Source organism: Anabrus simplex, chromosome 8, assembly GCF_040414725.1.
Source record: "Anabrus simplex isolate iqAnaSimp1 chromosome 8, ASM4041472v1, whole genome shotgun sequence".
Lineage (NCBI taxonomy): Eukaryota > Metazoa > Arthropoda > Insecta > Orthoptera > Tettigoniidae > Anabrus > Anabrus simplex.
In genome coordinates, this window is record NC_090272.1 from 7,730,715 (window position 1) to 7,874,893 (window position 144,179).

A 144,179-nucleotide genomic window follows, 5' to 3' on the forward strand; every position below is an offset into this window, starting at 1 on the left:
GTGGGAGGAATTAGGACAAGAATTGTGTCCGTGTATTCACCATGTGAGGGTGCAGATGAGGATGAAGTTGACAAGTTTTATGAAGCATTGAGTGACATCGTGGTCAGGGTCAACAGCAAGGATAGAATAGTGCTAATGGGCGATTTCAATGCGAGAGTTGGGAATAGAACTGAAGGATACGAAAGGGTGATTGGTAAATGTGGGGAAGATATGGAAGCTAATGGGAATGGGAAGCGTTTTCTGGACTTCTGTGCTAGTATGGGTTTAGCTGTTACGAATACATTCTTCAAGCATAAGGCTATTCACCGCTACACATGGGAGGCTAGGGGTACCAGATCCATAATAGACTATATCTTAACAGACTTTGAATTCAGGAAATCTTTTAGGAATGTACGAGTTTTTCGGGGATTTTTCGATGATAAAGACCATTATCTGATTTGTAGTGAACTAAGTATCTCTAGGCCTAGGGTAGAGAAAGTGAAATCTGTCTGCAAACGAATAAGGGTAGAAAATCTCCAGGACGAGGAAATTAGACAGAAGTACATGGATATGATTAGTGAGAAGTTTCGAACAGTAGACAGTAAGCAGGTTCAGGATATAGAAAGTGAATGGGTGGCGTACAGGGATGCTGTAGTAGAAACAGTAAGGGAATGCCTAGGAACAACTGTGTGTAAAGATGGGAAAAGGCGAACATCTTGGTGGAATGATGAAGTGAGAGCAGCCTGTAAACGTAAAAAGAAGGCTTATCAGAAATTGCTCCAAACAAGGGCCGAGGCAGACAGGGATTTGTACGTAGATGAAAGAAACAGAGCGAAACAAATAGTTGTTGAATCCAAAAATAAGTCATGGGAAGATTTTGGTAATAACCTGGAAAGGCTAGGTCAAGCAGCAGGGAAACCTTTCTGGACAGTAATAAAGAATCTTAGGAAGGGAGGGAAAAAGTAAATGAACAGTGTTTTGAGTAATTCAGGTGAACTCATAACAGATCCCAGGGAATCACTGGAGAGGTGGAGGGAATATTTTGAACATCTGCTCAATGTAAAAGGAAATCATCATGGTGGTGTTGCAAACAGTCAAGCTCATGGGGAGGAGAAAAATGATGTTGGTGAAATTATGCTTGAGGAAGTGGAAAGGATAGTAAATAAACTCCACTGTCATAAGGCAGCAGGAATAGATGAAATTAGACCTGAAATGGTGAAGTATAGTGGGAAGGCAGGGATGAAATGGCTTCATAGAGTAGTCAAATTAGCGTGGAGTATTGGTAAGGTACCTTCAAATTGGACAAAAGCAGTAATTGCACCTATCTATAAGCAAGGGAACAGGAAGGATTGCAACAACTATCGAGGTATCTCATTGATTAGTATACCAGGCAAAGTATTCACAGGCATCTTGGAAGGGAGGGTGCGATCAGTCGTTGAGAGAAAGTTGGATGAAAACCAGTGTGGTTTCAGACCACAGAGAGGCTGTCAGGATCAGATTTTCAGTATGCGCTAGGTAATTGAAAAATGCTACGAGAGGAATAGGCAGTTGTGTTTATGTTTCATAGATCTAGAGAAAGCATATGACAGGGTACCGAGGGAAAAGATGTTCGCTATACTGGGGGACTATGGAATTAAAGGTAGATTATTAAAATCAATCAAAGGCATTTATGTTGACAATTGGGCTTCAGTGAGAATTGATGGTAGAATGAGTTCTTGGTTCAGGGTACTTACAGGAGTTAGACAAGGCTGTAATCTTTCACCCTTGCTGTTTGTAGTTTACATGGATCATATGCTGAAAGGTATAAAATGGCAGGGAGGGATTCAGTTAGGTGGAAATGAAGTAAACAGCCTGGCCTATGCTGACGACTTGGTCTTAATGGCAGACTGTGCCGAAAGCCTGCAGTCTAACATCTTGGAACTTGAAAATAGGTGCAATGAGTATGGTATGAAAATTAGCCTCACGAAGACTAAATTGATGTCAGTAGGTAAGAAATCCAACAGAATTGAATGTCAGATTGGTGATACAAAGCTAGAACAGGTCGATAGTTTCAAGTATTTAGGTTGTGTGTTTTCCCAGGATGGTAATATAGTAAGTGAGATTGAATCAAGGTGTAGTAAAGCTAATGCAGTGAGCTCGCAGTTGCGATCAGCAGTATTCTGTAAAAAGGAAGTCAGCTCCCAGACGAAACTATCTTTACATCGGTCTGTTTTCAGACCAACTTTGCTTTATGGGAGCAAAAGCTGGGTGGACTCAGGATATCTTATTCATGTTCTTTACAGGCTGCTCTCACTTCATCATTCCACCAAGATGTTCGCCTTTTCCCATCTTTACACACAGTTGTTCCTAGGCATTCCCTTACTGTTTCTACTACAGCATCCCTGTACGCCACCCATTCACTTTCTATATCGGCTTCGATGGTGGGGTCATGTGAGGCGAATGGAGGAGGATAGGTTACCTAGGAGAATAATGACTCTGTTATGGAGGGTAAGAGAAGTAGAGGGAGACCAAGACGACGATGGTTAGACTCTGTTTCTAACGATTTAAAGATAAGAGGTATAGAACTAAATGAGGCCACAACACTAGTTGCAAATCGAGGATTGTGGCGACGTTTAGTAAATTCTCAGAGGCTTGCAGACTGAACGCTGAAAGGCATAACAGTCTATAATGATAATGTATGTATGTATGTATGTATGTAGTACTATACATCAATGGTAAAACCCCAATTAGAGTATGGTTCGAGTGTATGGAGCTCTCACCACGATTGCTAGATCGAGAACTGGAGAAGGTCCAAAGTAGCACAAGTATTCAAACCACTTGCGTCAATTGAAGGAAAAGTGAAATAATGTACAACTCTTTCGGGGTATATTGCAGACAGTAACATGTCGATTGTTCAGCTCTTTTAACTATTGATATGTTATTTGAAACTTGATATTCCCTTTTTATAAAACTTCCATGGATTCATGAATGCACTGAATGGCAAAATGAACATTCTTGATTTGAGGGTTTGTTCCATTTTCAAACATGAACGGCAATTAAACTTCACTGATGACACAACAAACCAGTCATAAATCCCCCACGTGCCTAGGAATTCATTTCTCATATTGTTCTTTATAGTATTTAATTTATCTAATGCCAGTTCTAGCATGAAATCACGTCTTTCAGCCTGTTGAAAGTCCCAGCCTTGACATTTTGCAGCACACCGTATCATCTGGTAAAATATTGGAACTTGTCGACAAGAAAAAAGCAATCTGAGATAGAAGGCGGTGTATTGGGGAATGCTGTTCTCTGCTGGTCCAACGTTCTCGTTGCCATGGCAATATCACAGCGGCAGGAAATTGAATTATTTGAAGTCCAGATCTGTCCAGCAGAATCTCGGTCGCAAAAAGTGATAAGAAATACACGTATTAAGTTCATTTGCTGGTATATGTCGTCAGTGAAATACACCTGCAGGCTTGGGGAAAATATCGGGTGCTCTAGAGGCCTGACAGGAAATAGCTTCGCTTTTGCCTCCAATTTCACGTATCGATACTTCATCTTCCAGCGAGAAACATCAAGGTAGGAGTCCTGGCAGAGACATCTCTATATTATAACGTCTACTCAAAGGATTTCAGATTTTAGAAGCAGATCTATTTCCGTTCATTGCTGTGAACACGGTTCTAGTGGAAATAGTTAAATGTGATATTCGTCAAGTTTAAGAAATAAAATTATCAAAGTTTATGTAGGAGTAGGAGTAGCGTACCCGCCTCTTACACACAAACTCCGGGTTCGATTCCCGACCAGGTCAGTGATTTTTACCTGGATCTGGGGGCTGCTTCGAGATCCACTCAACCTATATGATTACCATTGAGGAGCCATATGAGGGTGAGATGCCAGCCCCTGTCTAGAAAGGCATGAATAACCGGCCGAGAGGATTCGCCTTGCTGACCACACGACACCAAAAATCCACAGGCCTTCCAGATGAGCAGCGGTTGCTTTGTAGGCGATGGCCCTTCGGGGACTATTGCGCCGTGGGTCTTTTTTTTTCTCTTTTGTCCAGACGTTCTCTATTTCACCACATTGATTCCAATTTGCTCATGGTGGAATTTACAACATGCGGCTAACGAACAGTTACAAAAATGTTCTGAACATTATATCATGTAGATATGTTCAAAATGTGCAAACTCATGTCTCCTAACAGTCCTGTAGATTGTCGAACATGTTGATAAACACAAGCATTCCTTTCCTGTTAATTCGCGGTATGCTTTTCCGGAGAGATGACACACCTATGTAGTAATGTTCCCGAATTATGAGACGAAATAATTAAGTCATTTCTGTGGCGTTTAAGGGAAGAATTGACTTACCGGAATGCCATTACTAATTTTACCATCTCATAACATTTGATTGGACGGAGATATTTTCTCGATTATTTCACAATTGCTTATTGGCCGACTTCACGTCATAATGTTTGTTTGTTTGTTTGTTTGTTGTTAAAGGGGCGTAACACCCAGGTCAAAGGCCCCACGTCATACTGAATAACTGAGTGGCTAGTGTTGAATATTCAACGATACAGATCCCATAAAATGTATGTTGTTATGAATTGTCAATGCTTGCAGTAACTTTTATTGACTACAATGTCACTTATATTAGTTAGCATGTGTATTTGTAAACTGATAGTGACGAGAATCTTCTAAATTGATCCGCGGATTGACTGGCTCCGAAATGTACGTGTTCGAGTTCTCAGAGTCATTTAAGTGCCTACCGATATCAAAATATCGACGGTATCACGAAATACATATAAATGAACAGAAACACGTAAGTTGATTTTTTCCATAGTCGTAATACTGGTTTAGCACCTTCGGGAAACGGAGCTGGGCAATTTCTGGGTTAAAATCCTACCTTCGCTGCGAGTAAATAAACTCGTCCTTTCCCCTCCATGCCCGTGCGCAGTGTTTCAGATGAGCGGACATCGGTTGCAGTGCATTTGCATTCCCTTACCGAAGCTGGGTAACAACGACTTGCACACTTTGTCCACGTTACCAGAGACGGTTTGGAACGCCACAAGATACCGGACTGGCGCCTTCGCCTGTGCTTCACTTACTGAAGGACGGCCTGCGATTGCGAAAAATTGCCTCAAGATGGGTCCTCAAGATTTAACGGAAATGCAGAATGGCTGCGATGTGGCGCTGTCCGTACTCAACCGCAGCCCTATGAGCAGGAAGGAGAGCCCTTCTTAGGGAGGATGCCCAGTTTCTCGGCTGAATGGTCAGTGTATTGCTCTTCGGTTGAAAGGCCCTGGGTTCTATTATCGGGCGGAGATTTTAACCTTATATACTTAATTCCCTTGGTGTGGGACTAGGTATACCGTTCCCGCAAGGCAGACCGTTCATGCGGACTACAACTGCTCGTTTCTGCAAAAGAACCCGCTGGCATCGCTAAGAAGAAAACGAGGACATTCAGCCATCATTCTGTACGACAATGCAAGGGTGCATTTAACAGGGCCGGGGTCCGGTTTTTTCACTGGCCGGGGCTTTGAAGTGCTCTATAAACCTCCATACTCTCCGGATTTAAGTCCTTGCGACTTCGACCTAATTCCTTAGATGAAGGAACGACTGCGTAGGATTCGCTTCCGAATAGTTGAAAACGTTCTGCAGACTGTTTTCACACCATCCAGAGATTAGGGAGCGCCTGTCTGTCTGTCTGTCTGTCTGTTAGGTCATCAGCCCAGAGGCTGGTTGGATCCTCAAATAGCACCACTAAAGGTTATGCGGTTATAAGGAAACTCCAAATACCAATGGCAGCACGAAAATGAGGCGTACTAGGCAAGATGAGGAGTGAGGTAGTTTGCCATTGCTTTCCTCACTGGGTCAGAAAGTACTATTGCAGCACGACTGACCCTTTGAGCAGCACCTTTCATAACACTCAGATGCACTAGTCATGCTCCGAATGTCATTACTCAGCACTACCCAAACCCCAGCAACTTCCATATTGTCACAGCCATGGATGTTGACTGGGACTTCGGTGGAAGCTACACTTTACTCTGGCCTTTGCCAAGAGATGGATGCAAAAGTACTGTATCCATCAAGAAATGACAGCCTATGATATCAAAAGGCTTGCGCGTCCCAGGGAACACGTTGTGCGCAACTCTGGGGCCTACACGGAAGGTCTCAAAAGCTTAGAACCTTGTATGAGTTTAGAAAGTAAAATAGTTGTCATTACTAAAAAATACAAAGTAGACAATAAAACTGAACATTATTAAAACAGAAGAAGAATATAATTTACACTTCACGGCAATCAGCCTTTCGTACATGCGGAGTAAGACGTTGTCGATGATCGGCTGAATATTTCCAAGATTCCTGCTAAAGAAAGGAGCAAGTTATGACCTCGCCAGTGCGGAGGTCCACATGAGTTTGGTGGTAAAACATGGCGTATGGCTTTTAGTGCCGGGGGATCCCAGGACGGGTTCGGCTCGCCAGGTGCAGGTCTTTTGATTTGATGCCCGTAGGCGACCTGCGCGTCGTGATGAGGATGAAATGATGATGAAGACAACACATACACTCAGCCCCCGTGCGAGGGAAATTAACCAATGATGGTTAAAATTCCAGACTCTGCCGGGAATCTAACCCGGGACCCATGTGACCAAAGGCCAGCACGCTAACCATTTAGCTATGGAGCCCGACAATTTGGTGGTGCTTTAACAGGAAGAACAAACGGGGTGGTATCATCTCTTAAACTAATTAAAGACCGGCCTTTCGAACAATGAAAATATCGATGAAAGAAAGGGCCCCGCAAACAAGATAACAACAGTATCGGACAGCAACTAGAGTTGACTATGAAAAGGCTGTGGATGGTGTGAATCAATCATTCAGAAGTGCCTCATACTTAATATTTTTTTTCTTATTCTGTTACCTACTTTTAGACCATTTTTGTGTGTATGATATTTGAACTTAATTTGATCTTCGGTGAGTGAGTGACTTTATATGTATAGTACGCGCACTTTATCTTGAGCCCTAGTTCCCATTCGTTACTATGGAGATCCGGGCTCAAGATAAAGTGCGCGTATAGTACAGTACTTTGTGGCAATTTATAGTTTTGTTTCGAGTGCGGTGCATAACCTCTTGTTTACTCTTGTTGCTATGACGAGTCTTTTAAAATACGTGATTTAATTTCACAGTATATTCATTTAAAACCAGTTTATATTCCTCTTTTTAGAAAAGTTCAATTTTTATCCACTATTTTTGAGAAGGTAACAGCAATATTAACCAAGAAATTAAACTTTACATTTACAAATATAGTAAGAAATAATAACATTTAACCTCAATCTCAATGTCTTCCACCAGCCAGTCAGATGTTGTCAGAGAAGAATAAATATTCACATAAGTAAATCTCACCCCGAAATTTGTATAGAAATTATTGTAGCACGACGGAAACGGATCACAAACAACGCAATCATGCGACAAAATTCTTTCGGTCCCTCCCCTCGATATAACAGAGCAAAGTCCACAACATCTAGAGGAGTTCAAGCTCAATATCAAAGAATGGAAAAATAAATTCAAAGATAATACTGATAATGTAACTTTCTCAGACTTAGTTCACAATAAAATTTTGCAAGATATTTTGCGAACGCAATAGAATCCTTCCCTGGACCGAAGCATCCTACCAGGAGATTCTACGAGCTAAGGAAAGACAAAAAAGACTTGAATACCCATTGAAAGTTCTCACAGTCTACAAATCCCGAACGGCATACAAATATGGATAGAGAAAAGAGAAAATCAAATTACTTGTACCAACTTACTCAGTTCTTTTACTATAACCAAAGGAGGAAAGCAATTCGCACTGTCTTCAGTATCAACCAACTGCAATGTAAAATTCCAATCCGAGATCTTGAAGAATATTTATCTTACCAATACTCAACCAGTAATGACTACATACGGAGTCACTCTCCTACCGTAATTACCGATCCTGAAAGAATTGCCCTAGATAACTCTTATCTACTAAGTTCAGTTGATATATCCTGACCACGTCTTAATGATTCGCTGGCGTTTACTTTTAATTGCTACGAAAATGTTGAAAACAATCCTTCGATCCCCGACGTCTCAAGAAAACACGTACCGTCCTCATACACAAATCTGTAGACGAGAGGGCACCTCAAAACTGGTGCCCTATTACCATTTGTTCAGTTATTAGAAGCATTATCGAACTAGTCCTTGATCTGAAATTGCGCGAATTCGTCTCTTCCCATGAATATCAAAGTGGTTTCATTAATAATCCAGGCACCCAGCTAAACGTGGCATTATTACAATCTGTTTTAAAGAATGCCAAAGACACCAAATCCGATGTAACAGTCGTCTTTCTCGACATACGTAAAGTATTCGACAACATTGGCCACGAACATCTTAAGAGAACTTTGGAAAACTCCACAGTCCCTTCCAAATTAACTGCCCTAATATTATAATTACAAGAAGGAAGTGAAACACAAATCGAGATTAATCATTCTACAACGAAGCCCATTACTGAAAGTCGTAATGCAAGGTTCACTCCCTTTCGCCCGCTCTATATAATTTAGCTACAGACCACATTCTCAACGAGCTTTCCAAAGAAACTGTAGCAACCAAATACGGGTTTTTATTAGCAGCTGGTCTGAAACCGCTGACAGTCCACGCACTTGCTGACGACACAGTAATTATAGGAAAAACAAGGATTCTGTGATGTAATTGACAAGAATGGCCTTACAAGGGTTTAATGAGCTTGGACTTGAAATCAATATATTAAAATCTGGATGTATAAACATAGTTAACGGACAGCTCATTGAAGACCATCTATCAACTTACCAAGGTGACATCAAAAACATATCTTCCCATGCTGTTGTTGTTTGAGTCATCAGTCCATAGACTGGTTTGATGCAGTACTCCATACCACCCTATTATGTGCTAACCTTTTCATTTCTACGTAACTATTGTATCCTACATCTGGTCTAATCTGCTTGTCATATTCATACCTTGGTCTACCCCTACCATTCTTACCACCAACACTTCCTTTAAAAACCAACTGAACAAGTCCTGGGTGTCTTAAAATGTGTGCTATCATTCTATCAATCTTCTCGTCAAATTTAGCCAAATCGATCTCCTCTCGCCAATTCGATTCAGTATCTCTTCATTCGTGATGCGATCTATCCATCTCACCTTCAGCATCCTTCTGTAACACCACATTTCAAAAGCTTCTGTTCTCTTTTTTTCTGAGCTAGTTATCCTCCATGTTTCACTTCCATACAATGCCACGCTCCACACAAAAGTCTTCAAAAACATCTTCCTAATTCCAATATCAATGTTTGAAGTGAGCAAATTTCTTTTCCTAAGAAAGCTCTTCCTTGCTTGTGCTAGTCTGTATTTTATGTCCTCCTTACTTCTGCCATCGTTAGTTATTTTACTACCCAATTAACAATATTCATTTACTTCCTTTAAGACTTCATTTCCTAATTTAATATTTCCTGCACCACCTGCCTTTGTTCGACTGCACTCAATTACTTTCGTTTTGGACTTACTTATTTTCATCTTGTACTTCTTACCCAAGACTTCGTCCATACCATTCAGCAGCTTCTCAATATCTTCTGCAGATAAAATAACAATATCATCGGCAAATCTCAAGGTTTTGATTTCCTCTCCTTGGATTGTGATTCCATTTCTAAATTCCTCTTTGATTTCCTTTACTGCCTGTTCTATGTAAACATTGAAAAGGAGGGGGGACAAACTGCAGCCTCGCCTCACTCCTTTCTGGATTGCTGCTTCTTCTTCAAAGCCCTCCATTCTAATTACTGCAGAGTGATTTTTATACAGATTATAGATAATTCTTCGTTCTCGGTATCTGATCCCAATCACCTTCAGAATCGTAAATAGCTTGGTCCGATCAACATTATCGAATGCCTTTTCTAGATCTACAAATGCTATGTGCGTGGGCTTGTCCTTCTTGATTCGATCCTCTAAGATCAGACGTAAAGTCAGGATTGCTTCACGTGTTCCTACATTTCTTCTGAAGCCAAACTGATCTTCTCCCAACTGAGCTTCAACTTGTTTTTCCATTCTTCTGAAAATGGTACGTGTTAAAATTTTTCAGGCATGAGATACTAAACTAATCGTGCGGTAGTTTTCACACCTGTCAGCACCGGCTTTCTTGGGAATAGGTAAAACAACATTCTGCCGAAAGTCTGATGGGACTTCTCCTGTCTCATACATCTTACACACTAAATGGAATAACCTTGCCATGCTGGTTTCTCCTAAGGCAGTCAGTAATTCAGAGGGAATGTCATCAATTCCAGGTGCCTTGTTCCTGCTTAGGTCGCTCACAGCTCTGTCAAACTCTGGCCTCAAAATTGGGTCTCCCATTTCATCAGCATTAATAGCCTCTTCTTGTTCCAGAACAAAATTATCTACATCTTTACCTTGATACAACTGTTGGATATGTTCCTGCCATCTTTCTGCTTTGTCTTCTTTCCCTAGAAGTGGCTTTCCATCTGAGCTCTTAATATTCATACACATAGATTTCCTTTCTCCAAAGGTTTCCTTGATTTTCCTGTATGCAGCATCTACCTTTCCTAGGACCATACAACCTTCGACATCTTTGCACTTCTCCTTCAGCCATTCTTCCTTAGCTACCTTGCACTTTCTATCCACTTCATTCTTTAATCGCCTGTATTCTTTTCTGCCCTCTTCATATCTAGCATTCTTATATTTTCGTTGTTTATCAATCAGTACTAGTATCTCCTGAGTTATCCATTGAATCTTAGTTGATCTTTTCTTACTTCATAACATTTCTTCAGCAGCCCTACTGACTTAATTTTTCATGATTATACACTGTTCCTCTATTGTGTTTCCTGAAGCCTTTTCATTTAGTCCTTTTGCAACATGTTCCTTGAAACAATCCCTCACACTCTTTTCTTTCAACTTGTCTAGATCCCATCTTTTTGCATTCTTTCGTTTCTTCAATTTCTTCAGCTTCAGATGGCATTTCATGACCAACAAGTTGTGGTCAGAGTCCACGTCTCCTCCTGGGAAAGTTTTGCAATCCAACACCTGGTTTCTGAATCTCTGCCTAATCATAATGAAGTCTATTTGATACCTTCCAGTGTCTCCAGGTCTCGTCCACGTATATAGCCGTGGTTTGTGGTGTTTGAACCAAGTATTGGCAAGGATTAAATTATGATCAGTGCAGAATTCAACCAGCCGACTTCCTCTTTCGTTCCTTTATCCCAATCCGAATTCTCCTACTGTATTACCTTCTCTTCTTTGGCCTACCACTGCATTCGAGTCTCCCATCACGATTATATTCTCGTCACCTTTTACATATTGTATTAAGTCTTATATCTCTTCATATATTCTTTCGACTTCCTCATCATCCGCTGAACTAGTAGGCATATAGACCTGCACTATAGTGGTGGGCATTGGTTTGGTGTCTATCTTGACGGCAATAATTCTTTCACTATGCCGGTCGTAGTAGCTTACCCGCTGTCCTATTTTCTTATTCATTATTAAACCAACTCCTGCATTTCCCCTGTTTGATTTTGAGTTGATAATTAGGTAGTCGCCTGACCAAAAGTCCTGTTCTTCCTGCCAATGTACTTCACTTATACCAACTACATCTAACTTTAGTCTATCCATCTCCCTTTTCAGATTCTCTAATCTACCACAACGATTCAAACTTCTAACATTCCACGCTCAGACTCGCAGAATGTCAGTATCCATCTTCCTGATGATCGCCCCGTCTCGTGTAGTCCCCACCCGGAGTTCCGAATGGGGGACTAGTTTACCTCCGGAATATTTTACCCTGGAGGAAGCCATCTTCAGTACATCATTTATATAGAGAGAGCCGCATGTCCTAGGGACATCCATAAAAAATCTCGGAGTCAACTATCATAACGTAATCTATTTTAATCCTCAAAACTCAATGCAGAAATTGCACAGTAAGACTGAATTAGTAACTTCTTCCCCTTTGTTGCATGCCGATAAGAAATTTTGCATTATCAACACTTCTATCTGTCCAACGCTCGTGTACCCTTCCCAAATTGTTCCTATAAATGTAATCCCTGTGAAATTCCTCGTCGATGCAGTCAAATAGATAAAATGGAACTTGAAGGAAATCCTTCAGTTACCACCTGATCTCGCAGATGGCACGATATACTGTGAGAGAATATTCAAGTGACGTGGACTATTCTGTACACAATGGGAGGCAATCCTACAGCAAATAGGTGTTCTGCGGATTCTGAAAACATATCGGTATCCTCAGTACAAGAAACCTAGAAGATGAAAAGACTCAATCTATTACCTGATGACAACCTAGTGAATCCCAAAGGTGGTCTTGTAAACTCTCGGAAGATCAGGAAGATATTAAGAGACCTGGAATTTAAGAAGTGGTGCGATCTCCCTCACAAATTCAAAGGAGTTATCCTTTTTAAATAACATCCAGCTTCCAATAAATGGGTCAGCCGCTAAGAAGGTTTATCGCATAGCGAATGGAGAGACGCCCTCAAGATGTAGCAGTAGTTCGTGCTATGTCCGTTGTAGGCGATGCCTCACTTGCGGTTCCTGCCAGCACGGTGAAACTCTGCGCATCAACAAATACGATCTACCATCGCCCAGGCCCTCAGAAGAACCGGATTCCCCGTCCAGGAAGAGATCCATGGTTTGGCAGAGAGTGGAAGCACTGGTAGGGTCGATATAATTGCTTACAAAGACAACAATGTAGGATACGTAATCGTTCGCTTCTAGTCAACCGGACGATGTTGATCGTGACAGGAAGACAATATACGAGCCCACAGTTCCTTTTTACAAGGGAGAATACAAGCTAAAAGTGATCGAAGTGATGGGCTGATTAATCGGGAGTAGGAGCATGATACCTAGAGGCTTTCGATCTGTCAAAATCCTTGAGTATGGATATTGGACTTTCTGCTTTGAAATCATCAATAAGTGTTTTAGGAAACCATTAGACTTCTCTCCGTTACACAATATCAGTTGGTATTAAGTATACTTTGTTTTTAGGCAACCTCTAAATTGAGGAGGTTTTACTATGTAATGGCCGCAACTGAAAGGAGGTCCATGACTTCCAGATGCCCTTTCAGTCACAAGGAATAGCATGGATGATTCTACCACTGCATGGAGAGCAATTAATCAAAGGATATTTGGTAAAGAAGATCAATATCAATCAATACTGATCTGCATTTAGGGCAGTCGCCCAGGTGGCAGATTCCCTATCTGTTGTTTTCCTAGCCTTTTCCTAAATGATTTCAAAGAAATTGGAAATTTATTGAACATCTCCCTTGGTAAGTTATTCCAACCCTTAACTACCCTTCCTATAAATGAATATTTGCCCCAGTTTGTCCTCTTGTATTCCAACTTTATCTTCATATTGTGATCCTTCCTACTTTTATAAACGCCACTCAAACTCATTCGTCTACTAATGTCATTCCACGCCATCTCTCCGCTGACAGCTCAGAAAATACTACTTAGACGAGCAGCTCTTCTTCTTTCTCTCAATTCTTCCCAACCCAAACTTTGCAACATTTTTGTAACGCTACTCTTTTGTCGGAAATCACCCAGAACAAATCGAGCTGCTTTTCCTTGGATTTTCCCCAGTTCTTGAATCAGGTAATCCTGGTGAGGGTCCCATACACTGGAACCATACTCTAGTTGGGGTCTTACCAGAGACTTATATGCCCTCTCCTTTACATCCTTACTACAACCCCTAAACACCCTCATAACCATGTGCAGAGATCTGTACTCTCTATTTACAATCATATTTATGTGATTACCCCAATGAAGATCTTTCCGTATATTAACACCCAGATACTTACAATGATCCCCAAAAGGAACTTTCACCCCATAAGCGGTGTAATTAAAACTGAGAGGACTTTTCCTGTTTTTGAAACTCATAACCTGACTTTTAACCCCGCTTATCAACATACCATTGCCTGCTGTCCATCTCACAACATTTTCGAGGTCACGTTGCAGTTGCTCACAATCTTGTAACTTATTTATCACTCTATAGAGAATAACATCATCCGCAAAAAGCCTTACCTCCGATTCCACTCCTTTACTCATACCATTTATATATATAAGGAAACATAAAGGTCCGATAATACTGCCTTGAGGAATTCCCCTCTTAATTATTACAGGGTCAGATAGAGCTTCACCTACTCTAATTCTCTGAGATCTATTTTCTAGAAATATAGCAACCCATTCAGTCAATCTTTTGTCTAGTCCAATTGCACTCATTTTTGCCAGTAGTCTCCCATGATCCACCCTATCAAATGGTTTAGACAGGTCAATCGCGATACAGTCCATTTGACCTCCAGAATCCAAGATATCTGCTATATCTTGCTGGAATCCTACAAGTTGAGCTTCAGTGGAATAACCTTTCCTAAAACCGAATTGCCTTCTAGAGAACCAGTTATTAATTTCACAAACATGTCTAATATAATCAGAAAGAATGCCTTCCCAAAGCTTACATACAATGCATGTCAAACTTACTGGCCTGTAATGTTCAGCTTTATGTCTATCACCCTTTCCTTTATACACAGGGGCTACTATAGCAACTCTCCATTCATCTGGTATTGCTCCTCCGACCAAACAATAATCAAATAAGTACTTCAGATATGGTACAATATCCCAACCCATTGTCTTTAGTATATCCCCAGAAATCTGATCAATTCCAGCCGTTTTCTAGTTTTCAACTTTTGCAACTTATTGTAAATGTCATTGTTATCATATATAAATTTTATTACTTATTTGGCCTTAGTCTCCTCCTTTATTTCGACATTATCCTTGTAACCAACAATCTTTACATACTGTGGCTGAATACTTCTGCCTTTTGAAGATCCTCACATACACACTCCCCTTGTTCATTAATTATTACTGGAATGTCCTTCTTGGAACCTGTTTCTGCCTTAAAATACCTATACATACCCTTCCATTCACTAAAATTTGTACGACTACTAATTATGCTTGCCATCATGTTATCCTTAACTGCCTTCTTTGCTAGATTCAATTTTCTAGTAAGTTCCTTCAATTTCTCCTTGCTTCCACAGCCATTTCTAACTCTATTTCTTTCCAGTCTGCACCTCCTTCTTAGTCTCTTTATTTCTCTATTATAATAAGGTGGGTCTTTACCATTCCTTACCACCCTTAAAGGTACAAACCTGTTTTCGCATTCCTCAACAATTTCTTTGAACCCATCCCAGAGTCTGTTTACATTTTTATTTACCGTTTTCCACCGATCATAGTTACTTTTTAGAAACTGCCTCATGCCTGCTTTATCAGCCATATGGTAGTGCCTAATAGTCCTACTTTTAAGACCTTCCTTTCTATCACATTTATTTCTAACTACCACAAAAACAGCTTCATGATCACTAATACCATCTATTACTTCACTTTCCCTATAGAGCTCATCTGGTTTTATCAGCACCACATCCAGGATATTTTTCCCTCTTGTTGGTTCCATCACTTTCTGAATCAGCTGTCCTTCCCATATTAACTTATTTGCCATTTGTTGGTCATGCTTCCTGTCGTTCGCATTTCCTTCCCAATTGACATCTGGCAAATTCAGATCTCCCGCTACAATCACATTTCTTTCCATGTCGCTTCCCACATAGCCGACTATCCTATCAAATAATTCCGAATCCGCGTCATTGCTACCCTTTCCCGATCAGTACACTCCAAATATATCAAGTTGTCTATTATCTTTAAAAATGAGCCTTACAACTAGAATTTCATGCGTCTCATCTTTAAATTTTTCGTAGCTTACAAATTCTTCTTTCACCAGAATGAAAACTTCCCCTCCCACCATTCCTATCCTATCTCTACGATACACACTCCAGTGCCGTGAGAAAATTTCTGCATCCATTATATCATTTCTCAGCCATGATTCAACTCCTATTACAATATCTGGTAAATATATATCTATTAAATTACTTAATTCTATTCCTTTCCTTACAATACTTCTACAGTTCAACACTAACAATTTTATGTCATCCCTACTTGATTTCCAGTTCCCTGTTCCCTTATCACCGCTCCCTAGGCCATTCCGTTTCCCTGAATGTACCTCCCTATTACCCTTCCAAACAAATTTCCTAACTTATACGTACCACTGCGGTTTAAATGAAGGCCATCCGAGCGCAGATCACTATCTCCTACCCACCCATTAATATCTACAAATTTCACTCCCAGTTTCTCACATACCCACTCCATAGTGTCATTTAAATCCCCAATCACCCTCCAGTCAGTATCCCTACTACACAGTATTCCACTAATAACAATCTCCGCTTTCTTAAACTACACCCGTGCTGCATTTACCAGATCCCGCACATCTCCAACTATGTTGGTACTTATATCAGCTTGCCTTACGTTGTTGGTACCGACGTGAAACACTACCACCTTCTCCTTCCCCTCCTCCATCTCTTCTACTTTCCTCAACATCTGCCTCAACCTAATTCCTGGATAACATTCTACCCTGCTTCCCTTTCCTCCACACACTTTCCCCACGTGTCTAACGATGGAATCCCCCATGACCAGAGCCTCAACCCTACCCACCTCATTTGATCCCCTCCCCTCCTGGTCAGCCCTATCTTTCCTGGTAGCTGCAGAAGCTACTTCCTCCTCCCTTTTCTCCTTCCCATGATCCTGTTCCACCTGTCTTTTCCTACCCTCTACTCTACATTTCCCTTTCCTACCTTTTCCCTTCCTCGTACTTCCACACATCTCACCAACAGTTCCCTGTCCCTCATCTTCCCTCTGTTGTTCTACCTGGAGTGACTCGTACCGATTTCGCACATACACCTGTCCTGAATTCTGATCCTGAATAGAGCCCTTAGCCTGCAATCTCTTTCCCCTTAGAACATTAGGCCTCCTGTCTTCTACAACTCCCCCCCTTTCCTTCCCCTCCCTCTTGTATACCTACTGTAACCTGTACATTGTTTGAGGGAGTCCTAGTAGTATAATTGGATGGTTCTGGCGCCTCCTCCTCCTCCGGCTCTCGGGAGAGGCCTCCTCCTCCCGCGGGAAATTAGAATTTTGGCGGGAAATTTGAATTTTGGCGGGAGATTTGAATTTGTAAACAAAGCCACGTGCTTTTTGACAGCTGTCATCGACAACAACGCATCGCTAACCTCAGTACTGCCATCTTGACGGGCCTAAACCTCACTAGTGCCAACTTAACCTAACTAGCATGAGGTAAACAAACCCACGTGTTTTTTGACAGCCACGTGCTTTTTGACAGACAACAACGCATCGCTAACCTCAGTACTGCCATCTTGACGGACCTAAACCTCAGTAGTGCCAACTTAACCTCACTAGCATGAGGTAAACAAAGCCACGTGTTTTTTGACAGCCACGTGCTTTTGACAGATTTGTAAACAAAGCCACATGCTTTTTGACAGACAACACCGCATCGCAAACCTCAGTACTGCCATCTTGACGGGAATAAACCTTAGTGGTACCAACTTAACCTAACTAGCGAGAGGTAAACAAAGCCACGTGCTTTTTGACAGCCACATGCTTTTTGACAGCTGCCATCCGCCATCTTTGAGCACCGTGCTGCCCTCTTTGACAGCTGTCATCCGCCATCTTTAAACTACAGAGCACCGTGCTGCCCTCTTTAGCTACTTACCTTTGAAATGTGGTGGCGGATAATTTGAAAAATGCTTTTTGACAGCAGCCATCTTGCATCGCAAACCTCAGTGCTGCCCTCTTTAGCTAGATACCTGTGGTAGCAGACAATTCCACGTGACAGCAGCCATCTTTAATCAAGAGAGCACCGTGCTGCCCTCTATGTGGTGGCGGCAAATTGAAAAATTCCACGTGCTCTTGTTTGGAAACAAACTCACGTGCTTTTTTGACAGCTACCATCCACCATCTTTAATCAACAGAGCACAGTGCTGTACTCTTTAGCTAGATACCTTTGAAATGTGGTGGCGGCAATTTGAAAAATTCTATGTGCTCTTGTTGGGAAACAAAGCCACGTGCTTTTTTGACAGCTGTCATCCGCCATCTTTAATCAATAGAGCACCGTGCTGCTATCATGCGGGCAATTTCATCACCTATCACCCGCCATCTTTAATCTACAGAACACCGTGCTGCCCTCTTTATGGCTACTACCTTAAGCATGTAGTAGCGGGCAATTTGAAAAGTTCTGTTAGCTATCATCCGCCATCTTTAATCAAGAGAGCACCGTGCTGCCATCTTTAGCTAGATACCTTTGAAATGTGGTGGCGGCAAATTGAAAAATTCCACATGCTCTTGTTTGGAAACAAACTCACGTGCTTTTTGACAGCTACCATCCGCCATCTTTAATCAACAGAGCATAGTGCTGCCCTCTTTAGTTTGAAATGTGGTGGCGGCAAATTCCACATGCTCTTGTTTGGTAAACATAGCCACGTGCTTTTTTGACAGCTATCATCCGCCATCTTTAATCCAGAGAGCACCGTGCTGCCCTCTTTATCGCAGTAGATGTAAATTCGTCACCTGTCATACGCAGTGCTGCTATCTTTAGCTAGATACCTTTGAAATGTGGTGGTGGATAATTTAAAAAGAAAAATTCTACAGCAGTCCTCTCTCGACGCTAATTGCATAAGATGGCGGCTATACAAGACTCCTTAAGGGTGCTTACGCAAGATGGCTGCTATACACAGGTTCTTATGAGACGCCCTTGGGATGCTTGCGCAAGATGGTGGTTATACAAGGCTCCTTATGAGACACCCTAGTGATGCTTGCGCAAGATGGCGGTTGCTCTTATGAGGCGGCTTACGGGTCCTTGCACAAGATGGCTAGAGACGCCCTAAGGATGCTTGCGCAAGATGGCGGACACAAGATGGCGGCTATACACGTCTCCTTATGAGACGCCTTAAGGGCGTGGCGGTTGCTCTTATGAGGCGGCTTAAGGGTCCTTGCACAAGATGGCTAGAGACGCCCTAAGGATGCTTGCGCAAGATGGCGGACACAAGATGGCGGCTATACACGTCTCCTTATGAGACGCCTTAAGGGTGCTTGCGCAAGATGGCTGCTGCTCTTAGCTTAGAGGCTAACGTGTCGTGCTAGTTCGATTCATTAAATTTAGGGCTTAAATGCAAAATGTTAAATATCTCGAAAGCAGTGCACCGTGGAGCAAAACGGACAAAATTTTTCTGCCTAATACCTAGGTTCGCAGTATGAGGAACAAGAAAATCATAGTCTAATGATGGGATCAACGGTTCGGTTCCTACTTAGGCCCTTTGGCATTTGCTCTGTTTTAGCTTGTATTGAAGCGAGTCTTCGTAACATGATCAGGTTTAGCTATGGTAGAGAGTATAACGTGCCGTGCAGGTTCGATTCATTAAATTTGGAGGCTTAAATGCAAAATGTTAAATATCTCGAAAACGATGCATCGTAGAGCAAAACGGACAAAATTTTTCCGCCTAATACGTAGGTTCGTAGTATCAGGAACAAGAAAAACATAGTCTAATGATGAGATCAACGGTTCGATTCCTACTTAAGCCCTTTGCCATTCGCAGCTATCTATTTCTACAAGATGGTGGCTGCTCTTATGAGAAACAAGATGCCTTGAGACGTCCTAGGGATGCTTACGCAAGATGGCAGACACAAAATGGTGACTATACATAGCTCCTTATGAGACGGCCTAGGGGTGCTCGCACAAGATGGTGGCTACTCTTATGAAGAAAGCTAACTTAGAGGCTACTGCGCAAGATAACAGCTGCTGTTATGCATGTGGTGGAGGGCAATTTGAAATTCTATGTGCTTAATCAACAGAGCACCCTGCTGCCCTCTTTAGCTGAAATGTGGTGGTGGATAATTTGAAAAATTCTTTTGACAGCTATCATCTTTAAACAAAGGCGACTATACATAGGCTGTTAAGGCCTTATCATTCTCCTCCTCCTCCTCCTCCTCCTCCTCCTCCTCTACCTCCTCCTCCGCCTCTTATGTCAAGGCATAGCTTTATATCGAACAAGTTTAAACCTGCATCGCGAAGGCAAGCGTGTGCAGCGATAACATTATTGTGCATGTTTAGACTTTCGAAACATAAGAAGAGTAGAATCAAACGCTGTACTCGATACGACATGTGATCAGAACATTGATTGATGCGTTCAGAAAACAAAATAAGTGATCAAGACTAGAATCGAACAATGTACTCAATACATCATGTGTTTAGAATATGTCATCGCTTGTTCTAAGAAGATCAGATTGAAACATAACAAGACTAGAATAGAACACTGTAATCGATGTTGTTAACTTCAACATGTGATCAGAACATTGATTGATGTGTTCAGAACACAAAATAAGTGATCATGACTAGAATCGAACACTGTACTCGATACAACATGTGATCAGAACATTGATCGATGTGTTCAGAACACGAAATAAGTGATCAAGACTAGAATCGAACGCTGTACTCAATACAACATGTGTTTAGAACATGTTAGGGGGTACCCTCGTTCTAAGAAGATCAGAATGAAACATAACAAGACTAGAATCGAACACTGTAATCGATGTAGTTAACCTCAACATATGATCAGAACATTGTTTGATGTGTTCAGAGCAAAAGTACAATTTTGATGATTTGCGCAGCTAACTCGCTCGGTAAACGATATAGCCAAAGTATAACTTCAAATTATTTACCTTCCATCATTCGTCTTGTGTGTAAAAATCAGTCGAACAAGTTATCGCATAAACATGGCTGAAAAAAAATCGTGATAGGGTATGGAACCCAGGGGTTACATCTTATCAGAAGGGCAAAAAGGATGAAAGGACTCTTCCTCCTCCTTACCGCACATTCCTTGGCTAAAGGGCTAATGGGCTAAAGGGCTAATGGGCTAAAGGGCTAAAGGGCTAAAGGGCTAAAGGTGCAACAACCTCATCGATCGCTATCAGCAAGAACGCTTGTACTTTGTTAAGTGTAGAAAATTAATCTTTATTGGTAAATGGTTTTATGTTCAGAACAAGGAATGGAACCTAGGGGTTACGTCTTACCTAATAAAATCCCCGAGGTGCGATGAGTTACGTTTTTCGAACTAGTGTTTGGAACACTGAACTTTTCAAGATGGCAAGAGTGAGGTTAGCAATGTTCTGTTGTTGGATTTTAAATTCCGCGCTACAACATGCATAAGGTGGCAGCCCTTGAGGTTTACTCCCGTAAAGATGGCAAGAGTGAGGTTAGCAATGTTCCGTTGTTGGATTTTTAAAATTCCCCGCTATAACATGCAAAAGGTGGCAGCCTTGAGGTTTACCGCCGTAAAGATGGCAGCAGTGAGGTTAGCGACGCTCCATTGTCCTTCAAAGTGAGGTTAGGGTTCGTCAAGAAGACAGCTGTCAAAAAAGCACGTGGCTATGTTTACCAAACAAGAGCACGTGATCGTGACGTCACGGTCACGTAATCAATCCTTAGCTCGACGTCGCTAAGAGCAGCATTAGGATTAGCTATTCTTAAAAGTCTTGGGAACAGAGCAGCAGTATGAATTGCTATGTTTCAAAGCATGTACACATCACCTATCGATTTTACATACATCGACCATCGAACTAAACTTCATCCGCTAGATCGTGCTGCTATCTTAGCACGACTTTAAAGTACAATGAATAGCCATGTTTCAAAGCGTGTACACATTACCTATCGATTTTGCACGCATCGACTCTCGTACTAAACTTCTCCCGCTAGATTGTGCTGCTATCTTAGCATGACTAAGATGCATGAACTGAAAGTACGAAGAATAACCATGTTTTAAAGCGTGTACACATTACCTATCGACTTTGCATGTATCGACTCTCGTACTAAACTTCTGCAGGTATTTTGTGCTGCTATCTTAGCATAACTTATACGCATGAACTTAAAGTACAGAGAATAGCTATGTCTCAAAGCGTGTACGCATTACTTATTGATTTTGCATGCATTGACTCTCGTACTAAACTTCTTCCTCTAGATTGTACTGCTATCTTAGCATAACTTATACACATGAACTTAAAAGTAGAAAGAATAGCCATGTTTCAAAGCGTGTACGCATTACTTATTGATTTTGCATGCATCAAATATCGTACTAAACTCCTTCCGCTAGATTGTGCTGCTATCTTAACACAACCTATACGCATGACCTTAAAGTAAAAAGAATAGCCATGTTTCAAAGTGTGTACACATCACCTATCGATTTGCATGTATTGACTCTCGTACTAAACTCCTTCCGCTAGATCGTGCTGCTATCTTAGCATAACCAATACGCATGACCTTAAGGTAAAAAAGAATAGCCATGTTTCAAAGTGTGTACACATTACCTATCGACTTTGCATGCAACAAATATTGTACTAAACTCCTTCCGCTAGGTTGTGCTGCTATCTTAGCATAACCTGTACGCATGTACTTAAAGTACAAAGAATAGCCATGTTTCAAAGCGTGTACACATTACTTATTGATTTTGCATGCATCAAATCTCGTACTAAATTTATTCCGCTAGATTGTGCTGCTATCTTAGCATAACCTATACCAATGAACTTAAAGTACAATGATTAGTCATGTTTCAAAGCGTGTACACATCAACTATCGAATTTGCATGTATCGACTCTCGTACTAAACTTCTGCAGGTAGATTGTGCTGCTATCTTAGCATAACTAAGACGCATGAACTTAAAGTACAAAGAATAGCTATGTCTCAAAGCATGTACACATTACCTATCGATTTTACAAGCATCGACTCTCGTACTAAACTTCTTCCGCTAGATTGTGCTGGTATCTTAGCATAACCTATACGCATGGCCTTAAGGTACAAAGAATAGCCATGTTTCAAAGCGTGTACACATTACCTATCGATTTTGCATGCATTGACTCTCGTACTAAACTTCTTCCGCTAGATTGTGCTGGCATCTTAGCATAACTTATACACATGAACTTAAAAGTACAAAGAATAGCCATGTTTCAAAGCATGTACACATTACCTATGGATTTTGCATGCATTGACTCTCGTACTAATCTTCTCCCGCTAGATTGTGCTGCTATCCTAGCATAACCTATACGCATGACCTTAAAGTAAAAAGAATAGCCATGTTTCAAAGTGTGTACACATCACCTATCGATTTGCATGCAACAAATATCGTACTAAACTTCTTCCGCTAGATTGTGCTGCTATCTTAGCATAACTAAGATGCATGAACTGAAAGTACGAAGAATAACCATGTTTTAAAGTGTGTACTCATTACTTATCGATTTTACATACATCGACTCTCGCACTAAACTTCTTGCGCTAGATTGTGCCGCTATCTTAGCATAACCTGTACGCATGAACTTAAAGTACAAAGAATAGCCTTGTTTCGAAGCGTTTACACATTACCTAATGATTTTGCACGAAACGACTATCATACTAAACATTTCCCACTAGATTGTGCTAAAATCATGTAAGTGTGCTGCTATCTTAGCATAACCTATTTATTTTACATGCATCTACTATCGTACTAGACTTCTTCCGCTAGAGCATGTAGCAATCGCTTTTGAGTATCCCTAACCCATGTGCATGAACTTAAAGCATAAAGATGAGCTATGTTCTAAAGCGTGTACACATCACCTATCGATAATGTATGTATCGAATATCGTACTAAACTTCTCCTGCTAGAGCGTACGAGTATCGCTTGTGCGTGCACGAACTTAAAGCATAAAGAATAGCAATGTATAAAAATCTTGTAAACAAAGCAGCAGCATTACGTATAGTTAAGATTAAATGCGTGCACACATCATGTATCCATGACGCACACAGTACTAAACTTATTCCATTAGAATGTACAAAGTTCGCATGTGTTTGTGCTGCTATCTTAGCATAGCCTATGTGAATGAACTTAAAGCTTAAAGAATAGTGATGTATAAAAATCTTGTGAACATAGCAGAGTGTTAACTACGTAGGTGTAGACATTGAACTTTACATGCTGAGGCAGCATACTACGTGACCGTGACGTCACGACCACGTGCTCTTGTTTGGTAAACATAGCCACGTGCTTTTTTGACAGCTGTCTTCTTGACGAACCCTAACCTCACTTTGAAGGACAATGGAGCGTCGCTAACCTCACTGCTGCCATCTTTACGGCGGTAAACCTCAAGGCTGCCACCTTTTGCATGTTATAGCGGGGAATTTTAAAAATCCAACAACGGAACATTGCTAACCTCACTCTTGCCATCTTTACGGGAGTAAACCTCAAGGGCTGCCACCTTATGCATGTTGTAGCGCGGAATTTAAAATCCAACAACAGAACATTGCTAACCTCACTCTTGCCATCTTGAAAAGTTCAGTGTTCCAAACACTAGTTCGAAAAACGTAACTCATCGCACCTCGGGGATTTTATTAGGTAAGACGTAACCCCTAGGTTCCATTCCTTGTTCTGAACATAAAACCATTTACCAATAAAGATTAATTTTCTACACTTAACAAAGTACAAGCGTTCTTGCTGATAGCGATCGATGAGGTTGTTGCACCTTTAGCCCTTTAGCCCTTTAGCCCTTTAGCCCATTAGCCCTTTAGCCCATTAGCCCTTTAGCCAAGGAATGTGCGGTAAGGAGGAGGAAGAGTCCTTTCATCCTTTTTGCCCTTCTGATAAGATGTAACCCCTGGGTTCCATACCCTATCACGATTTTTTTCAGCCATGTTTATGCGATAACTTGTTCGACTGATTTTTACACACAAGACGAATGATGGAAGGTAAATAATTTGAAGTTATACTTTGGCTATATCGTTTACCGAGCGAGTTAGCTGCGCAAATCATCAAAATTGTACTTTTGCTCTGAACACATCAAACAATGTTCTGATCATATGTTGAGGTTAACTACATCGATTACAGTGTTCGATTCTAGTCTTGTTATGTTTCATTCTGATCTTCTTAGAACGAGGGTACCCCCTAACATGTTCTAAACACATGTTGTATTGAGTACAGCGTTCGATTCTAGTCTTGATCACTTATTTCGTGTTCTGAACACATCGATCAATGTTCTGATCACATGTTGTATCGAGTACAGTGTTCGATTCTAGTCATGATCACTTATTTTGTGTTCTGAACACATCAATCAATGTTCTGATCACATGTTGAAGTTAACAACATCGATTACAGTGTTCTATTCTAGTCTTGTTATGTTTCAATCTGATCTTCTTAGAACAAGCGATGACATATTCTAAACACATGATGTATTGAGTACATTGTTCGATTCTAGTCTTGATCACTTATTTTGTTTTCTGAACGCATCAATCAATGTTCTGATCACATGTCGTATCGAGTACAGCGTTTGATTCTACTCTTCTTATGTTTCGAAAGTCTAAACATGCACAATAATGTTATCGCTGCACACGCTTGCCTTCGCGATGCAGGTTTAAACTTGTTCGATATAAAGCTATGCCTTGACATAAGAGGCGGAGGAGGAGGTAGAGGAGGAGGAGGAGGAGGAGGAGGAGGAGGAGAATGATAAGGCCTTAACAGCCTATGTATAGTCGCCTTTGTTTAAAGATGATAGCTGTCAAAAGAATTTTTCAAATTATCCACCACCACATTTCAGCTAAAGAGGGCAGCAGGGTGCTCTGTTGATTAAGCACATAGAATTTCAAATTGCCCTCCACCACATGCATAACAGCAGCTGTTATCTTGCGCAGTAGCCTCTAAGTTAGCTTTCTTCATAAGAGTAGCCACCATCTTGTGCGAGCACCCCTAGGCCGTCTCATAAGGAGCTATGTATAGTCACCATTTTGTGTCTGCCATCTTGCGTAAGCATCCCTAGGACGTCTCAAGGCATCTTGTTTCTCATAAGAGCAGCCACCATCTTGTAGAAATAGATAGCTGCGAATGGCAAAGGGCTTAAGTAGGAATCGAACCGTTGATCTCATCATTAGACTATGTTTTTTCTTGTTCCTGATACTACGAACCTACGTATTAGGCGGAAAAATTTTGTCCGTTTTGCTCTACGATGCATCGTTTTCGAGATATTTAACATTTTGCATTTAAGCCTCCAAATTTAATGAATCGAACCTGCACGGCACGTTATACTCTCTACCATAGCTAAACCTGATCATGTTACGAAGACTCGCTTCAATACAAGCTAAAACAGAGCAAATGCCAAAGGGCCTAAGTAGGAACCGAACCGTTGATCCCATCATTAGACTATGATTTTCTTGTTCCTCATACTGCGAACCTAGGTATTAGGCAGAAAAATTTTGTCCGTTTTGCTCCACGGTGCACTGCTTTCGAGATATTTAACATTTTGCATTTAAGCCCTAAATTTAATGAATCGAACTAGCACGACACGTTAGCCTCTAAGCTAAGAGCAGCAGCCATCTTGCGCAAGCACCCTTAAGGCGTCTCATAAGGAGACGTGTATAGCCGCCATCTTGTGTCCGCCATCTTGCGCAAGCATCCTTAGGGCGTCTCTAGCCATCTTGTGCAAGGACCCTTAAGCCGCCTCATAAGAGCAACCGCCACGCCCTTAAGGCGTCTCATAAGGAGACGTGTATAGCCGCCATCTTGTGTCCGCCATCTTGCGCAAGCATCCTTAGGGCGTCTCTAGCCATCTTGTGCAAGGACCCGTAAGCCGCCTCATAAGAGCAACCGCCATCTTGCGCAAGCATCACTAGGGTGTCTCATAAGGAGCCTTGTATAACCACCATCTTGCGCAAGCATCCCAAGGGCGTCTCATAAGAACCTGTGTATAGCAGCCATCTTGCGTAAGCACCCTTAAGGAGTCTTGTATAGCCGCCATCTTATGCAATTAGCGTCGAGAGAGGACTGCTGTAGAATTTTTCTTTTTAAATTATCCACCACCACATTTCAAAGGTATCTAGCTAAAGATAGCAGCACTGCGTATGACAGGTGACGAATTTACATCTACTGCGATAAAGAGGGCAGCACGGTGCTCTCTGGATTAAAGATGGCGGATGATAGCTGTCAAAAAAGCACGTGGCTATGTTTACCAAACAAGAGCATGTGGAATTTGCCGCCACCACATTTCAAACTAAAGAGGGCAGCACTATGCTCTGTTGATTAAAGATGGCGGATGGTAGCTGTCAAAAAGCACGTGAGTTTGTTTCCAAACAAGAGCATGTGGAATTTTTCAATTTGCCGCCACCACATTTCAAAGGTATCTAGCTAAAGATGGCAGCACGGTGCTCTCTTGATTAAAGATGGCGGATGATAGCTAACAGAACTTTTCAAATTGCCCGCTACTACATGCTTAAGGTAGTAGCCATAAAGAGGGCAGCACGGTGTTCTGTAGATTAAAGATGGCGGGTGATAGGTGATGAAATTGCCCGCATGATAGCAGCACGGTGCTCTATTGATTAAAGATGGCGGATGACAGCTGTCAAAAAAGCACGTGGCTTTGTTTCCCAACAAGAGCACATAGAATTTTTCAAATTGCCGCCACCACATTTCAAAGGTATCTAGCTAAAGAGTACAGCACTGTGCTCTGTTGATTAAAGATGGTGGATGGTAGCTGTCAAAAAAGCACGTGAGTTTGTTTCCAAACAAGAGCACGTGGAATTTTTCAATTTGCCGCCACCACATAGAGGGCAGCACGGTGCTCTCTTGATTAAAGATGGCTGCTGTCACGTGGAATTGTCTGCTACCACAGGTATCTAGCTAAAGAGGGCAGCACTGAGGTTTGCGATGCAAGATGGCTGCTGTCAAAAAGCATTTTTCAAATTATCCGCCACCACATTTCAAAGGTAAGTAGCTAAAGAGGGCAGCACGGTGCTCTGTAGTTTAAAGATGGCGGATGACAGCTGTCAAAGAGGGCAGCACGGTGCTCAAAGATGGCGGATGGCAGCTGTCAAAAAGCATGTGGCTGTCAAAAAGCACGTGGCTTTGTTTACCTCTCGCTAGTTAGGTTAAGTTGGTACCACTAAGGTTTATTCCCGTCAAGATGGCAGTACTGAGGTTTGCGATGCGGTGTTGTCTGTCAAAAAGCATGTGGCTTTGTTTACAAATCTGTCAAAAGCACGTGGCTGTCAAAAAACACGTGGCTTTGTTTACCTCATGCTAGTGAGGTTAAGTTGGCACTACTGAGGTTTAGGTCCGTCAAGATGGCAGTACTGAGGTTAGCGATGCGTTGTTGTCTGTCAAAAAGCACGTGGCTGTCAAAAAACACGTGGGTTTGTTTACCTCATGCTAGTTAGGTTAAGTTGGCACTAGTGAGGTTTAGGCCCGTCAAGATGGCAGTACTGAGGTTAGCGATGCGTTGTTGTCGATGACAGCTGTCAAAAAGCACGTGGCTTTGTTTACAAATTCAAATCTCCCGCCAAAATTCAAATTTCCCGCCAAAATTCTAATTTCCCGCGGGAGGAGGAGGCCTCTCCCGAGAGCCGGAGGAGGAGGAGGCGCCAGAACCATCCAATTATACTACTAGTCCTATATTCCTTCCTATCTTCTGTGAGAATCCTAATTATCTCCCTCAAACTTTCCAACTCCTCCCTCATACCCCTCAATGCCTCGCCACACCCACAGTTCGTACAATAGTGCTCCTCAGCCATTCTTTACGGGGGGGAAAATGAAATTAAAATTAAAATAACTTATTTGCAAAAAATAAATGAACGGAGGGATATATTGTCTAGGGTAGTACTCAAAGATCACACAACAATAAGGTAATTAATATACGACTACAACACTACAATACTACTTAGTCGTGCTCTATTTTTTATCCTACAACCTCTAACAGACAAAAACTGCTGAATATCGAAAGTAATACTCAAGAACTACACAATTCCAAACTGCAGTTAAGCCTATCCTAATTACAACAACAGTATTTAGTAAGAGTTTCTACGGATACCACTACAACACCAGTACTACACAAATATTTTACAATAATAAAATAAGCACACTAAATTATAATAGGATATTACTCGTATACTACTGTACAGTACACTACAGTAATTTTTAAACTACTTTCAGACGTATCCTAATTACGATACCGGTACCGTATGTCACTACTAAGCACAACAGAAATGAAATTTGCAAGAACTACTGTACTCAAAGATTACCAACGAAGCTAAATGCTTAGACAAATTATTATTAGTATTACGGTCTAATAGATACACACGAAAGATAACACACGAATATAGCGGGCAAGATACGGCACTATCTAAATGTACTGTATCTATACTACAATGTGTCTACACTACACTACATTGCGTTTGGTTAAATGCTTAAGTATCGAAAGGATTGCAGTACACGAAGAAAAACACGAATATAACTGGCAAGATACTATCTAATATATTATACCTTATCCTCACTACAATTCTACTGAAATGTGGTTATGTGATTATTACAGCTGGTGGAATACTATTATTTTCCCTACTCCACGGGACGGAGAATAAAAGTGTCCTTAATTAGGCCTACTGAAAAATACAAGGTTGTCTACAATAATTTCTCAAATATTTCTATCAAAACTACTCCTACTACTCCAGGGACTTAAAATGCAATTTCTGGAATATATGAACTTTATTATTATTATCTAACCGCTCATAAATACTTTAACTACGTACTCAGAAGTACAAATAATTGGAATACAAGATCAGCTGATTTTTATTTATATTTACTTGACTACACTACACCCTTTGTTCACGACTGTAGCCAACAATGCAATATTTGAATATGAGGAGCGACAATAATCAATAACAATACAACGACTGTTAACTACCGTGTAATCTCTTTTAACTACTTTTTAAATGGAAGTTTACAGGCGTATCGTGTTTTTTAATGTAGTCAATTATTACCTTCGCGATAGTTTGGACGGATATCTATACGAAATACCGGACAAATTTCGGCGGAATTTACGGTACTATTCCTTATGATAATCTGCCTTTGTAAGTATTATACCAACGAACCTACATATATTCACAAATATTTTTAAAGATAATATTATTATTACCTAAAGTATTTCCTAAACCTCCTCTTAAAGAAGAACAGTGCTGCTGTAACCTTTATTTTGTATCCACAGCAGAAATTATGAAACAGAAATTGTTATTGACTAGGGTAATTCGATTTCTACTTTCGCTTGCATGACCGTCATCGTGAGTAGTTTTTTTTTTTTCAACATGGAATGAAGCGTCTTTCTGTTGAAAGGAGGTGTCGAGTTCCTTGTCATATATCTGCTGTTCGTTGGACTACCAACAATCACAATCTCTCTGCTTCATTTAGGCAATGACTAGAGGTGCTCCTTTACTAAGAGAATTCCAGTCTCGCAGTTTATATCTCCTACGTAGCGTGAAAGTGTGGATTTATTCGGTGTGGCAAAATATCGTTTCGATGATCTTGAATTGAAATTTGGCGAGAAATTCATTTTGAAGTAACATTTAGCCATTTATGACGTTGTAACTCGCTGAAAGTAAATTTATGAAACGAAGTCCCACTTGCCGATCTGCTTTTCGTCTTATATTAAGGCTCACAGTAGTAAACAATATTATGTACATAAACATTAAAACGGTTCACGACCAACGAAACGAGCTTAATAAGGTATATACAGGCTCAAATTACACCAGCACTCTTAGCAATGTTTACTGAACGTGCCCCGTCAAGCAGACTGATGCCAGCTTCTCAGCGCTCCAAGCGGCTGAACTGGTAACTACGCCGTGTTCGCTCGTTTACATGTGTGACTGGGCGAATGAGAAGGCAGTCATAGCAGAGGGCGATGGTTTTACGGAGCAGCACTTACAGACTTGAACTCCTCCGTCCGCTCGTAAATAATCATCCCATACTTCTGCACGTCTTTCGCGGTTTTTTTACGTATGTCTAGAAATTAAAAGCGAATTCAAATTTAACTTAAAACTACTGTATTCTAGCGCCAATATAATGGAAATATTTACTTAATAATAATAATAATAATGAACGAAGTGTACTGTGAAGGTTCTGCACAAGTAGGGCCTACACTTTTCTGAGAAACAACTGAACCTATTTAGATACATTGTTTGTTGTATCCACAGGGTTTATACCTACAGGTATATGGGATATGTATTATATGTCGATATAATTACATTTTCTTGATAAAAAATGAGAGGATGCATTAATTATTCTGAATTACTATACGTTCTTTGTTAAGGGGTATTGTATGGAATATCGGTGATATAGATCAATTTTTCTGTATGTAGGTAACGATTTTTATAGGGCGCCTACATTCATGGACGTAAGTTTGAAATTACAGCCCACTACGTCCTTAAACTCGGAGCTACTGTTGCGAATAGGAGGCGGACTGGCGGCCCTCCGGTTAACCTCCGGAGCTCCGTAACTGCTTTGCCTCCGTCGGTAGTACCGGAGATCACCGGAGGAGCGCTGTAATCGTATTATCCGATTCAATTAACAGGAGGTCCGCCCCCTCTTCACAGCGCTAATGACAGCTGAGCCAAGGCGGCGAATACCAGGAGAGAAAATGCTCTTAAATGTCGCAATTCCACAACGACAGTTTTAATTTCCTTTACGCGAGTATAAACGAAGGATTTCACCTTGCTTTACCCGGAAGGGTCAACAGAACAGAAGATTTTTGTTTATGCACTTTCATAATTACATATTTAATATCGTAGTTACTCCTCCAAATTATTCCTACGTGAATTCTGGAGCTGTCGGAATATTACCGACATAAAAATACCTTCCGTAGACTATAGAACTACACAAAGTGCGTTTTGTTCACATGTGTAGTAAAGAGTAAGACAGGAATACCACACGACGCTGTCTTCGATTTTCACTCTCCGACACACCGCACGAGGACCTAACGGAGCGTGTGTGAGTGATAGCCAATACAGGGTCTGCCTCAGGTGAACTGGTGTGTGGAAATGACAGCTGACGTCTTGAGACTTGTTCTATAAATATTTCAACTGTAAATTCCGAATGACTACTCAACAACAATTCATCTGACTGTTGAACTCAATTGTTTAAAGTGCTCGCAAGAGTATCGTCATCATCATAATCATCATCATCATCATGCAGTAGTTCCCCTTGTAGATCAGTCGTAAAGTGTCGTCTTCCGGATCAGACGATCTTGATTCTAAACCCGGAAGAAGTTTTGAAAGTGCCGTACGAGATATTGGGGTGACACTTTTGCTGTTTATTCTACAAAATAATTGAAACTTACTAAGCGAGTGGGTGCGTAGCTCTCCCGGGAGATAGAAGGCTCGAACCTCAATGTTGGTAGCCCTGGAGATTGTTTTCCATGGTTTCCCATTTTTCGCATTAGGCAAACGCTGCACTTTAATTACGGCCACGCTCGCTTCCATCGCCGCCATAAGACCTACAGTATCTTTGTCGGTGCGATGTAAAGCAAGTTGTAATGAAACTGCTCTGTACCTCGACACTGACGCACAGGCAGCCTGGACTTCTGTGCCACCCTACTACTGTTTTCACATGTAATAAATAGGTCGAGAATCTAGCAGCATAACATTATGCTTTAATAAAGAAATATGTCCACCGGGCAAGTTGGCTGTGCGGTTAGGGTCCCGCAGCTGTGAGCTTGCATCCGGTAGATAGTGCGTTCGAGCCCCACCGTCGGCAGGCCTGAAGATCCTTTTCAGTTGTTTCCCATTTTCACACCAGGAAAATGCTGGGGCTGTACCTTAATTAAGGCCACGGCTTCCTTCCCACTCTTTGTCCTTTCCCATCCTATCGTGGACATAAGACCTATCTGTGTGCGTGCGGCGTAACGCAAAATGAAAATAATCATAATAATACGAAAACCACCCAATTGAGTACAAGGGAGAATGGCCGGAACCCATCCTCTCCGAAGGAGTAGCATTATTAAATCGAATTAGCACTAGGTTTACCGCAGCGGTCAAAATGACCATTTTCAGTTTTGTTTTCTCTATCACTCTCGTTATACGGTTAGAACATACAAACCCTTTGGTGGCTTTTATTGATATTAAGTGTACTTTTTGGCATATACCTTCAAAAACCCGTAACTCCTTTCTAGTTAACGCTATAGGTCATATACCTACTTTTACCGGACGGTCATTTTGACCGGTATTGCAGTAACTACCCGATCAGACTTTTGTGCCATTCATTTAGAACGGGGTATCTTTCTAACAAGCCGTTACAGTGTACTTTATTACCGTAGTATTGAATAGAACTTATTGTTGTGCTGCAATGGAACAGCTGTTGGCTCTTTTCAAACAATGATACAAGTACACTGACAGGAAAGTATAGTCAGTGTTTGTTCAGTAATGAAAGGTGTGCAATCATAACGAGCAGTTAATTGTCGTGTTCACTCGTTACAAACATTCAAACTAGATTTTCCGATTGTTTGTAATTACCCCGAAGAAACATATTTTCGCGTAGTCTGCAAATAGATGCCGAAATTCTGTAGCATAAGCATATAATTTCGCCATCACAATCAAGCGATGAATCTATGACTGATTTACACCTGGATAATTGCAAAGACGTGTATAACTTGACAAACAGAAATAGTTTGGATAGTGATTCTTGTTGCATCGAGCCTTTAGAATTTCCATGTGAACGTGAAATCACACAGCAGCCTTCGACCTGAAAACTTAGGGAACTACCCGCCAAATGGCGACGCACGCACACTAGCAAACCAGCTGATGACAAAGGTAAGCCTATTTGAAGTTAGTTATTTTGTATTTATATAATTCTGTGCACAGTGTAGGTAAGTTTGGTATTATATTTTGCAGGTGAAGGAAACACTTCGGCAAGGAGCATGATATCAACTGCAGAAGGACGAGCATACGCTGTGGTAAGTCAACATATGGGCGTTGTCGGCAAGGAAGAAGTCGCTTTCGATGGAACAGTGCGGACTCTTGTTGATCTACAAAGCCTGCCAGGCCGTCGAGGACAGTAAAATGTACTGAGGGAAGTTCGAGGTCCCACAGGACATGCAAAACGCCACATTGAAGGAACTTGTTCCGCTACAGCTTGTCGTCTTTTTATTGACGAATCCAAGCAGCGCCTGAGGTTGGAGCCCGCGAAGTTCTGAACGGACACTTTCTTTGGAAGAATTGGACGCTGTCATTGTTATTTTATACGCACGCGGAGCCTATGGAGCTGACACGAACGTTCTCGATCTGTGGTCACAGAAGTGGGGTCCTGGAATTTTCCCCAAAACTGTGGCACGAAACCGTTTCCTGGAAAATCTACCAGCAGGGATCACCTGAAAATTGATAGATTCGCGCTTGTATCTGTTGTGCTGGACAAATTTATATCTAATTTTACTATTTGCTTCAGACCAAGTGAGAACATGACCGTGGATGAACAACTCTTTCCATCGAAAGCTAGATGCCCATTTATGCAGTATATGGCCAATAAACCAGAAAAGTTTGGTATGAAATTTTGGTTGGCTGTCGATGTGGCAGCCAATTACTGTATGTTGTAAACGGTTTTCCCTATCTTGGAAAAGATGGAATGCGACCCACTGATCGGACCCTAAGTGAACACGTATTATTGCGTCTTGCTGAGTTTTTCATCAATCAGGGAAGAAGTGTGCAATGGGAACAAGACAATTGAAAGGTATGCAATCTGTACGAAACTGGTCTGTGGTTAAGTTCGCTTCAAAGGTAACCAAGCAAAATGTGTGTGTACAGTGCGACAAATAAGTTGAAAAGCAGAAAGTGACATTCATGCAGATATGTATACAATGTAAGCTAAAGTGTGTAAGAACAACATTCTGCCTTACTAGTGTACTTAATTGTTTATTTATTTATTTATTCATAATAGTGTTTACAAATCATGCATGATAATAATTAAATTATGGTCTAGGGTATTTTTATACTCAATTCGAACCTTTTTCCAGCACCAATATCCTCAAGAAACGAATACGTGCCACTATCGGTCAAAATGACCGCTTCGGTAAAAGTAGGTAGAAAGAGTGTTTGGTAATCCTAGTGTTAGCAAGGTACAGTAGAACTGGCATACCTTGTGAAGAGTCGAGATATCATGTCTATTACTATTATTATTATTATTATTATTATTATTCTTTTCGTTTCAGCCATCTATGGGCTACGATTACGCAACTTCATTGCTTTCTCAAGTTCTTTCTCCTTCCTCTTTCGCCAGTATTCCTGCATCCGTTGGCTTGCTCGTGCGCGTTCTTCTGCCGAGAATACTCTATTCTTCCTCGTTTTCTCATCAGCTAGTTCCTTCAACTCCGCAACTCTCTGCCTGAAGATTTTTCTGTTTGTTATATCTTCTGCCGTGATCCCACATTTTTCCAAATCTCAGTGGACATCTTTTACCCATGGGACTTGTGTCGTCCTGTTCTCCTGGAAGGTGAAGATCCTGTTGGCGAGTCTCTCCGATCCCATCCTTCTAATATGTCCGTAGAATGTCAATTTCCTCTTTCCCGTTGTGGTGGTGATTGTTGGTATAGTTCTCGGTTTGGTCTCATGCGAAACGTAAACTTGTCCGATGCTTTTCTGGGTACAATAATCTTTCTAAAGAACCACCATTCATTCTTTACCAAATCTGAGACTCACTTCGTGGCTATTGTCTCAGCTGCGTATAAACATTCAGGTTTGACTATTATTATTATTATTTGTATCAATTTAGGAAGGCTCGGCTTGTGCCAGTAACATAATGGGCTGGCTCGGCTTAAGCAAGGAGTCACCCTCTTGATTATGAAACTACAGGTACATATATGTACAAATATTTACAACAGGAATAATTACAACATATACATTTATACAATAAATACAAACAACTTCAGACTTCTTATCTCCCCGTTTTGGGAATCTGTTCTTCAGTATTACTGGAACTGCGGCCTGGAACTTCATGCTGTTTGGCGTGAGTCAGAGGAAAGGTCGTTCCTAGGAACTTTCTCACAATGTGGCAAGTGCTCAGGAGGGTGGCTTTCTGTAGTTCTACGTATGTGTGATGATGCAGGTTTAATGTGGCCAGAGAGCTGTGCAATAACACCGGTACATGGAGCTGTGCTGACTGACTCTAGTTTCCATAGGCGCTGTATTTCTATTGCCAGTTCTGTGTATTTCGATATCTTTGTGGCTATTGTTGTTTGCAGATTGGACAATCAATTTCTCTAAGGGATGAGGATCTGTTTGATTTATCGATTATAGTAATATGTAGCGTATTGTCGTTGAGCGCGACATCGGTTATGACTTCTCGGTCCCATAGTAGTTTGTATGAAGAGTTTTCGAGAACGGGTGGAGGTGTATATTTCCAATATGCAATTGATGACTGAAGAAATCCACATTTTACAGAAAGTTTCAGGTGAATGATTTTTGCTACCTGATCATGTCGGTGCTTATAATCGGTGTTGGCCAAGTGTGGGCAACCAGAGATGACGTGCTGTATGCTCTCTGTAGTTCTGGAACAGCGGCGGCAGTTGTTTGAGACAACTGTTGGATCCTTCATGATACGGTAGTTCCGTGTAGCAATTACTTGATCTTGGATGGCCAGAACAAATCCTTCTGTTTCTGGGAAAAGACCGGAGTAGGTCAGCCAAGCGTGCGACGCAGGTTTGTCGATATGAGGCTGATCCAGTTCATGGGGGTATTTCCCGTGAAGAGGTTTATGCTTCCACATGGCCATATTCATCTCTTTTGTAGGTGGGGTAGAAACAGGCATTTCTGGCGACGACAGATTGAGAGGTGTATAGTTTATATCAGCTCTCCAAACAGCATGATGAAGACACGATGTATCAGCTCTCGAGTGGAAATATTCTCTTAAACTTGATAACAGATTGCTGTGTAAATTGACAATGGAAAAGAAGCCCCTACCACCTTCTGATCTCGAAAGTGTAAGACGTTCGGTTGCAGATTTAGGATGGTGAATATGGTACCGGGTGAGTGAAACTGCTGTTTTAGTTTGTAACTGCTGAAGTACTGATTGGGTCCATTTTATGATACCAAAGGAGTATGTGAGCAGTGGTACGGCGTACGTATTGACTGCTTTGGTAAGATGTTTAGCTGTCAGTTTTGATGATAATACCTTGTTGAGGCGTGTTATATATTGCTGCGTGACCATGGGCGCCCGCAGGATCTTTTCCAGGGGGGAGGGGGGCACATTAACAATTTTCTTGAATATAAAAACCAATATAACGTCAGCAACATTAAATTGTTTACAGAAACTTCCAGTTATAACATATGCTAGATGACTGTCAGTAATTTCAGTTTATGAAATAATCTGGTATGATATTAAACAATTGAACATCGACATCTTTAGAATTCCAGGGGGGGGGCAAGTGCCCCCCTTACCCCCTCTTGCGGGCGCCCATGTGCGTGACATTTCTCTTGATGTCGGCATGTTTCATACGAGCGCTCTGATGAAAACCGAGGTATTTGTACATTTCTTCTTCCTCCAGCTGTTGTATGGATTCGTCGCTTAAACTCAAAGGTGTCCCTTGTGCTGAGTAGGATCCTCTGATGACAGTTTGGGTTCTGCATTTGTCCAATCCAAACCGCATGTCTATATCTGAAGAAAACGTCTTGGTAATTGAGCAGAGATGTTGGAGATGGGGTTTGGTAGAGGCATACAGCTTAATGTCATCCATATAGAGTACGTGGCTGATTCTGAATAGCTCTTCTCGCTTATTCTTAATGCTAAATCCATACCCACTTGTATTCAGTAGGTAGGATAGTTGATTTAATGCCATGCAGAACCATAATGGAGTGAGTCCCCTTGGAAGATCCCTCGTCGTATTGGTATGGGTCTTGTTGCAACACTGCAGTTTCTTAGAGAAACGCGAAGTGAGGTGTTCCAGTCTGCATTACCGTCTTCAGGAAGTGAATGATTGAGGGGTCAACTTTATATAGTTCCAGAACATGTATGAGCCAAGTGTGTGGTACTGAATCAAACGCCTTTTGATGGTCAAAGAAGCACGTGTATAGGTTCCTGGATTTATGGTGTGCTTATTCCAGGACCACAGTGTCGATAATCAGTTGCTCCTTGCACCCCTTGGTATTCTTCTTGCAACCCTTTATTATTATTATTATTATTATTATTATTATTATTATTATTAGCGTATTCTCCCAATAATGGAAGACGTTAAGCAAACAACTCAATCAAGCTTTCTTTGGGTTCTTCTTGTTCTTCCAATAGGCTTTCATTCTCTCTGAGAAGGCTTGTTTACGTTCTTCCGACCATTTCGGTGTGCACTGTTCTTGCTTTAGTTGCTCTGATGTAACTTTCCACTTGTTGACTTTGTGTCTGAAGGTGTCTCTTTCTAAAATGTCTGTTGCACATATGTTTGCGTTTTTGAGGTCCTTTTAAAGTTCGTCCAGCCAAGGTGTTGAATTCTTAAGTGAGCTAACATAATTTAATATTCTTTTTGACAGTCGATTTTCTGGTAATCTTGTGAGGTGTCCAAAGAATTTCATTCGTCTTTTCTTAATGTCAGTTTCAAAGTTTGAAACTTTTTCTGTTGTTTTGATTGATTGTAGCCTGTAACCATCTTGTGTATATCTTGCTCCTAGGATTTTCCTGATGATCTTCCTCTCTTGCTTTTTTATTTCTTCTAATTCTTGTTTACTGTTAAGTGACAATGTTTCACTTGCGTAAAGGACTGTTGGTTTTAAGACTGTGTTGTAATGCCGAATTTTTGTTTGTCTTGACATGCATTTTTTTGTTGTAGATGTCTTGAACTAACCCTAATGCCTTCTTGACTTTTTTGAGACGGTTTTGCTGTGAGATCTTCTCAAGACCTGTCGGTTCGATGAATTCTCCGAGGTATTTAAAGTACGAGACCCGGTCGATTTTACCGTATTTTGTTCTCAGGCTCGTGATATCTGTCTTTGAACAGAAGAATTTAGTTTTCTTTATTATTATTATTATTATTATTATTATTATTATTATTATTATTATTATTATTATTATTATTATTATTATTATTATTATTGAGTTTTTGGACTTTTGTCACAAAGCCTACTACGCTTTAAGGGAACACTAGTAATGAATAACGTGAGAGTAGGTTCCCCTTGTTGAATACACATTTCAGTGGTCTTGGCAGAACAAATCTTTAGATTCAGTGAGGAGACATTTCTCTGTGCCCTATTACTAGTACGCCTGGTGATGCTGATTATTCTTTTAAGAAGAACTACAATTGGCAACCATCCTCTACTAACAATAATCAGAAGAAAACATACAAGAGCTGTGACCCTTCGAATATGCAGTTAATCGTAACAACAACAAATACAAAAATGATGGAAAGGCCTACGAAGGGCATGAAGTTGAATGACTCCCTAGGCCTCGCAACGCAATACTGTCGGCGCCTAGAGGGAATACGAGTTGTGAAGACATCGATACAACTAGTAAAAGCAATTTCAGATTCAGCTAGTGGGCCCGCATTTCCAAGCCCGTGGGAATTTATTTTTCTAAGCATTCGTTACAGCTTATTTCAATTGGCAAATTTTCTCTTCTGGCCATATCTTACGACAAGTAGGGTGGTTGCATCATACAACCCCCACAGCCCTAATCAATGAGATAGCAGCGAGAATTCAGCTCACTCCTGATAACGTTCTAAGGCACTCCATAGTGGATTCATGACAAGATTCGCTCTGAAAGTGCCATAATCAAGGCCATGGTAATTAATAACAAGTTATTATTCTGTTTGCCATTACCAGCTAGCGGGGGACGTGGCTAACTGACGCCTAATGCATTACCAATATCTCGCCATACTGATTTAACGAATGCTCACAATAATTTTTACATTAGGTGGAACATGCATATTCTCTTTTCTCATTTTCCACTTTTCCTTGGCGCGGGTGGTTGGTTGCTACACATGTAGACACTTATCAACCTTTCACTTTCTGAAACTAGGAGAATTTTTGTCCAAGCCCTATCCCGTTTCTCTACGGGGTCGGATATGAGGTGAGATGTATCTGTCAGACGGCTTTTTATGACTGGGTGCCCTTCCTGACGTCAACCTCATCAGAGAGTGAAGGAGATGAAAGAAATGACGTGATATATGATATTAGGAAGGGAGAGGATGAAACCCAGTGCCGGCACATAGCCTACTCCTGTCGACCAGCACCAAGGGGTCTCTTCGAGGCTTTACGTCTCCATCCGACGGACGAATCACCATCAACAGCGCCTTAATCCCTCACTCCATATGAGCACTGCGGAGAGGTTTGGAAGTTAATCCAGGCTTTTGATATCCAATCTAACAATTATAACTTGTATACCACCGCCACTACATTCTGATGGTGCAAAATGTTTTCGACCATCGGGACTCGAACAGGCTAACCACGATGTCAGACCGTTTAGGCCTCAACGCCTGAAAGATCATGGCCACGATATGGGTTTCTCAACCTAGGAGAATAGAGGCCAACCAGTACCGGAACAGCAGTCAAAACACGCTTGTCTGATGGAAATTACACCCGGACGAACTATATTGTATTGCCAGTTTCATGACTCTCCTTGTCCGCCCTCCCATCGCCAAATTTTGTTCTTTTCCAGCCCCGAAGGTATTAGGTTACGAGGCCTAGTGGGTCTTTCATTTTCACGCCCTTGGTGACCGTTGTGTTTCTTTTGATGATACCTTTATTCTTCAAAGTATCGGGCTTCTGCTATCTTCTCCTCTGATTAGCCTTAAGAGTGGTACTTCCTCTTGAAACAATGATCATTACTTCCATCTGTTGTTGAGAATAGAAGCCTGGATCAATCCACGATACTTGTTTAACTAAACTAGTTCTCCGCACGCTCTGGTAGTAAAGTGCGTTAATCGCCTTAAGAGCAAGTCTGAGTGAGGACGTATGCGCCGAGTTTCGCTCTAAGACTTTATCAAGTCATAACTTCCAACTTACAAAGCGGTACTGGAGGCCTATGCCTGGCAGCATACTGTAGTTTCACAAGTCCATTATCATATCCACTGTAACTGACATGAACTTCCTTTGAGAATGGACAGCACTACAAACACTACTGCTCCAGTGGAGAAGAATTTTGAAACACGGGCAAGTATTCGAGGTATTATACTCTGATTTTCTTCAAATTCTGCATGCAGGTAACTAAACTGATGTACTTTTGTAAAGTGAAAACTGTATGGGCCCAGATTATTCTTTAATGCTCTTTATTCAACGTTGAAAGGGATGAAAATGTTCGTGGAGACGCACTGTGAAATAGCTCGTGGCTGAAGTGTCGGTTGAACGTGACGGGCTGACTTAGGAGAAATGTGGAATACACAACGTAAAACAAAAATTGTATATAGTACCTGTAAAACTGTACGAAATAAATATCCAACACACTGCCCTGACATCATTTAAGAAAAGAATACGCAAACAACTGATGGGGAATCTGCCAACTGGGTGACAACCCTCAGAGCGTGACTGAAAACAGTAACGTCCATTGATACGGGTTGGATGCCGATTGCTGAACACTTCCCTCTTAGTGTAGCCTCGGAGAGTTGAGTGTTATTAGGAAATTACGTATTAAAGCAATGGAAATACACAGAGTGATGTACAAATTTCATGCCCTACTTGCCGATCGAGAACATCACCACATGTGCCATGTTGCCAAGTATAAAACGTCTATACAGACACAGTTCTAAAAAATTAGGGGAACATATATTTGAACGTATTCCACGCTCCACAAAACAATACCTCACACCCAGGTATATTACCAACTAAACCTTTATTCTTTACCCTTGAAATATACAAAAGAACATTGATGGATTCGCGTTCATTTTCAGAACACAAACGGAAATGTCCAAATAAGGGCGAAAAAAAGTGATAACCGTCCTCCAGGGCGTTTTCTATCACAGTTGGAGAACTTGAGTATGGTGTACGCCCTCCACGAACATTTTTTACAGCTTGGCACCTACGTGACATGCTCCGTATAAGTCGACGGAGGTCACGTTGCGGTATCAGGTTCCATTCTTCAATGAGAACCTGTTCGAGGTCTTGGAGAGCCTGTGGTGGAACAGGACGCCTATGAACACTTCTGTCAAGCCTATCCCACACATACTCGATGGGATTAAGGTCGGGACTCACAGCTGGTCATTCCATCTCTTGAAAGTCCAGTTCTCGCAAGACAGCTCTGGTGATGCGCGCTCCATTAGCCCTGGCATTCTCGTGCATGAGTACGAATTCAGGGAAACACCGTATGCAGCAACCAACACATGCTAAAGCAGTATCTGCTCGATGTACCTTGCAGCGGCAAGATTACCACGGACGACGACAAGATCCGCACGGCCACCAATACTGATGCCACCCCACAATATGACATAACCTTGTCCGAATCGGTTGCCTTCCTGCACAACATTTGGCATGTACTGCTCACCACGGCGTCTCTATACACGTTGACGTTCATCACGCTCTGTCGAGGAGAATCTGGACTCGTCTGTGAAAGGCACAGGTCTCCATTGGCGAAGTTGCCAGTTCACATGGGTATAGGCAAACAGAACGCGAGCTGCGCGATGTTGCTCCGTTAAACGGGCACTCGAACAGGACGTCTAGGTCTTAAGGGCACTTATCTTAACCCCTTCCTTACTGTCTGGACAGATACCGTGACTCCAGTGACCCTCCTGAGGTCTTGTTGCAGTTCTCTGACAGTTGCTGAACGACGCCGCAACACACAGATAGTCAGATATCGGTCATCCTGTAAGGTTGCCATGCGTCCACGGCCCTGTCCAACCCTGCTTGTGAACTGGCCTGTCTCATTGTAGCGATTCCACAAGCGTTGAATAACTCGAGGAGAGACACTGGGATCCACAGCAACACGACGAAAAGTCCATCCTTCCTGGTTCAAAGTGACGGCCCTTGCGACTTGAATCTCGTTAAGACGTCTCATGGGATGTGCTGGTTAACGTACAATGTACTGAAATGACCGCACTAGTCTGTGTACCTCACAACGACCCACGGACGTACCGCTATTCACTTTGTTCTGAGGGCTCACCTGACAGTTTAATGCATGGCGACGGCTACAGATGGAGTATAACTTCGATTAGCTAAGGTCTCAAGGAACCATTGGAACCCCATCTACCAAATTAACTTTCACATACAGCAGGGTCCCCTAATTGTTTGAGCTGTCTATAATTTGGACGTGTATTGTGAGAAAACTGCAATATATCAAGAGAAATGTCTCTATCTCAGGATTATTTATTTCATTAAGTACTTTATTTGCGTAAAATACTGTAGTCATTTATTTAAATAATGCGATGATTAGATCATTGCAGTTGACTGTATTCGCCTGTAGATGGCTCTATAATGTTGTCCATGCAGATCTTTACGTCAGCTCGATAAGAGTTCTGTAAATCATTCTATGATACTCCGATAAATGGCTGTGTGGAGTAAGTTACCACCAGAATGTTACTCCATGTTGGTTGTAATAAAGAGAAACAGAGAGAAATCCATCTGAGGATATTCTCTATTTCAAGAAGCCCTTTATTATGAAACTTAAATTGAATTGTTCAATGTAGGATTAATAAATGAAATCTGTATGAAATGCCAAGCACGACATTTCACTGCGGAAGTGGTAAATTAACACTTTAATTCGTGTTCCCACAATGATTTAGTTTATTCTTTTCCACAACCTCAAGTAAACGAGGTTCTTAAAGGTACGATGCTACATGATAATGATTTCATGAACCATGTACGGAAGTATATCTGTACAATGTCGTTTGCATCCTTCATTGCTGACACATTCCAGGATTACGTCCTAGCATTATACGGCCAGCTTCATGTGATAGATTCATATCTTGTGGAAATTCTATAAATACAGGTTCAGAAAAGCCACATGTAGAGTCACAACGAATGTGTATGTTTCCGTTACTTTTCTCACGCTTATTTTATTATCAGTTTCAGTTTCAGCTGTTGCTGTGACAGGCCACATGCTAGCTTCACACCACTTAGCCTAAATGGTTAGCGTGCTGGCCTTTGGTTTCGGGGGTCCTGGGTCTGATTCCCGGCAGGGTCGGGAATTTTAACCATCATTGGTTAATTTCGCTGGCACATGGGCTGAGTGGATGTGTCATCCTCATAACGTCGCGAAGGTCGCCTACGGGAGTCAAATCAAAAGACGTGCACCTAGCGACCCGAACATGTTCTCGGACACTCCGGGCACTAAAAGCCATACGTTATTTCCTATCGAACAAATCTGGAACAGGATAAAAGGTAAACATTGACAAGAGAAATGATTGAGTCTGGAAAGAGTCAGTTCTGAAGGTGAAATACAATAAATGTACTTGAAACGGGATGAGCTGCTACAAGGAGAAATCGAGCAATTAGTAATTAACCCTGGATTCGGCAGCAGTAGCCATGAATCTGGAGAAGATACGACAATGACTGTGTGTGTTAGCGCTTTTTCTGCAGTATACTACACAAACATGCTACGGATGTGTAGAAGACGAATGGGCATCAACTCAGTGAGAATCTTCACTGTCAGAATGACACGATTCCAAATTGCTTTGGACATTTTGTTTTGCATCACAGTTACTTTCTTCAATTGTTAACTACTACTTCTTTGCGAAATAGATAACGAGTGAATAATCCCTTGTGTGTGTTTCTATGAACCTATATCCGTGTAATTTAAGAAAAGACCAACATTATGCATACGGTAAGTCAAAAAGGAAAATATTTTTCTATGAATTATTAGGTGTTATCGACATAAGTATCCTGAAAGGTCATGCCATATTTAGTCCGACTGGTTGTCTGAATGGTCAGCGTACTGGCCTTCGGTTCAAAGGGTCCCGAGTTCGATTCTCAGTCGGGTCGGGGATTTTAACCCTAATAAGTTAATTCCAATGGTTCGGTGGCTGAATGTGTATGGTGTACTCAGCATTATAAATCATCCTATGTAGGGCCCTCATCTTCACAGACATGCAGGTCGCCTAATAGACCCGCACCGGGCCTCTCCGGAGGCCATTCGCCATTATTATTATGTCATACTTACAGGAAATATAAAGCATGTTGCTATTCCTATATTGGCTATACTGCTGTTTAGTGTTTCGATTGTTTTCCTCAGCTGACTGTACTGCGGTGAATCCACGCGCCCCAGTGTGTTGTGTTTGTCACAACAGGTCCCTTGCTTTTCCACTGCACTGTGGCACGTGCTCTTACCTACTGGATATTGCTCGCACGGCAGAAGGATACAATCATTTACATGTAATAGTTAAAATTATTGGGATGTGAAGAGCAGTGACAATCAGAGGTGTCAACCATCCGATGCCTTCTTCGGGGCCTCCACGCAAGTCTTCAATATTTCGCTCAAGTGTCCTCAGCGGGCATTTCATATCCATATGCTAAAAGGTAATCTAGAACTGTGAAGGTTTTCAGTATGTTAAAACTAAAAGATATCATTTAATTCATCATCATCTTTTTCCTAGCGTTTGTCTCGCAATGGAGCAGTATCTTAAGCGCATCGTTTGGAACAAGAGGAACATAGTGCATTTCATTTTGAAGGCGATCAAGCCAGCGTTTCTGGGCCGATCGCCTGACGTGATGCGAGCCGTCTGTACAAGAGATGTACCTTCTCTGTTCATGGCCTCGCCATACCACGGAAGTCAGTCGGGTTAACTCCTATGATATTACAGGTTTCTATGTTGGTGACATGATCTAGTCGGGTGAGTCCAAGTGACCAGCAAAGCATGCGCATGTCCATGTCATGAAGTGCTTGTTCGTACTTGATTGTTGCTGGGCAGCATTCAGAGCCATACAGAGCGACTGGGCGATCAACAGTCCTGTAAACGCTGGATTCGTATCCGACGACCGTAGACAATCATTTCATTCATTTTCAGTTTTAACATATTATCAAATAGCTTCCAGTATAACAAAATGTCTGGTGAATAATTTGAGGCGTGTCACCACAGCCACAGCAAAGACTTCCCACTAATGCTGCCAGAACCCGCATCTGCCATGATTCAGTTCAGTGACGTCGACATCTTCCTACAGGAGTCAGACATTAACATAATCAATCGGGGTTCGATGCAGCTCATTCATCTCGCTAAGTATGGTCGAAGCTTAACTGGGATTCAAGTAGCCTCACACCTACCTACCGTGAGGAATTTCTAGATTTTAATCTAGTTGATGTTGATGTATCCGAACACATGGATTTTAGAAAAATTTCTGACATTCATTTTTCAAGGCTGTTTGGAACATCACTTACTTTATCATCATAGAATCGTCTATAGTATTTATTCTTCAGATATATTAATTCGTGATTTGGTCCGTCATTCGAAATGCACGTGGTGCTGAGGAACGGTTTAGAAAGTTCTCTATAAGGCTATCACAATCACAGGAGAATATTTCAGAAAGTGAACTTAGAAACCATGATTAGAGATTAGAGGGGAAAAATGAAAAACACTGTTTTCCTTTGTGTCTAACCCGAAAATAATACACAGCACCAAGCGAGACAAACTCCACCATGCCACTGAAGTCATTGCCAACGGAGCGCTGCAGACAACATGCGGCGTAAATCAGAAACATTGAAGACGTTTTGTGTATGTACTCACGCCCAACTTGATGCGTCGCTCTAGCTAGGAACACAGCGAGCGATCCAGTTGGCCGTGATGTACTATGTATCAGTTTAATTCTTCGGCGCTAGGTGGCAATCGTGTCATTTCCGACATGTGTTACGGGTTTGTAGTGGATTTGAAAGCACAAAGTATATAATACGGAATATATATTATTTTTATTTTTGACGCCTGGTATACTTTGAACACATGCTTAAGTGTTGTCGTCGCCTGCTGTATCTAATGAACTGTTTTGATTTTACGACCATGTTTGTAACTTCAGTACCGTACTCTTATTTTGCCGCATACTGTACCTTATAAGTGCGGTTCTCCCAAGTTTCGCATGTTACAGCTTTATTGTCAATGTTCTGGAGCTCAATTTCCCTTCACGTAATTCACGTGGTAGTCGTACTTCACTTACTGCGTTTCCTGGCTTAATCATCCCCGACAGCGTGACATGTCTTGCTCATAGAACTATTGCTTATCGCTCTCCTTATGGTCGTTGTTAACTGATGAGAAACTCGTCGCGGGGACAAGTTTCTTGTCTGGGCCCTGCTATTCTAACTTCAACGTCTCTCGATAGTGATAGTTCACAGCGGAATAATAGCATAATTATCAGCTTATTTTAGTAAATCAAATATAATAATTATTCTGCCTGATCCAATTTTATATATTTTCCGCCAGTCCATATAGGCAGAAGGTATAAATAGATGTTTCAGTGTATATGATCATTTTCATCTAATTGATTTAATATGTTTATTTAGTAAATGTTGAGCTGTTGCTTTCATATAGACTGAAACATATTTTAATATGTGTATTTATATCTTATGTAAGTAATGATAGAAAGTACATAACACTCTATTTAAAGCAACAACCATTTTATTACTCAAAGTCAATACAGAACAAACATGGTATTCATCAATTGTAAAATAAGTACAAAAGAAAGGAATATTGACATGAAATATAAATTCAAGAAATGAATTCCGAAATATTTAAGAAGATATATTTCTTCTTCCACTTATTATTATTATTATTATTATTATTATTATTATTATTATTATTATTATTATTATTATTATTATTATTATTATTATTATTATTATCACTATCATTATTATAAAATTCGCTGGGGCCATCAAGGACCACGTTAAGCCTTCTTGCATTTGACACTGAACTTGGCCTTCTTTAGAGCCCAGATTTCCCTTATTCTTTGTGAGTGGGCCTGCTTACGCCCCTCTGTCCAAGGGGCACCGTGTTTTCTCTTCGGTTGCTCGTCTCGGTTTAGCCCGTTCGTCAATAATTTCTTGCGGAAGCAATCTCTGTTAAGGGCATCTTCTGCTGAAATATGTAGCATATGCAGGTCTTCTTTGGTATTTCCTAACCAGGGAATTGTGGCTTTCGGATTTGAATAAAAAAGTGAAAGATCTCTTTAGTTAACTTTCTTCCGCGCATTCTTTTCAGATGACCGTAAAATCGTGCCCGCCTTTTTCTGGTTGTGTCGGTAATTTTCTTTATTTTGCTGTAGACTTCTTCGTTGGATCTCTTTTGATGGATTCCATTTCTGTACTTTGATCCCAAGACTCCTCTCACAATTGTGCGCTCTTTTTTCTACAGTCCTTCAAGGAGTCCTTTGTTGGCATTTAGAGACAGAGTTTCAGCTGCATATAGAACTACTGGCTTCAGAAATGTTTCATAGTGACATTCCTTGGCGTTTTGGGAAAGGCATTTTTTGTTGTAGATTCCGCGGGATGTTTGGTAGGCTATTTCCAGTTTGCGTACTCGCTCCTGAAGTGCTTCTTTGTCCAGTACATTTTTTATGATGATCTCACCCAGGTATTTGAATTTGTCTACTCGCGTGATGTCCCCGTATTTTGTATGGAGTTTCGGTGGGGCATCTTTGATGTTAGTCATTACTTCTGTTTTCCCAAACGATATCAGCAGACCAGTTTGTTCGGCAATCTCCTTTAACATATCAACTTGAGCTCTAGCGGTTTCTACGTCGCTTGAGAGAACGGCAATATCATCGGCAAATGCTAAGCAGTCTGTTGTGATCCCCTTGGATTTGGTTCCTATTCTTAGTGGACTGTAGTTGGTTTCCTGTAATCTCGCCCACCGGGTTCTGATGATCTTTTCAAGAACGCAGTTGAAGAGTATCGGGGATAGCCCATCACGTTGTCGGACTCCTCTTTTGATGTCAAAGGAATGCGAGAGACATCCGTGTAACTTCACCGTGGATTTTGTATCGGTCAGGGTGGCTCTAATTAATGCCAACAGTTTCAAATCAACTCCAAATTCATTTAAGATATTTAGCAGGACTTCCCGGTCAATAGAGTCGTACGCTTTCCTGAAGTCCACAAATACAGACACATACTGCTTGGACCTTAATGTACAATATCTGATGACCTTTTTGAGATTTTGGATCTGTTCGGCTGTTGAGCGACTTTTTCTGAACCCTCCTTGGTATTCACCTATTTGATGTTCGACTTGTGCTTCCAAACGCTCCAGGATGGCAAGTGATAGAATTTTGTAAGTCACGGGTAGCAAAGATATTCGTCTGTAGTTGTTGATGTTCTTCATGCTGCCTTTCTTGTGTAACGGATGGATCAAAGCTATTTTCCAATCTCCGGGTAGGGTCTCCTTGCTCCAAATTTCTTCAATTTGCTTTTGCAAGATATCAAGTGATTCCTCTGGGGCATATTTCCATAGTTCTGCTACTACTGAGTCTGGTCCTGGGACCACTGTTATTTATCATCCAAATTAATGATATATCGAAAGCTCTTATATTCTGCAAAGTGCAAGTGTACGCAGATGATGTACAAATTTACTGTCATTCAATACCGAGTGATATCGATACTGCAATTACTAAAATAAATTCCGACCTAAAACATCTTAGTGTCTATGGAAATGAAAACAGTTTACTAATAAACCCGAATAAAACTCAAGTTATTATTGGTACCAGTAAAAACCTATATTCCTTTAAACAACGGGACATCTCTCCAATAATTTTAAACAGTAAAATCATACCCTACTCTACTTCAGTGACTTACTTAGGAATTATTATGACTGAGACCCTAAATTGAACTCAACAGGTGATAAGCACATGTAATAAAGTACACAAATGCCTATATCCTCTGAAGCGATTCTGCAATGCATTCTCGGTTTGACTTGAAGTACAACTAATTCACTCTCTTATACTACCTATACTTGACTATTGTGACACTGAGTTGACTGAAATTACCTGCGACAGTAACAAGAAACTGGACCGGAGCCTCAATAGCTGCGTAAGATATATATTTAATCTGCGATATGATGCTCACATATCACCATATTATAAGGAATTGTCGTGGCTTCGAGTGCACCAGCGCCGTGAATTTCACATGTTGTCACTTCTGCACAAAATACTTTCCACTAATACTCCCAAATATCTTTCTTCACCTTTTTCTTACCTCTCTTCATGTCATGACCACAATACGAGATCTGGCTCCTCTCTTACCATACCATGCAAACCGCACCGCTGCTTACAACCGCACCTTCATATTCTCTGCGTCCAGGGCATGGAATTTGCTACCTGCCAACATAAGGGACAATCCCTCTCATCGTGCCGCGAGTATTTGTTGAGTAGATCCTGCTGACTTGCTGGATAATTGTTGAGTGGATGAAAGAATGAATGGGATGAATGAACGGATTATTGCAGTGTATTTTACTTTGTGTATTTTAAATTTAAGGATTATTTTATTGTCATTTTTAATATTATTAATATTGTTTTTGCTATTAATATTATTGGTTTTATTTGTAAGTACTGTATAAGTTATGTATATGTATACTCATCTAGTGGTTAAGTGTAAGAGAGGGCCTTGAGCCCTAACTTCGCCACTTCTATCTATCTAAAGGCATTATCCCCCGGCGCTTTGTTATTTTTGAGACGGGCAATGTGGCGTTTGATTTCATCTTTGTCGGGTGGTCTGGAAACTGGGTACCTGAGTTAGGGTTCCTTGGTCTCAATGGGGCTTTGCGGTTTAGAGCAATTGAGTAAATTCTTGAAGTAGTCTGCCAGAATGCTACAATTCTCTTCAGCTGACGTTGCCAGTGTGCCGTCCTTTCGCTCAGAGCATAGGGGTGGTGGTTTATAGCCGGTGAGCTTGCGTTTAAAGCCTCTGTAATACTCTCTGCTTTCATTCTTCCTAAAGTTTTCTTCTATCTTATCAATGAGAGATTTTTCGTATTTACGTTTCTCAGTTCTGAATACCCTAGCTGCTTGGGCACGTTGGGTTTTGTAGGATTCCCAGTCAGTTTCTGATTTCGTAGAGTAGTACTGTGTCCACGCACTGAGTCTTTCTTTGAGGACTGATTCGCAGGCACAATTCCACCAGGCATGCGTTTTGCTTCTCTTGATTCCTGCAACGTCTTTGGCGGCCTCAACGAGAAGACTTTTGGTGTTGTTAAAGTCACATTCATTTGGTCTAGCCTTCTCCTTGAACTCCTCGACCCTTTGCCGAAGTATATCGTTGTCGAAGCGTGTGATCTGTTTGGTTGTCTTCCTTGTGTTTGCAGGAGTTGGTTTGAATTTGATATGAGACATATAGTGATCTGAGGCCACATTGATGCCTTTCTTTACTTTGAAATTCATAATCTCAGGGCTGTTTCTCCTGAATATTGCAACATGATCTATTTGGAACTCTCCGAGAGTTTGGACGGGAGAACGCCAAGTCATTTCCTTTCTGGGTAGATGGCGAAAGTGGGTTGACATGACCTGCATGTTGTGATTTTCGCAAATGGACACCAGTCTTTTGCTCTTGGGATTGGTTCTTTTGTGAGCAGGGTCATTTCCTATAACTTTCTTGTACTTCTGTTCACGACCTAGTTGGGCATTGAAGTCACCCAAAAGAAGCTTGACATGGTGTTTGGGGATTTTGTTTAATTTTTCATCCAGTAGGTCCCAAACATTATCAACTTCGTCAGGATCAGACTTGTTCTTATCGTTTGTTGGAGCATGTGCGTATACTAGGGCGTAGGTTTTGTTCGCGCATTTAATTGTTAGTATAGACAATCTGTAATTCACTCGTTTGAAACTTGCAACCGATTTAAGGATCTTGGTTCTAACAGCAAACGCGGTTCCAAACATCACAGCTACATTGAGGATTCCTTTTTGCTCTTTGCTCTTGATAAATCGGTAGCCTTCAGATTCAAAAATCTCTTCATCCCGGTACCTTGTTTCTTGTAGGGCCATTATGGATATGCGATTTTCGTGAAGAGCTTTGGTGAGGGTTTTCAGCTTGCCAGTTTGTGTAAGTGAATTTATGTTGAAAGTTGCTAGAAAGGTTTTGAATTTTGGCCTGAGTTTTTGATTCTTCGGGGTACACCGAGACGCTTCGACTCGCCTCTTGCACGATGTCGAGTCTCCCCCAGAATCCAAACGAGATTCGTGCGCAGTGGCGTTCACGACGAGGGATTTATCCGAAGACTTACCCCCTGGGGTATGTTTCTTGAAACGTTGTGCCATCATGCTTCTTGACTTGACTTTGTTTTGGACGGGTACCCATCCTTTCACAACTAAGGTTGTTAGCCTTAGAGGTTGTCTCAATATGTTTTCTGGCTTCTGATCATTTACCAGTCTTCGCCGTAACCCTCGCAAGGGACCAGTTTTTTTTTCACGGTGGTATTTTATTTCCCTACTACCCTCTGACTCTGCTGGCGGCAGAGCCAGCTAGCTTCCCCAATTCCAATGGGACGCGCCCGATGGAGGTAACTGGTAAATCCCCACACGGGTATTATTATTATTATTATTATTATTATTATTATTATTATTATTATTATTATTCCTGACCTTTTCCCTTAATGAACGAGTTGGCCACGGGATTAGGGGCGCGCATTTGTGAGCTTGCGTTCGGGAGATAGTGGGTTCGAACGCCACTGTCGGCAGCCCTGAAGATGGTTTTCCGTGGTTTCCCATTTTCATACGAGCAAATACCTCGGCTGTACCTTAGTCAAGGCCACGGCCGTTTCCTTCTTCTCACTCCCAGCCTTTTCCTCTCCCATGATCACCATAAGCCTTATCTTTGTCGGTGTGACGTAAAGCACTTTTTTTCTTTTCTTATTTATTGGCGACGACACTTTTTTAAGATTTAGTCAAGTTTTACCGCCTGGTACCCTTCCTGACGCCAATCATATATCGTGTTTATGTGGAGGTTGTTAGCATTTAGATGAAGAAATATGCATTTGGACGAATCCAAACTCCGAGCCGCAGAGATAGAGGAATTCGCTGTATTCCCCGCTGTGGTGGAGGAACCAAGCCTTGGACCCTCTGACCTGGAGACAGGGGTCTTCGCTGACCATTCATCAAGGAGTGGAATTTATAAAGGAAATAAATAATTTTGTATATGTCTGTTCAGGTCTTTCCGTTACTGTAGTACAAGTAGACTTTGCAGCCAGTGACCCTGTACCGGGGGCTGTGCGGTAGTAGAGCCAATGGCTTAGGACAAATGAGCTCCTTTAGAAAGGAGGAAGTGCCGCTAGAATGTACGAGACTATGTCTGTACTCCAGGTTAGGGGTAACTGGCGAAGTCGTCTGCTCTGCAAGTTGGGGGTGACCTTCCACTTTATTTCCAATAACAGATGGAGCTGAATGTTGGTTGAAAATTTTTCTTCGTACCATCGTACCATCGTACCATCGTACTAATCCTACCAGTCTGAAACTTAACTATGACAATAAATACTAAGGCGTATTCAGGAAGCGATGCACCTCGTCTTCACCTGAACGACACGGATAATGTGCAAGTGCTATCTGCTCAAGGACGAAGCAGGCCAAAGGAGCTAGTCCAAAAACTACTACTTCTACTACTACTACATCTGGCGGTTATTCTTCTTCTTATTATTATTGTTATTATTATTATTATTAGTAGTAGTAGTAGTAGTAGTAGTAGTATTGGTACGCTCATAGGGCGAAGCCAAGGAAACGAAATCTATCACGGTCGAATCAGAATGTTGCAGTGGCTGTAAGTGGCAAATTTCCCAAGAGTATTTTCAAAATAAGCTGCATCACAGACAATCACTCCGCGTTGTCTCATGCTGTGAACCACAAGTAGGAAGACACCCACTTCTGAGGATGAACACGTGGCCATGTGGGACCAACTGGAGACGGGTACCCCTCTGGCTGTCGTATCCTTGACAGCGCTGAAGCATTATCTCACCGTCACCAAAACCAGGAAAGACCAACCCATTAAATCACACATAATAATAATAGACGAACATCTCAAATAGACTACTGGCTTCTCCGGCGAAACGATCTCAAGTTGATGATGAAGGTCTTGGTATTTCCATGGGAGAGTATTATTCCTCAACACGGTTTGTTCTATCTAGACCTCAAGCTCGCACTGAACACTTTAAGTGGTGGAATCCGCTTGAATACAAAAGCGAGGTAGTAAAGGCCCTTGGGACATTTACCGCAGATTTTAACCAAATTGTTAAGAAAATCTGGACCGCTACTTCTGACAAAGTACATGCCGTCTCCAGTGAAACTGAGAGGCAAACAGGTATGGTGGTCACTGAAGATGTACAGACCTGGTTGATAAGGTCCTCAGAACTGTACGAACAACTGAAGAAGCGTGCTGTAACAAACATGATATTCCTGGCATCGCACACTGGACATGTCACGAATATCAAAGATGAATACCACCTCATTTCTTAGTCGATGGAGCAGATCAGCAACGAACAAAGGAAAGAGTGATGTCAGCGGTTGTGTCAATTACAATTCTATTCGCCTGTTATTTAACACTCTGAAAATCTTCAAGCCCTTTCTTCACAGTCACTTTCAAGACAACGACGTGATCACACGCAATCAGTGTGCCTTTGTGAAGGGATACACTTGCTTCAGATCACTCAAAGACTACATCGTGAAGTGAACAAACCTGTGCACATGGCCTTTTCGGACTTGAAGAGTTCGTAATGAACTAATTTGGCATGCACTCCGTTCATATGTATATGTATGTTGGACGTAGCTGCAGTATCGTAAATGTAGTGGCGTAGTGCGATGTCCAACAGTGATGTCTCTCCTTTCGCTACTCCGGTCCGCATCCACCAAGGTTAACCCCCGGGTACTCTAAAAGCTAATATCCAAACCGCGTGAGATACTCTTGATGAATAAGTTCTGGAGTTCGACCAAGCTAGCCGAAAGTTGAAAGCGTCAGATCAACATGGAGTGCGAATCACAGACACCTGGGACAACCCATCTGGGCAGTGGTGGTGTTGACTATTGTTTTAAGAGAAAGTACAACTAGGGAACCACCCTCTATTAACAACAAGCAGAAGGAAAACTGGAAGACGACCGACACTTCGACGAATTAAGGTATCGGCCAAAGGAAGACAAGCGCTACGAAGGGCGTGAAAACGAAAGACTCCGTACGACTGACAAAGCTAACACGGTCGGAGTCTGAAGAGGACAATACGGGGTAAGACTAGGAAGTTGAAGGTGAAACAAGTAAGTGGAAAGCATGCCAGCCTCAGCTAGAGACCCGTGGTTGCCAACACATGCTTCTCATGATGAGAGGCCTTAGACATTTCTCCATTACTCGCCACATGCGCAGACAAGGGATACCTCTCTTAACCATAAGGTGTCGCTCATCGAGAGCATTCGCCTTACTGTCCCGATACTCGAAACTGGACAGCTTCTTAGGAGTTTGAACTCAAGATTACACAGCTACGTTCATTTTAGTGGAGCATCTTGGTTCAAGTTGCTGCAGTTTCCAACTTTCGTTCACTCATTAAGGTAACAGTCGCTGCTCCTTGCGTCGGTGCTGATGACAGAAAGGCCAACTTTCTTAATCAGTTACTTGATTAATTAAACGAAGCGTTCAGCACACGGCCGACTGGATGCCTCGCTGCGCTCTTAGCTAGAGCGCTGCATCAAGTCGGCCGTGGTTCAGCACATCCTAACCCAGACCTCTCCCGATAGAGTTCGCCACCACCTAAACAACATTTTCCCGTCGTTAACTGTAAGTTAAATACTCATCGCCTAACGTTCCTTGTTTGTTGAGATATAAGAATACTACATAAATAAAAAGCTCAAAATTACGTTTAACTACGGGAAGATGAGTGTAAAACAGAATGTTTAAATACTTCGTTATACATTGAAGTACTGAACAACTAGTGTGAAATAGTCTTTTTGAATTTACTTGATTCCTGCATGAGTATCCTTTACCAATAATGTGTCGAAAATCATATTTTATAATCGGAAGAGGTGTGATGTGACGAACGGTTATTTTTGCGTAACTGCTACATCTGTCACTGCTACAAAAATGTTATCGTGAAAAGTTACAGTTGAAAATAACGTCCACCATTACTCACCTTTAATTGGTCACGGCTTCAAGCTTGTCTGTGTTGCTAAGTCCCATTGATTCACTCGCACATGCACGCATGCATCATTACACTGTTAAAAGTCGGTGCAGCAAAAGACACACTCCTATTTGCTTTAAAGGTAACGAGAGGCAGACAACGGATGGAATGAGAAGACAAAATAGCGTCTATTCTAAAATCTAGAAGAGCAAGTTGACAATGCTCCGATCAAGAATGCAAGACAGGAAAACATGTTGATCTGTCTGCCAAACCTCGGCACAAACCGCTACAAGCGGATCAGTTAAGAAAAAAGGAAGTAATGTTATGTTATCTATGGTAGCAATACGGAAAGGTAGCATACTACCTTATTTATGGCACAAGAAAAATTATACAGGTGAAACTTATAATAATACTATAATGTAGGTAGCCCTGCTCGATGTCTGAGTCAACGGTTACCCCTGAGCAGTTGAATATGTCATAAGCGTTTACGTTTTAGTTACCAGACAGAAACAACTTGAACAAATACGCTATAGAGTGTATTTGACTTAAAGCAATCTCCTACGAAAGCGCTCTCACTTGGAAGACATGCATATTATCTGAACTGTCTGTAAGCTGTTACTACTGTAGTGACAGTTCCCAGTTACTGTTTTCACTAGTACGTTATCCTGTTGTCGATACTCGGTAACCTGTTATTTTTTGTCCTAGTTACATTTGTAACAGTGACAGGCATGTAACTGTGACAAAGTAACCGCTACGTTATTTTTTAGCCATCTCTAATCGGAAGTTGAGAGTCTCTGCGTTCTTGCTATGTCTCCACAGCCGAAGTTGCACGAAGTTAACGCTCGGAAGCTATGATCAGACACGAAGGTAGGGATGGGCTTAGCACTTATATTTGATTAACGGTTATAACTGGAGCGATTACCCAAAAGTATTCGTTAACCTTAACGGTTGAAAGTAACTTCTGTTACAGGAGCGGTCTGTTATTAAAGGTATCTAATATTCGCTGTGCTAGGGACGTGGTCTCGGGGTAGCTGGCCGGGTAGGTCAGCGATTTTCAACTGCATCTAAATGCTGGTTCGAGAGGTACACAGGCTTACACTTGACGGCCTCCGTCGTCGCGCTGACCACGCGCCATATGCAGGCGTTCGGGGTGAAGACTGGTCGTCCCTTTGGAGCAAGCAGCGCCAGCATGTGAACCAACTGGAAGGCCGACGTTAATAAGAATCATAATTGCGATTTTACAACTTGGTTTACGTCGCATCGACACAGGTAGGTCTTATGGCGACGGTGGAATAGGAAGGAAGCTGCCGTGGACTTAATTAAGGTGTGAAAATAGGAAAGTATCCTCAGGGTTGCCGACAGTGGAGTTCAAATCCGCTATCTACCGGATTCAAGTTCACAACTGTGCGCCCCTAACCGCACGGTCAATTCGCCCGGTAGTCAGAATTGCCTTTAATGTAAATACCATCCTACCGAGGGACACTTCTCGCACAAAAAATCACCTCCAAATAATACAAGAATACAGTAAATGAATTTAAATTCGTTGCTTAAATAACTTTATAGAAAAGCCACGACAGTGCGTAACAGCAACATGAAAGAGAAATACAACGGAAACTGAATTCGTCATAATTTAAAACTATTGTTATTTACAAGCTGAGATAACTTACATAAACACTGGTTACTGGTAGCATGTACGGCTACGGTTAAGAGAAAATCTGAGGTAAGTGCTGAATAGGAACTTTATGTTTTAACAGTAATTTAAAAATGCAACTGATTTTTACCCTAAATAATATAAGAGTAGATACCGAGCTATAACTGAATGCAAAACACAAGCTTAATAACTGTGTTTCCCGTTTCTCTACAGGGTGAGGTTTGAAATGAGAAGAAGCCAGTTTTTCCCGACGTGAAACTCATCAGATAAGTTAATATGATGAAGTTAATTAATGCCACGGTCACTCCCTTCCCACTGCTAGGCCTGTCCAAGTTCCATTGTCGCAATAAGACCTGTCTGGGTTGTGCTTACTTGTGCCAGGCTCCTATCCGACCTCCCTTCGTCAAATCTTGTTCTTTTCCGACCCAGACGTTATTAGGGCATTCGAGGCCCAAGGAGTTTTTAATTTTCACGCCCTTCGTGGCCGTTGACTTTCTTTTGGTCGATACCTTCATTTTTCGACGTGTCGGATCCCTTGCTTCTTCTCTCTCCGATTAATGTTATAGGCCTATAGAGGATGGTTCCTCTTAAAACAATAACCAGCAGCGTCCGTGTCACTGCGACGTGAAACAAGTGCAATAAGGTTTCTACAGACGTCGGAATGGAGGTATTTCGTCGTGAAAAGAGGTTCTTTAATTTACTGACATAAGTCTCCTAAATGCCAAATAACTGCGTCTGGATTGGATCCCGCAACAGTCAGCAAAGAGAGCGAGAGTCAAAACCCATGGGACATTTACGCAATACTTGCTTACATTAAGGAGTATGAACACAAAATTTACACGAAATTGGTTTACTTGGAGAATAATACTTGTTACGACTGCTAGCACTGCTTTTTTAAAATTAAATGTTGGATGAATTCTTTCATGGTGTTTTTTTAATTGCATGTGGAAGACCTGTAAGAGAACATTTTTCCACGCATACAACATTCTGCGAACTCGCTATCACGGAAAAATATGACCACATTTCTTTGCCCTCTTCATAACTTCTGTGACGATATAAATACACGGTAACAATACTGGTTAGTAAAATACTGATTAATAGAGGCGGTTACGCTGCCTTTGTTAACCGAGTTCACCGGAGTATTGACGATCTGCTGTTCGAACTTCTGTGACGACAAAAATACGCGTTAACAGCTCTATCTACTAAAGTTTTCATTCCCCACCCTGAAGGGGCGGGGCGGGGCGGGCCACCTATAACGGAACGCCTCCTCTCCGGCCAGGAAATGACGACGTTGAGAGTGAGTGAGGAATATGTAGGATGGGTATGGAGTGATTTCAAGAGTAGTTGGATGTGGTACGGGCATTAACTTAACTGAGGGAATAGATTTGTTATAAATATGGGGACAAAGGACATGACGAACTTATTTGATATAGGCATGGAAAAGACATACATTTTTTATTATCATACATGGATTATTATTAATATAATGGTATTTTGGCAGAAGTATGTGATGTAGAACATATACCATGGACGTGTGCACAGTTATATTTTTCACTTAAGTATAAATTATAATGATTGGATGGAATGTTGATGTACTATTCTTAATACAAGAGATGGATGATTGATGAGTTGAACATTCATTAATGAGTCACATTGTAAATGTGATGTGTATAAGAAGGGGGACGCCGACGCGACCTCACGCAGTAGATGATAATAATCATAATGGGAGGTGAAAGAGAATACTTAGTTGTTGGTGTTGATGGTGATAAGGGAACAGGGAGGAAATCCAGGGTGAGGGTCCCGTCACAGGCCTCGGTCCGCCACCATCCTGGGGTGAGGAAAGGGAACGATAAAGGTGAAGAGGGGACTGGTTGAAGAGGGAGGGGGGAGGAGGGCATGGGCCTTTAAGAAGTTGGGTTAGGGGAGGGCGGGTTTGGTTGAAGGCTCGGAGGACGGCTCATCGGAAATGGGTTAGGACGAAGGCATCAAGTTTGGGGAAGGGAAGATGTCATAGAGGTCGGACGTGTGGAAGAGGAAGGGGAGACGTAGGCATAACGGATAAGGCGACGTTGTAGGAGTGTGCGGTGCATGATAGGATTCGAGTGGGCGACAGCTGCCCAGGCAGTGAGGCCGTAGGTAATGGAGGGACGAACAGAGGACTTGTAGGTCAAGAGGATTATAGAAGAGTTTAGACCCCACCGACCGCCGGCTAACCGTCGGACCAGTTGGACAAGGGCGGCGTCTTGGTTTTGAGGTGGAGGAAGTGAGGACGGAAGGTTAGGTGTTCATCGAAATGGATTCCTAGGTATTTGAGAGTGGATTGAGTGCTGACTGGTGTATCACGGATTCGGAGGAGGAGATTATGGGGATCACGGGTGCTTCTGAATCTCCGGCGTTAGCGGCGAAGTAGGAGGGACTGGGTTTTAGATGGGTTGAATTTAAGGTGCCACGGGTCACATCAGGAAATAAAGGATTCTAAGTAAGGTTAGACGATACGGTTAATAGATTGGATGAAGTAGAGGGGGTCGAGGATGACGGCGTCATCCGCAAATTTAATAAGTTGGTTCGGGATTGGAGGCTGGGGTATATCTGCTTCAAATAGGATAAAGAGGTGGGGTGGGAGTAGCGAGCCTTGTGGGACGCCAAGTGTGAGAGGAAAAGACGGGGAGAGTTGCTAGTTGATGGAGATTTTGGTCGTGCGGTTCCTGAGGAAGGAGGAGATAAACCGGATGTAGGAGAGAGGGAGAGCAAATAAATGTAGATTGAAAAGAAGGGCCGGGTGCCAGATGGAATCAACGGTTAGGTGGATATCAAACGTGATCAGGAGGTTGGGACGGGCGCGATGTGATACGGACCAGACGAAGGAGATGTTCCGTGGTGGACAGGACAGTACGGAGGCCGAATTGGGAGGGGGAAATTAAGTGGTTACTGTGTAGATGCGGCTGGAGGTGGCGAACAAGGATTTTATCGAACATTTTAGCAAGGACCGTAATAAGGATGATGGGGCGGTAGAAGTCGGAGTCTGAGGGAGGTTTGCCGGATTTGGCGAAGAGGAGCATTGTGTTGTGTTTCCAGGATGAAGGTTAAATGCCAGTTCTAAGGATAAAAGTGTGGTTAGGATGGTGAAAAGAATCGGAGGGGCTTGACGGATGTGTAGGTAACGGGTCTTGTCAGGTCCAGGGGCAGTGTTACGGGTTTTGGATAGGACGGAACGGATTTCGCATGGAGTGGTATGGGTCGTCTATAGGGTGGTTTGTCAGGCTGTGGTTCGTGAGTGTGGGAGAGGAGGCTATGTTTAGGTAAAGCCACGGTAGCTAGAAGAGAGACGGTAGGTGTCACGAGACGGGTGCTCAGTAGTCTGCCGTGGTCGTGACGTCACTGGACTCTCCCTCCCATCACACTACGCATTGTTTGGCGCGTTAATATCAGTCTAAGTTTTGGTGTTGTGCCCTTGCAAAGGCACCAAATGCGGTGATCTTCTTCCTTCCTCTGTGCGCCGGCTGCTCCTGTAAATAATGACATTTAAAATACTCACCGCTGCATGTAGACTCTTCTTCCTCAGTCGTGGTGCGTCCGAAAATATCCCACGGGTTGATGGCCACACGTCGATCGGGGAATGAGGATATGAAAAGTTGGGGTAAACTAAACTATAAATGACGGTACCCAAAGACTGAATTAAAATTTAAATAAATAAACTGATTTATTGAACAAAGTGCAAAGTGTCAAAAATTGAAAAGAGACTGGTGAAAAATAAAACAAAGTGAAATAAAATTGAAATTAAACAAAAAAATAGAAGATCTACCTTACAATAACTCAATTATCTGCCTCATAAATTGACTGAAGGTCGATCAAAATTAAATTATTCCATATTACGCCGACACTGTCTCCAAGACGATGACGTGAATAAATTCAAACTCTGGTCAGAAATACCACCTCATTTGAAAATACTGAATTGTAATACATTGAAAAAATGTCTATCAAAATAAACTTGCGTAGTTGAATAATTAATTAATTAATTGGTTAAGTCATCAAATCAACACTGACTCAGAGGTGTTTATCAAATATTTAGCACATGTAACTCAGTTGGGAAACACCCAACTCTAAATAATCATGGACTGCACTAACCATGTGTAACAAATAAGAGAAAGAATTTAAAGAAACAACCATGAACATTGTACTTCATCTACTACATAACCATTGCCACATTTTAAGCTACTCGTGGTTGAGAAACAAGAAAATTATAATTATTGACACATGAACCTGAGTGTTACAATCACTCATTTAATTATTTAAACCTCACTTGCATGACTGTGATAGCCTGGACCTCTTAACATATAAAATTAATTAGGCCAAGTGCCTCATGTTTACATCTCAAATGAAAGCGATCCCTTTACATTATGAATTCTACTTAATTTGCCGCTGACTGCATTTTCATTACGAACTCATTATTTGTGGTACCACCACTAGATGGAGGCAGATCCCATCTCATTGGACTCATTTATCTGCGGCACTTATGATACAACTGGTTTATTAAACATCGCTTCATTTTCCTAATTGAAACGTAGTGGATTTCTAAGGCTTGGTAATTACTGAATGTCTGGTATGAGCATACCACTACTATAGTTTTGACTATGAACTAATCGATGATCTATTATCCTAACACATGAAATCTTATTTACACAAATGAACCTGTTAATGGGGAAACACTGCTCCAACAAAAATACTGAAATCAAAACTAACCTAACTACACCTACTATTTACATCAATCAAATACAAATAATTCACGTATGATCAGATCCTACAAATAAACGGTGATAAAGATACACAAAGAAAGAGTAATAATAAACAACTGTAGATCCCAAACATCGCTGCCTGCTGAAAATTAAAAAATTAGATAAAATACACAAATATCGGAGCCTAAAGAAAATTTACCCAGCTACAAGTAGCAAAAATATTGTGAATTTGATGGCAATCTTCTAACCTCAGACAAAAAATGTCTGGCTATGACACTATTCAGCCTTTATGGACAATAATTACTGGTATTACATGTCATCCATGATTCTACATGACTGTCAATATACACATTGATTCGTCGCTCTGCTCACATATTACCTCGTGCTTTAACTCGCATATTTTCCCGAGCATCTACTTTCCCTGGAAACTATTTGAAACAATACAGGCTTCCGCCTACAATCATAATCCATGTCGGTACATATTTAACACTCTTGGTTAAATTATTCATCTCTCAATTCTATTTATTCCTCATTATTCTCGACGTAGTAACTCATAAGACGGCCTCGCTCATATCCGGCGGGCGAAATAACTGTCGTTCACATCTCTATTTCTTACGACACTGTTCATGACATGGTCCAAATATCACATTTCCATTATCAACGCAGATCATCAGGGATATTATTCACTTAGCTCGATCTTTAGATCCTCCTCTGCTTCACATATTACAAAATATCAGAGCTGACTTGTCAATGGCTTCCTGTCACTAACTGTTTACTAAAATGACGAGATTGCCTCTCAAAACACAGCTATTGAAAAATGTGTAACCGCAATTACACACAGAAATAAATATTCGCACGTCCACCAAATCGTCGCAAAATACACGGTATAAGAGCTACCGGAAATGGATATCTGAATGATGATTACACAACATGAAACAAGCTGAATGCGCTAGTAGCAAACGTAAGCATTAAAATCAACAAGGCGGCATCTACAAAATCATAACTTCAACAGAAATATCGCTCGTAACTAACGTTATAATAACATGATTATTATTATTATTATTATTAATCTGCATTACACTCATTGAAATCTCGTAAGATAGCATTCTAATCTGTCAAAATGACTTACTACAAAATGATCCAGAAATAATATGCAAACACATTTACGTAAAGAGAGTACGCAAATAACCATAGCTCACACTTATTATTATTATTATTATTATTATTATTATTATTATTATTATTATTATTATTATTATTATATGAATTATATACAATCCTATCTAATAGTCTAAGCAACATTTGATCATCGATTGGTTCATAGCCCTACATATTTATTTGTACATTTTGTTGCTCATTACCTTTGTGCTGGAGGCAGGTTGGATCACCCTCCGGGCTCTGTCATGATGAATTAGAATTCCATCTTGAAGCTGATGTGGTATTCCGAATTATCACACACGCATACTTGATACATTTTTATAAAGGCGTTACACACGTTCACATTTAGATAAACACTCGCATTTTCTAGCACTTCAATGAAGATTATACAATAACACTGCATAAACACCTGACGTGAAGTCGAAAGTTTTCTCTCCGCTACCTGCCTGGCGTCGTGCTGTGCCTCACACACCCCGCTCAGTTTGTTTGTTTAAGGCTTACCGGTTGTTCACCTCTTCGGAACATAACAGTGTAGTCAAGGTCTTAACACCACGGCCTTCCATTAATGAAACAAAGTCATTCTCCTCCCTGTAACTGCTTTAACCAATTTCTCCCCCGTAACATCTCGCTTGCCATAACAGTTCATTGAAAGTGATGAAAACAAGCTAAAAGTACTGTTTCCAATGATGTGTGGAGAAATTTTATACTAATCGTCCTCCAAAATAAAAGAATAAAATGACCTTTCAACAAATATCCAAACTACACGTGGATTAGGAAAAATTTTATGCAGTTACATGTTACGACATGTTCCATTGTCCCTCTCGGTTGGTTGTGTAAGTTCATTTAAGGCAAGTGACATGTTCCATTGTCCCTCTCGGTTGGTTGTGTAAGTTCATTTAAGGCAAGTGTTGAAAAATGTAGCTATTGCCTGATTATCTCTGCATAAATTCAAATAAAAATAAAAGTTTGTTAAAGTGTTTATTTCTCCTGAAATATTACTCTCACAAGTGAATACATGGCTCACTCGGATGCCAACAAGTGTCTCTGATCGCGTTCCTACCAGACTCAGAATTCACAAAAGAAAACGTTCACACAAGACTGAACTCACTCCGTACAAGACTGAATTAGACATCAACACATCTGGATTAAACACCAACTAACTGAAGATTCACCACGCTGCTCGTTGGTTTTGTAAACAGTTCTCCCCCCACTTCTAAAATAGTTCTGTGGAAGGGATGTGGCGTAGTAATCTTGCACTTGGGACCGCTTTATTATACGTCCGTAGGTTAAAGCTTTAAGAAATATGTTCAAAATCGTCCTAATTTCGGTCTGACTTACTTGTTATATTGCGCCGTGGGAAACGATCACAGGGTAATCCATACGACGGCGCGCGTCACCGGCGTTATTTTCTTCCTGCGAATGGTCTCTTCCCGCCATGATGGTTCAGTTCCTGGACAATACCACTCTTCCATGTAAAGTTAAAATTTTCTTAATTAACCACTAATTAATCACACATTTGCACCGATAAATTTTCAAATATTATTAGGAAGTCAGGACACTGTTTTTCCACAACTACTCCGGGCTCCAAATAGCGAAATACTGGCTGTAGATTCCCGCTATGACAAAACATTTAAATTTGCAATTTTGTGATTGGCTGAGACGTTCGCGCTCTCCGCAGCATGGATGCTTCCATTTTCTGCCAAGGGTTGACGGGTATTATCGTTTTCTCTCTTTCACTTCTAAGTAGGTCAGGTTTCAACGCGTGATTTTCCCGTGAGAACCGAGTAGAAAGTTCCCACTCCTTGTCGGCACCATAAACTTTATTGGATGTACCACTTAGGCCAGTTATATGCTGTTCGTGCCATAAGAAAAGTTTTGCGGATCTCCTTGCAGTCTGACCGGCGCCAGAATGTTGCTTTGTGACTGCCAGCTTTCACAGCCTACTGTTGTATTCCAATATGCGAATTATTCAACTTTTAATTCATACATTAATTACGCAAATTCGCTTATGGGTGCAGTGTCAGTGTTTTCATTCTGAGCTGTGTAGTTCGGTGCATTGTTAATTATTTAATTACTTTCGAGTCATGCGAATGTTTTGGTAGTCGTGAACATGAGCGTATCGTTCGCGAGTGAAGTGCATTCTAGAGTATATGTGTGTTTGCGCTGGTAGAATGCCGTGCTGTGAGATTGCAGGCTGTACAAACCATCGCACAACACAAAGAATCGTATCTAGTCCTTTTATAGATTCCCAAAAGACCCAACTCTGCATAAATAATGGGTACTTTTTTTTGTAAAAGAAAAGGTGATTAAAGTAGTACGCATATGCTCCGAACATTTTCTGTCCTCTGATTTTGAAAGAGATTTACAATCTGAACTGTTAGGCCTTCCTCCTAAGCGCTTATTGAAAAAAAGAAACAGTTCGATCCCACCCATCAATAGACAATTCAGACAGAAATACACCCGCCGAAAGGCAGGAATGTAAAACAAAGTTCTAGAATCGCTAATAAGCAAATGTGTAGTGAAATCAAGTGAGCTTCATGACTTTTCTCAAGAAGGGCAAATTAACTTGCCCTTGAAATGTGAACTAGCTGGTGTGATGGTCGAACATGAAGAATTAAAACTGAAGATCTAAAAGGAGCCCAAACCAAAATAACGAAATTGGAGAAATTTTTTAAAAGTTATGACGAAATTTTTCTAAATGCCAAAAACAAGAGGGAAAGTGTACAAACTTGTCACCTGAAGATGAAGCCAAAGTAGTTACAATTCGATGTATCTTCAAAAAAGCTTTTTCATATATTAGGGAAACTCTAAAATATCCCCTTCCTAGTGAAAGAAAAATAAAACGGTGATTGTTACAATTTTCACCTCCAACTGGGTTTTTTAGATATAAGTTTTAACCTACTAAAGGGTCAAGTGAATATTATGAATTATAATTTTAAAAGAGATGTAGTTATGAGCTTTGACGAGATGAAAATTAAATCTGTTGGTATATGCTGCGATACTGTCGAAGATGTATTCTCATGTAAATGTGCAGGTTATTGTAATAAGAAGTCTAATTGGTAAAGGGAGACAGCCTGTTTACTATCAGTTCGACCAGGCCACCACTACTGATTTATTTTATGAAATGGTAAAACGTGTTGAGGAAACGGGATTCCGCCTAAGGGTTTTTGTGAGTGATGTGGGTGGCTCCAACCAAGAGTTAAGCATCGACCAGGGAATAAGTCCAGAGAAGTCTTCGATAAAATATCCATGTGGTTTGGGCGTTCCTCACATCCTGAAGTTAATAAGGAACCATCTGTTAGACCAAGGATACACGCTTGCATCTGGAAAATCTTTATAGACTTAGTACAGTACCAGAAAATTGGGGACTTAAATTCACCCACAAAATAACCGAACATTTGCTAGTAACTGGTTGTGAATGACAGAACTAAGGAAAAGCTGCTGAACTTCTTTCTGGCACCTTGGCCAAGGCTATATCGTATATTTTCCCTGGGAATGAACATGTAATACAGTATGTCGAAACTGTTAATGATGGAGTTGATGTTCTTAATAGCAGAATCCCTATTACTGAGCAAAAGTGACGTAATTAAAACTTGAAACTACAACAGGAAAGATTGTGAAACATTAACTGTAGATGTTCTCGACCGAGTAGACTGTGCTCTTACTAATGACACCATAGAATCGGTCGAAACAAACTTGGGAATTTTTTATTCAGAACATGAAGACTTTGATTGTATAGTTGACTCATTAATACATCAGTTTACTGAGCAGCACATTCTCGAAGATTGCTTATATAATGAAAATAAAGACTTATTGATAATGTTGCCGGAGTATATTGCATACCGACTTACGAAAAAAGGAATCGCCACTAAGTTCATCCACGGAGGGAAAACTGTAAAATGTGGTGGTATTAGGAACGCCGATTGGATGTCGGCTTTGTTTAAAGGAGGCCTAATGAATCCATCTCCCCGGTGGTTCGACACTCTTTGCGAACTAGAAAAAGATTGTCAAAGGTTCCACGAAAATGGGCTAAGGAAGTGCCCAAGAGTGATGAAGGAAATTCGCTGTTACGTGTTTTGTGAGAACTCGTTCTTTTATTACAGTGAAAGAATTGAGTAAAAAGATAGCACTCTAAAGGTCAGTGAATGAAAGCCGGATTACGGATGCGCATGCTAACGCCGCACGGAAAAATCGAAGAGGAAAAAAATGTTCTTAATAGTAATGGTATTTTATTATGTAGAATTATTATTATTATTATTATTATTATTATTATTATTATTATTATTATTATTAATTATTATTATTATTATTATTATTATTATACTTATTTTTATTATTATCTTTAAAAATCTGAACTCTTAATCTTTTGTTTGGAAATATTTTGTGATTATGAACTACAGCTCTAATATACTTTTGTGAAGTAGGTCTGCATGCTGTAATAATAATAATAATAATAATAATAATAATAATAATAATAATAATAATAATAATAATAATAATAATAATAATAATAATATTGTTACCGTGTTTTAGCGGTAGGTAGAGGTGAAAGAAGGTGCGGGTATGAATGGATCTCAAGCTACGAAATTATAGTGCCCGTAAAGTAAATTTAAAATTTAATACGGTTATATTTTCTTTTCAAAATAAATAAGTAACAAGCATGGCAGGTACAGAATAGCAAGTCAAGATAAGGTAGTTACAATATTTACAGAATTTGGGCTTCGCGCCCCGAGTTCACAATGCTTGGGCAATCAGCTCAGTTTTACCCCAAACACAAGTTTTAACAGAGGGGCAGAAAACCCCATTCATACCTAGGAGCCCTTGCTCCAAATTACACTGAAAAGCCTCCTCGAGGCATACAACATACAATTTTCAAAAGAGCCACTCGCTCTCAAATTTAAGCCTCTCCCAGGCCACACCAAACTCCACCTTTCAGCTGTCCTCAACGGACATAAACACAGGGGTAAAATACCCAATCTACTGAGGTCTATTAAACGAAAAGAATGTTAATTAAATGACCTCTAAAATAACAATTTGAGAGGAGGCGAACTTGCACTCCTAATACACTAGATTAAGACCTACTTGGCGCTAGGCCGTTAATACAAGGGCTAATCCCATACTAAAGAGGTGACTTAAGAAGAGAACAATTTGTTTTACATTAACGAAGAATAGGTTGAGAAAAATAAGTTCACCTCAAAACAATATGAGTGGGAGCTCGAGAGGGTTAGCACTCTCTATCCCAGAATGTAGCTTTCCAAGAGAATAGATGAAAAGAGTAATTACATTTACATTTTAGGAAAAGGTTACATGGTGGAACGTTTCGCACCCGCCCCGAGAGTTAAACTGCTGAGCTAGCAAAGAAAGAATATATTAATCGGCCATTACCTTATAGTTGACCGCTGCCGGAGAAAGAGGCGCTTCCCGCCTCCTGCTATGTACTTAATACACTGAAAGATGGAACAGAAGTGGCCCGGAGACCCAAAAATCAGCAGTTTATATCCTCTCGCGGAAGGTTCTAGGTGTTAGGGGAAAGAAAACACCCTCCCACAAACTTTTTATTGGCTAGGGTATAGAAACATATTCACAGAAACATATTGTGACACAGTTCACAAACTCAAAAATTTCTAGGTGGTGACATCTTCTGAGAAACTAGAAAATTAATAGGGTAAATAAAGTTCAGACTTCCTCCAGCAGAGGAGTTTCCACAGGCGCACATTTTAAATTAGCGGAGTGGAGGTGTACCGCCCGGTACAGACCTCCCCCCCCAAAAGTTCCTCGAGGGATGACACATGAAGTCAGTTTGAAACAAGTTCCAAGTTATGATGTGAATATGAAGATAGATTGCAGAAGCATTTATGAGATTTTCTTAATTTGGTTTGTTTCAGTTTCAAAATTTTGTTGTTGCAAGTGAAGTAAAGTCTTTCTGTTTGTAGTAGTTGAATTCTGAGGATAAACTTTTAATACTTAAAAGTGAAGAAAAATTTTGCAATGTCCACCAAATATTGCTGTAGAATTCCCATGAAACGGTATTAAGGTTGAACAGGAATGTCTATGTAGTTGATGTAGGCTAAGTTGGATGGCCAGACCGGCCGTTACAGCTTGCGTCCAAAGGAAGCCGCTCGGACCCCTCAAGTACCCTGAGATACCGCTCGCCCGCACTATGAGGGGAGCAGAGGTGTTGAAGCACGCCGCAACCGCGGTGAACAAATACAGGCTGCGGGCAAGTAGCAGGTCGTGCGCCGCACATCAGCCTTGGCCGGGAGGAGAGCTCCGGCTCGCCGTGCACATGTCGTCCTCGCTGGGGCCGAGGGGGCCCGTCCTCGAACCCAGCCGCGGCACAGCGCCGCGCGGCTGCGGGGGCACTGAAACATTAAAGCTAGGCGGCAGAATTGTGTTGGACCATCATTTTTCTTTTGAGGGCACAGGTAGGTAGAGAGATTGAGGGGCCAGCGGCGTGCAGATATCCATGGCATTTCATCTAAGCCAGCCACTGTGTGTAGTGGAGCAGGAGACGGGAGCGTGGTAATGGCCGTGACAAGGACAGGATGGCAGTTTAACAATCGGGGGAGGTTTACAAGAAATGCTTACATATAAAATAAAATAGAAGGAGCAGAATGCCTTAAGAGTGGAACTCAAAAAAAAAAATATATAACCATCATATTCCTATCAAATTATATGAAGCAAGTTGAAACAAATTTACACCGGTTTCACCTGGGACAGGTGAACCCTAGATATCCTCTCGGTGGCTGGATTACTTACTAACAATGTAACCGGAGTAAGAAAATCGAGAATGATGCATGGCCCATGAAATCTGGGGGCAAGCTTGCCCGCGGGAACAAAATTCTTGACCATAACCTGGTCACCTACCTTCAAAGGGGTGGGTCTCCGTCCACGATCATACCTTTCCCTAACCTTTTCATGAGACACTTTAAGATTGGCTTTAGCCTTCTTCCAAAGATCTTTAATGTTGTCCGGATATATTGTCTCGGGTAGAATGTCACTCAGAGACCAGAGGTTAGAGAGCGGCGTGTTGGGAACAAACTTGAACATCAAAGAAGCTGGAGTGAACTTATGAGATTCATGAACCGCCGAATTCAAAGCAAAAGCTAACCAATGCAGGGACGTGTCCCACCTGGAATGATCTTCATGATGATAGGCAATAAGTGCGGACCTGAGATTACGATTAACCCGTTCAGCCAGAGATGGTTGAGGGTAATAAGCAGAAGTAGTTACATGAGAGATGGACAAGTCAAAACAGAATTTACGAAATAAATTAGATGTAAAAGCCTTAGCATTATCAGATACCATATATTGGCACGGACCAAAAGAAGCAAAAATAGAATTTAAGCAAGTAATGGTGGACTGAGCGGTAGCCAGCTTAGTCGGAAATAACCAAGAAAATCTGGTAAAACCATCTACACACACAAAGATGAACTTGTTGGCATTACCCTTTGACTGGGGGAAGGGTCCTACATAATCAATATACAGGCGTTCCATGGGGCGCGACGCTTGCTGGGAAGACAAGAGGCCTACCTTGGTGGACATGGTCGGTTTACTAAGCAAACAGTATTTACAAGCCTTTACTAGTTCACGGATTTCACCGTCCATACCTTTCCAGATGAACATATCACGAATTTTTTCACGAGTTTTAAAGATACCAAGATGCCCTCCTAATGGGGTCTCATGATAATACTTGAAGATCATAGGTACAAGAACAGCTGGAACAACAACTTTCATCATCTTATCATGCCTCGAAGGGCAACATAGAACCCCATTCCTCAGAACATAAGGGACAACATGTTCCCCAGAAGAAAGGGTTTCCATTATCGGAGCCAGCGTCGGATCTTCACGTTGGTATTTCTCGATATCCCTAAAAAGCATGGGAGCATCTGTTAGGATGGCATTAACCTCAGATAGTATGGACTCGGAAGGTGATGAACTGTCGACCGGTTCGTGGGTCTCGACGGCGTTAGAAAACATACGGCTGAGTCCATCAGCAACAACATTTTCGATACCTCTGATATGTCTAACATCAAATTGGAAGGCCGAAATACGGATGGCCCAACGGGCTATACGACCAGTACGACGCGGTCTACCTAAGACCCAGCTTAAGGCTTGATTATCTGTCTCCAGGTCGAATTTGACGTGTTCCAGATAGAGACGGAACTTTTCTAAGGCGAATAAGACTGCCAAACCTTCAAGCTCATATATGGAGTACTTTGCTTCTTGAGCCGAGAGAGTCCTAGATGCATAGGCGATGGGGCGCCTCCCTAGTTCAGTCTCTTGGAGAAGGACTGCAGCTACCGCCGACGACGATGCGTCGGTTTGGACAATGAATTTCTTCGAGAAATCAGGCATAGCAAGAACAGGGGCATTACAAAGTGCTAATTTAAGGTCTTCAAAAGCGGCTTGTTGAGAAGGTCCCCACTCGAATTTGATGCCTTTCCTACGAAGAAGGTTTAAGGGCGCCGCTCTATTAGCGAAGTTAGGAATAAACTTCCTGAAGAAATTCACCATACCAATGAACCTGGCGATACCTTTAATGTCCTTGGGAGGTTTAAAATCACGGATGGCCTGTGTTCTAGAATGATCGACTGCTACACCATCGGGTGACACAATATGCCCTAGGAATGACATAGAGGGCTTAGCAAAGGCAACCTTGGACAACTTAACAGTTAACCCCGCCTTACGAAGGCGATCGAGAACTTCTCGCAGATGATCTAGATGTTCTTCAAAAGTCTCTGAAAATACGACGACATCATCTAAGTAGTGATATAAGTACTCGAATTTGATGTCGGAGAAGACCCTATCTAGTAGCCTAGTGAGCACAGCTGCCCCCGTGGGGAGCCCGAAAGGTACGCGGTTGTATTCATATAAATTCCAGTCCGTGGCAAACGCTGTAAGGTGTTTAGACTCTTCGGCCAGGGGAATTTGATTATAGGCCTGATTCAAGTCCAAGATGGTGAAGAACTTGGCCTTACGAAACCATGAAAAACAAGAATGTAGGTCAGGAAGGGGCACAGATTGCAACACCACCTTCCGATTGAGAGCCCTGTAATCAATGACAGGCCTGAAGCCTCCTTGGGGTTTCGGGACTAGAAAAATAGGCGATGAATACGCCGACTTAGAGGGCCTAATAATACCATCCTTCAACATCTGATCGATAATTTCTTTCAGAGCCTTCATTTTAGGTGGAGATAGCCTATAAGGTGGAAAACGGACAGGAATCGAATCCGTGACCTCAATTTTGTATTCAATAAGGTCAGTAACACCAAGAGTATCAGAGAACACCTCGGGAAACGACAGACACAGTTTGCGAATACTATCAGCCTGCTCCTCAGGTAGATGTCTAAGGTCTAACAACATCTCATCCTGGGTAGGCGAAATAGAAGAACATGACACAGAATTACACTTTAATAGTGGGATTTTACAATTAGAAGCAAATTTGAATGTGCACGACCTAGACTGGAGATCGAGCACAAGACCAGTGTGAGAAATAAAGTCAGCTCCCAATATAATGGGGCAAGACAATTGCTTGGCCACAAACAATTTAACTTTCCATGTAAACTTAAAAATACGAATTTTGACCAGTAAGGAACCTAGAATTTCTAATGGAGATGAATTAGCCGATACGTATTGAACGGGAGAAGAGACATAGTCAGGAAGTTTACAGACCGTTTTCAATTTAGAATACCATTCAGCCGAAAAAATCGAACAAACACTGCCTGAATCTAAGAGAGCTGTTATAGGCTCGTTATTTAACTCAATCTTAAGAAAAGGAACAGGTGCGGGGGTATCCGCCGCAATCCTAAGACATTCTTTAGGGCATTCAAAGATGAATTTGAAGGCTGATCGTTCTCTGCATTTACAACCTGTTTACTAGGGGCTGAGTCTCGGGAAGATGGATTAGTCGACTCAGCCGAAGCCACTAGTCACTTTTTAGTATTGGCATAGGTGGAATTTGCACCAGAAGTTGAGCAGGAGGGGGTGCTATTTGAGTTTTGGGCAATTCTTGGCGATATGTGAGAAGGCCCCACACTTAAAACAGCCTTGTGATGACCCGGCTCCATTCCTTGTCCCACTTGACTTGATCAGTGGACACTTGTTGCGCAGATGGTCAGGCGACCCGCAAGCATAACATTTACGGGGATTGACTGGTCGGCGAGGTGGAGGCCGAGTATTACTAAAGGAAGGCGGGGGTTCTTTCGCGACACGCAAAGAATCGGCGTATCTAACTCCTTCCGCTGAGACGGCCAACGCTTCAAGTTCAGAGAAAGTTTGCGGGCACGCCGCGAAACACAAATATGACCTGTAGGGTGGTGAAATCCCTTCCACAATAGCTTGTACAATCTGATCCTCAGGGAAATGAAGAGCAAACACCCTAGTATAAAACTTAATGTCCTGTATGAAATCAGCCAAGTTTTCATCCAAGCGTTGTACACGGTAATAGTACTTCTGAATAAGGGAGGACCTGGCCCTAGCCGGGATGAAGTTAGCTAGCAAATGGGCATGGAAATCCTCAATAGATGATTGCTCGGCAATGGCTCTTACGATTTTATCTGAGAGAATACCAATAGCATACGGATAGATAATTTGCAAAATTTGACATGGGGAAAGAGAAAACACAAGGGCATGATCCTGAAATTCAACTAGAAATCTTAAAAAAGAAATTACATCACTGGTGGTATTAACGGAAAACTTAGAGATACCTCTGAGCAACATTGCCAATGGATGAGGCAAGCTGCTAAACCCGGGTGACATAGTAGGTAAAGGTTTCAATGGCAAGGAAGTTAATTCAGAACGGATGTTACTCAAAGATGCACGACGTTCAGATTCGTTGTCCAATGGGGCAGGGATAGTTTGAGCAGCAACGGTTATCCTATTAACTTCTCCCTTGGGAGGCGCTTCCTCACTACCTGCATTCACTATGGTGGGTTGATCAGATTTGGGAGGAACTTCCCCAGTTAACAATTGAGTGACCTTACTAGATAATTCGGAAATATTTTGCAGGAGCGTACTAGCTTCCTTCCTCTGAACATCATTCAGTTTTAGAGACAACAGATCGTTAACCCTATTCGAAAAATGATATAGCCTGCCTTGCACACGCTTAATTTGATTAGGAGACGGATCATTATCATCAAAAAAACTAACTACAGAAGCTAGCCCAATAATATTCTCGACGATCGTGGAAAGAGAGTCATCAATTTCTTTCTCTCCCAAATTGGGGATGAAAATGGGCAAATCAAGGGACTCTCTAAGCTTGTTAGTGTCTACTGCAACCGTGCCTCCAGATTGCACATTTCTGATAGTTAATTCATAGATCAACTCCTCCTTGCGCAAATAGTTAAGATGGAGAACATCGCGAGGGCCGGGCATGGTGACAGAACAATTTTGAAAAACTCAAAAAATTCCAGCAACTGGGAAAATAGTTAGAGTTCGGAACAAACAATGTTTAGCCGTCAAAAGGGGCTAAATTGAGACCCATTCAACCACGCTCTGCTACCACTTGTTACCGTGTTTTAGCGGTAGGTAGAGGTGAAAGAAGGTGCGGGTATGAATGGATCTCAAGCTACGAAATTATAGTGCCCGTAAAGTAAATTTAAAATTTAATACGGTTATATTTTCTTTTCAAAATAAATAAGTAACAAGCATGGCAGGTACAGAATAGCAAGTCAAAATAAGGTAGTTACAATATTTACAGAATTTGGGCTTCGCGCCCCGAGTTCACAATGCTTGGGCAATCAGCTCAGTTTTACCCCAAACACAAGTTTTAACAGAGGGGCAGAAAACCCCATTCATACCTAGGAGCCCTTGCTCCAAATTACACTGAAAAGCCTCCTCGAGGCATACAACATACAATTTTCAAAAGAGCCACTCGCTCTCAAATTTAAGCCTCTCCCAGGCCACACCAAACTCCACCTTCAAGCTGTCCTCAACGGACATAAACACAGGGGTAAAATACCCAATCTACTGAGGTCTATTAAACGAAAAGAATGTTAATTAAATGACCTCTAAAATAACAATTTGAGAGGAGGCGAACTTGCACTCCTAATACACTAGATTAAGACCTACTTGGCGCTAGGCCGTTAATACAAGGGCTAATCCCATACTAAAGAGGTGACTTAAGAAGAGAACAATTTGTTTTACATTAACGAAGAATAGGTTGAGAAAAATAAGTTCACCTCAAAACAATATGAGTGGGAGCTCGAGAGGGTTAGCACTCTCTATCCCAGAATGTAGCTTTCCAAGAGAATAGATGAAAAGAGTAATTACATTTACATTTTAGGAAAAGGTTACATGGTGGAACGCTTCGCACCCGCCCCGAGAGTTAAACTGCTGAGCTAGCAAAGAAAGAATATATTAATCGGCCATTACCTTATAGTTGACCGCTGCCGGAGAAAGAGGCGCTTCCCGCCTCCTGCTATGTACTTAATACACTGAAAGATGGAACAGAAGTGGCCCGGAGACCCAAAAATCAGCAGTTTATATCCTCTCGCGGAAGGTTCTAGGTGTTAGGGGAAAGAAAACACCCTCCCACAAACTTTTTATTGGCTAGGGTATAGAAACATATTCAAGTTGGGGGAAGATACCAATGATTGGTCAGAAATTAATAACAGAAATTCGGGATTGGTCAAATGCAAAACAAGGGGAAAGAGAGGGGTATACAGCCAACTTAAACAATAACAGAAAGAAATTTAACAAAGAACAAACTTTTGAAATAAAATTTTCTCCAAAGAACAGTTATTTTTCTTCCCACTAGGGTGCACTATAGTAGTTTTTCAGTGGTGTCCTCTAGAAGAGAAAGTTCACACTTCTTACTTCAAGCAAAACAAAAGTACGTCGAAAATGACACAGTTCACAAACTCAAAAATTTCCAGGTGGTGACATCTTCTGAGAAACTAGAAAATTAATAGGGTAAATAAAGTTCAGACTTCCTCCAGCAGAGGAGTTTCCACAGGCGCACATTTTAAATTAGCGGAGTGGAGGTGTACCGCCCGGTACAAATATAATATCATATAATATAATATAATATAATATAATATAATATAATATAATATAATATAATATAATATAATATAATATAATATAATATAATATAATATAATATAATATAATATAATATAATATAATATAATATAAAAAGCAATAATGTTATTACAGTACTCACTATTATCAGGAAAGGTAACAACATGCAGTATTTAATCTTGTGTATTATACTATCATTTCTTCATTCTTAAGCGTTGATTTATTTAATTTGTACGTGTATAGGATACTTATTTCAAATTCTTTCAAGTAACTGGGAACTGTAAATACTAAACTTTCCGGTATATTGAAACATTTAAAAATGGTTTTTGAACATATTAGCAAAATGTCTTACTATTCTGGCTTTGAAAGTAGGTCTGCATTATTTACAAAAGGAGACAAACGGAATAATAAAAATAATAGTTTTATGCAATATCTTGGTGGTTTTCATCTCAAAATGTTATATTAGGACGTAAACGTGTTTGTGATAAGAAAGATAAGCGGGGCGCAGTAAGTTACACGGCCTGGCTGCGTGTGACACCTACCGTCTTTCTTTAGCTACCGTGGGTAAGGCCGATATTCGGAGTCAGCATGTGTGTTGAAACGGCTTTTGAAGTGCTGGGCAAAGATCTTCAGTTTCTCCGTGGAGCATCACCACAGTCACTGACCTGGATGGGTGTGCGTGGGGAGTTTCGAGAGTGGAGGAGTGTGAGCTGGAAGGTAGGGTCTGTCGATGTAGGCGGAGGAAGTAAGTATCGTGAGTGGATTTCAATTGGCGAAGGTACGATCAGGAGAGCTTTTGGAGGTGGACGAAACGGGGATGAAGCCGGGGTTGAGATGAGTGAAGGGTGGTGGGAACGTGGGCCGGGGATGCAGGAGTAATTGTGGATACGATATAGGTGTTCAGATAGTCTACGGATCGTTAACCTTTCAGTGGAACGGAGGGGGGCGGGTTCCAGGGCTTGGGATAGATGAGTCTGGTAGGAGGGCCAGTCTCCTTGGGCGAAGTTGGTAATGCGGATAGGGGGTGAGGTGGAGAACGGTGGTTAGCAGGCGCGATTCGGAGAAGGATGGAAAGTGGTCATTGCCAATACTTGAAAGTAGAGAGACTTGTAGGAGGTGGGTAAATTAATAATGGGCGATGATAGCGTCTGGGGTGGTGTCGGAGGGAGGCCGGTTGTGCGATAACGGAGCAATCGATGTGGTGAAGTAGGTTTGGCAAACAATCCATTTCCATGTGGGAGCGGTATTTTAGATACAGTTCTGCTAGGAGCAGGAAGTGGGGAAACGTGGCACGGAGATGGGAGATATAGGCAAGAGGTAGTGGGAGGTGGGACCGGTGGTACAGAGTGGCAATATGTAAGATACCTGAAGGGAAATATAACGTGGCAGCAATGGGTTCAGGGAAGGAGAGAGAGTAAGGGGGTGTGTGGATGCGGACTGGGAGTGACGTGCGTGAAGCTAGTGTGGAACCACTTGGGCCGATGTCATGGGGTTGGTCCGAGCGGTATACATTAAGGCCCTGGAGAAGGGCGAACTGATGAGACCGGAGCATAGTTTCATTGAGGAGAAGGGCATGGGAGGGGGTGTTGGGCTGTGAGGGTTTGAAGATGGAGGCATTTGGAGTGAAAGGATTGGGTGTTAAGGAAGAGGATAGAGATGAGCTTAGGAGACCGGGATCGGAATGGGACTCTATCGATGATCAAACTAGGTTTAGAACTCAGTACTAGTTAATAAAACACTGGTTAGAGGCGGTTGCTGGTAGCGAGTACGGCCGCGGGCTTCCGGTGTTAACCGAGTTCACGCGAGTATTGCCGAGCTGCTGTTCGAACTTCAGTGACGATAAAAATATGCCTTAACAACTCAATACTGCTTAGTAAAATACTAGCTACCGAAGGCGGTTACCGCTAGCGAGTAAGGCCGCGCGTTGCCGGTGTTAACCGAGTTCACCTGAGTATTGCCGAGCTGCTGTTAATTCAGTAACTGGATATCTCCTGTAATCGCTACATGCTGTAACCGTTACAAGCGCGTACTGGTTAAAAATATTCCTTATGTTATTTACCAGCCACCACTACACGAAGATAACTAGGCGCGATCACAGGAAGTCCGACAGACTGAAACTAGGCGGCAGTTAGGGGAAAATGAATCCCTGATTTTGTCTAATATTGCATCAAGTGGAATTTCGATGGAAATTTGAGTAGCCCGAATGCTTCTTTCCGATGTTGTGAGACCTGCATATTGTTACGAATAAAACTCCCGTCTGTTTCATTGCTCTAATTTATTTCAGGACGACCCAAAAAAAAAGCACGCACACACACAAAATTCTAATCAGCTGTAAATGGCCACACTTACTGATTACTGTCTATTTACAAGTCTCTCCTCCTTCCGGCGCAGCAGGCGGTCCTGCCCGTTGCTCTACCTGGGGACGCTTAATCGTTACTTTCACTTCCCCAAGTCCAGTCACCTCATACAGTAGATGTGCGTAGACCACTGGATCTAAACACAGGCCTACGGGCCACTTGACACACGACGACTGTTCGTTGGCTCGTGTCCACAGATAGTCCAGTAATTCACAGAGTCACATGCAGCGAACAACTAAACAGCTCAACAGTATTCAACAACAGAACGATACTCACAACAGCCAACATTAACACAGGTCCATTTATCTTCGCAGTCGCGATAGCGGGATTCCTCGCTGACTCAAGGCGGTCCTCAGTTCACAGAAATACACAAGCAAACAGTAAACATCTTGTCTCACCGACACCACAACAACTCGCTTGTATTTATACCTCAGTGTAAGGCGACTAAAACATTCAGGATTCGGCTGAAATGGAACTTTCCTGTCATATCTTCCAGGAATCACGTGGAAAATCTAGATGAAGGGAACAATAGAGGTAATGCCGCAGGGGCAGCCACAAGGCTGACGGTCGCTTGAGCACGTAACGATATTCCACATCGTCTGGTATGAAATGAAATGGTGTACGGCTTTTAGTGCCGGGCGTGTCGCCATGTACAGGTCTTTTGGCTTGACTCCCGTAGGCGACCTGCGCGTCCTGATGAGGATTAAATGATGAAGATGACACATACACCCAGCCCCCGTGCCAGTGAAATTAACCAATGATTGTTAAAATTCCCGACCCTGCCAGACGTCGAACCAGGGACTCCTAGCAGGGATGCCAGCACGCTAACCATTTAGCGACGAAGCAGGAGTTGGTCTGGTGACCAAGACTCGCACAAACATGCCTGATTTTGGACCTACCATCTTAAGCTTTAGTTACGTGAATACTGGCAGGCACGTAATGCCTGGAACGACGACGTACGTAGTATGCCTTTTAATATTATCCACACCACATTGCTATCGAGGCTTCATTACATAAAGAGACATTGTGTTTCTTTCACCCTCCTGTTTCCAGTTCATGAATTCATCAAACGATCACAGTTCCTCTTCTTGAGATTCTACCGACACACCGTGGTCTGACTGTAAAAGTTCAAAATTGCAGTTTTTACAGAGGCTGAGAAAACACAAAAGACATATTAATTTACTTACCCGGATGTCATAAAGTGCACAATTATATTTAGGCCTATAGAACATTTGTGAATTTAAAGTTGGTGTGATTTTATTTAGTTTATTAGTATGGGCTTGCGATGTATGTATGTGTTCTCGAAACCCTTTACACACAAAGAACAAGTAAATGTTTTCGTCTGGGACATTGTTGCAAATAACTGAATTCAGCCAAAGCGAAACATGAAACATCAACAGCTACATATATTACAGTACACAAAGGAGGAAGCACCAAGGTACTTCATTTTACACTGGAAGCACCATCTTGTTTTACGTAACTTCCATGAGACCACGAGTCGTGTAGGAAGCTTCTGTTCTCTTCGTACGAGTTCGGCTGTGGAGCCATACAAAGAACGCAAGGGCTAGACACTTGTAGATAATTCTACTTCTCGATAAGCAGAGAATATCTTCATCTCTCTTGTAACAAGCCATCATGAAATGTAGCTGCCACTGAAGACAACAATGCCGCTGAGTACTGACACAACGGAAGTGGGTCTAGACGCTGTGCAAGGCGTTGCTCATAAGAGGCACGGTTCAAAATTGGCATCGCAATTATTTTGTTACGGTAACAATTTGTAACAGACATAAAAGAAAGTGTCACTGTTGCTTTTCGCAAAGAAAATAAACTTCTAAATATCTAACTGTCTCTCCAGTCGCGACTTCTTTTTCCCACCTCACCGTCCACTGCCAAATATCTTCTAGACGCAAAACGTCTAACCCCTCCATGATTCATATCTGAACACATCTTGTTTAAATTCAAATAAAATCTCACATATATAGGATTTGAGCTGGAGCTAGTTAAACACATATTTCAATTACAATATTTCAAGTAGAATTAAGTGAAAACTACATAAAAGGCTTCTAACAAGAAATTTCCTAACCAAATCACTATGGAAAAGAATAATATATGTTTAATTTATTACTGCAAACAAGAAAAAATAAAAGCACTTATTCAATTTTGTGTTACTGAGTCATATGAAAATAACATTGTCAACCCTTATTAGCTCTCAAAACCTGTTATGCTCCTGTATACTTTCTTGGTAGTGGTGATTGTTATTTGGAGGGAAGATTACGTGATCACCAGCTATAATAAGCAAAAATACGCATAAAATATATTCAGTCAACGCATTCTTAAAAGATATCAAACATAATCCGGATCCTGTTTCCAGTCATTCGACCGAGTCAGGAATATAATGAAGCCCGATCTAACGGCGAGGATAGGAATTGTGCCGACTGCCGAAGCCTGTCTATCTCCCCTGGATCAATGATTAATGACTGAAATATGAAATGATATTGGGGAGTGTTGAAATATGACGGAGAAAACCGTAGTACCCGGAGAAAAACCTGTCTCGCCTCCGCTTTGCCCATCACAAATCTGACATGGAGTGACCGGCATGGAACCCAGCGGTGAGAGTCTGGCACGCCGCCGCCTGAATCACGGAGACCAGATTGAAAATGAACAAAATGAACATAATTTATATTATAAGAAAATGTCAGTGGATGGTAAGACTTCATAACGGGATGAAAGTTCCTTCAGTTCCTTCAGTTTCAGAACAGGGCCGATGACCTTCGATGTTAGGTCCCTTAAAAAAACAAGCATCATCAACAAGTCCCAGAATACTTATTACCATATATTACGATCGTGACATATTTGGTGGGAATATGGGTACCGGCAAGCTCCTATTGGCTGATATTTAATATCTAGCGCTCCATATTGCCTGCGTGTGCCTTGTTTCGTCCATTGATGTCCCACGTGCTGTTACCTTTGCGTTATTATTTCATTATTTTTGTTATTGCTGTTTATTACTCTTTTTAATTAGTTTCGCTCTTGTTGATTGTCATTGTTGCCCTACAGGACTCTATGGTTCCGGCCAGGCGAAAGCCGGTCTCGGACCCAGAGTACAGTAGTGAAAGAACTCTCACAAACGTGAGCTTGTGCACATAGTCTTACCTGAACACACATCCTTTCTCGGCCGGATGATAGCGCACTTCTCAGGGATAACATGGGTAAACAATGGGCAACATTAAGATAAAACACTAGGATATGTGACAAATCAGGTAAGAATCAGCTAAATTAACATGAAAAAATTATCTAACAGAAAACATCGCTGCATTCAAAGTTTAACAATCAGGGATTTATTACATAAACAAAACTATTTACAAATATAAGAGCTTTCAAATGCTTGGGTAAAGATAATGTTGAGCCGATGACAACCAGTTCACTGCCTTCACGACACAGCTGTGCTGTAACAAGCATGTTACAATTGTGTAAGTAATGAAATCTAGAAAAACGGATATCTGCTGAAATACACATCTAACAGTAATTCCCATAAAATTTACTATGCCTCGTACCATCGAACCCCGGTGCAAACAAATATACACATAATGGACAGTGCCCTGACTCGGTCACGAACCCTAGTCCCATGAAGAGTAAGGCGTATAATATTCATATACAAACAATCTAAATAGAACACAACCAACATATCCAAGGGGTCAATATCAAACGGGCCAGTGTTAAAATTAAAGTAGAACAAATAGAACAAAAAAAAATCTCTCCCTGCGTTCAAAACATCAAGGTCGTCTCCTCCCCCATACACACTCGACAAGCTGCAGACAGCAATATCACCGAGTTTCAAGACTGTGACGTCAGACACAACAACCCGCACCATTCGACCATTTGACAAACGGCAGTCCACATAATTTACGAGCTCAGCTGGCTGCAGGCTAAGAAATCTCGCCTTTCAAAACACCTCACGTAATCTGGCTGCTAAAAGCACTCTGTTAAATACACCTGGGCTATCCGCCCTCATCTCAATATCACCAGCAATATAACAAATCATATTTCCGCCTCCCATGGGCTCAACCTTGATAATACAAAGACACAAATCATTAAGCTATAGTCACATGGCCATAATAAGTCATCTCACATACATCCAATACACTCTCAAACTGTGCTGGGCTTTCTCATATCAATTCATACAGTCAGCTACATGCATAATGCTCACATCTCTCAAACATTCGGACTCGCTCACCCTGTCAGTGAAACTAGGTGAATTACGGGTTGAATCCTGGTCTCAACTATACAGCCTACGTCTGCAGTGACAAATGCCTAAACGCGACACAATAAATAGTGCCTGCCTGTTAGACTAACCTACCATGACCAAGGGAGTTCGACCTGACCCATGAAGATAACACGTACGCTAATATACTATCGAAATTAAATATAAACACACCAACAAGGAATCTACAAACCATCATCTACCCTAATGTACGGGGCTCGAGCTTGAGGCCTAGCTCTTTATTACCAAGAATTTTCCTACCATAACTAACCTGTTGACTGACAAATATTCCTATCTAAATTTAAATGACATGCTTGAAACAGAATTGGAAAGCTCTGACCTTATATGATTGATGACATGACGGAGCGGCCCTCCCTGTGGACCACTGAATTTACCACATCATGACAAACTGCGACGCTTGCAGCAGATACTGGTGAACACTTGGAGACATTCTTTCTTGTGTGACTCCTTCGTACAGCTCCTTAGGTGGTTGGAAGATGTCCCCTTCGACGTCGCGCTGATCAGGTACACCCAACGTTCCTGGATCGATTCCCGTTGTCGTGTCGGCTTCAGCTCCGGTTGTGGCTTCCTCGCACTGATGATGTAAAAGCTCGTTCTGGCTTGATGCAGGGGTAACTGAAAACAAATTCATTGATTACAGACTGTCCAGACTCGATGCCTGTTTCCATTACAATCGTGCCTCACACGTTACATTGACCAAGTCTTGTTCTGAATTTCAAACCTGGTACACCATAGTTTCTTCACCACTCTCAGTAACACTGTTTTTCCATCCTTTTACTCGGACAACATGTAGTTCTGGAAGAACTACCCTGAGCCTATATTTATTCTAGCATTACGTCAGTTACAACTTGACCTCACAGAAATATGAAGCTACTAGTTTATCAGTCTATTACAGGCGGTACCTCATCTCACCATAGCATATCAACACAGGTAACATCAAGAATTTAGCTGAATAGGCAAGTTGATTACTTACTTCCTCGCAGATTCAGTAGTACTAGTTGTACGTGCAGCTCGAAGACAAAATGTTGTTCGCAGTGCCGACTTGTAGCATGACGACTTCGTTCAAGCAGCCTTACGGTCAAAGAATGAGGCTGATGTGCCAGGCGGCCTCACCTTTATAATCAGGTTAGCGTAACCACGCCGCTTGATCGCGTGCAGGATACGCGCGCCCGCGACTCGAAGTTTTCCCGCACAACGCACGTCAAGTACCCTACTTAACGAATGCATTTATGATTGCAGCCCTAATGCATATCAAAATTAAGCAGAAATTATGCAGGTTGCAATTCTTGTATCAAATTCCAATGCAACTCTTCCGTAACCAATGATATTAATTTAATTCTTTCTTCCCTCCGAAGGTAAGTTTTGCCGGGATCCGGGAAGCGTCCCCAATCTTCATTAAGAGGCTTGGCTTGGGACATAACTCCCTTTAATGAGGTTCTGGAGATTTTCATAATGACGCTCTAGCTCTCTTCACACAAGAACGCTTCTTCTGGACTCTTTTATGAAATAAACTATAAGACAATGACTTCGTGGGTGGTCTCATGTAATCCCAATATCAATACTAAAATCTATACTATTGGTCCATGAACAGAACGGTTCAGTAGATAGCTTGTCGCGGTTATAACAGACTAGTGTTTACGAATTAAAAGATAATGATTTCTTGAAATGGTAGGCCTTACCTCTGAGAGAAATACCTCAGGTCGATAGTCATAAGAACTTTGAAGTGCAAGTGTTTCGTATTGCATTGAGCTCGACGAAATGTAAGCGCATGGCTACAATTTATGTATCTATACAACGATCAGAAAGCTAGTTGTTTCAAAATCGGTACCTTAGGGTGATATAGCTAGCATAAACTTTGTTATCAAGGAGCGTGTGAAAATAAGCACTTCGACTTCGCAATGTCATGTGTGTAAAAGTAATTTTAATAATAAAGTTATTTAGTATCATTGTGACATATACCTATAGTGAATACCTTGCGAGGTGGACATGTGTGCATCCTTCAATTAGAATGCGCCTTTAATTGTTTAAGTATGTTTAAGTATTGTTTATGGAAGTGCGAACGAATATCATTGTAGTTGCATAGTTTGTATATGCATTTAAAGAGCGATGTATTTACAGAGGCACTAATACTAACATTATGCAGATTGGATGTTGGAGGTGTGGTATTGCACATCGTTCGAATGAGCGGACGCGATACACAGGAACGCAGCTATGGCGTTCCAAGTTCCCACTGAATGTGTCACGTTCTATCAGAGATGAGCACTATTCGTCATTGGCCTGGTATTGCAGGCAGCTGTTGTTACACGCAACAAAACAACTGGATCATGAAGTACACATTATGTTTGGTACACGTAAATCTTCTCTGTATCGTCCCAATTTTAGTATATGTACCGCCGAAGCGAGTACCTGACTATAGGAGAAAGGTGAGGATTTTCAGTTCAATGAATAATGAAATACTTGTAAGGAAAACAGGGGAAAATACAGAAAAGTTGGGAACAGGAAGACAGAACAGAATAGCCTTACAAACCAAGAATTCGTCGAGGATAGACGAAGAAAAAGTCGCAGGTGAAGGTAGTATCCACTATATGATAATATTTCTGCTTACAACTCTGACCAGAAAGGTTCAGTAATGTATCAACGAATTTTCGTTGTGACACCTGTGCTGCGGGTCAGTATTTATCCCCTTAACACGACACGCTTTCTTGGAGGACCTACTTGTACCGAGCCATTATCAACTCCCGTATCGCGCTTGCGTGTGCTGTGCCCTGGTCATCGTTGAGTAGAACGTTACAGTGTGCCTATACAGGGTGCACCTAAATAATACCGAGATGCTCTTTGTGTTATATAAAGAACGATTGGCGGAGAAAATGTTTCTTTTCGAGAAAATTACGTTACTTTGTTAGTTGCGGGCGCGTGGCTGTGGTGGACAGCGATAATGTCCCGTTCGCTTGTCTCTTACAGGCAACATCCACAGTTTGTGACCGGGACACACGATCATTTCTCCTCTCGTCTGTTGGTGTCAGAAACGATCTGCGCGACAATGTATCTCTGCCACCAGCCTCCATGAATTCCTTTGTTTACAACATTGAAAAAGGAATGAAATACTGAACGAAAGAAACACTACGCCCAATAACCGGCCTGCGAAAAGGAAAAATATTATCTCCAGCGAAAGGTTGAGGAGGTGATTGACCCTAATTTAGGTGTGCTCATTTCAAATATGTAAACCGGTTTTGCCTATCACGTACAGTAATTTTTGCTATTTGAAATCCAAATTTGACATATTGTTGTAATTTCAGTAGAAAACACCGCAATAGAGAATAGGACATGATCAAATTGCAACGAATATACAAAAAAGTAACATGTTCATTGCTAGAATGAATGAATGTCACTACAAGAACACTATTGTGTGCTGCACTTTGATGAAAATGAACGCTGTGTTGATTTGCGTTTGTGTTCCTCGGTAGTGTTATCTCGCACTAGACACCAATAGTAATCATGGAGACGTCCCATCGCCCCTGATACCTTCGTTCCATTTCTTTTAGATCCCGATGGAGCCGCTCGCCATGTTCCTCGCTGAACGTTCCTAAATGTTCAGGAAAACAATCCAGATGATTGTGCAGGAAATGTAATTTTAAGCTCATGCGGGAACCCAATTTCTGGAAGATATGCAGCATGGTTTCTACAATCTGTTGGTAGTTGACACCTTTAACATTACCCAGGAATTTGCTACAAACATGCCTGAATGATCCCCATGCCTGAAGCTGTGTTTCCTTCATCGTCGCACTGAATGTCGGTTCCTTCATGTTATTCCGAATTTGGGGGCCGTCAGAAACACCTTCCTTAATTTTGGCATCCGACAGTGCTGGAAATTTCTGACAGAGGTACCGAAAGCAGGGACGATCCCTGTCCCGAGAGTTCCATTCAGACAGAAAACGCGGGAACTTTCTATATCCTCCTTGCTGCCCTAATATGATACCGCACACTTTTACACAGTAATCATATGTGTAATGATCAGTTTCTGCAACACCATAGATAGATTGTGATAGTTTTCACGAAGACATGTTGAATGGGCGACAGGCACTGAAGGAAGTTTATTTCTATTGTGGACAAGAACACCTTTGACATTTCTTTTAGTGGTATCAATAAACAGACGGCAGTCCTTAGCTTGGTAAATAGTTCCAAGACAAGGAATCAAGGCAGGAATATCACAGCAAAACACAAGTTCGTCTTCGTGAACAAAACCCTGTCGGAATTCTTCCTCCCAATTTCTGTAACAATATGAATTTGTCCCATGAAGTAAACATTTCTCTCTTTTAATCCTGATCCTAGAAGTTCACTCTTTTCTTTCTGAGGCCTAGGTCACGCACCAAATCACTTAAGTCACACTGATGATAAAGGCGTGGAGTTTTATCCTCAACATCCGGTACAAAGGTACTATCAGTACCATCCTCCGCAATTGGAGATGACGAATACACACTCTGGTAACTGTATTGGTGGTCCATGTGGTACGGGGGTTATGGCAGGTGGAAGGCAGGGATACATAATGTCATTTTCGTATCGAACCCGGACACTTTACATACACAAAAATAACATTCCTTAAAATGATTTCTTTGTTCCCGCCAAGCCGTTGGGATTCCGAATGGCATTGAAGGTAACAACACATTGTTCAGGTTTTCTACACACGTTTTACACACAATATGGGGTGCAAAATTCGTGTCCTGATCACCTAACTTCATGTTAAGGTGTGCCAAGTAGAGACTTTTTATAAATTGCGTAATATTTCACTTCTGGCCTTTAATTGCATACTGGACAAATACTGTGTAGGAACTGAAAGAGTTGGGATTGTTCACACATCACTGCCACTTGCCACAAACTAACTCACTTACTCACTCAATCGACTTCAGGTGCACGTTGTAACTTGTAGAGAAAGGTGTCAGATTATCCTCGCAGACGACGCAGAAACGCGATCTTGGCGCGAACTGCAACTGTTCTATATGTTCTTCCAGTGTTCCAGTATGATTACCTACTCCCCCCCAAAACAGAGCACATACAATATCTTCTCTCAGACATGCCCGTACCTGCATTCCATTAGCTTAAATATGAGACGGACTTGTGACACGTAATACGAAACAACTGCTATTATTTTCTACATAAATATACTAAATATAACGTATATCGCATACAATTCCCCCTTTCACTCTTATCTCCCTGTTGCGTGACACGGCGAGTGAAGCCCAGTACGCCACAGAGGTGCATCGTAACAGTATTTATTAAAGTAACACATTACGCAGCCTTAATCGTGCAGTCTCTGCAGTTTTACACCATTTACATCCTCCATTTTCATTCAGTGACAATAAATGATTTTGTATTTGTTAACACTTAAACTTACCATTCCACAAAACACTTTCTGTGTGTTATTTAATTATAGAAGTCAAATGAAATGCAGTAGAATCATTCTTATCCAGGTAAGATTGTTCTACTAAGCAAAGAGAAAAATTGTTTCTGATTTTACCTTCATGTCACTCAATTTTCGACTCTCCTGAAGGGAAATGTCAATAACTGAGAGGTAAATTTACATCCAGGGGAATGAAGTTGCTGGCCTTGTGCACTTACAGTAGGACAGTGTCCGATATACAGCAACAGTTATATGCCTGTCCATTAGCGGGTGTAACCGATACCGGAGGGTTTATTGTAGTGTAAGGTTCTTTTTGCTAGGGGCTTTACATCGCATCGACACAGATAGGTCTTATGGCGACGATGGGATAGGAAAGGCCTAGGAGTTGGAAGGAAGCGCTAAGGTTTTTCGAGTTGTAGAAGACCGAAGTGTTACTCCTCAACAGCTCAGATTTTGTGCTGTCCAGCCAAATAGTGCATAGCAGACAGCTCTTCAGTTTATCCCAAGAGGCTGGGCGGAGCCGGTTTCATCTCTCAATTACTGAGCTCGATAGCTGCATTCGCTTAAGTGCGGCCAGTATCCAGTAATCGGGAGATAGTAGGTTCGAACACCACTGTCGGCAGCCCTGAAGATGATTTTCCGTGGTTTCCCATTTTCACACCTTAGTTAAGGCCACGGCAGCTTTCTTCCCACTCCTAGCCCATTCCTGCCCCTTCGTCGCCATAAGACTTGCAAAAAAGGTTTTAAAAAATTGCTTCTCTCAATTCTGAATTGTTATCAATGGAGGACTCATAACTTGAACTGAGATTCTTCGGGTAGAACCGCCTGCGCGTGGGAGTGGTAGAACACACCCACATTATCCCCTGGCTGTCGTGAAATACGATTAAAATGTGAACCAGCATTCATGGAAGTCTGTTAAACGTTAAAATTGGAAAATCGATTTTTCATCAAAAGTCGCTACTTTTCACTCATTAACTCGTCTGACGAGCTTAACACCAGGAAACTTCCGCCAGCGCCACGGGACAGCATACATACAGCACGTCACGTGGGCAGGTGTGAATCCCGCCTCGCTGCGCGGCTTGGCAGTGGACATCTCAACTCGGACATTCCGCTCTACTACAACTGAATTTCTGCAGTGAAACGACATTAGCAATTTGTAAGTTTTTAATTACCTTGCCTAAAACCATGTCTGATTTTCATTTCCTTTACGATGTTGAAAATTAGGGCCATAACACTTCCATCATTTTCAACACACTGCTGACATCATGATGTACAAACTCTTAGGTGTGGTTTAATTTTTAACCCTGTATTCACGATTCATAGAATTCATAATATTGGCCATGTATAAATTAAATAGTTACTTTTCTTACTTTCCAGGTTGCTTGGTTGACAACTGCAGCAGTGGGAAAGCCGTTTGTTTTTGAAGACAGTGCTCAGGTTTGTGAAATCTCTCATTCAGGATTGAATTTAATTTGAACCTTGTAATAGAAGGAGAATTCTTTCCTTCTCCTAAGTTATGAGGAATATTGGCATGTCGAACTTAAGAATTAACGATATTTCTGTCTAAATGTTGAACCGGAAAATCAAATCAAGATTTTAACCTGAACGTGTACATTAATGTGCCAGAAAGATAGTACAGTCGAAATGCAGACAATGGAAGGTGGTGGTGATCATTGTTTCAAGGAGAAGCATGTGACAACCACCTCTTCTTAAATGGCAATCAGCGTCTAGGAACACATATGGCTCCAGCATTCTTGGTACAGCCTTTGTAATACGACCTGATATAATGGATTCTATCATCGGATTTACATCAGCTAGCGAATGCATCGCCGTGTTATCTCTGAGATGTGGCAACAAGGGAAACTCTGTTGTAAATGCATACACTCCAGTTAATGATGAAAATAAGAATAACCCGGAAAAGGTCCAAAGTTTCTGGCAAAAGCTAGAAGACGAGATCGGTAAGATCCCTGGTCACCATGTCAAAATCCTCGTAGGTAACTTCAACGCTCAACTCGGAAAAGAACGACGGTACCAATATATATACTGGGGCCTTACACAGCACATAGACGAACAAACATCAACGGCAAGCGCTTAATTGAACTGTGTAGGTTACATCAGTTGAAGAACACGCCCACAGTTTTTCTCCAGAAAGGCAAAACACCAGACCACCTGGCAGTCACCGAAAGCAGCTATAGGTTGATTTCAAATCGATCATGTTGTAATCAGTGTAAAATGCAGGAAAGGGATCATGAATGTCAGAGTTTGCAGAGGTTCAAATGTTGATTCTGACCATTTCTTCACACAGATAAAGACCAGATTACTGCCCAAACGAAACGCACCTTCTACCACAATTCCACCAGGGATTAATCCCCAATTCCTGTCGGAGAATAAAGAACGTTTTGAAACTGATATCTTGCAAAAGATGAAAAACTGGAAGAAACCGAAGTCCACCATATGCGAAGCGACCAATAATCTCGGACAACCTCGAAGGAAGAGACGACATAGATGGTGGAATACTGAATGCGATCTTGCAGTTGATGAGTGCGCCGCAGCCTGGACGAAGTGATACTCGACTAAACGAAAGGAAGACTAGGAGAATTTCAGAATGATGCGGAAACTGTCGAGTAAGACCATCAGACGTGTGAAAAGATCTTACTATCGGTCAAGACTGGAGAAGTTTGATGAAGAATTCAAAGTGTACAAAACTAGAAACTTTTATCGGGCTTTCAAAGAGGAACTCTCGCCTTGTAAACCACAATGTCTTCACTTTAAGAATACAGACGGGGAGTTGGGCACCTGTAACCGCCGGAACGTGGAACGTTTTGCAAACTACTTTGAACAGTTGTTCAATTGCGAAGAGCCCACGGAAAGATTACATGTTGAAGATCATTCAGAGATACACCTCCCATCTAACCCACCAACAATGCAACAAGTTGCGAATGCCATCGGACATCTTAAGAACTGCAGGGCATCCGGGGAAAATGGCATCATTGCGGAAGCTCTAAAAGCAGGGGAAAATAAGATCACAGAGACCATTCACATAATCTTGGTCGACTGCTGGGAGACTGTCAGAATCCCTGATGACTGAAAATCAGCCATCATACACCTTTTACATAAGACAGATGACCTCACTGTTGTCAACAACTAGTGAGGGATATTTCTGCTGACAGTAGCATGCAAAGTGCTATCAAGGATTGTACTCGACAATGTGGAAAGCCAATGTGATCGAACGATTGGTGAATATCAAGGATGATTTCGGCGTGGACGGTCCTGTACCGAGCAGATATTCAACCTAAAAACCATTCTCCAACTAAAACAAGTAAGGAGTATGAAACATCGCTGTGGTTTTCGTCGACTTTAAAAAAGCTTATGATTCCATCGACTGCCAGACACTCTTCTCCGTATTGCAAGAACGAAGTGTCGATTACAACACACGCACCCTCAACCAACAGACTCTTACGGATACAACGTTTAATGTGTAGTTCAGGGGAGAACTATCTCGGAGTTTCAAGATAAAAACTGGAGTACGACAGGGTGATGACCTCTCACCCATTCTGTTTAATCTAGTGCTTGATAAAGTCATCAAGAACTGGGAATATACACTTAGGAGTCTAAAAATCAAACCAGTCGCCATTGGAGCTGGAACCCGAAAGATTGAGATCAGGTGCCGAGCATTCGCAGATGACATTGCAGTCCTAACCAACAACTCTAAGGATGCTGTCATTGCTATCCTGCACGAGATAGCGGTGAAGGCAGGATTACAGATATCGTACGACAAAACCAAGTACTTTGAGACTAGGCATCCCGGAAACGCCCCTTTGACGATCATACATGGAACGATTGGGAGAGTCAGTCGCTTCCGCTATCTTGGTGAATGGGTCCACCCCAATGGTAGAGACGGTACATCCTGGAGAGATGTAACAAACTCAATGCAGCGTACCAACTATCCCACAACCATTATAATAAGAGGTGCATTTCGAAAAATGCTAAGACCTGTCATTACAAAACTGTTGTCAGACCACAGTTTTTTACGCCTTAGAGACCCTCCTGATGAACAGAAAAGGCACCATGGATGATCTAGAGAAAGCCGTAAGACGTATCCTCAGGAGAATTCATGGACTGATATTGCTCCCAGATGGAACCTACAGACTTAAATCGAACTCTGAGCTATATCGAGAGCTAGAATCTGCGAATACCAGCATACGACGTAGGAGGCTTAAGTTCTACGGACACCTACAACGAATGGACAGCAATAGACTTACCAAGAAGATCTTCTCTTTGGTTAAAAACTACAAGACTGGAAGCTTGTGGCTTAATGAAGTACAGAAGGACTTGGATTCGGCTGGGATTTCAGACACTGATATAGAAGATCGTTCCAAATTTCGTGCTATGGTAGTCTTGGACCCCACCACATAGAGTCCCTAGAAGTCGGAAGTCCCTTTCACAGGAGAGAAGGGAGAAATTATCAGCAGGGCTCGAGAGATATTGGGAACGAAGAAGAGCATGGAGGAAAAACTAGTCATCAGCGCTCCTTAGTGGGATTAAATCAATAATAATAATAATAATAATAATAATAATAATAATAATAATAATAATAACTTCATATTCCTTATGAGAAAAAGCAGTGTTTTTCAGCTGTGTTTTGAAATGGCACTGTTTCTACAATCGTACGCCGTATAATACGTCATCAGCCTCACGGAACTATCAGCGGTATTCAGCAAGTAATCTCTGCATTTCGATATTGATATTATCTTAGAGTTATTGGCAGAAGCTGGAAGTGAATTTCAAATTCGTGTCCCAGCCACAACGAAGGATGTAGTATTCTACCTCCTCCCCAACATCCGAACTGGGCTGCACCCACAGATGCATCAAAAAACTGTAAAAGACATGAGTCTGCTACATTGCTACTATTGAATTACAATTCTCTTAGACGCCATTTGTCTGTCAACATATGGGATTACGATATTCTAGAAGTCGTGTCAAGAAGGAGAAAGACCTGAATATGTAAGCAGTAAAGTAATACCACTTGAGAAATGACAGTGAGCAGGTGTACATACAGGGCGACCTTCTGGAAGCACAGCGTCGTGGCGTATGTGAAATATTGGTAATAAGATCGTCGCACATAGCGTAAAGAACCCTGGATCACACTTATCTTCTACGTCTTGAATTTAAACACTTGTTGCTGAACACTGCCAGTCGATAAAAGTAGAAATCATGAACAATTCGAAAATGTGAAACAGGATCTGAGATTACTTTCACAATTTGTGAGTATTGTGAACAGAATTGAAATGATTTTCCAGGAACTCCATACCAATGACATATCGGCAGCCAACCTAATTGGCGCAGTCGGTTATCCCTCGACCTTGTGTTCCTAAGATCGATCAAGAGTGGCTTTGCAACCATTTTCATGTTCTCGAATAAGTACAGGAACTCAGTTTATGTGGCCTACATTTTGTTGAGGTTGTGTTCTATTACTTCTCCTAAATATTTAAATTTTTGAACGATTTTGATCTTCTGTTCATCTATTGTGGGTCACTTAACATGAACATATTTCGTGCGCTAGTGATTATTGTCGGGATTCCTGAACATTGTTGGGCAGGAGAGCGAAACAGTTGAAACTTATGTTTTCTTTCGATCTTCCCATTTTGATGTTCTTTGGGTTACGCTTGTACCATTCTCTCATTATATATTCAAAGGCGCAGTTGAACAGATGTGATACAGGCAATATCTCTGTCGTAAACCTGTTTATATGAGGAATGGCTTGGAAAATCACCCTCTGAACTTGACTTGAGATTTTGTGCTAGTTAAGGTGTGTTCCATCAGTCTGGTTAATTTTGGCTAGAGTCTGAAATTTCTTAAAATTGAAGGTCTGTTTAAGGTCTATATTTGCATTCGTATGTATTCTTCTTCTTCTCCTCCTTCTAATTCTTCGTATTATATATATGCAAATAAGCCCATTGGGACTACGTGAAGTGTTTTGCCTTCCTCTGTGCCCAAATTTCTTCCATTCCTTTACTGTGGGGTTCCTTTCTATCCTCAGACCAGGTTGTTCCCGTCTTTTTCTCTGCTCTTTCCTCTCGGTCAACCCCCATTTGTGACTTTTGTATCTGAAGATTACCCTTTTTTGGACATCGTCTGGTGTAACTCCTGCCTGTTTCAAATCGGTTTTGATTTCACCTATTCATTTCATTGCGTCTGTTTTAGCTTTACTCCACTTTTCATAGAATTCACTATTTGTTTTGTAAATCTGTCTGGATGCATTCTTTTAATATGTCCATAGAAACTTAGCCAGCGTTTTCTAATATTAATGTGAATATTTGTGTATTGTTTGATTTCCTTTCTGCCTCTAAGTTGGTATTGTCCATCGGTGAGTTTTGGGCCTAGAACTTTTCTTACGATTTTGCGTTCCTTTTTCTCACTGTTTTCAATCTCTGCTTTCCTGTTGAAAATTAGCATCTCTGATCCATGAATGTATTCTGGTTTAAGGACTGTATTGTAATGTCTTAGTTTTGTGTGCTTGGAGATACATTTTTGTTATAGATATTTTGGGTTAGTCGATATGCTGTTTCCATCGTTTGGCACGTAATTTAATTAGCTTTTGTTTCGAGTTCATTTTCCTGAGTTGTTTCACCAAGATAGTAAAACTATTAAACTCTTATAATTTTGCCATACTTTGTATTGTGTCTTTTCAAGAGATATCTGAAGGCCGACTTTCTCCGCTGTTTGTTTCAGGAGTTCAATCTGATTTTGGGCTGTTGAAATTTCTGGGGTTTATATTGCAAGATCGTCCGAAAATTCTAGGCAGTGTATCGCTAGTTTTCGTCTGCCTAAAGTGATTGGTTGGTGAATTTTGAGGACCAATTTCTGTTTGTGCCATTCTTTTTTTTTTGCTAGGGGCTTTACGTCGCACCGACACAGATAGGTCTTATGGCGACGATTGGATAGGAAAGGCCTAGGAGTTGGAAGGAAGTGGCCGTGGCCTTAATTAAGGTACAGCCCCAGCATTTGCCTGGTGTGAAAATGGGAAACCACGGAAAACCATCTTCAGGGCTGCCGATAGTGGGATTCGAACCTACTATCTCCCGGATGCAAGCTCACAGCCGCGCGCCTCTACGCGCACGGCCAACTCGCCCGGTAGTGCCATTCTTGTATCACTTCTTGAAGGATGCAGTTGAAGAATAAAGGTGAGAGTCCATCTCTTTGTCTTACTCCCGTTTTGATTTCAAAGGGATATGAGGTTTCTCCCATGAATTTAACCTTGGACTTCGTGTCTGTCAGTGTCTGTTTTGTGATTACAAGTGTTTTCGTGTCTAAACGTTGTTCTTTCAATATTTGGAACAGTGATTTGAGATCAACTGAATCATACGTATTTTTGAAATCAACACATGTGCAGACTAAATTTTTGTTACGAGTTTTCTGATTTCTAGGATTAGTTTTAGGTTCTAGATTTGCTCTGGACACGATCGGGTTGGTCTGAACCCTTCCTGATATTCTCACATTTGTGGTTCTAGTTGTTGTGCTCTATCAAGGAGACTTTGGGATAGAAGTGTGTGTGCAGCCGATACTAGTGAGATTCCTCTGTAGTTATTTACGTCTGGTCAGTCTCCTTTCTTGTCTATTATTATTATTATTATTATTATTATTATTATTATTATTATTATTATTATTATTATTATTATTATTATGATTATTATTATTATTATTATTATTATTAATTATCCCTCACAAAACTGATATCGTTGGCATTGAAAGAGAACTAAAGTTGACCAAGAGAGGTCGGGTAGTAAGGTTGAAAGTTCAGAGCCTGTGGCGCCTCAGTTAAAGGTCCCTTGCTCACTAACCCACGATAGTAGAGAGCCCCAGGGCACCTTTTAGTTTGTGATAGGCAGTGGATACTTTGGTTGTATTCTACTGGCCTCGCCCACAGGAGTTCACCACCGAACGAGTTGACCGTGAGGTTAGGGTCGCGCATCTGTGAGCTTGCATCCGCGAGATAGTGGGTTCGAACACCACTTTCGGCAGCCGTGAATGTAGTTCCCGTGTTTCGCCATTTTTACACCAGGCAAATGCTGGGGTTTAAGACCACGGACGCTTCCTTCCCACTCCTAGACATTTCCTATCCCATCGTCGCCGTAAACCTATCTGTGTCGGAGCGACGTAAAACAAATTGTACAAACAAACAAAAAGTAATAAAATGAGTTCACCATTTTAAGAGTTTCCCGTTAGGACAGAAAGGTGATAGTGTAGACAGATGAGGAGCTCTGAGACTAATATGTCCCTAGTGGTATATCATCATAATTATGCTGACACTCACTGTTTACCAACTCACCTCTGTACACTCTGTTCCCTACAGGCCAAAAACTTGCGCCGTGTACACATTGCACATTCAACATTTGCGTTGCGGTCGTGCGTTCACACGCACAGCTGTTCCACTGACTCATGGACGAGACCTCTCATTTTTAAACTCCTCGTTATGTAGTAGTGAACGCGGTAATTTTGTAATACATAAAGTATTTCACCATACACTCTAGATACTTTTATGCGAATGGCCAGGCTCATTTCTAACCGATAAACATCATGTCGAAAGTGGCTTATTTCCCCATTATTCATTGATTATTCAGGAATCGTACACGCGCATTAATCGATAAACGTGGTTTAATCCTTTCTCGTTGTGCGCTAAACATATTATAAAACATTTTCGCGGAGGCGTTCAGAATTGTAGGATAATAATCTTAATGGCTTTACGTCATACTAACTACTTTTCCGGTTTTCGGAGACGCCGAGGAGCCGAAATGTTATCCCTGAGGAGTTCTTTTACGATCCAGTAAATATACCGACACGAGTGTGACGTATTTCAGCCCCTTCACATACTACCAGACTGAGCCAGGATCGAACGTGGGAAGTTGGGGTCAGGAGGCCAAGGCTTCAACTGCCTGAGCCACTCAGTCCGACAGAATTGTAGAAAACACTCGTAGTGCCTTCTTCGTCTACTGTAGGTATTTTCGTGCACGATAACCAGGCGTGGTGACATTTCGCAATGATATCTCTTGTAATACTTTTACAAAAATCTCCTATGTTTCTGTTTCCATTTTTGACGAACTTCAAACAATTATTTAATGTGTTCTAAAATCCAGACAAAATACGAAATGGAAATTATACTAAGACGCGATATAGAGTACACGTGAAAGCGATGATTCTTCCCATAAGAGTTTATTTATGATGTTTAGTCTTCTTCTGGAATCTTGCACCGAGGAGTTGAAAAAGTTGTTGTCATTTAAGATCAAGTACTAAAAGTTTTCCAAAATGACTCTGTTGGTCCTAGCTAGCTTGTAGATTCTAAAAGATGTGTCAGTACATATTATTTAAATTGTAAGTGACTGGAGAACATTAATGACAGAACAAAGTTTCAGGTATGTTCTCTGATTTTCTTCAACAGTGTCATTGATTCATGAACTTGAGTTACTGTATTATTATTTCATAACATGTCCTGACGGACTGTCTAATTCATCATCGCCGAGCCGAAGCCATTAGAGCTATAAATATGAAATTTGGTCAGTGGTGGGTATTTTACAACTTGTTTTACGTCGCACCGGCACAGATAGGTCTTATGCCGACGATGGGGTAGGAAAGGACTAGCAGTGGGAAGGTAACGGCTGAGGCGTTAATTAAGGGACAGTCCCAGCATTTTTCTGGTGTGAAAATGAGAAACCACGGAAAGATATCTTGAGGGCTGCCAACAGTGGGGTTCGAATCCACTATCTCCCGGATGCACGGCCAACTTGCCCGGTGTCAGTGGTTTCATTTCATAATGTAGAGCGTCACTAGGAAGGGATTTCTCAAAATTCAGCCACCCTGAAGGGTTATTTCTAACTCTGCATGGAGGACCGTTATAAACGCGTCTACTTGTAAAATTGCACCAAAATGCAAATAATTAAGCAGGTATTTTTTAAATCTACCCCTGCAGGGGTACAAAGGGGGTTTAAACGTTGTATTTAAAACACAATTTTCTAAAAACTAGAACAAATACTTTACAACACGAAGAACGAATCACGTATTTCAGCATGGTCTTAGAACAATACACACGCTAAAGGGTTATGGCTGGGATTTGAGACCTGATGCGCTAAATATTCAAGTCTCCTAAAGCGTTTCACATAGTTCTCATGAAGGTTTCCCCCACATAAGAAGTGCTTTTGAAACAATACGGACTGGGGGAGTGAGGGCTGATGGCAATCATATTTATTTCTTTTAAGTCATTTGATTGAGAAGTTAAAATGTTACACGATGGTTGTTCCTCTATGTCTTAGATGTCAAGTAACAAGTGGTCTTACACCCCTGGAGATTTTGAGGGTGGAAGTGAGGCCCGATGACAAAAATATTAATTTTTCTGAAACCGTTTAAATTTTGGAAGTAAAAATTGCAAATGATATCACAGGTCACAAAATAACAGCGTATGGCCTCCGAGGAGGCCTGGTGCAGGACGCCGCATAGACGACCTGGGCGTTCCCTGTGACGAATTCTAATGATGAAAACGGCACACACACCCAGTCCCAAGCCATTGCAATTAACCACTTAAGGTTAAAATCCCCGTCCTGCTTGGAAATCGAATCCTGGACCTTCTGGAACAAAGGCCAGCACGCTAACCATTTCGCTATGGACCGCATATATTATGGGTTTTAAATTATTACTATTATTATTGTTGTTGTTGTTGTTGTTGTTACAGAGTTTCTGTGCTTCAGAGAGAGGTGAAAGAAGGTGTGGGCCTCAATGAGTCTATCTACGATATAAAAAGTTAAATTAAAACTTTAAAATTAAGGTTATATTTCTTTTTCAATCACAAACTTAACAAATTTTTCACTCAGTGAAATAACAAAGTTACAGGTACAAATTACAAGTGCTCAGCTCCAGCTCCAAATTTACAAGTTTTACAACCTAGAAAATATTGCGATTATACGAGGAGAGAAAGAGCACTTTGTTCCAGCCTTCCAAAGGCACCCCTCAATGTTACAGTAAACTTAGCAAAGAGCTTACATGCTCTCCAACATTAACCAAGGAGACTTTCTTACACCCTACTCAAGGCGATATTACACCAAAAATCTTACAAATTTCTAGCCTCTGTAGGCCCAACTTATACGTTTACTATTTTTACACACGGGTACCAATTGCCCAAACTACTGGGCCTTCGTGGAAAGAAGAACAGGTTAATTACTGGCCCGAACACAAAATGAATGGAGGCGTACACATGCGCTCCTAGAAAATTAAATATAGAACCCTAATTGCGCTCTCGGCCCGATGATGCAGAGGCTACTGAGGTGACTAGAATGAAGGTTAATTAAACGCCTTACAGAAAACAGAAACAGTTACAAACTCGTAGTCACCTCGAAGTAAGTTGCAAGGGAACTCGGGAGGGTAACGCACTCTCTATCGCCGATTTACAGTTTAAGACTTTATAAAATTTTACATTAACCGAAAGAAAATTTACATTTTAGAAAAAAGTGGTTACATAGTTCAAAATTCGAACCTTCCCCTAGTGTAAGTCTGCGGAGGTAACTACAGAGAGATATGACTGGTGGCCATTACCTTGGTTGAAGAACTGCCTGGCGAAGAGTGAGGCGCCACGCCTCCTGTCTTGACGCAGACACACTCAGAAATTCGACGATCAAAAGACAAGGTAGCCTGAAAAGGCCGCAGCTTATATACCCAAGGGGACGGTTCGAGAGGATTCTGGACTAAATTCTGACACACCCTCTCAATTTTATTGAGTTAAACAAGAAGCCAGTGATTGGCTGAAAAATAATTACAGAAAATAGTGATTAGCCAGATTTCAAAACTGGCGGAATAAGAAAGAAGTGTTGCAAAGCTTGAAATAATAAAATAAATGAAAGTTAATTTAGTTGAGAAAACATAATAACACAAAACTTCTTTAAATCATTAATACTTTTACCTTGCACCAGAGTTTTTTCTAATGACATCTATGGAGAAAAGTTTAAACTTCTTGACGAAAACCAAAACAAATAAGTCCAGTCAGTTTAGGCAACTTCAAAATAACACATTGCTCAATAATTCACTGGTGACATCTTCTGATCAATGTCCCAACTTCATGCCGTAGCTGTTTCACGTTTTGTTAGAGTTATAGCGTTCCTTAAGGCACTTCTTTTGAATGAGCGGAGTTGAGGTGTACCTCCCGGTACAGACTTCCTCCCCCGCCCCCCAAAGGTCCTTCCTTGCGGTGACGCAGAAGAAATTTGAAAGAAGAAGATACGTAGCTCTATGCAAATGCGATTTTAATATTTCGTTGATGCTTCAAAATATTTTACATATTTATTAGTATTAACTGAAAATTTCCTAAACTTCAAAACTCCATACCAGTGAATAATGGCTAAAAAAAATGCAGAATGTTAAATTTATGTTTTCTAATACGAGACTGAGTTTGATAGCAAGTGCGTCGTGTAATTTGAAGTCAAACCTGTTTTTTTATTATTTTTATTATTACTAAGTTTCTTCAACATTAAAGTCCGGTTTTTTAACCATATACAGGTAGGTTGTTGGTATATCATGCACTTCATGTACATCGGTTTGGTGTCAAGAGTAGGACATAAATAGGTTTAGAAATTTGACATTTTCTTAAGTTTAGCGGGAGGATACGGCGCCAGGGCTCAAGCTCCTACACATCCGAATCCCTGATGGAACCTCTAAAGCTAGTATAATTTATAATTTCGTGTTGCTATTTCTAGCCGAGTGCAGCCCTTGTAAGGCAGACCCTCCGAGGAGGGTGGGCGGCATCTGCCATGTGTAGGTAACTGCGTGTTATTGTGGTGGAGGATTGTGTTATGTGTGGTGTGTGAGTTGCAAGGATGTTGGGGACAGCACAAACACCCAGCCCTCGGGCCATTGGAATTAACGAATGAAGGTTAAAATCCCCAACCCGGCCAGGAATCGAACCCGGGACCCTCTGAACCGAAGGCCAGTACGCTGACCATTCAGCCAACGAGTCGGACTCTAAAGCTAGTGAAAGACCATGAGTGGCCTAAATAGAAGACAACTGAAGGATTATACCACCAACAGTTTAGATGATCCTGATGGTGCTAAAATTGGGATACCTTTCCTTATGACGCCAGAACTGGAATGCAAGAGATGGTTGAATAGTATTTGGGTTACTGAGGGTGAATTAGAACCCCTTGTCTAAAAAAATGACATGACTAGTTTTCTTTGGAGAATTCGTTTAACATATCAGCATAATCTTGCCCTCATAACACTAAAAAGTTAGTCTCTTAGTAGAGCTTATGTGGTAAATAGAATTCTTCTAAATGATGAGCTAGTGAATGAAGTTAATGGATGTTTCTTACATGGTGGCGCCTACGCTCAAGGCATGAAAAAGAAAAATTGTGTTGGAGTGGATATTAAGCTAAATTGTCGCATTCTCGACTGCACAAACAAGCTGCTAAAGTTATGTGAAAGTCCCGAAAAGTACTGGGCAAATTGTGTGATGGGTGCAAGGAATCGGACGATGGTGACTTGACCAGACCAGGCCTAGACAAACAGCACTCCTTTCCTTCGCACAAAGCAGAGTGGTGAGCGATGACATTTTGGCGGAGGGTGGAGAGGACGAAGAAGGAAGAGAGAAAGGTTAAGAATCTGGCCGCGCGATAGCAGCACAGACGCCTTGCTATACTGTCAGTCGGTGTATCACAGAAGTTTCGAAAATTCAAAAGACAGACTTCGTTTCTCGGCTTTGGCCAGGAATATTTCCCGTTACTTCCAACTTGAGCTAGTGCATCACTCACTTCGAGGAAATGTTCACGGTTACTTACACAATTTTCTTGACTGCACAAACAACCTGCTAAAGTTATTTCAAAGTTGTATTCCATCTGCAGATGCGAGCATTTCCCTTTGTTTTCTACATTGTTTTGTTATTAAACTAATGAAGCCGTAGCAACTTCCAGGTTGAACGGCTGACTAGAAGTAGGAGAGCGGGCCTGCCTTTGTAATGAACATACCTCAAATAGATTGTGACTGGCAGTAGGAAAGAAGGCCTGCTGTTACAATGAAATGTCACTTCAGTAACAAGTTTGGACAACATAATGTAGAAGCCAGTATGCACGGGGGTTCAGAGGAGTGCAACATGCTTCGCCAGAGGCGCAATTCCTATGCTCGTTGCTAGATGGGGGCTTCATTCCGTTCCTGACCCGATCAAATGAATGGAAATAGGATGTGGATTTTCATTTTTAGGCAAGGTGGGGTCTGCTTTTATAATGGCAACTACACAGTTCAATTGGAACTGGCTGTAGGATAGTGACCTTGCCAATAGCGCATCGTCGCTGGATTAGACAATGTCCAGAACTAAACAAGAAGTGACAAATTATATCTGTTTAAATGTTAATGAGAGTACTTTTAATTTTTTATTGGGAGGGTTGTTAGAGTACTGCGTGGAATATTGTGTGTGTGTACTACCGTGGAGTACTGAGTGCAGTGTGTGCACTGATGTGGTTTTAGTGTGTGGAACAGTCGGTGTGAGTAGAGTTGGAGCAGTGTTAATTGGTAATCGTCGTGAGGAGTGTTGCAGGGCTGTTTGGCACTGATGAGTTGTTGTTGTTGTTGTTGTTATGTGGCCGCTATTTAATTGTCAGTGTTTAGTTTTCTTCTTGGAGAAGTCACCTTTACTGTGACTTAATTGAGTTGATCGTGGACACATCTGGCGTCGAGCCAAGGAACAGTCGTCCTGCGTCGTGATTGTTAGCAGACTGTGTGTTCGAACCTGTCTGCATGCAGCTGTTGTGTGAAGCGAATGAGCGTGCGAAGTGAAGTAAGGCTGGTTATCAGGATTATTATCTGCTCCAAGTAAAGACTAGCCAGCTGGGGTCCTGCTTTTGAGAGACTTGCAAATAGAGAGCAATTAGTGAACTCTTGTCGTCCATTCCCAAGTATAATTCTGTGTGTGTGATTGGATTAACCTACATTAAATTACATCGATAAAATAGACAGTGCATTATTGGTAAAATTATTATGGGATAGTGAAAAGGAAGAATTGATCCTTCGAATAATGAAAGTGAATTTCAAGTGAAAGAGAAATACTATGGCGACGACGTAGTATACGCATGCGCTATACGCTGTCTGTGGGCCGCGTTTGATCAAGTAGCTCCTCCAAAGAAAAAAATATCACATTGAAAATAATAAACCCCAAATGTATTTAACAAATCGACCACCTGTACAGAGCTGTGGTGAAGGTGGTGATAGCGATTGTTACTCTTATGATAACATGGGAGACTAGGACTAGGGTGGCTACATTTCTGCAGAATCAGATCAGGCGATGCTGTAATGAAATGCAGTGTGGCCAGGTGCAGGTCTTTTGATTTGATACACTCAGTCGCCGTGCCACGGGAATTCATCAATTTTGTTTAAAATTCCCGACCCTGTCGGGAATGGAACGACGGACCGCTGTGACGAAAGGCCAACTCGCTAACCATCTAGCCATGGAGATGGACGATATTGTAAAGATCAAGACGGGATTAGTATTGGCCCTTATGTTTTCTAGTGATGTGGATAAAGAACTGTATGACGATGATATAGTAAATAATTTTCTGGATTATCAGTAACTGCAAAAGTACCTCTACAAAGTTGTGAGATGGAGTACGACGATATACGCGGTGAAGGAGATGCTCACATTAACGGGATTGTAAATAAAGGTTACAGGTCTCTTCATATGGTGAATGTAAGGATGTATACCCCAAGTAGTGTATGAGACCCTCTAAAGGATTCATGAATTGGAGAAAACATCCAGAGAGGAGTTCTGGGTGATTTACGACAAAGTAGTATAGATAGGAAAATGTTGCGAAATTTGGGCTGGAAAGACTTGGGAGTAAGGAGACGATCATGTTCCGAGCTCTAGGAAATTAGTAGACAGATAAGCTTGAGCGGAGTTTTTAAAAGTAGAAAAGATCATAAGGAATTTTTTTTGCTAGTGGCTTTACGTCCCACCGACACAGATAGGTCTTATGGTGACAAGGAGAATATCTAAAACTGGAGTTCAATAGAACAAACTAGGACAAACATTCGTTTCTAGAAAGAGGAACTAGGGATTGGGGTAATGTACCAAAGGAGATGATCTATACATTTCAAAATTCTTCGAAATCCTTTTAAAACGTCTTGTCAAGCAGTTGATAGGAAATCTGCCACCGGCCCGACTGCCCAAAATGCAGATCAGTGGTGACTGAATCATTGACTGAAGAGGAAATGATAACCCTTCTCTGAACTGTAATCAAACACCACATACTGAGAGATCCGGTCCGTCGAAGGAAGAAAGGCAGCAACTACGAAGGCCTTGGAGATCGCAACAGCACGAAAGTTGATCAAGGGAGGTCAGATATCGAGGACTGTGGTACAAGTTAGTGCAAGCAATGCCAGGCTCAGCCAGGGGAACCGTGACCGCCAAGCCACACTCCCAAGTTCAGAGTTCTTGGTGCCACTTATGACAACCCCACACGCAGCAGGACGTGGATCTCTCATGGCCTAGCAATCATAACACAGCATACGGTAAAGAAGGCAAGTCGGACAGTCGCCATGTACATCTCAAAATGTATTCTTTATTTTAAGGGTGAATTTTTCTTCTTGTTACTCATGTCAGAGTACACTTTAACATCAGTGTTGTCCCATTGGTCTGCGTGCATTCATCACTCTTATACAGATATTTGCCGTATCTTACAGAGCGCATGGAGACAGTGTAAAATGCAAATGAACTCTACTGCATGTTCTCACGAAACTATGCAGATGTTAAGCTGGGAGCTCTGCACAGTGTCTAGTTCAAATCATTCCGGCTTTGCATGACAAAGAAAATAGTTTACGGGTCTTCAAATGGAATATATTTGAAAATAGAATCATTTCGTTTGGTACGCATTCATTATTGTAGTAAAATACTGCAATATTATCCTGCTTAGATTTGTTTCTCTAGTTCTCTAAGACTTTATTTTGCTATTTCCTTTACGGCGTATGAAACAGGAGGAATGGGAAGAAAGCGGCCGTGGCCTTAATCCAAGGTACAGCCCCAACATTTCTGGTGTGAAACTTGAAAACCACAGAAAACCATCTCCAGGACTGCCGACTGTGGTGTTCGAACCCACTATCTCCTGGATGCGAGCTCACAGCTGCGCACCCCTAACCGCATGGCTAACTCGCCCGGTTGTTAGAATTCTGCTGTTGGTGATGATTAGTCGAAGAGTAAAGAGGAAGAAATCCCGTGTCTTCAAGAATATTACCATAGTTACAAACTAAGAACTTCCTAATGTTTCCGTATTCTCACTGTACATCTTATAAGAGAGTTCACAAAACACCCCAACCATCAGTTTAATTAAAATCTATTAGTACATGTTTCGTCCTTATATCGTGTACATCATCAGCTATATCTTTAACATCGATTTAAAACCAAAAGATAGAAGTATGACACAGTAAGAAATAGATAAAACTATTTAAAAGCTAAAATATCAAGTCCATGTTATCTAAAAAGACTTTCTTTGATTGTAAAGTGCGGCATCAACTTGGCACTTCTTAAAATGGATCGTGGTGATCACACTTCAGGCCACTCCCACTCTCCCAGCCAACACACTCCCGCCTCGCTGTCAGCCCCTACATAACGCCTGAAAGACGCTCAGTTAGACACAGCAGACCCTCCGCAACAAGACGTGGATGAACTAACAAGACAGCGAAGATGTAAGTTCCTCTTTTCTATAATTTTTCATCCCATTTTTAATTACCCTCTCAATTTTTGGCTCTCATTGCTTACAGCTTTCCTGTTTTTTACTGGAATGTCTTTCAATACGTTAACTTTCAACTACCTGGCCCACACAGCATAAGTCAAGAATTACCAAACTCATACGGTAATATTGAAGAAGAAAACCTACAACCTAATTTCCAGTTAGTGACCTGGTCAGGGATGGAACTGTGCCGGCTGCCGAAGCCTGTCGCACTCCTCTGGGGGCAATGATTAGTGACTGACAGATGAAATATAATGATATTGGAGAGTGTTGCTGGAAATGAAATGAAGTGGCGTATGGCTTTTAGTGCCGGGAGTGTCCGAGGACAAGTGCGGCTGGCCAGATGCAGGTCTTTTGATTTGACAACCGTAGGCTACCTGCGTGTCGTGATGAGGATGAAATTATGATGAAGACGACACACACACCCAGCCCCATGCCAGCGAAATTAACCAATTAAGGTTAAAATTCCCGACCCTGCGAACCCGGGACCCCTGGGACCAAAGACCAGCACGCTAACCATTTAGCCATGGACCCGGACAGTGTTGCTGGAATGAGAGATAACAGGGAAAACCGGAGTACCCGGAGAAATACCTGTCCCGCCTCCGCTTTGTCCATCACAAATCTCACATGGAGTGACCGGGATTTGAAGTACGGAATCCAGCGGTGAGAGGTCGACGCGCTGACGCCTGAGCTTCCAAAGTCATAATATTATAACGTCTAAATCAGCATGATCGCCAAGTTGGTTCCGCAGTTTACATCATAATAATAATAATAATAATAATAATAATAATAATAATAATAATAATAATAATAATAATAATAATAATAATAATAATAATAATAATAATGTTATTTGATTTAGTTCGGCCGCCTCTTCCGCCCGCGGGAAATTTGAATTTTGGCGGGAAATTTGAATTTTGGCGCGAGATTTGAATTTGTAAACAAAGCCACGTGCTTTTTGACAGCTGTCATCGACAACAACGCATCGCTAACCTCACTGCTGCCATCTTGACGGGCCTAAACCTCAGTGGTACCAACTTAACCTAACTAGCGCGAGATTTGAATAGGTAAACAAAGCCACGTGCTTTTTGACAGCCACGTGCTTTTTGACAGACAACAACGTATCGCTAACCTCAGTGCAGCCATCTTAACGGACCTAAACCTTAGTGGTACCAACTTAACCTCACTAGCGCGAGATAAACAAATCCACGTGGTTTTTTTTGACAGCCACGTGCTTTTTTGACAGCTGTCATACGCCATCTTTAAACTACAGAGCACCGGGCTGCCCTCTTTATCGCAGTAGCTGCAAATTCGTCACCTGTCATCGGCAGTGCTGCCATCTTGGCGGGCCTAAACCTTAGTGCTTCCAACTTAACCTCACTAGCGCGAGATAAGCAAATCCACGTGCAGCTGTCATCCGCCATCTTTAATCCAGAGAGCACAGTGCTGCCCTCTTTAGCTACTTACCTTTGAAATGTGGTACGTCACAGCTGTCATCCGCCATCTTGCATCGCAAACCTCAGTGCTGCACTCTTTAGCTAGACACCTTTGAAAAGTAGTGGCGGCAATTTGAAAAATTCTCTATGCTCTTGTTTGCAAACAAACCTATGCGCTTTTTTTGACAGCTATCATCCGCCATCTTTAATCCAGAGAGCACCGTTCTGCCCTCTTTAGCTACTTACCTTTGAAATATGGTGGTGGTAAATTCTACGAGCTCTTGTTTGGAAACAAACCGATGAGCTTTTCTGACAGCTGTCAACCGCCATCTTTAATCCAGAGAGCACCGTGCTGCCCTCTTTGGGCCGGTGGCAAATTCCACGTGCTCTTGTTTGGAAACAAACTCACGTGCTTTATGACAGCTGTCATCCGCCATCTTTAATCAATAGAGCACTGTGCTGCTAACATGCGGGTAATTTCATCAGCTGTCATCCGCCATCTTTAATCCACAGAGCACCGTGCTGCTCTCTGTAGTAGCGGGCAATTTGAAAAGTTCTGTTAGCTATCATCCGCCATCTTTAAACAAGAGAGCTGTGTGCAGCCATTTTTAGCTAGATACCTTTGAAATGTGGTGGCGGAAAATTGAAAAATTGCACGTGCTCTTGTTTAGTAAACAAACTCACGCGCTTTTTGTCAGCTGTCATCCGCCATCTTACATCGCAAACCTCAGTGCTACAATCTTCAGGTACATACCTTTGAAATATGGTGGCGGATAATTAAAAAAGAAAAATTCTACAGCAGCCAACTCTCGACGCTAATTGCACAAGATGGTGGCTATACATGACTCCTTAAAGGTGCTTATGCAAGATGTTCGCTATACATAGGTTCTTATGAGACGCCCTAAGGATGCTTGCGCAAGATGGCGGTTATACAAGGCTCCTTATGAGACACCCTAGGGATGCTTGCGCAAGATGGTGGTTGCTCTTATGAGGCGGCTTAAGGGTCCTTGCACAAGATGGCTAGAGACGCCCCTAAGGATGCTTGCGCAAGATGGCAGACGCAAGATGGCGGCTATACATAGCTCCTTATGAGACAGCCTAGAGGGTGCTCGCACAAGATGGTGGCTACTCTTATGAAGAAAGCTAGCTTAGAATCTACTTCGCAAGATAACGGTTGCTGTGTGCAGGCTTTATCGGTAGGAGTAGGCTATGTGCCGGCACCGAGTTTTACCCTCTCCCTACTATTTTATATTACATTCTCAGGTAGTTTCGAGGGTGTGCAAAAAGCCAGCATTAAGTAAGGGCTGTTGATGGGGATGTTAAACCTTGTACAGGCTCCTTCAAAAATGATTGTGAGTACAAGATGTTGATGGCGATTCTTCTGTCGGATGGAGGCAATAAGCTGTGTGCAGGCTTCATCGGTAGGAGTAGGCTATGTCCCGGCACTGGGTTTTACCCTCTCCCTACTGTTGTATATTACATTCTTAGGTAGTTTCGAGGGCGTGCAAAAAGCTAGCATTAAGTAAGGGCTGTTGATGGGGACGTTAAACCTCGTAAGGCTCCTTCGAAAATGATTGTGAGTATAAGATGTTGATGGTGATTCATCTGTCGGATGGAGGTGATAAGCTGTGTGCAGGCTTTATCGGTAGGAGTAGGCTATGTGCCGGCACCGAGTTTTACCCTCTCCCTACTATTGTTGATGGGGATGTTAAACCTTGTGCAGGCTTCCCCGAAACTGATTGTGAGTATAAGATGTTGAGGGTGATTCATCTGTCAGATGGAGGCGATAAGCCTTGTGCAGGCTCTTTCAGCAGGAGTAGGAGTGCCGGCACATAGCCTACTCCTGCTGAAAGAGCCTGCACAAGGCTTATCGCCTCCATCTGACAGATGAATCACCCTCAACATCTTATACTCACAATCAGTTTCGGGGAAGCCTGCACAAGGTTTAACGCCCCCATCAACATCCCTTACTTAATGCTGGCTTTTTGCACACCCTCGAAACTACCTATGAATGTAACATGTAACAGTAGGATCGCCCCCATCCGTCAAATGAATCACCCTCAACACTCTTGTACCCGCAATCATTCTCGCTATTTCGGGAGATAGCGGGTTCTAACTCCTACTGTCGGAAGCCGTAAAAAATAGCAAATGCTAGGCGAGGGACCTGCGCGATCGTCATAACGTGTAATTACATGATCTAGTCGGATGCCCTTCCTGACGGCATAAGTTGCCAGGATTTGAATCGCGGTATCCATCATTGCGTCTGGCTTGCGTGTATGCAAGCTCACGCGTATTTTTTTGCTGAGATATCATGCTACTTCCGTTCGCCAGCTATAGCGGAAACTCGCAGTACTGCGTCTATTTCGTCTTACAACTTGGAGGAGACAACATGTGTACATATAATTTATGATTTTTCACTCCCCTATTTTTTTTAAAAAACATGTAAGTATGTAGTATCTCGCAACATTCTTATCCGTGTGTGTGTGTGTTTCGAGAAAAAAAGAGTAACGTGTATCAGTGTTCTAGTCGTGTTGCAATTACTAAGCGAGTGACCGAGCGAGTTGGCTACGCAGTGTGCTTTCTTGATTTTCGTATGACATATGTCAGTGTATTTGCAATTACTAAGCGTCTTAGCAGTGCGGTGAACGAGTTAGCTACGCGGTATAGATTTTTTATTTTCGCACTAAGCAAATCATTTGAAGTGTTGCCGAGTTAGCTATGCAATATGTGCACAGTGTGTTTTTGATTTTCGTACTAGGCAAGTGATAGGCGAGATAGCTATGCGATATGTGCACAGTGTGTGTTTTTGATTTTTACACTAGGTAAATCATTGAAGTTGTACTTTTGTTCTGAACACATCAAACAATGTTCTAATCACATGTTGTATCGAGTACAGTGTTCGATTCTAGTCTTGCTATGTTTCAATCTAATGTTCTCAGAACAAACGTATCCCCTAATATGTTGTATCAGATCACATGTTAAGGTTAACAACATCGAGTGTAGTGTTCGATTCTAGGCTTGTTATGTTTCAATCTAATTTTCTTAGAACAAAGATATCCCCTGACATGTTGTATCGAGTACAGTGTTCGGTTCTAATTGTTTAGTGATCTGAACACATCAATCAATGTTCTGATCACATGTTGTATCGAGTGCAGTGTTCGATTCTAGTCTTGTTATGTTTCAATTTGATCTTCTTAGAACAAAGTTATCCCCTGACGTTTTGTATTGAGTACAGTGTTCAATTCTAGTTGTTTAGTGATCTGAACACATCAGACAATGTTCTAATCACATGTTGAAGTTAACAACATCGAGAACAGTGTTCGATTCTAGTTGTTTAGTGATCTGAACACATCAATCAATGTTCTGAATCACATGTTAAGGTTAACGACATCGAGTGCAGTGTTCGATTCTAGTCTTGTTATGTTTCAATTTGATCTTCTTAGAGCAAAGTTATCCCCTGACGTGTTGTATTGAGTACAGTGTTCAATTCTAGTCTTGTTATGTTTCAATCTGATCTTCTTAAAACAAAGGTATCCCCTAACATGTTGTATTAAGTACTACGTTCGATTCTACTTATGTAGTGTTCTGAACACACCAAACAATGTTTTAATCACATGTTGAAGTTAACGACATCGAGTACAGTCTTCGATTCTAGTCTTGTTATGTTTCAATCTGATCTTCTTAGAACAAGGGTATCCCCTGTCATGTTGTATCGAGTACGGTATTCGATTCTAGTCTTGATCACTTATTTTGTGTTCTGAACACATCAATCAATGTTCTAATCACATGTTGTATCGAGTACAGCGTTTCATTCTACTCTTCTTATGTTTCGCAAGTCTAAACATGTACAATAATGTTATCGCTGCACACGCTTGCCTTTGCGATGCAGGTTTAAACTTGTCCGATATAAAGCTATGCCTTGACATAAGAGGCGGAGGAGGAGGGGAGGAGGAGGGTGAGGAGGAGGGGAGGAGGAGGTAGAGAAGGAGGAGGTAGAGAAGGAGGAGGAGGAGAATGATAAGGTCTTAACAGCCTATGTATAGTCGCCATTGTTTAAAGATGACACCTGTCAAAAGAATTTTTCAAATTATCCATCACCACATTTCAGCTAAAGAGGCAGCAGGGTGCTCTGTTGATTAAGCACATAGAATTTCAATTTGCTCTCCACCGCATGCATAACAGCAACCGTTATCTTGCGCAGTAGCCTCTAAGCTAGCTTTTTACGTAAGAGTAGCCACCATCTTGTGCGAGCACCCTCTAGGCTGTCTCAAAAGGAGCTATGTATAGCCGCCATCTTGCGTCCGCCATCTTGCGCAAGCATCCTTAGGGGCGTCTCTAGCCACCTTGTGCAAGGACCCCTAAGCCGCCTCATAAGAGCAACCACCATCTTGCGCAAGCATCCCTAGGGTGTCTCATAAGGAGCCTTGTATAACCGCCATCTTGCGCAAGCATCCCAAGGGCGTCTCATAAGAACCTATATATAGCGACCATCTTGCATAAGCACCTTTAAGGAGTCATGTATAGCCACCATCTTGTGCAATTAGCGTCGAGAGATGGCTGCTGTAGAATTTTTCTTTTTAAATTATCCGCCACCATATTTCAAAGGTATGTACCTAAAGAGTATAGCACTGAGGTTTGCGATGTAAGATGGCGGAAGACAGCTGACAAAAAGCGCGTGAGTTTGTTTACTAAACAAGAGGACGTGGAATTTTTCAATTTGCCGCCACCACATTTCAAAGGTATCTAGCTAAAGATGGCAGCACGGTGCTCTCTTGATTAAAGATGGCGGATGACAGCTAACAGAACTTTTCAAATTGCCCGCTACTACAGAGAGCAGCACGGTGCTCTGTGGATTAAAGATGGCGGATGACAGCTGATGAAATTACCCGCATGATAGCAGCACAGTGTTCTATTGATTAAAGATGGCGTATGACAGCTGTCAAAAAAGCACGTGGCTTTGTTTCCAAACAAGAGCACATAGAATTTATCAAATTGCCGCCACCACATTTCAAAGGTATCTAGCTAAAGAGTACAGCACTGAGGTTTGTGACGCAAGGTGGTGGATGACAGCTGTCAAAAAGCACGTGAGTTTGTTTCCAAACAAGAACACGTGGAATTTGCCACCGGCACAAAGAGGGCAGCACGGTGCTCTCTGGATTAAAGATGGCGGTTGACAGCTGTCAAAAAAAGCACGTGGATTTGTTTACCGATTCAAATCTCGCGCTAGTTAGGTTAAGTTGGTACCACTGAGGTTTAGGCCCGTCAAGATGGCAGCAGTTAGGTTATCGATGCGTTGTTGTCGATGACAGCTGTCAAAAAGCACGTGGCTTTGTTTACAAATTCAAATTTCCCGCCAAAATTCAAATTTCCCGCGGGAGGAGGAGGCGGCCGAACTGTCCAATTATACTACTGTCCCACTAACTACTTTTACTGTCTTCGGAGACGCCGAGGTGCCGGAATTTAGTCCCGCAGGAGTTCTTTAACGTGCCTGTAAATCTACCGACACGAGGCTGTTCAAATACCACCGGACTGAGCCAGGATCGGGGTTAGAAAGCCAGCGCCTTAACCGTTTGAGCCACTCAGCCCGGCCCGCAGTGAACAATCAACGATATTTGATATTTTAGCCTTTACATACTTCGATATATTTCTTATAATGTGATACTTGTATCTTTTGGTTTTAGATTTATATTCAAGCTATAGACGATGATGTTCACGATGTATGTACTAATTGATTTTAAATTAAACTGATGTTTGTGTTGTAAGGTGGGACTTTGTGAACTCTCTTATAGGATAATGTTGCTATTGGGAAGGACTCTCGGGCTGCAAGAAAGAACGATTTGGAGATAAAGTTCGACAGGAAACCTATCTTCTCTTGACCGTAGTCAGAGATTCCTCCTCTCCCTGAATAAGAGTATCGGTGATAGAAAGAATGGCTAGAGGTCACAAACTTTACACCATCGAGGTCGGCAGGCAACAAGTTGGCAGTGACGAAAATGTCCCATGTAAACGGCAGACTCAGCTCGGTGATTGTTGTTTTATAGAGGAAGTACGACCACCGTCACTCGGTCTTGAGCGCTTTCAGTCGCCACAGAATGTATTCTACATTCATATACATGTTTAGTTTTCGGGCCGAAGTCTGATTAGATCCTCAACAGCTATCATTACTGGCGAAATGAAGGGTGAGATATTTCCCCCTGCTTTCCTCACTGACGCAAAGTGTGCTGTTACATATCAGTATGCCTAGGTCTCTGAAATACACACGACCGGGCGAGTTAGGGGCGCGCAGCTGTGAGCTCGCATCCCGGAGATAGAGCGTTCGAACCTCACTGTCGGCAGCTCTGAAGATGGTTTTCAGTGGTTTCCCATTTTCACATCAGGCAAATGCTGGGGCTATACCTTAATTATGGCCACGGGCGCTTCTTTTCCACTCCTGGCCCTTTCCTGTCCCATCGTCGCCATAAGCCCTATCTGTGCCGTGTGACGTAAAGCCAATTGCAGGAAAGAGAAAATGCACACGTTAACCGACCCTATGAGCAAGATTTTCACATCGTTTATCACAGAGGCTAGCTATATAATGAATGGTCATACATCAGTCACTTTCACGTTGCTAAAACCAAGGATGAGCTTAAGGCATAATGCAATGTACACATTGTTTCTACCCAGAAATGGGTCTGCGATTTGGATGGATGAGTGAAGGTCATTCTGTAGCCTCATTTGTGTTTCAGGACAAACTACAGAGCTCCAAAAGTGCTCAAAATTAGCAATGTAGACGTTACTGATAGGAAATGAGATCTTGGGGCTGACGTTGTAGTTCATTCCTTAAAGTTGAAAATGGTGTTTTATCCAGCACTTCTTGCCTGTGGATATGAACCGCAACACATGATATATGTGTGTTATTTGGAGTGAACGTAGAGAAAGTACACCATAAATCTGTCAGGAAACATGAATTATAAACTACTAGAGGAATCTGGCGCGCCATTTCTTAGCCCATCCCGACGGAGTTGGCGGGAATCAGGGATTCCACCGGTCTCTTGGGCGGAGCATTTATAATGCAGCATCTGTGTTTACTGCCGTCGAGAAGCGAAAACAGAGCCAGCTAATGTTTGAGGACTGCGCTGTGACAGATGAGATGAACATTTATACCCTGCAGAGCTCTGTTGTCCTGTTCCTCATAGCACTTCGAACTGATGTTCCAGGTCTCGTTCAAACGTTAGCATTTCGAGTGCTACGATTTAGACTTGAATTCAAGTAATTCTCGTACATCACATCGTCTAGGGCAGGGGTTCTTAACCCTTTGGTGTCCATGAAACTCAAACAAAATGTTAACACGTCTTTTATTCACTACACGAAATACCTAAGGATACCAGGTAGCCTATCAGACAAATTTTACATTCGTTTCTACGAAATCGATTGGACATGAAAGGCGACATGCATGTTGCCTTGTCAAAAACATTTTCTTTCTTTTTACCAGCATGTACCCGCGGCTTCGCCCGTGTTTATTAATTCAACCGTTAGATGATTTATTGAAAAACAAAGTTAAAAATATTATATTTATTAACACACATCAGTCTTACATAAACTTCATTAAATACATTACTTCAACTTTCACTCCCTAAGATGCCGGGTTCGCAAATGGTACAGTAATATTCGAACAATAGAAAAGAGCAGATTATATAAAACCAAACTAACTTTTCCTTATAGATCTTCTGGAAAAAACACGTATATTACGTGCCCTTCCATTTGGAGATGCCACGTACAGTTCACCACGGGAGAAACACGGTTTTCTAAGATCTCGTCCTACAACCTTCACTTCTTGATGCATATAGCGAAACTCAAACGATCCGAGAACTTCCGACGTCGAAATTGAAACTATATATCCGAAGGGACAGATTGAATCCGAGGAATAAGTACTGTTTCACCCGCGGTATGTCCAGTCATGATGGTGGCTTCAGTAATGTTCGGAGCAGAGAGAAGCAGCCACAGTCTTCCGCTCTAAAGATATTCGAAAGTACTCCAGCTGACTCCAAGTTCTTCAAAAGCTCTGTCGTGTAGTTGACACCCTCATCCGTATTACATGTCGTGTGGGTAGACTTGAAAATGTTTACATCACCGGATCATTCTTGTAATTAATGTTTCTTGTCGATGACATTGATAAAAGCTTCATTTCTTGGAGCAGGAATTGCTCTTTGACACGGTCATGTGTGATCGGTGATATGCTGTGCCCACGCACGCCTATGTCAACAATTTCAGATCTCTGCGTGCCGTAGATTTGGCTGGGCATCGCACAAATAGACACAAACACTTGCGGATATCACGGACTCAATACGGTTCCTCGTGTCTGGGACCGAAAATGGCTTCCTATGCCATGAACTTAAAATGGCTCCTCAACTTGTATTGTAATACCTACCTTACGTACGTTGCGTAGCGACAACGAATCAATATATTTAATCCTGGTGATAGGATTGTCCTATCCCAACACACGTTTTCCGCCGGTTTCTCGTTCATAACTCACAAGCGAACGCGAAAATTAAATATTCGGCTTCGAAGTGCATTTCTACCCCCCTTCCATCCACCTATGTTAAATATTTCAGTTCTCTGCGTGCCGTATTTCGCTGGGCATTGCGCGCACACACACAAACATACTTCCTTTTATTATTACAAGATTCCTGCCAAAAGTAAAGCCAACAACAAGGCTCTAACTGGAACGAATTCTGAAGGTAAACTAAATATTCTTATTTTTGACTGTATGCCATTTTTGCATGATAAAGATTAGAAAAGTAATTTTTGGTTAAGATCGTTTACTTTATGTAAATCTTAGAGTGAATGAGGCAATCAGTAAGGTATTCATTGTTGTGTTCATTTTTATTGGGAGCAGATCTCATCAGATTATCGAAGAGATACGTGATACAAATGCAGTTAAGAAACCCTGGTTTTGTTGGGTTCCCAGAATTGGTGACACGGCCTGTGATGCTTGCTGTACAGTTCCAACTTTTCGAAGAATTAAGGAATCACTGAGAGGGCGTGGGAATGAAAGACTTCCTGACAAATTTCAAACTCACGGAGGACGGAAGATAACAAGAGTTGACAAAGGAAAATGGAATAACAAGACTGAAAACGAAGCGCCTGGCACAAGTGAGTCATGTAGAGACTCTGTTGATGTGAAGATAGCGGTGATTATCATTAATGTTTTGTGGGAAAGTACAATATCAGCAAAAGATGTGAAGGGCAATGGAGGCCTTCAAAAGTAGGTGCCGTAGGCCTCAAAAACTTTAATGACATATTGTGGAACAAGTTGGAGGAAAGTGACTTAATTCTTGAAATAAACTGTTACATGAATAGGTATAAATCCTATCAGTATGTTCGACATGAAAAGTCAATTATCAAAGCAACCGCGTCGGAGAAGAAACCTGATTTCAAGCAGAAGCAACCGATGTCGTAAGGTTAGTTGTATGCCTCAATGTTTGTACTTACATTTAGCTTACTTTACTTTTTATTGTCCGTGTTGAACATCTGATAGGCGTAGGCCTATTAATTTTACCTGTCTCTTAGAATTTGTATCGTGTGAGCTTATTAATTTTGTTACGGAGTTATCCGTGGTAGTTAGAGGTGCGGGAATAGGTCTCAACTACAAAATTAAAGTTAATTTAAAACTTTAACAAAGGTTATATTTTCGAAACTTAACAGTGGTGACATAGAATTTGAAAACTTAACAAGTCAATAACAAGCCAAAATCAGGTACAAATAAATTATAAGTGTTAGGGGATAATACAAGATCTGGGCTTCTAGCCCCACAATAACAATCCTTGAGCTATGAGCCCAACTTTACCAATGTACCCAGTTCACACAAAGGGGCAGAAAACCCCAATCATGCCAAGGAGCACTTGCTCCCAATTACCATGTTAAGCCTCCTGGAGGTACGTTTCACACACAAGAAAGAGCAGATGCGCTCTCAAAGACTTCAAGCATATTTAAGAGGCCATAAACTGACTTTACATTAACTGCCCTCAAGGCACACATACAGTGAAACAGGGGTATCTAATACCCAATCTACTGGGCCTTCGCAGGAAGGAAAACAAAACGGGTTAAGTAAATGGCCCAAAATACAAAATTGAATGCAGGCGATAACTTGCACTCCTACACCAAGTTTTTGTCTAAAACCTATGTGGCGCTAGGCCAATCATACAGGGGCTAATCCCAAGCTAGGGAGGTGATACGTATGAGAAAACTTTACTACATTAAAGAAGAGAAGAACGGTTATGAAAACGCAGTCACCTCATATTCGAAAATGAAGGGGAGTTCGAGAGGATGAAGCACTCTCTATCCCCGCTTTACAGTAATTTATAGATTTATAATTTATAGATTTTACATAGACAGAAAAGAATTTACATTTTAAAAAGGTAGGTTACGTACTAAAGGTTTCGAACCCTCCCCGAGAGTTAAACTGCTGAGCTAGCAAGAAATGAAGATGTTAACAGGCTATTACCTTGTAGATGAACTGCTGCTTGAAGAAAGAGGCGCTTCCCGCCCCCTGCTACATATTCACACACTAAGAAAGATGTTACTGAAGTGGCCTCGAGACAAGAAAATCAGCAGTTTATATACCCTCGTGGAACATTCGAGGCCTTTCAGGAATGAGTAGACACACCCTTTCGCTTTTATTGGATAACAGCAAGAACTAATACACAAGACAAGGAAGAAACACCTTATTGGTGGAAAATTAATTACATAAATTTCCGATTGGTTACATTCAAAACGGGCGGAAAGAAAGGATTTATATTGCCAACCCACAAACCACAGAACAAAATTTAGTAAAAACAAAACTTAGGAATACAATGTTTCTTCAAGAAAGTTCATTCCATTGCACCAGAGTGTGTTACCATAGTTTTGGGTGGAGACATCTGTTAGAGATTGTTCACACCTCTTAATCGTTGAAAAACAAAAGGCAAATAAAAAACACTCAGTGACATCTTCTGAATAACAGTGGAATTAGTTCAGTAGTTAAAGTTCCAAGTTTCTCCAGTAGAGAAGTTACAATTGGCGCAATATTTGAATTAGCGGCGTGGAAGTGTACCGCCCGGTTCAAATTTAAAGAGAATTATTGCGTAACCACACCCGGGCGACTGGAGTGGGACATTAATGATGATAATGATTATTGCGTATTCTCTAAACGTTAGCAACACTATTTATAAGCTATCATTTCCGGGAACGAATTTTCTGTTTTGTTAATTACCACTCACGGACACACGTAAATAAGTTCTTAACGTACCTCGATGTAAAGACTCAATGGATATCCATCGATAAAGTCCCTGAAAGGGTGTATAAAGGCCACCAGCCGAAAGGTTAAATATCAATTTTCCTATTGACGTGGGGAAACTCGCAGGAAATTCACAACATTTTTAAAGTTCGACTCATTCATTTCCCCATGTTCTGCTCCTTTGAGGCAAGGCTCTGTAATATATTGAATGGTGCGCACACTGAAGTAGCGAACGTGTGTTACTTTTCATCTGATCGAGGGACGAGACGTAGAAACTCTTCATATTCTTTGCTAAATAATTTGAAGCCGCCATTGTAGCAGACATCAAAGAAGCATGTCTGTGGCTGCAGAGTGTTCTCCTAAATGAGCGCGCGGCGGGAGGGAAGGTCTACTGTACTTGAAGAAGCTTTTGAGCAAAGTGCATTTGTAATGAAGAACAGATGAGAGTTTGTTTCTGTTATCGTTCTTTTCAGAATGCACTGCAATAGACGTATTACATCTTGTTTGTACGAGTTTTGTACATATCATTTATTTAACAGACAGCTTTGGTCGACTGTCGGACAAAGGCAGTTTAATATGAACTCTCAATTTACAGTCAATGACATATGAATACAAGTTTGAGACATCTTTGGAGAAATTTTAATAATAATGTTATTTGCTTTACGTCCCACTAACTACTTTTTAAGGTCTTCGGAGACGCCGAGGTGCCGGAATTTAGTCCCGCAGGAGTTCTTTTACGTGCCAGTAAATCTACCGACACGGGGCTGTTGTATTTGAGCACCTTCAAATACCGCCGGACTGAGCCAGGATCGAACCTGCCAAGTTGGGGTTAGAAGGCCAGCGCCTTAACCGTCTGAGCCACTCAGCCCGGCTTTGGAGAAATTAATGTGGTGTGGAAATTGTGTGAGAGCTGGGTGGAAGAAGTAAACTGAGAATGGAAAGAAATTAAACAAAGGTTAATGGCGTTAATCGAGCCCAACTGAGATTTAACTAAAAGTCTGTTCGAGTTGACATAGCTTTGCTGAGAGTCAGCTGAGTGTCCCTTTTCTTTTTTTTTCTTTTTTTTTTCTTTTTTTTTTTTTTTTTTTTTTTTTGCTTTACGTTGCACCGACACAGATAGGTCTTATGGCGACGGTAGGATAGGAAAGGCCTAGGAGTGGAAAGGAAGCGGCCCTGCCCTTAATTAATGCACAGCCCCAGCTTTTGACTGGTGTGAAAATGGGAAACCACGGATAACAATCTTCAGGGCTGCCGACAGTGGGGTTCGAACCCACTGTCTCCGGGACGCAAGCTCATAGCTGCGCGACCCTTAACCGCACGGCCAACTCGCCCGGTGAGTGTCACTATTAGGTACCGGCAGTAGGCATCTTGCACCTCATCTGAATGGTCATCGGAACCCCGGATTCAGTTCCCGGCCTGGTCGAGGGATTTTATTCTTAAAACAGCTAATTTCTTTTGCTCGGGGAATGCGTGTCTGTGCTGTGCACGCACAACACTATCCTCCACCACAATAACACGGCATATGCCTCTTCGGAGTGAGTGCACCAGTCTTGCACGGTCGTCTGGCGGGAAGTCCTGTGGTTGCGGATTAAGAGCTGCCGGGCATGCGCCTGTCTCAAGTCTCAATGGCTGACAATAAACATTTGTTCCGTCCGCAGTAACTCTTGCTAACTGATGTTCGAAGTGGTGGTGCAACTGTGCATTAGTTACACATTTACTGTCTGTACTTTACAGTTTGATAATGATACAGGTCTGTCACGGCTGATGTTTACCTACAAGCTGCCACGACTTCTCGTCACACGCAGATTACAACTTTTTATTTCAATAATATTAATTTACATTTCAAACGTGCTTATTCAGAATATATACAAGTGAGCTGATTGCTATTAAAGATGAAAGTTTCTAGGACGTCCGTATGGCTCACATAATTAAATTGTATTATAAAGGAGAAATATTCATTGTTTTCATTTGTAGCCCAGTGAAACTAAACTAAGATTGATAGTTAGGCACAGGCCTGAAACTAGGCACGCAACCTCTAGCATTCATCATCATCATCCATTCTTCGTCATGTGTACGGAGATTCATTCAGCGCAGAAGCTGAGTCGCGCAGTTTTTCCTTGTTGGTTTTACGGAAGGCTACTGGAAGTGGTACAACGTTCTCCCTCCCACTGGACCCCGTGACCCCTTAAAGGCCTAAGTGGGAATAGGGTAAGGAGGGGAAAACACCCACAAGTTTAAGCTAACCAAAATATTTAGTTGGACCCTTCCAGAGCATGGGACACTAGGCCAAAATTAAACTTAAATATTAGGGCCCGACCCAGCAGCTGTAATCCTTACATTCCACCATGCATACGTATAAATCACAATAAGTATAGGGTCTTACAATTTAGAACTTACGAAATAACATATATATTCATTCGCATTCGTTGCCAAGATACAATCAATATCAAAAAAGCAGTTGCGCATTGGCGCTCGCACTGATACATACGAGAGTTGCACATTAGTGCTAACATGGACACACACGAAGCAGTTGCGCATTGGCGCTCGCACTGACACATACGAGAGTTGCACATTAGTGCTAACACTGACTCACGCGAAGCAGTTGCGCATTGGCGCTCGCACTGACACATACGAGAGTTGCACATTAGTGCTAACATGGACACACGCGAAGCAGTTGCGCATTGGCGCTCGCACTGACACATACGAGAGTTGCACATTAGTGCTAACACGGACACACGCGAAGCAGTTGCGCATTGGCGCTCGCACTGACACATACGAGAGTTGCACATTAGTGCTAACACGGACACACGCGAAGCAGTTGCGCATTGGCGCTCACACTGACACATACGAGAGTTGCACATTAGTGCTAACACGGACACACGCGAAGCAGTTGCGCATTGGCGCTCACACTGACACATACGAGAGTTGCACATTAGTGCTAACACGGACACACGCGAAGCAGTTGCGCATTGACGCTTGCACTGACACATACGAGAGTTGCACATTAGTGCTAACACGGACACACGCGAAGCAGTTGCGCATTGGCGCTCGCACTGACACATACGAGAGTTGCACATTAGTGCTAACACGGACACACGCGAAGCAGTTGCGCATTGGCGCTCGCACTGACACATACGAGAGTTGCACATTAGTGCTAACACGGACACACGCGAAGCAGTTGCGCATTGGCGCTCGCACTGACACATACGAGAGTTGCACATTAGTGCTAACACGGACACACGCGAAGCAGTTGCGCATTGGCGCTCACACTGACACATACGAGAGTTGCACATTAGTGCTAACACGGACACACGCGAAGCAGTTGCGCATTGGCGCTCGCACTGACACATACGAGAGTTGCACATTAGTGCTAACACGGACACACGCGAAGCAGTTGCGCATTGGCGCTCGCACTGATGCACACGGCACAGCTACGCATTGGCGCTCACACTACACACTCGCTACACTGTCACTGCACCACACTGTAAGTCCCTACACTGCGTCGCAGCCATCCAGGTGTTCTGATGGTGGCCGGTGACGTGTTCCACGTAGATATCGCGTGACCACCGGATCGTGTCCGAGACGCATTGGTTGGACATCATCCTCGAATAACTCTTGGAGATGCCCAAGCAGTGGAGAGTTCCCGCGTTTTCACTGTCCCAGGAGCCGAGCGAGCCCAACACGAATGCCTTCAGATTGACAGTGTAGCCAGCGTCGCGTAGAACCTTGGCAGTCGGTTCGCACTTGGCAATCTTGGAGTAGCGAGTCTTCTGCAAAGACAAAGGGGATTGCGACGTCGACGATGGCTACGGCGTTAGTTGTTTTATTCACGACAACGAGGTCTGATCGCAGAGAGCTGAGGAACGTTGTTTGCCGCTTCAGTTCCCATCAGGTCATCAAAGGGGACTTGCTGGTTTTTGCGGCAAACACCAGAGCTGTCAGGTACCTCCTTGACCAGTCTATCGAGAACCGCGTCATGTTGGAAGATGGGGGCGGTAGTGGTTGATGACGTGTACCGTGCTGGCCACATCTACGGCACCGCCGATCGTTGCCTCCATTGTCGAATCTCGGACACCCATTGAGGGGAGCACTCTCAGGCAGGCACGGTGAATAAACCGCCAGTCTGCGAATCTCCCGGACTGGAGGAAGTGGTTCGATGGCACAGTCCGGGACGAAGCTCGCAGTACCTTTCCTTAGTCCGGTTTCCGCATGTGTTGATGTCTATAGTGCTCCGTGAAGCAGGTTCGGAGAAGTCGTGACATGTTGCGACCCGATTCTCGATCTGCCATGATGGTGTTGTCAGCTGGGTGGGGTAGGTGGACTTCCCACCGTGGGAGGGTTTCAGCCCATCCCCATTTAAGTCCTGGGATCATCGCCTGCATCCGACGAGTCACCGACCATAGTGTCCCCACGTCCCCTGAGTCAAAGTTGAAGGGCTCCTCCATGGACCCGGAGAGGTAGATGGCCATGCCCCTCGGTGTTGGATCCCGCCGGATCCTCTTCTTAACCGCCGTCTGGAGTCCCTCTCGCGGAGCGTAGCGATGGTTTTGTTGGGGGACGTTAGGAGTCGGAACACGCGGTAAATAGCTGTTAGGTCCGACACATTCGCTAGGGGTGGAAGCCAGGCGCTGCCCTGTCACCAGCTCCGGACTAGCGCGCTGGGGTAGTTTTAGCAAGAGCTTTGCAGCATGCTTAATCTTCCTGTCCAGATCTTTGGACAGGGATTCATTGACTCTGGACGTCCTAAGCGTAAACTCGAGCTGCGGGGTGGTGAAGGTACGCAAAGCGTCGAGCTTCTGCCTGAGAGCCAAGAGACTTGCTGAAATGCCGTCGACCTCCTCTCCAATCCGATGAATCGCGTCGTTGGGGTTTTGGTCAACCCTCAGACCGGTTGGAACACAAAGATGTTGGTCGGGTTCATCTTCCTTGAGTACGGACATGGTTCCCCCGGTGATGCTGAACTCGGCTGTAAGGGCAACCCTCTTCCTCAAGTGTAGCGACGCGCATTTCTTCGGCTTGAATTGCAGGCCAAGCCAGTTAGCTGCATTGCCCACGCTCTCCAGCATGTTCTTCATTGCTTCCGCGGATTTGGCGATGAGAGTGATGTCATCCGCGAAAGCCAGGACGGAGAAGGGGTGAGCTCTAATGCAGTATACCGCGGTAGAAGTGGAAGGAGACGATATTAAACAACGTCGGTGACAGAGGACATCCTTGTCGGACTCCCGCTTTGAAGGGAATGGGCTCCGTTTGTCCCGCCGTAGAGCGGATCCTTGTAGAGCTGTCGGTTTAAAAGTCCTTCATGATGCTGAGAAGGTGTGGATCTTCTAGTCCTCGAAGGGTGGTGGGGTGAGGCACTGAGCCAAAAGCGTTGGCTAACTCGAGCCAGGCGATGGCCACTTCCTTCCCAGTTCGTCTGGCGTCCACGAGGATTTCTTGGAGCACAAAGTTATGCTCCAGGCAGCCTTCGACAGGCATACATCCCTTCTGCTGAGGGGAGATGATATCGTTCTCCCATGCGAGTTTGCCTAATCGCGCCGCAAGAATGGCCCAGTAGATCTTGCCAATTGTGTTCGAGAGCGCGATAAGTAGAACCACGAGTCGTTAGAAGCTCATGGAGAAAATATACATTTACTTGATGTGGTTGAAAGACGAAAACGTAAGCCGATAAGACTTGCCGCTGGTACAATCAGAAATACGTGAAGAGAAATTAAGGTGTTGCTTAAAAGATCTATAAACTCATTACGTTTATGTTTTAGTTCGCAACATGTTACAATGGTACTAATTCGGTAGACTACGGGCCACTTTGAAAACGCTATAACGATTGGTTACAAAAGTTGCTCACATATTCACATATGGTGCTATTTAAAAAAAGGTGCTATTAATAGAAACAGTACTTATGCAGTTTAATTACACTTTTCCTGAAGGAATGATGTAATGACCAAGTATACCTGTACCGCACACATGACACCTTGCCACGTCATGTTGGAGCAATGTTGCCAACTCATGCATAGGGACATTCGTCCTTCTTCATAGTTGTAAGAACGTAGCGACTTATTGAATGAAATGGCGTATGGCTCTTAGTGCCGCGAATGTCCGAGGAGAAGTTCGGCTTTTGGCTCAGTGCCTCACCCCACCACACTTCGAGCACTAGAAGATCCACACCTTCTCAGCATCGTGAATGATAACTATTAATTACATTAACGTACATAACGAATGATAAGTAAGGTACTGTAATTAACGGCTAGTACTGGTAATGTTCAACAACAAATTATTTTCACAGCATAAAAAACATTCAATAAACAACGAGAACATTGCAATTGTTCATCTATTTCTGTCACTGCCACGCCTTCAATCAGTCGCCCAGGTGGCAGATTCTCTATCTGTTGTCTATCTAGTCTCTTCTTAAATAATAGCTAATTAGGACATTTCTTGAACATCTCACTTGGTATCTCTAGCACCCCTTCCTACAAGCGAATATTTAGTCCAATTCGTCCTCTTGAATTCAAATTTTATTTTCATATTGTGATCTTTCAAAAGACCACCCAAATATCTCTCCACTAAGAGCTCGGAACATACTGCTTAGTCCAGCAGCATGTCTCCTTATTCCCAAGTCTTTCAGCCCAAAATTTGCAACATTTCCGTAACGCTACTATTTTGTCGGAAATCGCTCAGAACAAATCAAGATGCTTTTCTTTGGATTATTTCCAGTTCTCAAATCAAGTTATCCTGGTAAGATACACTGGAACCATACTCTAGTTGGGGTTTTACCAGAGACCTTCATGCCGTCTCCTTTACATCCTTATTGCATCCCCTAAATACCGTCATAACCGTAGGCATGCATCTGTACACTTTATTTACAATTCCATTTACGTGATTACCCCAATGAAGATCTTTTTCTTATAGTAAAATCTAGGTACTTACAGCGGTCCCCATAAGGAACTTACAGCCCATCAATGCAGTAATTAAAACTCGGAGGAATTTTCGTATCAGTAAAACTCACAACCTGACTCTTTGTCATCATACCATCCATCTTACAACATAGCCGAGGTCTTTTTGCAGTAGCTCAAAATCTTTTAACTTATTTATTACTCTAGACTGAATAACAGCATTCGCAAAAGGTCTTACCTCTGATTCTAGTTCTTTACTCCCATTCTTGTGTGTCCGTTGTCTGTAATGTCATTTATTTTGCCAAATTTTGATATATTTATCCGTTTCAGGTCAATTCAAGATCATATCACTAGTTCTTAACGTTCGTGTCTGTTTGTCAGTTTGTTTGTTTGTTTGTTTGTTCCACTATAACGGGTAAACGGATGAATAGATATTACATAGAGTCTACTCATCCTGGAGCAGGTTTCGATATGCATATCGTTTAAAAATCACTCAATAGAGTGGGGATTTATACGAAGACAAAATAGTTTTTATTTAATTTTCTTTTACACTATTGAACATATATGTCGACCAAACTTCATACTCAGATCTCCTAATCCAAGCGCAGATTTCAATATGCATATCAGTTAAAAATCACTGAATCGACTGGGGATTTATACGATGACCAGAAAAGTTTTTTTTCGTTTTCTCTTATCTCCACCAAACTTCATATATAGAGTCTACTCATCCATGAGTTTGTAGGAGGACCACAAAAGTATTATTTTTCAATTTTCTCTTACACTATATGTAAGATCTGTAAGATATGTGAAGCGCCCGTTCATTTTAAGTCTTTGTTACGTACATAATTTCGCTTACTCTTCGCTGGGACAGAACAGGAAGCAATAACACAGATAAATTAACTACATGAGATAGCCGAGAAAACAGGTTTAAAAATCTCCTTCACAAAAACAGAGATGATGAGCATGGACAGGAATTATGTGAAGAGAACAGTGAAGACGAAATATGGCAAAGTGACGCTCACAAAGCATCTTAAATATCTGGGAGAGATTATCAGCACCAACGTGATGGATAAAGAGGCCATGGAAAATAGGAGACTTAAGTTGGAAAGGCTAAACACTGCCACCAAAGCCATTTAGAACGAAAAGAATCTTTCCATTAATGCCAAACTAAGACATTATGACAGCAGTGAGGTTAGCGATGCTCTGTTATCCTTAAAAGTGAGGTTAGGGTCCGTCAAGATGACAGCTGTCAAGAAAGCACGTGGCTTTGTTTACCAACAAGTGCACGCGGTCGTGACGTTACGGTCACGTGGTATGCTACGTCAGCACGCGAAGTTCCAAATCCACGCCTACATATTTAGAACTCGTCAAAAGCACAAGGATAATCAATTAAATGCTCTACGTCGTTAAGAGCAGCATTACGAATAGTCATGTTTAAAAATCTTGTGAACAGTGCAGTAGTAAGTTTTTATTTTTAACTGCTATAGCTTGTATCCATCACCTACCAATTTTGCATGCATCGAATATGATACTAAACTTATTCCGCTAGAGTGTACAACGTTCGCATGTGTTTGTGCTGCTATTTTAGCATGACCTATGTGCACGAACTTAAAGCACAAAGAATAGCTATGTTTAAAAATCTTGCAAACTTAGCAGCAGTAAGAATAGCAAGGTTTAAAAGCATGTACACATCACCTATCAATGATGCATCACTATCATATAAAAACTTATTCCACTAGAGCTTGTAACAATCGCTTGTGTGTGCTGCTATTCTAACATGACACATGTGCACGAACTTAAAGCATAAAGAATAGCTATGTGTAGAAATCTTGTGTACATAGCAGAGTTTTAACCACATAGGCGTGGATTTTAAATGTCGCGTGCTGACGTAGCATACGACGTGACCGTAAAGTTACGACCACGTGATTTTGTTTGTAAACAAAGCCACGTGTGTATTTAACAGCTGTCATCTTGACGGACCCTAACCTCACTTTTAAGGACAATAGAGCATCGCTAACCTCACTGCTGCCATCTTTACGGCGCTAAACCTCAAAGCTGCCACCTTATGAATGTTGTAACGCGGAATTTAAAATCCAACAACAGAAAATCGCTAACCTCACTGCTGCCATCTTTAAAAGTTCAGTGTTCAAACACTTAAAACAATCAAGCAGATACTGATTTCTGTTAGAAAAACGCAACTCGTCGCACCACTAATAGGTCGATGATTTTATTCTTTATTAGGTAATTCTGATGAGACGTGACCCTTGGATTCCATTCCCTGTTATGTGTGGTATGAATGTCTTCGTTTCTGAACACAAAACCATTTACCAATAGAGATTAATTTGCTACACTTAACAAAGTAGAAGCGTTCTTGCTGATAACAATCGATGAGGGTGTTGCTGCTGTTAAAAACGTACCAACTTCAGCTAATTCCTTCCGGGAGGAAGAGAGCGTGGTGAGATGGTGGAGGAGCCCTTTGGCCCTTTAGCCCTTTAGCCCTTTAGCCCATTAGGCCTAGGAGGAGAAGGAGGACGCAGTCAGGACGAGGAGGTGGAGGAAGAGTCCTTTCATCCTTTTGCCCTTATAATAAGACGTAACCCATGGGTTCCATTCCCTATCATGTGTGTAGCACGATTATATTTTCGGTTCAGCATTTTGCAATCATCTTGCATAGTAGTCCCCGCCTGCATAAGCTACATGCTTGTAACCCATGCCAACAGATTGAAACAACATGTTTCCGAACCGATATTTCATGTCACATTTTTATGCGATAACTTGTTAAATGTAAGCAGGGTATTACTTAGAGCACGAAACATTCTGTATAATTTTTACTTTCCGCATAAGTAACGTGCTTGTAACCAAATGCCAACAGATTGACTGATATTTCATATTACATGTTTATGCGATAACTTGTTCAACTGCTAGGGGCTTAAATGTTACCAAAGTATTTCTTATAGCACCAAACGTTCTGTTTCATTTCACTTTCCGTGTTTGCGATAATAGAACGGGGTTTGAATCTATGCTTCTTCTATTTTAACTAAATCAGATTATCATGTACTGAGCGAGTTGGCTATGCAGTAAAAAAATTTCTGTAGTATTTGATTTTCGCGCCAGATAAATGATAGAAGGTAAATCATTTGAAGTTGTACTTTTGTTGTATTCATATTATCGTTTACCGAGCGAGTTGGCTACGCAGTATGTGCACTGCCTTATGCATAAGATCGCGTTGTATGTTCGGTAAAGCTATGCCTTAACCGAGCGGGAAGAGGAGGAGGAGGTTATAACAGCGGCGATCTTGCATAAGCTGTACAGAATTATTATTATTTCGCTGTTCGAATGCATCTTCTTAGAACAAAGGTATCCCCTGACATGTTACGAACACATGTTGTATCGAGTACAGTGTTCTATTCTAGTCTTGATCACATATTTAGTGTTTTGAACACCTCGATCAATGTTCTGATGACATGTTGAAGTTAACGACATCGCGTACAGTGATCGATTTTAGTCTTAATCACTTCTTTTGTGATCTGATCTTCTTAGAACAAAGGTATCCCCTGACATGTTCTGAATACACATTGTATCGAGTACAGTGTTCGATTCTAGTCTTGATCACTTATGTAGTGATCTGAACACATCAAACAATGTTCTGAACGCATGTTGAAGTTAACGACATCCAGTACAGTGTTTAATTCTAGTCTTGTTGTGTTTCTTTTGTGATCTGCAAGTCTAAACATGCACAATGATGTTATCGCTGCACATTCTCACCTTCGCGATGCAGGTTTAAACATGTTCGATAGAGATATAAAGCTATGCCTTGACATGGGAGGAGGAGGAGGAGGAGAAGGATGAGACCTTAACAGCCTATGTATAGCCGCCATTTTTTAAAGATGACAGCTGTCCAAAAAGCACGTATAATTTGTTTAATTACCCGCCACCATATATCAAAGGCATGAGGTTTAGTGCTCTAAAGATAGCAGCACTATGCTCTGTTGTTTAAAGGTGGGAGCTGTCAAAGAAACACATGAATTTAAATTACGCACCACCACATGTATAAGGATGAGGTTTTGTGTCGTAAAGATAGCAGCACGATGCGTTGTTGTTTAATGATGGTGGTCGACAGCTATCAAAACCACGTAGAATGTTTCTAATTGCCGCCACCACATTTCAAAGGTAGTAGCTAAAGATGGCAACACGGTGCTCTGTTGATTAAAGATGGCAGCTGTCAAAAAGAACGTAGCTTTGAAGAGCACGTGGAATTTCAATTTGCCCTCTATCGTATGCATAACAGCAGCCGCCATCTTGCGCAGTAGCCTTTAAGCTAGCTTTCTTCATAAGAGCCTGTGTATGACCACCATCTTGTGAGAGCACCCCTAGGCCGTCTCATAAGGAGCTGTGTATAGCCGCCAACTTGTCGCTGCCACCTTGCGCCAGCATACCTAGGGTGTCTCATAAGAGCAGCAGTCACCTTGTGCAAGCAGCCTTAAGCAGTCTCATAAGAAGCTATGTATGGCCGCCATCTTGTATAATTAGCTGTCAATGCCAAAGGGCCTAAGTAGGAACCGAACCTTTGATCTCATCATTAGAATACTTTTTCCTTATGCTATCATGTTCCTGATACTGCGAAGCTGGGTAATAGGCAGAAAAATTGTGTCCGTTTTGCTCAACGACGCACCGTTTTAGAGATATTTAGCATTTTGCATTAAAGCCCCAAATTTAATGAATCGAACCAGCACAGTATGTTATAATCTCGACCATAGCAAGACATAATCAAGTTACGAAAACATGCTTCAATACAAGCTAAAACTGACTAAATGCCAAAGGGCTTAAGTAGGAACCGAACCGTTGATCTCATCATTAGACTACTTTTCTCTTATGCTATCATGTTCCTTATACTGCGAACCTAGCTCTGAGGCAGAATTATTTTGTCCGTTTTACTCTACGACGCACCGTTTTCGAGATATTTAACATTTAGCATATAAGCCTCAAATTTCATGAATCGAACCAGCACGGCACGTTAGCCTCTAAGGTAGCTTTCTTGATAAGAGCAGCAGCCATCTTGCGCAAGCACCCTTAAAGTGTCTCATAAGGAGCGGTGTATAGCCGCCATCTTGTGTCCGCCATCTTGCGCAAGCATCCTTAGGGGTCTCATAAGAGCAATAGCCATATTTTGCCAGCACCCTTAAGCCGTCTCATAAGAGCAGCCGCTATCTTGAGCAAGCAACCTTAAGACGTCTCATAAGGAGCCATGTACAGCCGCCATTTTGTAGCCGCCATATTGCGCAAGCATCCTATGGGCGTCTCGTAAGAGCCTATGTGTAGCAGCCATCTTGCAGCCACCATCTTGCGTAAGCACCCTGAAGACGTCTCGTAAGGAGTCATGTATAGCCGCCATCTTGTGCAATTGACGTCGGGAAGGACATCCGGCCGTAGAACTGAGGTTAGGCCCTTCCATGAGGTTAGGCTTGTTGTCTTGTTTGTCAAAAGTAAGGTTTAGCCCCTCTAAGATAGCAGATGTAAGGTTAAGCTCACTCTCTTCGGCGGCAGGAAGGGCATCCGGCCGTAAAACTGAGGTTTGGCTCTTCCATGAGGTTAGGCTAGCTCTCTTACGCATATAAAGTTAGGTTAAGCCCCTCCAAGATATCGCATGTGAGGTTAGGGTCGTGCTCGTAGCCAGCGTGAGGAGGAGGCCTCTCCCGAGAGTGTGTGGAGGAGGTGGTGGAGGAGGGCTCTGCAGAGGGCCTGTGGAGGTTGAGGCCGCCGAATCCCTGACTTATACTACTAGGCAACCATCCTCTATAACACTGATCACAGTGAAAGAATGGAAGGGATCAAACAATTCGAAAAATTAAGGTATCGGCCAAGGAACAAGTCCACGAAGGGCGTGAAAATGAGACTGCCTAGGCCTCAATACTTAATACCTCCGGCGTCGTAAATGAACTAGTGTTGACGAAGGGAGGTCGGATAGGACAGATGAAAGTGAGCAGCCTGGCACAAGTAACTGGAAGCAATGCCAAGACTCAGCTAAGGGCCCCGTGGTCGCCAACCCACGCTGCCAAGTTCACAGCCCCTGGAGCCTCCGAAGATGAGAATCCTTAGGAAAGTGACGCGCAATAACCATCCCCAGATCTACAAATTTATTAATAGGTCGAGATATTTTGTGAGATTGGACTGATTAAGGACAGCCAATTTGTAACGTTAAGTCGGCTACGTAAGGCGTAAGATAATTCTTTTCCCCATCAAATGTTGGTCTCTAGTCGTTCTCGCTGTCGTCAGGTAATGGATGGCGTGGATAAATCAGCTGGTGCTGAGTAGGGTAATCCCCTGATTGCTTGGCCCTGCGCCAGGTCCTCATTCAGGATTAGTCAGACTGAAATTATTTCTTGAAGCTTTGCATTGATATCCAATTGATTTTAGTCCCCGGAGCTCGTACCGTCGTGTTTTACAGCCGCTCTATACGAGACTCCTAATTGTGATTCGCTCCCGCGGAGGTAATTTGTTTTATATGGCAGACATGATGTAAAGAGTATTCACCAATTGATTATCTTCCGCTTCGTGGCAGGGACTCACGACTGTATGCCAGTGTGCTCGCTCATTGTGATTTACGCGGGATGTTTTTAACAATAATAAGAAAGGAAATGAACTTCGTTATTGTGATTATTTTCTAAGGACGAAATACAACTCATTATTCTTTTGCTGGCCCCAGGGCTCTGAACTTTGGAGCTTTGGTTGGCGACCACGGGATCCATAGCTGATTCCTTGTTCCAGGCTCCTCCTATCCGACCTCCCTTGGTCAACTCTTGTTCTTTTCCGATCCCGATCGAGGCCTAGGCAGTCACGTCCTTCGTGGCCCAATATCAGGGTTGTTTATAGTCGCTTTAACTCCAATGTAATTAGACTTTGGAGTGCAACCCAGTGTCCTTGAGGACGTTGACAACTTGATGACTGAGTGCTGGAGAAGCCAGGGTCAGTTCCATTTTCTTAAGGTATGTTGTGATGTTGGCACCAATGGTGATACAGTTGACATTCTGAGACGATATGCTTGACAGTGAGAGAACAGTTACATTTACTGCAGGTGGGAGGTTCATTCTTTTGGTGTGTCCTATCCTTAGTCGGGAGTTCATATCTGGTGAGGTTTTGGAGAGGATATATTTAATTTGTTTGGAGGTTGCTAGTGGCAGTTGTAAGCCAGTTCATTTTCCATTGCTCGCATCCTTTGATTTTGATGTAAGCGATGATATCAGAATTTGAGCGTCGTTGATTGGAAGACCAGTAGCGTCTTTCGCTGCCTGATCAGCTGATTCGTTGCCTGGTATTCCTCTGTGAGATTTTATCCACATAAAAACATCATTTTTCCCTACAATATTGATCTTGTGATACACCATTTGAATTTCTTTAACAAGGAGGTGTGTTGTTGAAGGATTTTGTATTGAAGTTATGGAATCAGAGAATATTATGAATGAGTTATTGTAGCTTCCTTTTGAAATATGAATCATGGCCTGTTTAAGAGCATACATTTCACCTGTAAACACTGTTAACAGATCTGGTAACCTGTACAGCGTACTATACTGTAGTCTTTATATTTCACCGCACGAAAATTTCTCTCATTGGGTCTTGATCCATCAGTATAAGTTGCGCTATATAATGAGTATCTATTGCAAATTTTATGAAGCAACTGTTGGTATTTCGCCGTATCAGTTTGAGCTGTAAGATTGTTGTTCAATTCCCGGTTGATTTGAGGCTAATGAGCCATCCATGGAGGTATATCCATGGAGTTGTGTGGAAGGTTGACGTTTAGTTCTTTGAGAAGTTTGTATATTCTGATGTTAAAGATTTGGGGTTTTTTCTTCATGTCTCTTTGAAATAGCTGATGTACCCGTGCTTCGCTACGGGATTCTCAGAAAGACTGACTTGGTAGTTTTCCTAACTGAATTCAACATAGGTCATTACAAAAACGTCAGTAGGAATGTAGCGATTGAAAGCAATGTTATCATATAAAATACTCGATCAAATGAAAAACCGCACACTTTCTCACTTTCAACGAACAGTACTACGGTGCCGATCTAGGAGTCCAAAGTTCCAGAGCTGGAATAACCAGGTCGCAGACTGTCGTGAACACTCCTCTGTCATTATTCCGTTAAATATGCACACTACTCTTTCCAATCAGTGCCTCAGAGTAGGGATTGAATAGCTCGAACGCTATGATGAACCAGTGTGTTACGTACCTGCAGTATCAGAAAATGTACGAACCAGAGGAATGGCATGCTAAAGAAGAAAGTTATCTTACTCCCCAGCTACTTCCCGCCAATATACAGGCAGGCTGTTACAGTCGGTACGACCAGGCGATTTGCCCGTGTGGTTAGGGGCGCGCAGCTGTGAGATTGCCTCCGGGAGATAGTGGATTCGAACCCCACTGCCGGCAACCTTGAAGATGGTATTCCGTGGTTTCCCATTTTCACACCAGTCACACCAGGCTGTATCTTAAAGCCAAGGCCGCTTCCTTCACCCCACTATTCATTTCCTATCCCATCGTCGCCATAAGACCTACCTGTATCGGTGCGACGTCAAGCAAATTAAAAAACCCTCGCTACGCTGCAGTAATCCTATCTATCGAGGATGAGAGGAAACAGAAGACAAAAAGCACATCACAACAAACAATGGTCAATGTAATGTTATTGTTGTTAAAGTTTATGAGCTTTCTATATTGCAGGCCTTCACATTAGTTTCCTTTCGACTCTGTGACATTAGGGTGACCTACAAAATTATTTATATCGTAGACTGTAGTTCCTTATTCTCAGATATTACATACAGATTTTCACTAAATTCTGTTTACCCATTTTCTCGTGACTCGGCGCTGATATGGACTTAGTAACAAAAATCCAAATTCATGAATATCTCTGATTATATGCGGTACGGTAACAATGTATAAGACATACGGTATCGGAAATTTAATAACTACTTACATAACTACTACTAACTTACGACATAACTAGAGTTATGTTACTTATGTAATATTTATCGATACGACCACTAATAACATAAATAACTTATTCGAGAATTACATTTCAGGCCTTCCCCTAATCTACCATTTCACTCAGCGTGAATAAAATAATTTGTAGCCTAGATTGCAGTGGTGCATCACCCGACATTACATACCGATTTTCATCAAATTCTCTACAGCCGTTTTCTATTGATGCGTGTACATAGATACAGACAGACAGACAGACAGACAGACAGACAGACAGACAGACAGACAGACAGACAGACAGACAGACAGACAGACAGACAGACAGACAGACAGACAGACAGACAGACAGACAGACAGACAGACAGACAGACAGACAGACAGACAGACAGACAGACAGACAGACAGACAGACATTACGGAAAAGTGAAAAATGCATTTCATTCTTACTGTGGACATGAGAGATACAGAAATATAATTCATTTCAAATTCTGAGCAATGCACAGGCAGAACACTTATTTTATATATAGATTACATTTCAGGCCTTCCCCTAAACTACCATTTCACTCAGTGCGAATAACATTATTGATAGCCTAGATTATAGCGACCTATTCCCTGACTGCATACCAATTTTTGTGAAGATACGACCACTAATAAAATAAATATTTGACAATAAAATTTTAGGACTTCCCATAAACTATAATTTTTCTCAGCGTGTATAGCCTATGTTATAGCGAATTATTTCCCATCTTTGTCTAGCGATTTTCATTAACAGACGACCACTAATAACATAAATATTTGAGAATTAAATTTCAGGCCTTCCCCCAAACTACCATTTCACTCAGCGTGATTAAAATAATTTATAGCCTAGATTGTACCGTTTCATCACCCGACTTTACATTCCGATTTCCATTAAATTATCTTCAGCCGTTTTCTCGTGATGCGTGTACAGACAGACAGACATACAGACAGACAGACCGACAGACAGACAGACAGACAGACAGACAGACAGACAGACAGACAGACAGACAGACAGACAGACAGACAGACAGACAGACAGACAGACAGACAGACAGACAGACAGACAGACAGACAGAAATTACGGAAAAGTAAAAAATGCATTTTCTTGTTACTGTGGACATGACCGATACAGAAGTACCATTCTTTTCAAATTCTGAGCAATGTGCAGACAAAACTCTTATTTTATATTTATAGATTTTAAGTAGTAGGTACTTGCCCCAGCTGTCTCGAGTGCCTATGTCAAACTCAACTGATTACGTCCGATTTCAAGTGGTGCTTCGTTGGCTCCAATCTGTATGGGGCTGGTGCGACTGGCTTCCAGGGCAGTTCGAAATGTTGAGGATTGTATGGTATCAGGGATCTTGGGAGTAGATTGTCCGGCAGAACAATTTACTATAATGCCATAACCCATTTTGGCTCTGATTGTGGCTCTGTGTGTGTTCATTAGAACTTCCTAGATTTTGCTGAGAGAATTTTCAGGAGGTTCATTCTTCTTTGACACTCCTCTTTAAGATTTTTAAGGTTCGGGGTCCAGGTGAGCTTGTTATCGAATAGAAGTCCTAGAGTTTCAATAGTTTTAACTGATTCAATTTTATGGTCTTCCATGTAAAATTCAGGGTTAGTGATGGTATGTTTCTTTTAGGAGAAGAGAATACATTTGGTTTTTATTTTCAGAAAATTTGAACCTTGTGGTTTTAGTCCAGTTTTGAACATTTACAATTGATTCTTGAAGTAGGAGTTGAGTCGTCGTAATGCTTTTACCTGGACAGAAGATTATCAAATCGTCAGCAAAAAGGTAACACTTAACTGGTGAATGGATGTTGGAGACTATAACATTAATTGCTACGAGAAACAGTGTTACACTGATAACTGGTCCTCATAGGACTCCATTATTAATATTACTACTTCCTTTGAGCATTCTATTCAATCTAACTTGAATTCGGCGCATTTGGAGAAAATTATAAACGAAATATAGCATATTTCCAGGTAAATAATGTGTCATTAATACTTTGATTACATAATCTTTCCACACCATGTCATATGCCTTATTAATATCTGTATATATGTATGTTCAGTTCGGCAGCGATTCCGCTGGTGGGATCCTCAACAGCTCTGCCATCAACTGTCATAGATGGACTAGGCATCACTGAAGAGGTGTACTAGGGAAATGAGGAGTGAGGTAGTTTCCCGTTACTTTCCTCACCGAGCCAGAGTTGCTATTTACATATCAGTCCGCCAAGCCCACAGAAATGCATACACCAAGCGACCCTATGAGGAACATTTTCACACCATTCATGGGAGGGACTGGCTGCATAAGGAACGGTATTACTAGCATCGCTCATACCTCGGTCACTTTCATATTGTCAAAAGCCAAGGTTAAGACAGGGACAGATCTATCTAGCCTATAGCAGAAGACTGTAAACACTAGGTCCTGCCAGCAAAGGCATATTATTAATATCTAAGTGACTGCTACTAGGTGTTGGTTATTGAGGAACGCTTCCAGTATTTTAGATTCCAGACTTATCAACGTGTCTGTTGTGGAGTGTGCTTTACGGAACCCGTTTTCCACATTACTGAAGAAATGTATGTGCTCGAGATATCAACGTAATCTTCTGTTGACTATTTTCTCCATAAGTTTACACATCGCATTAGTTAAAGCAATAGGACGTTAATTTTCCGCAATTGAGTTGTTTTCCCTTGTTTGGGTATTCGAAATACAATGGCATTGTGCCATTGATCAGGAAAATTGTTAGAACTCCATATGTGGTTGAAAATGGCCAGAAATTTATTGCATTTGGTGGAAGCTGTTTTGGAAATTCATAAGGGACCGTATCGGGCCAGGACTAGATTTGCCACATTTTTCAAGTTCAAATAATTATTTCTTGTAGTTGAAAAGCATCGTTTAGATTATAGTTGGGGTCAGAGATGGCTTTTCTTTGATCAATGGATCCACTGGATTTCTTTGTATGGAGTAATGTAGAAGTGATAACATTTGCCATTTTTATTCTTTGAAGTTTATTCCACATTTCTTTTGTGGGGGTTGGGAAATTAGCGAGAAGACAAATGATAGCCATGAATTCTTTTGCTGAGTTTTATTTCTTTTCGAGTGATTGCTCTGTTTGTTGATTGTCCAACCCTTGTACCGTTTCCCTACGGGGTCGGATTTGAGGTGAGATGAATCTGTCGTGGAGGGGTTTTTATGACCGGATCCCCTTCCCGACGTCAACCTCATCAGAGGAGTTAATGAGATGAAATGAATGACGCGATATATGATAGTAGGGAGAGGGTGAAACCCGGTGCCGGCACATAACATACTCCTGTCGAATAGCACCAAGGGGTCTGCTCAAGGCCTAACGTCCCCATCCAACGGACGAATCACCATCAACAGCGACATATGCCCTCACTCCATATGAGCACTGCGGAGAGGTTTGAAATTTAATCCAGGATGTTGGCACGCAATCTAGTGATTAGAAATTGTATACCACCACCACCCCTACCCTGCCGGCCAACATTCTGATGGTGATTTTTTTTTCGACCAACGGGATTCGAACCGGCTAACCTCGGTGTCAGACCGTTTAGACTTCAGCGCCTTAACGATCATCTTTTCGAGTGATTGCCCTACATTTCTGAAATTAGGCTTTACTTTCGGATGTGGGTTTTCTTTTGTGGGGGTAGAAAGCGTGATTCTTATTCTTAATAGCCTCCTTACAAGTGTCGTCCCACCACGGTACTGTTTTCTTAAAGGAATTTGTGATTACCTTTGGAAGACTCATGTCGGCAGATTTAACAAGAACCTCTGTGAAATCTTGAACAGTGGTATTTATTTGCTTAGAATGGAAATAATTTGGAGGGGTTAAGTCATGTAGAGTAAGTGATTATTGACTGTCTGCCTAAATGTCGTTCAATGTGCTTTATTTATGTTCAATTTAGGGCTGTTGATAAACGAGGAGTTGACAGAAGATTTTACATTATTGATTAGTATCGGGAAGTGGTCTCCATTTTCTTGCACTGTTGAGTAAACTGACCAGTTGAAAAGGATTGCTATGCCCAGCGTGCAGATGGTTAGGTCTATTCTACTACAGGTACCGTGGGCTATGTCAAAGCGAGTTGGAGCAGTACAGCTCATAGGAAATAAATCAAATTCATCAAGTATCTTTTCTATCTCCTTTCCTCTTGCATAAAAACTATGACTACCCCATAACGTTTTGTGGCTCTTGAAGTCACCCACTAGGATGGATGGTTTACGTAGTTGGTAGATAAGTTTTCGTAGTTCGTTAACTTGAAACAAATAGCTGTTTGGAAAATAAACATTGCACATACATGGAAAGGTGGTAAATGGACTGAAATTGCTACAGTTTCCAAATTAGTGGTAACAGTAATTTCTTTGGCATAGATATTGTTTATGATATAAGTACGGTAGCTACTCCTCCAGTTGCATGATTCGCATTAGTTCTATTTTTATGGTAGACACTGTAGAGTCCTAGACTGGCAACAAAGTCGTTCTGAAAGTTTGTTTCTTGGAGACAGATAATGGATGGTTGGGGTTTATTTATTAGGAGTTGTAGATATTCTAACTGTGTTCGACAACTATTAAGATTCCATTGAGTAATGTTGACATAATAAGGACCAAAAGCAGAACGAGACTTATCTCCATTATTATGATGGGAGGGAATTGTCGTCAGTGGAATAGTCTGGCGTCACATTGATATGCGTTGATTCTTCGCTGTGACTGGCGAATTTCAGTAGTTTTTTTAACTATTCGAATGCTTTTATTGTTTGTGCCTTTATCGGTGTAGTAAGGATAGAAAGTTTGTAGGGCTTTAGCAAGACCCTCTATGTCTTGTGTGTAGTTGGAAGCAATTGCTGATACATCCTTGGCACCAACTGTATTTTCGAATAAGTTTGGAGCTGTAGGTAGCTGAAGGGGAATAGTGATGGGTCGACTTCCAGAACTTGTTTTACTGGCAGGAGCATATCACTTATTTTTTATTTTTGCGTGTTTGTTTTGGGTTTCTTGGAAGTGTTATTTATCTTACGGTTTTCGATTTGTTCAGGAGAGGCCAATATGGATTTGTTGCTATCAGGGGGATTTGGATTAGTTGTTTCACTACTAGCTAGTGAAATTGGCCTTTTACATCCAAGAAAATTCACTGTTGTAGGGGTGTAGTGTGTTTCCATAGATGCAGCAATTTCTCTCCCAATTTGCATTCCAGAGAAGGGAGGAGCATCACAGACGTGGATAACTGCTAAGTCAGGGTTGGTCAGTGAAGTACCTTCTTAAATATATTTTGGGAGAATCTCTGAATTTTGTGAATTCTTCTTGAGTTGAGGAAAATGATTGAAGGAGGATTCATCTTTTGCAAGTGACGCGTTATTAGGGCAATCTTTGGCCAGATGTCCTTCGGTATGGCAAAGAAAACAAGTGGGTGAGTCTGAATATACTGTAGGTAAATCCAGTAGTTAGTACCATGTATCCAATATGGAAGGATTCGGGGAGTTTATCAAAGTCTTCATGTGGTAGAATCCTGGGACTGACAAGCCTGCTCTAAGTGGGGTAATCCTAAACATGATTATCACACCGAGTTTTATTTCCTCTTCGATAACATATTTTGGGATCACAGGACAGACGTTTGATAATATAATACGCTTGTTTTTGGTTAAAAGGGGTCGTATTTCCAGTGATACATTGTTTATTAAGATCTTAGGGTTTGTCAACCTCAGATCTTCAACAGTCTTCTTACTAAAGAGAAAGATGCATATCCTTCCGTTCGTTATACGTGAAACAAACAGAATGTTTCTAGGGGTTTTAAGTTCCCCATAGCTGGCACATAATACTTGATACTGATCCCATCATGAGATTCAATTACAAAAGCTATTTCTTCGGAGGGGTACGACTGTATTGCACCAGAATAGCTTACCCTTGAATTACGTTCGTTGCTAGTTGTGACAGTTGTCATTTGGTTACCTAATTAACTGTTAGGATGTGCAAGGTTATTTACGGTGTTGTTATTATTCGTTGGCTTACTTGGTGCCTGTTCGATTAAAATATAATTGATTTATTCATTCATTGAATTCGAGCCGACCTCTATCAACAGAGGTGGCCATTTAGTGTGGATCAACAAAGGGTTTAGGTTATCTGTATAGTCTTTCACTTCTCATAAAGACTACGGAAATAATGTCAGGTATCTTACAAGAATGTAGTAGGTGATCCAAATATTTAGTTCTGATCACTCATACACTAATGTAACAAGTAAGAACCTCTATTATATAGCAAAAGTTGAGCAAGAGAATTACCCGAAAACATCATCAGACACTGCCTTCTTGCCCTTGCCTTCCTTTAGCCGATATCTTAATTTTTTGACGTGTCGGATCCCTTGCATTCTTTCTCTCTGATTAGTGTTACATAGAGGATGGTTGCGTAGTTGTACTTCCTCTTAAAACAGTAATCATCACCAACACCATCTTTTACCGCCTTTGTATAGGCCACAGTGTTCGTTTCTCTGTCCAGCAACCGCTGCACATTTCACCTTCATTCCTCAGGAATTATTTCCCTCCACATTCCTCAAGGGTCTCCATCTCTTATGTTCACTCTTGGTCTCATTTCTACTTCATTCCTCAGGGATTATTTCCCTCCACTTTCCTCCAGGGTCTCCATCTCTTATCTTCATCCTTGGTCTCATTTCTAATTCATTCCTCAGGGATTGTTTCCCTCCACTTTCCTCAAGGGTCTCTATCTCGTCTGTTCACCCTTGGTCTCCAATTCCATCAACCTTTTTCACGCAGACATGACCATTCCATTTCCTCGTGACATGCCCAAACGACCGCACTCGTGCCCCTGGAGTTCTTTCCATTACTTGTTCAACCCAGTGTCACGCTGATGTGTTTGTTTCGGAATGGTGGTGGTTGTGATTATTGTTTTAAGATGAATTACAACTTGGCAGCTATCCTGTGTTAACACTAAGTAGAAGGAAAATTGAGTTGGTCTGACACTTCGAAGAATGGAGGTTTCGGATAAAAAAGGAGACGGGCCACGAAGGGTGTGAAAATAAAAGACTCCCTAGTCCTCGCAAACCTAATATTTTCGTGGTTGGCATAGAACGAGAATTGACCAAGGGAGGTCGTACGACAAAAATGAAAATGAGGGAGCAGACAGAAGTAAATGGATATAATGACACACACTGCTAGGAAAGTGTGATCTCCATTTTAGTAGCGTCTACTCCAGACAGTCTGCTGATTTGTCCCTTACTCAAAGGCGAGGCTTATCAACACTGTACTCTTGTATCCCACTGTACCCCTGCTTGGAAACAATTGAGTCCAGAAGAAAAAGGAAGGTCGTATAGGAATGTTGAAAGCGACAGCCCTTGCGCAAGGAAATACTAGACTCAGTTGAATACTACAGACTCGAGATTGAGGCCTACATCCTCAAGGCTAGGAGACAAGAATAGTATGTAGTGGTTGAAAGCTGTCAATTGTATTAGACGACACGTTGCTGGCAGATACACCAAGTCTTTTCTGAGTGTGTTCCAAAGCCATTTCCTTTAGAAAATGTTCCACACATCACTCATGGGGGAAATGAATCTGACACTATTAATGAGAGATGTCAGCATTAAAATGAAACCCTGCCAGTCTATTACGAGGACTTAATTTCTTTTATCTCTGCAGCTGTCACAATCAATTCAGATCGTAATTATCGAGCTTTTACCAGCTCTCATCACGAACGGAAAACACAAATAGCCAGTTTGTTAGTTATCTTGTACATCAATACATATAATCTGTAACATATCATTCGTAATTTGTCGGAACGTTCTGATTAAAAATTTGTGTACGTGTTGCTCCTATGAAAGGCCATATTTAGACCACAAAAGTTTTGATTACGTACAAGAGTTACTGATATTTTTAGAAATGTTAACATATATCTGAAGCTCATAATGCTCCCGTACACTATAATATGGACTTAGTACAGTAAAATAAATGTAATAACAATAATAGTAGACGCATCAATACTAGCGATCAGCAGGTCACATCAAATTATTTTAATCCCCTTTACAACCCACTTCAACAATCCACGTTTATTATTATTATTATTATTATTATTATTATTATTATTATTATTATTATTATTATTATTATTATTATTATTATTATTATTATTATTATTGTACCGGGCGGTACACTTCCACACCGCTAATTTAAAATGTGCGCCTGTTGAAACTCCTCTGCTGGAGGAAGTCTGAACTTTATGGACAGTGTTAATTTTCAAGTTTCTCAGAAGATGTCTCTACCTGTAAATTTTGGAGTTTTTGAACTGTGTCATTTTCGACGTATTTTTGTTTTGCTTGTAGTAAGAAGTGTGAACTTTCTCTTCTAGAGGACACTACTGAAGATCAACAATAGTGCACCCTAGTGCGGAGTGAAAGAACTATTTTTTTTTGGAGAAGTTCTTATTTCAAAAGTTTGTTTCTTGTTAAATTTCTTTCTGTTATTGTTTAAGTTGGCTGTATACCCCTCTTTTTCCCCTTGTTTTAGATTTATCCAATCCCGAATTTCTCTGAGTAATTTCCGACCAATCCGATGTATCTTCCCCCAACTTGGGTATGTTTCTGTACCCTAGCCAATAATGTGATTGTGGGCGGGTGTTCTCTTCCCTAAAACGCCTAGAACCTTCCGCGAGAGTATTTAAACTGCTGATTTTTGGGTCTCCGGGCCACTTCTGTTCCATCCTTCAGTGTGTAAAGTACATAGCAGGGGGCGGGAAGCGCCTCTTTCTTCTCCAGCTGTTCAACACCAGGTAATGGCCTCTTAATAACTTCTTTTCTTGCTAGGTTGGCAGTTTAACTCTCGGAGCGGGTTCGAAGCGTTTCCACCATGTAACCTTTTCCTAAAATGTAACCAATCTTTTCATCTATTCTCTTTTAAAGCTGCATATTGGGATAGAGAGTGCTAACCCTCTCGAGCTCCCACTCACATTGTTTTGAGGTGAACTTATTTTCTCAACCTATTCTTCGTTAACGTAAAACAAATTGCTCTTTTCTAAAGTCACCTCTGTAGTATGGGATTAGCCCTTGCATTAGTGGCCTAGAGCCCGATTAGGTTTTAAAAACAAGTGTATTAGGAGTGCAGATCGCCTCCTCTCAAATTGTTATTTTAGAGGTCATGTAATTGCCCCTTTTCATTTAATAGACCTCAGTAGGTTGGGTATTTTACCCCTGTGTCTATGTCCAGTGTGGACAACTCGAAGGTGGAGTTTGGTGTGGCCTTTGAGAGGCTTAAAGTTGAGAGCGTGTGGCTCTTTTGAAAATTGAGTGTTGTATGCCTCGTGGAGGCTTTTCAGTGTAATTTGGAGCAAGGACTCCTAGGCATGAATGGGGTTTTCTGCCCCTCTGTTGAAACTTGTGTTTGGGGTAAAACTGAGCTGATTGCCCAAGCATTGTGAAGTCAGGGCGCGAAGCCCAAATCCTGTAAATATTGTAACTACCCTTTGGACTTGCTACTTTGTACCTGCCAGGCTTGTTATTTCTTTGTTTTTGAAAAGAAAATATAACCTTGTTAAATTTTACATTAACTTTGATTCCGTAGTTTGAGACCCGTTCACGCCCGCACCTTCTTTCACCTCTACCTACCACTAAAACACGGT